The sequence below is a fragment of the Pinus tabuliformis genome, chromosome X, assembly GCF_031772625.1.
Source record: "Pinus tabuliformis cultivar Carrire ecotype Pingquan chromosome X, CPIR1, whole genome shotgun sequence".
In the NCBI taxonomy this organism is placed as follows: Eukaryota; Viridiplantae; Streptophyta; class Pinopsida; order Pinales; family Pinaceae; genus Pinus; species Pinus tabuliformis.
Window position 1 is genome coordinate 1,279,576,936 of NC_142308.1, and position 144,179 is coordinate 1,279,721,114.

The window sequence follows — 144,179 nt, forward strand, 5'->3', positions numbered from 1 at the left end:
GGCAGATCCACTTCCAAAGGATACATTTCCTGCCTTTTTGTTCAATGAGACAAACTTCCTTTTGTCCCTTGTCATGTGTCTGTTGCACCCACTATGCACAAACCAATGATTTTCATTATTTTGAGCATATAGAGCGATGCCACATTTATCCGTGTTAGGATTCTCACTTCTTGCTTTTCCTCTTTTGAGTGGGAAATTTTGTTCATAGTGTCCATTATTGTTACATAATGAGCAAATCATATCAAATTTGGTCAAGGGATCAAATGAATTGTGGGTCTTGATTTGTCCCCGCCTTTTGGGGCCATATGGTTTGTTTATTTGATCCTTTAGTTTTGGTGTTTCATTCTTGCGAGCCATGCAATGTCTAGCTTGATGACTAAAATTTTTACAATAGAAACAATGTCCAAAGAAGATAGTTTTGTACCTGTTGTAATAGCCATGATTTGAATCAACATTCTTCCTTGGAATTACTCCCGCTTCATTCTTTGGATTTGAGATGGGCCTTTGATGGAATACTGGTTTGTATCTATTGTAATATCCATGATTCGAATCCACATTCTTCTTTGGAGTTATTCTCTCTTCATTCTTTGGATCTAGGATGAGCCTTTGATGAAATAATTTTTCTTCTTTTGGGTTGCTGGAAAGTGCATCGACATAGCTTTTCGCACTATTCTTAGTGCTTGATGATTCTCCTTTAAAACCTATTCTAGATTTGTCATGTTGAGGTTTTTGATTATTTAGGATAGTCTCAAGTATTTGAGAGCTTTTCCAACCCTTTTTAACTTGCTCCAATTCCTTCCTCATAAATACTATTTCAGCTTCACGTTCTTCACAAGTCTCTTTTTTTATTTTAGCTTTGTTTCCTCGTTTTCTACCTTGAGAGAAATGATTTTACTCCGTAATTTCTCATTTTCTTCAATGGCACTTATTAACAATTCATCTACATTTCCTTCTAGCCCTGAGTCATCATCATTTGTGAATGCCATGAATAATGTTTCTTGGCTTTCAGCATGGTCACTTTCTTCATCTGATTTCTTTTTGATGACTACAAATTCATCTTCATCAGACTCATCTTGCTTAGAGAAGATGTTCTTCTTATTGATCCCTTTCTTTTTGTATACCATTCTTTTAGAATTTTCTTCATCATAACTATCATGCTTATGAGGACATTTTGCAACATAATGACCTATTTTTCCACATTTGAAACAAATAAGAGGGTACTTACCTTTTAGCTTAGATCCTTTCTTCAGCTTTCATACAAATTGCGCCAATTAGAATTCCACATTGGAGTCATCACTACTGACATTCCTTTCTTTCCCCTTCTTTGATTTTGAAGCCTTGAATGTTGCATCTTTGGAGCTTGGGCCACTTTTTCTCATCTCATAGGCAGTGAGGATTCCATGGAGTTCATCCATCTTGAGAGTATCTAGATCCTTTATTTCTTATATGGCGCTTATTTTGGAGTCAAATCTGTCTGGGAGAGATCTTAAGACCTTTTGAACAATGGTAATTTCTTCAATGTTTTCGTCCAATCCTTTAAGAGAGTTGACCACTTTATCTACTCGGAGAAAGTATGATGCAATATCTTCTTCATCATTCATTTTCAGACTTTCAAATTGCCTTCTATGAGTTTGAAGCTTTGCCTTCTTGACTTTTGAGTCCCCATTGTATAATCTAATTAGCTTATCCCACATTTCTTTGGCAGAGTTACAATTCATGACTTTTGTAAATTCGGAATCAGTGATTCCACTAGTGATGGAGTTTAAGGCTTTTTCATTTGCAACATAGGCTTTCCTCTCATCTTGGTCTATTGGAAGAGTGGAAGGAATTGGGTATTCATTTCGAACCGAATGCCAGACTTCAGGTCCAAGGGACATTAAGTAGTAGGTCATTCTCTTTCTCTAGAAACCAAAATTGGTGCCGTCGAACAGAGGAGGTCTTCCTAATGCTTCGTGATTTCTCATCATGACTACGAATCCTTCATCAAGCTGTTAGGCTAATATGAAGAAGCCTGCTCTGATACCAATTGTTGGAAATAGTGAGAGGGTGGGGGGGGTTGAATCAGTATTTATTTTCAATTGTTCTTTTTATCAACAAAAACATTTATATATGGAACACATAAATAGATAGCTAGAATAAATGCTTTTATTAATATAATCTGTGCAATAAAATAGATACAATATATAAATGGTTGCAATCAGTTGCCAAGCACCAACTTGGACTTTTTTTAGGCTCCAACCTCCAAAGCACCAACTCTATTTTGCCAAGGCAACAATCCTAAACTTAGGAGCACCAAATCTCAAGGACTACAATCCTTTCAGTTTTGAGGCTCCAACCCCACGGACTCCAACCCTTTATTGTAAACTGTTAGAATCTATTTTGTTCTAGTTCTCTGCTCCCAAACTTGCTGAGCTTATGATTCACTTATGTTCTCCTGCTTCTTCTGCCTCTGCCTGAACTTCGGCTTCCTCTAACTCTGATTATTCACACGCACACACAACTTTCCTTATTTTTTCTATTTTATATATTCCTGATGCCTCTTACCGTTGGTTTCCTTTTTCCACTGGCTCTTCGGCTTCCTCAATGCTCGCGTGATCCTTTGGCTTCCCTCCTTCGGTTGCTTTAGCTTCCTCTGCGCTTGCTTCCTTTTTGGCTTCTCGATCTTTCGGTCGCTTTGGCTTCCTCTGCGCTCGCTTGTTCTTCGGCTTCCCGGGTTTCAGTTTCCTCTATCTCTTCGAGTTCACCAATACTCAAAGGACACGTTAATTCAGAAGAGAGGGCCGAAATACAAAGAAAAAATATTGCATATCAAAACTATAACATAGAGGCCCCTTTTCAAAATAATATTCATACATTGGACTTTATTGTTTATGGAGAGACTGCACCAGCGGGGAGGCCCCACATGCCACGTCACAATCGCAATCGCAATCACAATCGTTCAGGCCCACTAAACTATCGGAAGCGTTTATTTATGCATTTGGCCTTAAGAACCCTAGGCAATACATTTATTGGAATACATGGAAAAAACCCAAACGAACACTTAAGGCCAGACTTCAAATGCATTGCACCCGCATCTATAACTTCATTGGGTCCGCTCCTCCACAACGTTATCGCAAATGGCAGATTGTAGCGCCATCCCTTTAAGACTTGCAATGGATAACTTTCGACATGGCAGACGCGATATAGCATTAGGGTGTGTTACAATAGGACCATCGGGTCCGCAACATATATCTCAATCGACGCTTTCAATGCGACAAGGCCTTAAGCACTTGCGATATGGAAGATGTGACATAGTATTAAGTCATATTGCAATGTTGCAGCAGGTCCGCATATTTTATCAGAATCGGCGCTTTCAGGGGTGACAGCCCTTTGTATATTGTGATTACCGCGGATGTGATATATCAATAGGGCATTTCATAATGTTGTAGCAGGTCCGCAATCACATATTTTAATGTGGCAAGGCTTAGAGCCAGAATACAATGGTACATATGAAATACACTGAAATGCCGCTTCGAAACACTTAGCCGAACTTCAATTGTTTATACACCTGAACATATATATCGTTGGGTCCGCACATCTATATCGCAGTCAGGGGTTTCGGGTAGTGGCACATAATAGAAACCCCCGATATGATTTCTCTGGCATATATATATATATATATATATATATATATATATATCTATATATATATATATATATATATATATATATATATATATATATATATATATACTCCGCCTCCAATAGTATATATCGCTCCGCTCCTTTAACTCTGTTTATATTATATACTACTCCGTTGTTTCTCTATGTCCTCCGCTCTTTGTACTCTTCCGCATATATATGTATTCCACTCTTCCTCTTTACTCCTCTGATCTGTCTTCCTTTGGAATCCGATAGTTCTTCTTTGGCATATATTACTCCCGATACTCCCGATATGGCTCCTCCTGTAGCTTTGATAGCTTTGTTTATGCTCCTCCGATAGCTCTGCTTTGATATTTTGCAATACTCGTCTAATGCGTTGACTCTTCTTTTGATGAATTCCTCTGCCTCTGATAATCTTTCCAATGGCTTGACTGTCTTGGCTTTCCTTTGGTTTCTCCTCATGGCTTCTTGCTTCCAAGAATATTGCCATATTGACATCAATGACAATCTATATCATCATTTCCCATTTGAATACTGACAAAATACGACTTAATAAACCAATCAACCTTCAAACATAACAAACTTCTATGCTACACATCTTTGCAAAAAAAATAAGTCTACAATTAAAAAAATGCTTTCTCAAAACTCTTCACAAATCCTTACCATATTTCAATATTATTACCAATATCAAATAACAATTTTTTTATTTTTTTTTATAATCTCTTTTCTTTAAATTCATAGAAGAGTCCCATAATACGAATCATTAACAAAATAACACTTTTTTTTTAAATAAAAAAACCGTTAAAAAACTTTGAAGTTCATTAAATGTGAGCCTTAAAAAAATTACGATAACGTAAGATGATGAAAACATTGAAATAAGATTTATTGACTTTCTTAAAAGATTCGAGGAGGCTCCTTTGTGCCATTGATTGAAACTAACGCGGCATTTAAACTTTCTATGTTGCGTTATAACGCTAATGCTGCTGTTGAATTTCTGGACTGTGTTAATACGCACTGGATTAATGCATTATTGTGGACCTATTTGGATTTTTTTTAAATCTCTGCCATTTTTTTCACAACTGGTTTTTTCTCTTTCTGTTTTTGGCAAGATTCTTCAAACTTTTGCTGCTTTCTCAAAGAGTCTTATGCTGCATCGCCTATTCTTTCTGCTTCTCTCTTCACTCAAGTTGTTTCTTTCTCACAGAGTCTTATACAGACTACCATAACAAAAATTGAAGAGAACAAAATGATGGTGCAGAGGACTTGCTCTTTCTCAGATTTCTCACTTCACTTATGTTGCTGCTCTCAGATGGAGTAGTATGCAAACTACTCTGATCTCTGTTGCTCTCTCAAAGAGTCTTACCCTTACTACAAACTACTTTGATCCCTGCTGCACACAGTCTAAGCTCCAATACTATGACAAAATTGAATAGAACAAAATGTAAAGTAGAGGACTTGCTCTTCTCATTATTACAAATCACTTAAATAAGATTACATTGGAAACATAAGTAATAAATGACTAGAGTAAAACTAGACTGAAACTGAATTAGGACATTTGGACTTGCTCTTCTCAGTGTTACAAATCACTTAAATAAGATTACATTAAAAATATACATAAATAAATGACTAGAATAAAATTGGACTCAGTAAAACTAAATTATAACACGTGGAGAGATGATTTTGACATAGTAGTAGAATTAAATCCTCCAACATATAAAGCTCCATGGAGTTGCACAAATAAAAGACCTGTACGTCCGTCGAATGCAAGACCAAAAGGTTGGAGATAATATTCTCCACCACTGCAATCAAGAGTGGATCAGGATGCTCATTCAGCCCAAATAAAATACGATGTGAGAGTGAACTGAGGTATTTGGGTGTAGAGGAGTCTCCACTTCTTCGACATAATGGATCTTTTAACTGCCTCTTTAATTGGAATTTTAGATAGGATGAGGCCAAACAATGAATCTGGAAGTGTGGAGAATTTATCTACAGCATGGGCATGATGGTAAGAAAAATGGATGAAGCTGAAATGAAAAAGTGGGGGAGAAATGAATGAATTTTTACAAGGAAAATGAAGGGTTGTGGTGAATGGCAAAAATTATTTAGAATGTTATAGCTTATTTATTTAATACATTAAAATAAGTGTGACAGTACACTCCTACATCATAAAGCATGTTACATATCCATGAGAACCATACATGCTACTATGACACATGAGAGCCATACATATCCATAGGTTTTCCCGCAAGTAAATCACTCTACCGCCGGCAAGCTCCACTCTTCAATGTAATTATTGCAGATATTGGAGAACCCAATCCGACATCTAACTATGAGACTTGGCATCATGTTCCTATGTACTTAAATGTAGCGTGGATTAGACATTCACTTAATGTATTCAATTCCACCTCCGCATGAGAATTTCAAATTCAGCATTGACGCTATAAATTTAAATTTATATAAATGCTCAGCAAATTTCTTTCGCAGCTTTGGCGTTCAATGGGAACATACGTGCGCGGTGAGCTTCACCGTTGTTTTTCGCAACTTGCTAGAATCTCCAGACAGTCACTAGATTTCAGGCATTGTCGGTTTCATTTTACAGGACAAGAACCAGTTAATCCAAGGATTCATGATAGTTCGAAATCGGAGCAAAAACATAGTATCGCAAGCTGTGGAGAAGAACATAATTTACAGAATCTATGGCAATGTAAATTGGTGTAAATGTATCACTTATTCAATACAATAGTCATTATATATCTAAAATGATTCAACGCGTTTCCATTCTTCTTGATCAATGCTCAAGAATCAAGAAATAAGTATCCAGCGGTTTCGATAATCAATTTGCAGTTCAGGTCACGAGTAACAAAGGTGTTTTGGATAGACATGGAAGAAGGATTATCTTGCAGTTAAGAAGCAGCTTAGAAGATGGAGCTAGATACATTTTGCAGATCGTGGACGACGTGAGCTACTTGGGACTCAGACCCATTATAGCACCTTCGCCGAGTATTATTGGGAATCATTTACGGCAAAATTTCTTTGTCCAGTACAATGTCCGGCCTTCTCTTCTTGCGTTTGCTCCTACTAACTGTCAATCCAAAAATAAGGAGAAATTGAATTATTTTCTGTTGGAGTCTTCAGTCCACATTGAAATTGAATTCATTTTTCTGTTTAAACACATCTTGCCGGTATTGATGGCAGCGGTTTCAATATGGTAATATCTGGTAACAGTAAATAACAATAAGCTCTTCTATCTCCATCGATGAAAGGGAAAGCTACAAGCAATTCTCAAGCGACACATTTTCACATTCATTGTTTTTTGGTGGATACGTTTCCGTTGCCATGCAACAAAACTTCGTTGGATACGTAAGTAAGCAGAATGATACTACTTTCGAAGGAAGCAGTTGAATATATCATCTAATCTATTAGAAGGAAGCATATGCTTATGAATTTAATTATCAAACATATCAGAAGGAAGCATATGGTTATGAATTTAATTATCAAACATATATCTTCTTACTGTTATGCTTATACTTTTAATTATGCAAAGATATGATGCAATTCTTTTATAAGACAAATTTATATTGCAGATTAAATATACCAAACATGTGATGTTGTTATTTACAAAAATGGTAATGTTCGACTTTTTATATTGTTATTTACAAAAATGGTAATGTTCGCCTTTTTAAGTCGCCTCGAAGGAAGACATTGTTTAAGTAGGCTTTAATGGTATGAATTTTTAATTTAAGTCTTTGTTGGTTGATAAAGTCATTAATTTTGTTTCCCTTTCTCAATTTAGCAGCCAATTTTTGGATTTTGTAGTTTGAAAATTTTAAAAAAATTAATTTAATATTTAGAATGTTTACAAATTATTATTTATTATAAAGTATTTGAGTAATAATAATAAAAATATATATATATATATATAAAGTTATCTATTTATATATAACACAAACGAGTAAGAAAAAAATAAAAATTAATTGCTTAGGTTTATAATACATTTTCTTATTTCATATTTTCTCACACTTTCTTTTTCTCTTACTATCTTAACTTTGTTTTGAAAATTTTCAAACAATATTTCCCAAATTACTAAGAATTTCTATGCCAAATTTTGATGGTACATATTTCTTTTTTTCTTTCATCATTTTATTTAATTGGTTTGTAAAAAATCCTTAGTCGGGCTTTAAAAGTGGAATATAATTAAGTTAATTAAAAAAAATTGCATAAATTAAAAGAAATAAAATGCATTTAAAATATGGTAATTAAATTATAATTGATTGTTAATGAATTGAATCATTTTTTATCTATTTGTTTTATTACAATTTTTTTATGAGTTATTGGCTTCCAAAATTTGAGATTGCATAGATGTAAGGCATCATTCATAGTATTTCACCTTTGCAATGTGAATCCTCAACTCAACTTATTTGTTAATGAAGCCTTGTAGTCTACTTTTCTTTTGTAATTAAGCATTTAGGGAGTTCATAAATTTTGTTATTTGCCATAAAGACATTGCAATGATGCAAAATAAATTATGATTAGAAGCGAGGTTTCCCAATTCTACAGACAAATAGGAAGATGCATGAGTAGACTTGGCTTCCCAATCTATAGGCACTAGATCACAATCTTAAGATAATAACAATAACCTAACAAAAAAGTACTTGAATTTATATTCTTCTCATGTCTTTTTATTGAAATTTATGCACAACTATCATAGTGTTTCTCTTTGGTTGTATTCTTGTTGTGTAATAGGTTATAAAAAACAAAGGAAAAATAATGAAATGTCCAAGAAGTGAAGATGGTTTTATACCCTTCCTCTACAATGAATTGTTATAAGATTTAAGAATTAAAGATGATCCTTAGAAAATCATAGTTTGGCATTGTTTTATAAAATTGTAGTTTCACATTCTTCATTTGCAACAAATTGTTACAATATTTAAGAACAAAAAAACGGTAATTAGAAAGGAATATCTTTTCCATTGTTGTGCAAGTGTTGTTAAGAATTTGATATATCTCTCTATCAAAATTGACAAAGAAATGCCAAAATCAAGGACATTAAAGGAGGGTCATCATTTTAGAAATTTTAAATAGAGGGACATGAAGACATCAAAGAATCTAACAAGCTAGATTTAGAGTGAACAATAATGAGTGGGAAATATGCTATTCAAACTCCTTACATATAAGTTAAACAACTATTTTTAGTTATTTTCTTCCCTTTCTTTTTTTTTTTTGTGTGGGGGGGTAGGGGAGGGGAGGAGGGTGATTCTTGTATTTCACTTGGAAGAAATTTAAACATGGACATAATTATTTATTAATAATGATATCACCATTTTTGTTGTTGTTGATAATACAAATAATTAGAATAAATATTAATGACATCCACTACTAACACAAAAATAATTGGCTCTTTAAACCAACTATCTTATCTAAACTAACTATCTTATACATCATTAGATAATATAGGATGATGAAATAAATAAATAAATATATATATATATATATATATATATATATATATATATATATATATATATATATATATATATATATTATTTATTTATTTATTTATTTGTTGAAAGTATGGATCCTTCTATATCATTGAGTCAAAAAATAGGGTACAGTATAAACAAATGTCAACCCGACGTCAAAGAAACAAAAAGGAATAATAGCTTTAGCCTTCAAGGGCTACACCGTATAGCTTTACCTCTAAAAGTTTAGGCCTAAGAAATAACTAACATGACTCCAGACTAACCCTCGAAAAGCCTGCAAACTTTCACGCGGCCTCCCTCTAGTAAATCCCAATCCAAAGAACCGACTCATCAAAACAAAAAGATTGATGACAAAGGAGGAAGCCACCTAGCTAAAGAGCCCGAAGTTTAACCGCCCTGCCCCACCAGGTTGCTCTGTCCCGGACAACCATTGATTCGCAGCACCCGAATCCAACGGCTGAGACCGATTTCGTGTAGGACAAGAAGAAGGAAAGATAATCTGTGATAGAGGGCGGTTTTCAAAACCCTCACCCTGCCACGTGCCGCAGGATGTATGGGATCGCTACGAAAACGCCAAAACCATTACCACTCTGAGGGCAGCGCGATCAGTCAAAAACCGCCTGGGAGGTGGTTTTGCAATTTGGACCCCGAAGTCTAAAACCACCAGATGCCGAATGATTTGAATCCTCTTGCAAACACAAAACTTCCTCGCCCTGGTTGGGATTATGTATGGGTGAGAGTGTTCCGTCGAGCAAAGACATATGGGAAATATTTGAGATCTTCATCACGCTTGCACCTTGAGTCTGGGCTACTAGACATGGTTCTCTTCTCTTCGGCAGAATTTGCCCAAAATGCAGACCCACCCAAGGGAAAATTAAATCGAGCTAGTCTCCATGGTTTTGAGTCTAAACACTTCCCTGTCTTCTTCTGCCTGTTTGCAGCATAGAGCTCTCAGTCTGCTTGGACTTAACTCCTACCACTTCATCAACACATTAATCTTTGTGCAACTAACTCCCTGGTTGGCTAGAAGATCCGCCAACCTATTTGCCTTTCTACGAACATGGTGGAAACTAATAGTGCACAGGCCCTAAAGATGGCTTTGAATTCTTTGGAAGACGCGAATTAGATTCCAATGCTTAGAGACTTTATCCGACGCAGTTCCATTATGAATTTTTTGCACTGAGTTGATAATTAACTCCAAATATGCCTCTATCATGACATTTAGACAGTTGTTCTGCTTCAGTGAATCTAGGCATTGTTCCATAGCCATTAGTTCAGCCATGTTATTGGTGGTTGTACCTAGGTGGAAATGGAAAATGGAAATGATACTTCCCTCTGCATCTCTGAGGACACCTCCATACCCTGATGTTCCCGGGTTCCCTTTTGAAGCCCCATCAATGTTGTATTTCAAATAGCCCTCCGGAGGAGGATGCCAAAAATCCTTCTCTGTATCCGACGAAATGATCTTCTTGTCAAGGCCAAGGAGGATGAGCCCTTTCATCCCTAGCTACCTGAGAATGTTTAAATCTGCTTTTGAGGGGCAGTTTTTAGGGAAGTTGCGAACAGTGGTTCTCACAGTCTCCTTGAGCTGTTTTAGGATTATCTCCAGTAGGTGTTGAGGGGGCTTTTTTTCCTCCTTAGAAATTATTTTGTTCCTCTCCTTCCACACATTCCATATGATGAAGCTTGGTGTAAGAACCCACACTGATATAAGAATTTCATTGTTCGAAAAAATTTTCCTCCAGTTGATGAGGGTACTAATGATGCTACCTCTGTCTCTATCAAATTGTTGAAAAATTGTAGCAAATAATTCCCAAAACCATGATGTGAAAATGCAGTTGTTGAGTAAATGTTCCAAGGTTTCTTCTTGTGCTTCACAGAGCGGGCATCTTGAAGGTCCCTGAACATCTCTCTTCTTTATGTTATCCCAAGTCAGGATTTTTTTGTGATACATAACCCACATGAAGAGTTTGATTTTCATCCACCCTTGATGCCTCCAAAGTTTTTTCCATATTTTGTCCGGAACTAAGGGATCTAGCTCAAGGAGAATGCTTGTTGCTTCCTTGAGAATAAAGGTGCCCTCTTTGTTATTTCCCCATCTCAGTTGGTCTTGTCCCTTTGCCACTAAGATCTTCCTTTTCTCAACTATTTTCCTGAGCTCCTTTGCTTTAGTTTTCAGGAGATTGTTATTTCTGCACTCTATGTTTCTCCAGATTCTCCACTTATCCGTAGGATGAGAATGTATCTAGAAATCCTTAACCTTTATTAAACCTTGGGAATCTGACTCCTGTTTAAGATCAAGGAATTCTTCTTTTACCAGAATTGATTCTTGATGCCACTTGTATTCCCAGAAAAGAGCAATATTTCCTTCTTTGATTTCCCAGAAGCTATTCTCTTGTACTAGTCTTCTATTCTCCCAGACTCTATTCCAAATATAAGAACCCTTTATATTTCCTGACATTCTTATAAGATCACTGTTCTACCAAGAATTGGCATATTTTTCTTTCCAGATATTTTCCCATTGATCCTCTGGATGCTGGACCCAGTGCCACCAAAGTTTGGCCCCTAGAGCCTTACTGAGAATCTCCTGGTCATCCAATCCAAGTCCTCCATGGTTCTTGGGCTTACAAATTTTATCCCAAGACACCAAGGCCCATTTCCTCTTAGTCTCCTCCTTGCCCCAAAGGAAGTCTCTTTGAATATTCCTAAATTACTGAAGGACCCTTTTTGGAGTTGGGAGGGCTGATAACATGAAAATAGGGATAGCTTGAAGCACTGCTTTTGTAATAACTAGCCTGCCAGCGAGGTTTAAAGATCTGATGGTCCATTTACTGACTTTGTCCCACATCTTTTTGATCAAAGGCTCCAATATACTTTTGAGCATTGGTTTTTCAGTTAGATGGACTCCTAAATATTTTGAAGGAAGGAAATCCCTTTGAAAGCCAAGAATTCTGGAGATGTTTTTCTTTATAGCAATATTGGCATTGAAGAAGAATATTTTAGATTTGGAGAGATTAACTTCCATACCTAAAGCCGAGGCAAAAAGATTCAGATTTTTTTTGTAGTTTGAAGCTTCTTGGACTGTGGGGAGTCCCTGTAGCATGGTATCATCTACAAATTGTTGGTGCATCAGGGCCTGCCCATTGTCAGTAAGTTGTAGACCTTTGATATTTCCTGATGATTTTGCCTGCTTTACAGCTCTCCCTAGTCCTTCCATCATGATGATAAAAATAAAGGGGGAGAGTGGGTCACCTTGTCTGAGGCCTCTTGAGGGACTGAAAGTCTCTGAGGGAGAGCCATTGACCAATACAGAAAAACTGGAGGAGGTCACCAATGCCATTACCCATCTGACCCAGCTGTGATCAAATCCAAAAGCAATCAACATTTTCTTAAGGTAGACCCCATTTACCTTGTCATAAGCTTTGGCAATATCTAATTGCATGATCATACCCGTATGCTTCTTGCTAGTTAAAGAGTGCACCACTTCTTGCGCTTGAATGATATTATCCAGAATTTGTCTGCCTTCCACATAACCTGATTGCTCTCCTGATACCAGGACCAGAAGTAAAGGTTTGAGTCTGTTAGCCACAACCTTGGATATAATCTTATAGATTACGTTGCATAGGGCTATGGGTCTGTATTTATCCGGTGTCTGAGCAATTTCCTGTTTGGGGATCAGGGCGATGAAGGATGTATTGAGGGCTTTCAGAATGGTTTTGTTTGACCTGGAATCCTCCACAACCTTCAAAATGTCCTGCTTAACAATATTCCAGCAAGCTTTGAAAAAGTCCACATTGAAACCATCCGGGCCCGGTGCTTTGCCATTCTGCATGTCTTTGAGGACATCACTTAGCTCCCCTTCTGTTACTGGTCTATTAAGGTTGAAGTTGTCCTCTCTGGATACCAGTTTCAGTACATTAGTAGTTATTTTCTTGATGGATTGCTCTCTATTTGAATTGTTCTCCTGTGTTATACCTTGAAAGTGGTGGACTAACACAACTTCTATAGCTTTATGGGAGATCTGCAGTTCTCCTGCTTCATTCTTGATTGAAGAGATGTTGTTGTGAGCTCTATTGGCCATGGTGGTTCTATGGAAAAACTTAGTGTTGCGCTCTCCTTCTTTTAGCCATTGAACTCTGGACTTTTGTCTCCAAAATATTTCCTCTTGTTTACAAAGATTCTCCCATTCTTGATAATGTCTATCCGCTTTCTTACTGATATCTTTATCAAAGCCTTCCTTTATTAGAGCTTGGTTAACAACTAACATTTTGTTTTCAACTACTCCCTTCTCTTCAAAAATATTACCAAAATCCTTCTTCTTCCATTCCTTAAGCCAGAATTTGATGTGCTTTAATATTTTGTGAAGAAGATACATACTGGTCCCCTGAATCTGCAAGTCCTCTGTCCACCATTTCTCAATGTTGCTTATGAAGTTTGGGTGTGACAGCCAGATATTTTCAAATCTGAAAGGTTTGTTTCTAGGAGTGCATATACCCTTGATTTCCAATTGAATTGGCCAATGGTCTGAGCCTCCAAAGGGAAGAACTTGCACTGTTACCTCTTTACCATTCAGCATAAGATTCTCAGAGATGAAGAATCTGTCTAGCTTTGAGGCAACAAGGGCCTCTCCTCCCCTCCTATTATTCCAAGTAAAGAGGCCAGTATTCCAATTAGTATCAACCAGATTTATGTTATCAGAAAAGGTTTGGAAAGCCATGGAGTCTTTACTTAGAGATCTTTTTCCTCCTTTTTCCTCTGAAAGGGATTTAATCATGTTGAAATCCCCTCCCATGATCTAGGGTATATCTGTGTGTCTGTTCCTGAGATCCACCAGGGTATCCAGAAACTTAAGTTTGTCATCTATTCTCTGAGGACCATAAACATTTGTGACCAGAAAGGTGTCCCTTTCTCCTACCGGTTGAATAACAACTGATAAGTAATTTCTGGAAGCCTCAGCTTCCAGAATGCCAATTTTGTGGGGATTCCATAGAGTGAGTATGCCCCCTGCTGTATTCTCTGCTTTTACTTCTAGAAACTCATAGCTGCTGAGCCATTTACTGTGGATTTGTCTTACCTTTTGAATGGAACATTTCGTTTCTTGGATGAACATTATATCCAACATTTCTTGTTTCATTATGTTACTAAGCATTCTCTGCTTTCTCTTACTCCCTAGACCTCTAATATTCCAAGATGTCAACTTCATTATAAAATATTTGTAAAGGAGTAGCTAGCTAGATCTTTCATCTTACCTGAATCAATCATCAGCTTTCCACACTCCATCAAGAGTTCATTCTACATTTTCCTCCCTCTTTTCTTGCCTGGGTTTCTAGTAGCTAGTCCCAGCATAGCTTTCATCATTTTCACCCCTCGGTTGTCCTGCTTATCTATGTTGTATGCTCTCTCTAACTTCCCAGCTTGTGTTTTCCATAGAAACAGCTGTTGTATTCTACTAAGTTCTTCTTGAGGTAGCGAATCCACTCCCCCTGTAGTACCCTGCCTCAAGAATCCTTCTAGGTCCAGGTTTTCTTTATTAAGAATTTCTAGTAGTTCATGGTCATCTAGGTCCGTATCATTCTGGGTCATCTCCTGATCCATTTCTTGATCAGCATCACTCATAGTGGCTTCTTTTTGGTACTCATTATTTTGTGTTTGTTCCAGGTTTCTTTCCTTCTCCTTTTCTACAAAACTCCCTTCCATTATTTGATCTTCTATAGTTATCTTTTCCTCTTCCTGAAGCACCTGAAAATTGTTCTTCCTGAACTGTTGTCCTTCACGCTACTGATTTTTCGGTCCTCTTTCACTTCCTTTGCCTCGGTTAACCACTTTCTGGAAGCTATGTAATTCTTTCATTGTGTTGATTCCTCTTTTGTTTATTTCTTTGTTGAGTGGATAGTCTCTGAAAAGATGTCCATGTTCATGGCATTTGTGACATCTGAATGGAATGTGCTCATAATCTACTGTTTGCACCCATTCTTCATCAAAAACTTCCAAGATTATCTCCTCTGGTATAGCTCCTGATAAATTCATGTCTACACATATTCTAGCAAAGGAAGTATATTTTCCCCTTCTAGTGGCTTCAGAGGCTTTAACATAGTGACCTAATTTATTGCCTATGGCCGCTAACGATTCATTTTGCCAATAATCAAGAGGTAGAGAGTAGAGCCTTACCCAGACCAGCACTGAAGTAAAAGTTTCCTTCTCTGGAACAAAGTTCATCATCCATGGTCTCATGTAGAGCCCCGTAGCAGCATAGAAGTAAGGCCCTCCTTCAAATATTTTGTCCTTGTCTTCAATATTAGTGAACACCACCGTAAAGAAACCCTTCGACCCGAGATGAAGATCTATGCTCCCTTTAGGTTTCTAGTGGTATTTAATCCACGACTGTAAAGCTTTTTCAGTGGGCCATAGTCCCATGAACTTACAAATGATGGCATATGTCCCCATGTGCTCCCTGTGCGCCTGCAGCTCTGGATTATTTAAAATAACCCTGGGAGTTGTGTCTGTTTTGGGTTTGCAGGGTCCCTTGCTTTTCTTGTCTTTAGTTTCCTGTTTTTTGTCTTCTACCTCTATGTCTTTTGTGCTATATTGATCCTTTTCTATGGGTTCTTCTGTTCCCTCTTCCGTACTTCTTTTACCTTCCACCCCTGTTTCCTTATCATTTTCTAGAGGCTTCTTGCCTCTACTGGCCATGGCCTCCTTATAGGAGGGAGTGGAGCCTCGTCCTCTACCGCCCTTCATAGAGCCCTCTGACTGCCCCTATTTGCAATGGTCGCTGATCGCTGTTCGTTGTTCCACCTCCTTCCGTCCTCTAGACCGTTAGCAGATCTAGACCACTGTAAAATATTGAAGTTCCAAAGTTATTATCAATTCGAAATATATATATGTGTGTGTGTGTGTGTGATAATAAATGGAAATAAATAAAAAATATTTGATTTCATTGTTTAAAAGGAGTATTTAATATACAACTATTATTTGGTCTCAATAAAAATAGTTAGAAGAAAAAGTAATGACATCCACTATTAACAAAAAAACAATTGACTATCTAAACTAACTATATTATATAAACTAATTATCTTATGCATGATTAGATAATATAAGGTGATATATATATATATATATATATATATATATATATATATATATATATATATATATATATATAATTCTTTAATAACATCATGATGATCAATAAAAAATATTTAATTTCAATATTTAAAAGGAATATTTAATATACAAATGTTATTTGAAAGCAAGATCATGAAGGACTATATATGATTTATCAAATTCATCAAATAAATAAAAATTTAATGCCATATGTTTTAAGTCTTATAAATATTTTCTTAATGTAGAAGTTTGAAAAAAGTATGTAAAGGTTCAAAATTGTGGTTCACTAGTAACCTTTTAAAAGCATAATATAAAATTTGTAAGTCATTATAAATACAAAAATATATTTAACAAATAGTTAATAATATATTATTATTATTGTGCCTACAATACTTGGGTTAGATTCATAGTCATTCTATGTTTGTTGCATAGATATTTTTAGCATTGTTTGACTAAGAAAAAACATATTAATTTCTAATAGTATATTTGTAGAACAATGTAACAAACAAGGAAATAAAGTCATGTCTCCATGAAAGTAACTATAGAAAATTTATATAAAGTGCTTATGAAGTTCTTAAAAGAAAACAATGCAAATATCTTTAACATTTGAAACACAAAATGAAATTTTCGTATTTAGGAAAGGGAAAAGGTAGAATGATACTAGAGATATGGAGTTGAAGGGGATAAGGTTAGAGACTTGGGCTATGGTAGTGGAACTAATAGAAATGTCAATCAACAATCATATGACTATGGTCGAACTATGCCCAGTGTGCCCAAGTGCATCTAACAGATGTGTGCTTAATGGATGTATGTCCAACGAGTGCATCCCACTATTATGCTCCATGGAAATGAAAAGATTGCAAACCATTTTTGAAATTCATATACTAATATCATTTGGCATACAAAGAAGATAAATACCTTTGAAACAAAGAAAGCACAACTCCAACATTGAGCAGATATGTACCTCTATGAGGATCAAATGCCATATATTAGAAGGAAATACCACTGAGAACTAATGGTGATTGCCTAGATGATTCGTTAACGACCACAACGGTGACTCTTGATTCCAAACACAGATAATTGTCAATACATTTTACCATAGTTAATTTTATCATGCACTTATAGATGGAAAACGAGGGAAATCATAGTTTTGTCAACCCACTGTTCAATAAATGTTGAATATTAATATAGCTTAAAAAAATCACCATGAGAAATCTAAAATCCATTCATGAAATGGTCTCTGTGCTTGTCAATGTAGTCCTATATTGGCTTAACATTGATCATAAAAACTGAGGCTAAATTAAAGGTATTATGTGTTGGAAAGTACCTTTTTTTAACTGTGGAGGAAATGCATTTCTTTTTTCTCAAGTTCATTTTTTTCTTAAGTAAATTTCATCTTGGCATCACAAGTTTTCATTTCTTTCTTCTGTTTTCTAAGTATGAGATGCAATAGATACTTAACATTGAGGTCCTTGTGGGCCCCTTATTGAAAAAGTTGGTAGAGCTACATAAAAAATTGTAAGGCAATGCTTTGACTCTTTCAATGACAATTCTGAAAACTTAATTTTTGTATTCTTAAAATGGTTATGATTATTCTCTTGAAAAAGATAGTTGACATCGATAAAAAATAGCACTATGTTTTAGATTGTTTATTGTCACACAATATATCTAATCAAATCCACAAAAAAATCCTCTAACCATACATTTTAACAACATCCATTTTCACCATGGAGGCGATTTGGTAGTGTATTCCTTTTTCGACAATTGTGAGGATGGCCCTAGCTGCCACCACCATCTCTTATTGCAATGACCAATGTAACACTAGGGCATATTAATAATTTTGTTGTATGATTCTACATACCAATACCTATATATATTTACAATGTGTATCATTGAATTACATATGAGTTACTTTAACAATATTCCACTTCAACCATGGTCATTTTAATTTTAAAATATATCATGGATTTTAAGACAATTTATATGAGTAGGAGCATCCTACTCACTAAGGACATAACTTAGGTTAGTGCATAGCCTATACAATATCTAGCATGGTAATAAAAATGTATGGATAAATGACCTCAACCTAAGTAATGCACCATGCACAAGGAGGGAGGGTTGTTGGAGACTAATAGCCTGCATTTATACCAAAAATAATTGAGGGAGATGATCACAAGAAGGATATGTGGCTTAGTGTTAGAACATGGAATGAGAGAAATATGCACTTCTATAGTAGAATCATCAAGGCTTCCCCTCACAAAAGGGATGCATGCTAGGCCATTTTTTGGTGTTAGTTGTGTTTTGTATTCATAGTGTATTGTTTCTACATGGGAAACGAAGTACATAGAGAAGGTACCTCTACTTAAACTTGGATTGAGGAAAGTTACATCTGTTTCCTAATCATTTGAGCTTAGATATAGTATTGAAGTGAGTTTTGAAGGGGTATCTACTGAACAATGGCTTGAGGGATGGTATTGGAATCCCATTCCTAGCTAGAGGGAGTATATATGAGATCTTATGTTTTGCTTTTACTTATCAGTGATGCCTTGTATGTAGTGAATAATAACCTCATTTACAATCATTATTTTGTCATGATTACATAACCTCGGTTGATTACAGATATCGGAGAAGGATTTATCAATATATCCATTGGTCCCTTGTAACAATTTGGATATGCTCTCTTTATTACTTATGTGTTTAACACCCAAGATGATGGAATCCCTTGAGTGTTAAGGATTCCATACTTCCAAAAGAGGTAATCTTGGGATTTTTCATTGGGCTCTTCTATCTATTGAACCAATGGCCAAGGTATCCATTCAATTTATGATAAACTGATACATATTCAAATGGTGCATGTTTTTCTTCTCATACATTCACGGTGAACTTCACATGATTTGATTGTGAGTTATGATGTTCATCGAATTTATTTATGTTTGACTTTCGATGTGGAAAATTAACGTTATAATGTGCATGTATCTAAATAATGGTTTATGCTTCAAAGTGTAACCCTAATTACCGTATGGGAAACACCACTTTACCCTCTCATAAATAAATTGATACAAAATAAGGAATATATGTTTTATGAAATATCTAAGACATGACCTAATATATGAGACCACTAAGCACTAAGGTGCATATAAATATAATTTTAGCATCCTTTTAAGATCATATATTCCTCTTCATGAAAGCCAAAGCATAACCAAGGGGCATAAATCTTTTAATATGCGATTAAAATGCATGTTAAAATAATCCTGAGTATTTTGAGAGTGAAGATAGATTATGACATTTCACTCCATGATTTATGGTTCTTACAGTTCCAAAAGGAATCATCAATTTTTTTTAGGTTTATAATTTCATGGTGCAACTACTAATCATGTGATGATTGTGATGGTGTTTTTGCTTATATATGCATGTGTATATTATATTATATTGTCTTTTTTTGTAAAAGCATTGAATTATAATTAACAAAAAAATTTAACCTAGCTCTTAATCACTGGGACACTATAATGAATTCCCTAGCAAATTTTTTAAGATTCAATTAAGTAAATAAAACTAACCAAGCGTGTTTCCTCCTTATTATAAATTGGAGTATCAAGTGGTCTCTCCATACGATGTTGTAGAGAAACCATTGGTTTAGGTGGTGGTGTACAAAATTATAGTGGAAACATGTAATGGTGAGCTCATAAACATTGAATTGAGCATGAAGGTATCATCAAGGGATAGGATTTAATCCTATAAAGGTAGCATGGGTCATGTTTACAAATGGAAATGTAGAGAAAAATAGGAGGCTCATGAAGAATTTAGTGAGATTTGAAAGAGCCTATAACCTATATGAAAATAGACATCAATTTAAAAGAGGGAAGATGTGTAGAATTTAAGATGGGTGTGTGTTGGAACCCCAATAAGATGGACAAAGAAACCATGAGATGAGAGGCATGACCTCTAACCACACCAACCCCCATCTCCCAAACTACGGATAAGGGTGTATATTTCATGCAATTTGCAAGGAGAAATGTGGTGCAAGAGGTTGGAAACATTGGAAAAGAGTTTTGTGAAGAAGGGGGAGGAATATAAATATGTGATCCATGTTAGCCAAGGCTAGCTGCCAAATTTCTTTTTTCTAGTGGCATCTCTTAAGAAAAGGAAATTAAAAATATAAGAAGTACATCAAAAGAGTGTACCAACCCCTAAAAGGAAGACATTTAGTTGCACACTATTCAAAAATATTGAGTGAATAACATATCTTAAATTCTAGTAATTGAAATTCATTTTGAAGAACAACAATTTCTATTGTTCATCAATGCACTAATGTTGATTGAAATTTTGTACCAACAAATCCTACTAGCCAAGGAGAACACCTATGGTCAATTCCCATTATATAGGTTCTTGGAATTTAGAAACATAGCTAATTAGATAGGAAACCTAAACCTATAGAGGGAGGGATGTATCTAGAAGATGGGATGCTAGAGACAACAATTCACACCTTCACAAAAAAATCATGGATCATGTTTAAAAAGAAACAAATGAGAGAATTCAAAATTTTTATGAATATTGCAATGGGATTCCAATAAGCCTACAACCTAACTAAAAAATTCTTAAGCCCTAAATAATGGAGGTGCATGGAAGTTAGGAAGGAGGTGTGTTGGATCCCAACTAGATAGATAAAGAAATGTTCAAGTGAGAGGCAAGGCCTAGAACCACACCATCCCCTATCTCCAAAACTATGGATATTGTTAGATAACAATGGCTAAAATTGGTGTATGGTTGAGTCAATTTGCAAGGAGAAACTTTTCACATGAGGCTAGAAAACATTAAAAAAGAATTTTATATGCAAAATTTCCATATATGAACAATTTTTGTATATGCACAGCTTCCATTTATGTGCATATCTTTCGTATATGCGTAAGTTATGTATATGCATGTATCTTTTGTATATGTGCAACTTTTATTATATGCGCATATCTTTTGTATATGCGCAACTTCCATATATGAACATATAGAAAAGTTGTAGATATATGAAAACTATGAAAAACTTTCATTAGATGCATATACAATAGTCTCCATATATGCACAGCTTTAATATATGCACGACATTCGTATATGCACATGTATTCTCTATATGGGTAACTTCCATATATGTTCATATCTTTCGTATATGTGCATCGATCATATATGCACATCTGCTATATATTCACAACTTCCATATATGCACATATATGGAAGATATGTGTATATACGGAAGTTTTACATATACAGAATATATGGACATATACAAAAGATGTGCATATACGAAATCTGCACCTAAATAGAGGCAGAAGTTCTAACAACTTCTGTATATGTGCATATATTCTGTATGTGCACAACTTACATATATGCACATATCTTTCGTATATGCATATATCTTCCATATATGTTTAACTTCCATAATATGCATATACAACAACCTCTATATATGCATAACTTCCATATATGCACACATCTTTTGTATATGCGCAACTTTCGTATATGCGTAACTTTCATATATGCACATACCTTTTGTATATGTGAATTTTCTATATATGCAAATATACTATATAAACACAAATTCCATATATGTGCATATACAAAAGATATGTGCATATAATATGATATGCACATATCTTCCATATGTACACAACATTTGTATATGTTTATATACGGAAGTTATGCACATATACGGAATCTCTGTGTATATAGAGGTTGAAGTTGTTCATATACAAAAGACATGTTTATATATGAAAGTTGCACATATATAGAAGATATGTGCATATACGAAAGTTTTTCATATATGGAAAATATGTGCATGTATAAAAGTTTTGCATATACATAAGTTGCACATATATAAAAGTTGCATATATATAGAAGACATGTGCATATACAAAAGTTGTGCATATACGAAAAACATGCATATACTGAACTTGCATATCTTTTATACATGCACATTTTCTATATCACATATCTTCCATATATGCACAAATTTTGTAAATGTGCATATCTTTTGTATATTTACAATTTTAATATATGGAAATATACATAAGTTGTGCATACACATAAGTTGTGCATACACATAAATTGTGCATATATAGAATTTATTTACTTGCACATCATGTATGAAATTAGTTGAATCGCATATCGTTCTCTACTCTTTGATCCCTTAGTCACTTTCAGTAGTAGGGGCATTATTAAGAACAAACAGGTTTAGATTGTTAGTTTTTGTAGCATCATATGTGTTCTAGCCACAAAATTTGGTTGAGAGGCTAGACTACATGAGATCTCCAAAACCCAAAAATAGTTTCTGCAAATTCCGCATCGAAGTATCTCAATTAGATTATTAATTGCTTTTTAAATATTCATAAGTATAAACTTAGGTAATATGGTTAATTAATAAGTATTAATTGAGATGAGGCGAGAATAGTCTACAAACTCACATAGATTGATAGAGAGATGGTCTTAGCCATCGATTATGTTTTAATCTTGGATGTTGGTGCTCTAACAAAGGATTATAAGAGGAGATCGATGTGGTGATTAAGAGATCACTCTAGACGTTTGAGCGGTTCAATTTCTTGGCAGATAGATTTCCTGAGTAGTAGCAGTCAGTTTCCAATGAGAGACAAAAATTAAAGCAATGATTGAGGTGCAGTGATTCGGAGGAAGATTTCGAGATCCAGAGAGGTAAGGACAAGAGGGTTGAGTTATCAGGTACCATCATATCAGAGATTGTGTGCAGTGGAGGATCATGTTGCTTTCATACATTCCAACGGAGGATCAGGATGCTGATATTCTGACGAAGGCTCTCACCAGGAGCAAATTCGAATACCACCGAGGCAGGATAGGGGTTGCTAATAATCCATATCTTGTCGAGAGGGAGTGTTGAGATTGCAACAAGATGATGGAGCTTAGTGAAAAGAGTCGCCTTCACTAAGTGGGTCTGCACGCAAATTATGGCGCAAGTTCTATTTTTGGATCCCAGCAGGGATGATCATAGCAAGAGTGACCACAGCAGGGATGATCACAGCAGGAGTGACCACAGCAGGAGTGATCATAGTATGAGTGACCACAACAGGAGTGATCATAGCAGGAGTGATCAAAGTCTATTTTTAGACTAGCTGTCCAAAATAGAAAAGTCAAATATTATTGTCTCATAATAATATTTGGACTATAAACTTGATATTATTCTCTTGGAGCACTTCAGTTTGAGCTACAGATGTGGCCCATGCAGCTGTCAGAAGGAAGTACGCTTTTCTTATGAGTCAGTTGAGTTGTTGCATGCATGACTTCAATTAGAACTCAATCAGTTGAGTTTGGTGGAGTTGATTGTGGAGTTGATGGAGTTGTGTTCAGTTTGACTTGGTTAAACTAGTTGTAGTTAGTCTAACTGCAAATAGACTAATGGTGAGTTGTTAAACTAATTATTAACTCATAATACAACTATAGAATACATCAGTTAACTCAGTTGCATGTCAGTGCATGTTCAGTTCAGCAGGGACAGGTGTTAGAGAATCAGATTGCTATGAGTTGTGACTATAGTTGTGCATCAGATCTTGCACAATCAAGGGATTGAGTATGCCAATGAGTTTGCTCATGTATTTTCCCAGTATTATAGCCTCTGCTAACGTCTAACATAGTGTGAATGATTCTTTGGAGGTGAAATACGAGTTTGGTAAACCATTCTCATTCATTCTTGAGCAGGTATTGAGCAGTGGAGGCAAGCAAGCAGTGGAATAGATTTGGAGATCAGATCTTAGCTGTATTGTGTGTAACAGGTGGAGTTGGTACTGGCTTGCTTGTGATAAGCATTGTACTTTGTAATGTTACATGGTCTCAATCATTAATATACAGATGGTTGGGGTTTTTAGCGAGATGCTTTCCCCGGGTTACATACTGTGTTAATGTGTGAATGCTCTTGATGTTTTATTGTTATTGATGCTGCTATATTGATGATCAACGTAGAAGAGCTTATGTATTGTGTATGTATTCTGCAATAGTACATGATCAGGATAATCTCTATTGAATATGTGTTAAATTATTCAAAATTTCTACATGGTATCAGAGCTAGATGATTTGTAGAAAAAGTTTCTACATGGTATCGGAGTTGTTGATCATCAGATCTACTATTCATGAAGTGTTTACATTCTATTTCTTCAGGCAGAGTCTGTAATCGGGTCAGGTAGCCTCTGGATTTATCCTTCCTTTGGAAGGTGAGATATCCGGTGAATGCCCATACAGTCAATCTCTGTACGAGAAATATTGTGTTCTCACGAATCTTAGATCCAAAGCGGTTGAGTTGGTAGGTGGTGGAAATCGAATTTGCAGCAGTGTTGTTGAAATGTCTTTCAACGGATTGCAAATGTTATTCCAAAGCAAGAGCGACCTGGCGCTCAAGGATAAACTCAGAAACAATAAAGGTGAGAATGGATCTTCATCAAAGGTATCTGATGAAGAGAATTGCGCTTTGGCTGCCAAAGCAAAGAAAGGGAAGAGCAAGAAAGCTTCTCAATCTGGTGCGAAAGGCAAGAAGCAGGATATGTCCAAGGTGAAGTGTTTTCACTGTCACCAACACGGAAACTATGCCACTAATTGTCCGCAGAAGAAGAAGAACAAGCAGGGTGCTGGATCGGTAGCAGGAGAAGCTCTAGCCTCGCAATTTGAGCTTGATTTTTCATTGATCGCGTGCTTGGTTTCAAGTGTGATGGGATCGGTGTGGTTCTTGGACAGTGGTGCGTCTTTTCACATGACAGGAGATAGAGATTTGTTCTCTGATCTGGAGGACAAAGATCTTGGAGTGCACATCGAGATGGGCGATGATGGTAGATACAGTGCGACCGGTATCGGTACCATTTCCTTTGAGAGTGAGTCTGGTAAACCCTTCGTATTGAAGGAAGTCATGCATGTTCCAGGATTGAAGAAGAATCTTATCTCAGTGGCGATGTTAGAAGACAAGGGGTATGATGTTGTTTTCAGCGAGGGAAAGGCTTTCCTGCGCAGCAAGACAACTGGTGAAACCCGGAAGATAGGGGTTCGAGTGAGGAACCTTTATCAGTTGCATGTAGATGGATGCGCAGCAATGGCGGGCAAGGCAGAAGGATTGGTGAGCCGGGATGATGGCGAGTTGTGGCACATGAGATTGGGTCACCTTCACCATGGAGCCTTGAAGATACTGTAGCAGATCACTACAGGTCTTCCTAAAGGCACACTTGCGCAGTCAGATCAGTGTAAGGGGTGTACTTTGGGGAAGTTTGTGAAAGCCACCTTTCACGAGAAGGATAGTCGCGCCACGACGATCCTTGAGAGAATTCACACAAACGTGTGTGGACCTTTCTCAGTTGCTTCGACAGCAAAACACAGGTATTATGTGATTTTTGTTGATGATTTCTCTCGTAAGTGCTGGATCTTCTTCATGCAAAAGAAGAGCGAGACATATTCAAAGTTCTGTGAATTCAAAGCACTGGTCGAGAAGGAGTCGGGGAAGAAGGTGAAGGCTCTTAGGAGCGATAATGGTGGTGAATACATCTCAGACGAGTTCAAGGATTTCTGCAAGGCAGAAGGGATTCGTAGAGAGCTCATAGCTCCCCATAACCCACAGCAGAACGGGGTAGCTGAGCGGAAGAACAGAATGATTGTGGGTGTTGCACGGGCAATGTTGCATGATCAGGGCCTACCCCTTCACTTGTGGGCGGAAGCATGCAATACAGCAGTTTATGTGCAGAACCGTTGTCCTCATAGGATACTTGGCATGAGTACACCCGAGGAGGCTCATTCTGGTAAGAAGCATGATCTTTCTCATTTGAGGATTTTTGGTGCTAACATTTACATGCATGTGACGAAGGATGCCAGGAAGAAGTTGGAGGCGACCGTAGAGGTTGGGATATTTGTGGGGTACACTGATACGCCCCACAACTATCGTGTGTATTTGCCAGACAGTGGTAAAATTGTTGTGCGATGGGATATAAAATTTCAGGAGGAGAAAGCCATGAAGTGTTCGCTTGAGAGGGAGCTACACTTGCATGCAGATGAGGAGCTATTAGTTCCTAAGGATGAGCTTCAGGACGTGGATCAGCCATAGGACGAGGTTCATGGAGTGGAAGAGACCACTCATGCAGCGCCAACCATCAGAGGGCAAAAACGCTTGACAGAAGCTGAGCGACTGGCTCAAGATGCAGAGAAAGTTGTAGGACCACCTACAGCCCAACGCAGGCAGAGACAGTCACCTGATCGGTACACTGGATACATGGCCCTTATGAGCAAGTGTGTTGTGACTGAGCCATCCTCTTTCGAGGAAGCTGTGGAGGATCCCGCATGGGTAGACGCCATGGTGGAAGAGTATGATTCTATTGTCAGAAACAGTGCATGGGAGATTGTCCCAAGATTGGAAGGGAAATTAGTGGTGGGTTCGAGATGGATCTACAAAGTGATGCAGATGGGGTGGCACATTCATCAGTTGGATGTGAAGACTGTGTTCCTTCCTAGAGGTTGGAGGAAGGAGGATGCTACTTCAGCGGAGGTAGTGGATGCCACTGGTTACCAGCAGTTGGTGGAGTCGCATGTGTGCAGGCTCAAGAGAGGCACATCGGGATATGGATTGGATGAGGTTAAGCTATGTGGCTTCATGGATGCAGATTGGGTAGGGAGCTCAAGAGGCCGACTATATGGCAGCAAGGGCATCAGGTACCATCATATCAGAGATTGTGTGCAACGGAGGATCATGTTGCTTTCATACATTCCAACGGAGGATCAGGATGCTGATATTCTGACGAAGGCTCTCACCAGGAGAAAATTCAAATACCACAGAGGCAGGATAGGGGTTGCTGATAATCCATATCTTGTCGAGAGGGAGTGTTGAGATTGCAACAAGATGATGGAACTTAGTGAAAAGAGTCGCCTTCACTAAGTGGGCCTGCAGGAAAATTATGGCGCAAGTTCTATTTTTGGATCCCAGCAGGAGTGACCACATCAGGGATGATCACAGCAGGAGTGACCACAGCAGAAGTGATCACAGTATGAGCGACCACAGCAGGAGTGATCACAGCAGGAGTGATCAAAGCCTATTTTTAGACTAGCTGTCCAAAATAGAAAAGTCAAATATTATTGTCTCATAATAATATTTGGACTATAAACTTGATCTTATTCTCTTGGAGCACTTCAGTTTGAGCTACAGATGTGGCCCATGCAGCTGTCAGAAGGAAGTACGCTTTTCTTATGAGTCAGTTGAGTTGTTGCATGCATGACTTCAGTTAGAACTCAATCAATTGAGTTTGGTGGAGTTGATTGTGGAGTTGTGTTCAGTTTGACTTGGTTAAACTAGTTGTAGTTAGTCTAAATGCAAATAGACTAATGATGAGTTGTTAAACTAATTATTAACTCATAATAAAACTATAGAATACATCAGTTAACTCAGTTGCATGTCAGTGCATGTTCAGTTCAGCAGGGACAGGTGTTAGAGAATCATATTGCTATCAGTTGTGACTATAGTTGCGCATCAGATCTTGCACAATCAAGGGATTGAGTATGCCAATGAGTTTTCTCATGTATTTGCCCAGTATTATAGCCTCTGATCACGTCTAACATAGTGTGAGTGATTCTTTGGAGGTGAAATATGAGTTTGGTAAACCATTCTCATTCATTCTTGAGCAGGTATTGAGCAGTGGAGGCAGGCAAGCAGTGGAATAGATTTGGAGATCAGATCTTAGCTGTATTGTGTGTAACAGGTGGAGATGGTACTGGATTGCTTGTGATAAGCATTGTACTTTGTAATGTTACATGGTCTCAATCATTAATATACAGATAGTTGGGGTTTTTAGCGAGATGCTTTCCCCGGGTTACATACTGTGTTAATGTGTGAATGCTCTTGATGTTTTATTGTTATTCATGCTGCTATATTGATGATCAACGTAGAGGAGCTTATGTATTGTGTATGTATTCCGCAATAGTACATGATCAGGATAATCTCTGTTGAATATGTGTTAAATTATTCAAAATTTCTACACGGAGAGCTCATAAGTGAAAAGAAGGAATTTTGATGCTTAGTAAGAGGAACAAAATGAAATTTCCAAGGGCAGCGTAGTCTTTTGCCAGAAGGTCGAATTGTTGGAGGAAGTTTAATTTTTCTGAGAGGAGAAAAAAGTTTTGATCCTTCTAGATCGAGTGATTCTAGAGGGAGAGGGAGAAACCCATTTTTTATTGGGCAGATATCTAGCTAGATGTAGAGCATTTTTCAGTAGTTCACTAGAGAAAAATCAACGTCGCAGTGGAATAGAGAAAATCACACATAGAAATAAAATTCCTCTCAAGGGACTTCTAGTCTCAAGAAGTTCGATTTTCCTTTTAGATTGGCAGTAGTTGTGAGTGGAACTTCTCACTCCAAAAGAGAGTGTGAGTAGCTAAGTAACAATCAAGCCGAAGGAAAGAGGGAGTTTTTTGCAGTTTGTTGAGATGGCCACTGCTGCGCTTCGTGATCATGATAGGTTGGATGGAGCTTCCAACTATGTCATATGTAAGGCAAGGATGTCCTTCCTTCTAGATGGATATGGCCTGAAATCCTACATAGATGATGTAGTGGTAGTTCCCTAGTATGCAAATCAATGGAAAGAATACAAGAAAGAGATGTCATGGGTGAAGCAGTTGATCTTGGATGGAGTCTGAGATCATATTATCTCACATATAGCTGGAAAAGATACTGCCAAAGAGATGTGGGATGATCTCTCCACGTTATATCATGGAACTTCCGAGAAGAGGATGATGTTTCTTGAGGAGAAGTTGAGATGCATCCTGATGTAGAAGGAGGAAGGCACAGATCCCTTCTAGGATTCAGGAGGTCTAAGGCCAGCTGTCAGGTGTTGGGGAAATGCCTCAACCCATAGAGCTAGTGTGATTGGCACTCAATAGTGTCTCAGAGTAGTGGCAAGTCTTTTTGCAAATCATATTGGGAAGAGATAAGCTATCAGAGTGGGACATGATGTGATTCGATTTGCCACAGGAGGAGTTGATACGATCTCTATTAAAGAGCTCCATTAGTGGCCACAATGAAAAGGGATCAAAGATGGTGAAGGAGGAGAAGAATGTGGCCCTCATATCAAAGGGTCCCAATCAGGGGAAGGGGGGACAAAGGAAGAAGAAGAAGGTAATGTTAAAAGTGAAGTGCTTAAGATGTGGTGAGCTTGGTCACTACAACACCCAGTGTCCTATAAGAAAGAAGGATAAGGAGGAGAAGTTGGACCAACACCCAGCTTCAGTAAAGATTGACAGGTTGTCCTCTAGATTGGAGGAAGAATTCGCGATGTTTGCAGATATACCTCAAGGAATGAGGTGGGGATATTTGGTGTTATAGCCCTAGAGAGCTACAGATATTGGGCAGGGTCCTTGATGAGTCCACCTCACAGATCAATACCTTGCTACAAGGGCCCACAATATTTAGTAGTAGGATGGATCAGTGGTAGTTGATGCACTTAGAGACCAAGTGACAGTTGAAGAGACTAGAAATAGTCAGATATTAGGGCGTGCAGTGCAGACTTGGTAGCATTGCAGTTGGCACAATGCAGAGTCAGCAACAACGCAGATCCTTCAGTGAAAGTGCATATGCTAGTCTTAATCAGAGACTCGGGAGATAGATTCATCATATTCAACATAGTTGATTTAGTATTTTGGATTCTTTTGAGTTGTAGATGTTGCAGTTGCAGCAGCAACAAATGATAGGGAGTTACAGTGTTGGTAGCAGTATGGCAGCGTAAACAAAAACACAGATACATGATATATCAGAGTTGCACAATGCTGGATGGGCAGTATGGCCAGACATCAACATCATGATAGGAGATGACGCAGAGACAATGTTGTGGCAGGGAGTGCAGCATTAGAACACATTCCTCCCTAAGAGGGAGTGTTAGGTTTTGTAGCATCGGATGTGTTCTAGCCAAAAAATTTGGTCGAGATGCTAGAGTACACGAGATCTCAAAAACCCAAAAATTGCTTCGGGAAATTATGCCTAGAAGTGTTTTAATTAGATTATTAACCATTTTTTAAATATTTTTGAGGTTCGGAATTCAGATATTCCACAGTTTTCATTTTATGTTGTCTATGTTTCGAGTCTAGAACAAGACTCATCATCAGGATTGATTTACAAAGAGGAGAAATGTGAGTTATAAATATAATCAAGGAGTTGTAAAGTAAAGCTGACTAGTTCAATATTGTTAGTTTTATTTTAATTATTTATTATTATCTTCTTCATAAAATATTTTATAAATTTCTCTATTATTTACTTTGTTATAATAATGATTTACTAGTATAATTGTTAACGTATTTCTATTAATATATCTATAATGGTTATAATAATGTTATTTATTTATATTTCTACCTTTATGCTTTTGAAATAAGATTAGTTTCTTTAATTTTCATTTTAATTATATTATGATTAAATTACAACAGTTTATTTAATTATCGGCAACGTGTTAAATTATTACTATAATGCCTATAGGTTTTAGATTTATTTTCGTTTGTGTTATTTCTAAGGTAATTTATTGAAATGAGTCCTAATATAATTTAATATAAAGTCAATTTATTGAAGTAAGTTTGTTTAATATAAAGTCAAATTATTGAAATTTATGTTCTAATTAAATTTCAATTGTTTGTTTAATTATATGTAAATTATTAAAATATAAATTTATTTATTGTAATTAATTGTATTCTAATTAAATTTCAATAGTTAATTTAATTATAGGTAAAGTGTTAAAATAAAGTCAATCCATATGTTTAATACAAAGTTAATTTATTGAAATTTAATTATATTCTAATTAAATTTCAATGGTTTATTTAAATATAGGTAAAGTGTTAAAGTATTGCTATAATGCCTATAGGTTTTAGATTTATTTCCGTTTATGTTATTGGCTTGTCCCTAAGATATTTATTAAAATGAATCCTAATATTGTTTAAAATAAAGTTGATTTATTGAAGTAAGATTTGATTATAAATTGTGTTTTTTGTTTTAATTTATTTTATTCTAAATAATTTATAATTTTAATGTTATGATTGTAGAGAAGTGTTAATATATTATTATACTAATATATTGCTTCTTGTTTTTTATGCAATTGGCTTATTGCTAATGTGTTCTACATAGAGTTTTAATTATACTTAATATTGTTTTTATATTATAAATGAAATATTTCCTTACTTAATGTTAGATATTATATTTTATTAAGGTTATGAGAGGGGAAACAGGTTTCTCCTATGATAGGGTCAAAGAAGGGAGGTTCAATTAAAATTCCAAGGAGGGGAGTATGAGAAGGTGAAAAGGAACTTAAGAGGAGAGGGGATTGAAACTAAGGTTAAGGGTGAAGAGGATGGGTATGACGAAAAATGGTAAGGTCAATGTGAACGAGGGAGCCTCCTATTCATTGGGGGTGAAAAGGGAGATCCAATTTTTGCTAACTTCCAAGCCTTTGTCCCTATTGAGGTTATGCAGGTGTTCGATGATTTCAAGTGCCTCTCATACTTTACGCTTAAATTGATGTTTCTCATTGGCAATGACTTTTGTGTCTTCGAGGCAGATGTGGTGGTTTGTCTTAAAAGTAGGGAATATGGTTAATTAATCAATATTAATTGAGATCAGGTGAGAATAGTCTAGAAACATACATGGATTGATCTATATATGATCATATCCATCTATCATGTTTTAATCTTGGTCATTAGTGCTCCAACAGAGGATTATGAGAGGAGATCGATGTGGTGATGGAGAGATCACTCAAGACACTTGAGCAATTTGATTTCTTGGCAGATCGATTTCCAGAGTAACAGCAGTCAGTTGTGAGAGAAAACGAAAAATCGAAGTAGTGAGTAAGGGGCACGGATAGTGATCCGGAGGAATATTTCCAGATCCGGAGAGGCAGCAGCAAAAGGGTCGGGTTATCCCAGTGAGAAAAAACAGAGCACTGTACACTAGCTTCAGAGAGGGTAGTTCGATTAGCTGGAGATAAAATCGTTCTTAGTTCCAAAGGTTGGGCAAAGGTTCCAGGAGGCCAGAGAGAGAATTTCCTTTGCAACTAGAGGAAAAATGAATTCGTCGGAGACTAGTTGGAGGCTTGACATCAAGAAAAATGGAAAAATCAGTGCAGAAACTGACACGGAGAGTTAGAGGGATGAGTTTCTCAAGATAGGTTTTGTCATGGTTGTTGGTGGAGGAAGGGTAAATTCCCTTCAATAATTTTAACCGAAATTTCTTGCCGTGGATTTCTAGTTTCATGCATCCAGATTGTACTCAGATTTTCATTGCTTCATATTAATAAAAACCCTCACTGTTGCACTTACTTAATTCCAAGTACTTAATTATAACTTGTGTGTTAGGTTATTGTTATTATCTTGAGATTGTGATCTAGTTCCTATAGATCGGGAAGCCAAATCTACTTATGCATTTCTTATTTGTTTGTAGAATTGGGCAACCTCTCTTCTAATCATAATTTCTTTTGCAACATTACAATTATTTTATGGAAAATAACAACATTTATGAACTCCCTAAATGCTTAATTACAAAAGAAAAGAAAAGTAGGCTACAAGGTTTCATTAACAAATAAGTTAAGTTGTGGATTCACATTGCCAAGGTGTAATGCTATGAATAATACCTTACATCTATGCAATCTCAAATTTTAGAAGTCAATAACTCATAACAAAATTTATAGTAAAACAAATAGATAAAAAATTATTCAATTCATTAACAATCAATTATAATTTAATCACCATATTTTAAATGCATTTTATTTCTTTTAAGTTATATAATTTTTTATTTTTTAAAATTAACTTAATTATATTCAAATTTAAAAGCATCTCTTTTTACAAACCAATTAAATAAAATGATAAAACCAAAAAATAAATATGTACCATCAAAATCAAAATCGGGCATAGAAATTCATAGTAATTTATGAAATATTGTTTGAAAATTTTCAAATTAAGATAGTGGGAGCTAAAAATAGAAATGTGTTATGAAAATATGAAATAAGAAAATACATTATAAACCTAAGTAACTAATTTTTTGTTTGTTAGTTATATATATATATATATATATATATATATATATATATATATATATATAATAAAGAAATAAAGTAGATAAAAACTATAATGACATAGAAACTAAAAAAGAAAAATAACTTTAAAAAACTACATTTTTTTATTAGTGGGATACTCTGTAATAAATAATAATATTTGTAAACATTCTAAATACTAAACTAAAAATTAATAAATTCTAAAACTACTTAATTTAAAAATTAACTACTAAATAAAAAATGGGAAATAAAATTAATGGCTATATTAACCAACAAAGTCTCAGATTGAAAATTCATACTGTTTAAGCCTACTTAAACAATGTCTTCCTTTCTAACAACTTAACAACGTGAAAATTACCAATTTTGCAAATAAAAATATCACATGTGAAGATAACTTAAAACTACCCATTTTGTAAATAACAACATTAGGTTAAAAGTGTTTTACTACCGCCTCAAAACACAAAAACATTACCACTTTTGTAAATACCAATATCACATGTTTGGTCTATTTAACCTAAGTAATGCAATCTAATTTTTTCTTATCAAAGTATTGCATCGTATCTTTGCATGAAGACAAACTTATGTTTAGGAAGACATATGTTTGATAATTAAAAGAATATGGAAGATGACATATTCAACTACTTTTTATTCAAATGCTTCCTTCGAAAGTAGTATCATTCTGCTAAAAACTGAAACTAGAGTTTTTCATGACCTAGTATAGGGCATTCAAGATACAATGGAATTTGAAAAAGGACAACTGTGTTTCTATTTTTATGGTTACACTTTCGTAATCCAAATATTCAATTTTTTTTGATAACTCCTTTTTCAAAAGAAATGGCACTTTTATTTTTGCACTCACGTATTCAACGAAGTTCAACGAAGTTTTGTTGCGAGACCACAGAAATATATCCACAAAAAACCAATGAATATGTAATGGAAAAAAAACAATGAATGTGAAAATGTGTCACTTAAAAATTGCTTGTGGCTTTCCCTTTCATTGATGGAAAGAGAAGAGATCGTCGGTGTTTATTGTTACCAGAGATTATAAAATTAAAACCAACATCAATACTGGCAAGATGTGTTTATTGAAGATTAAACAACATTAGTACAAAAAAAAATCAATTCCATTGTCGACGGAAGCCTCCAATCGAAAAAAATTCAATTGTTCCTTCATTTTTGGACTGACAGTCAGTAGGAGCAAATGCAAGAAGAGGTTGCCGGACATTATACCGAACAAAGAAAATTTTCTGGTTTTCTGTAAATGATTCCCAATAATACTCGACGAAGGTGTTGTAATGGGTCGCAAGTGTCGGAGTCACGATTGCCCTTACACAAGTGTTGTAATGGGTCTCAAGTGTTGGAGTCACGATTGTCTTTACATCAAAACCCTCAGGTGTTAGTAAACAGAGATTTGAATAATCCTTCTACACCATTAATGCCACGAAACACACGGGCAGCGTTGAATAATCCTTCTACACCATTAATGCCACGAAACACACAGGCAGCGTTGAATAATCCTTCTACACCATTAATGCCACGAAACACACGGGCAGCGTTGAATAATCCTTCTACACCATTAATGCCACGAAACACACAGGCAGCGTAGCGTTGAATAATAATCCTTCTACACCATTAACAGGGAGCGTTGGATTATCCAATTCCCAACAATCTCCCCCCAACGCTAGCCAAGTGTGTTTCGAACTCGAGACCTTTGGCTCTGATAACACTTGTTGAAGTCACGATTGCCATTATACCAAAATCCATCGCTGTTAGTGAACAGACACATCGCTAGTGTTAAGCACATGCCACTAAACACACGAGGAGAGTTAAATAATCTTTCTACACCGCCATTAAAAAAACATTAGATTATCCCATTCCCAACACCAAGTAGCTCATCACGTCCTTCATCTCCAAGATGTATCGAACTGTCTTCTAAGCTGCTTCTTAACTGCAAGATAACATCATAAACAATATGCTATCCTTCTTCCGTGTCTCTCCAAAACAACTTTGTTAGTTGCGACCTGACTTGCAAATTGATTGTCAAAACGTTGGATACTTTCTTCCCGATTCTTGAGCTTTGATCAAGAAGAATAAAAACGCGTTCAATTATATTAGATATATAATGACTACTTGTATTGAATAAGTGATAATAACAGGCGTTTACACCAACTTGCATATTCACGCCGGTCCTAGATTTTGCAAATTTTGTTCTTCTCCGCAGCTTGTGATACTATGTCTTTGCTCTGACTTCAAATTGTTCTTGACCTGTAAAATGAAACTGATTGTAGCAGGTTGCGAAAAACAACAGTGGAGCTCACCGCGCACGTATCTTCCCATTAAACGCTTAACCTGCGAAAAACATTCGTTGAATAGTTATATAAATTTAAATTTCAAGCGCTAACGCTGAATTTGAAATTCTCAGAGCGGAGGTGGCATTGAATACATTAAATGAATGTCAAATCCATGCTACATTTAAGTACATAGCTGGGATTGGGCTGTCTAATGTCTGTATTAATACATTGAAGAGTGGAGTTTGCCGGAGGCAGAGTGATCAAGTTTTAGGAAAATCCATGCATATGTATGGCTCTCATGTGTCATATTCACATGGGAAATTCCTATTTCTTACTCTATAGGAATTTTAATGCGGCCTGATATGGGGTCGCATTAAGGCGATACAAAACGTCGCTAAGTGATGGGAGAGAAAAATCACTTAGCGGCGTGTTGTATCGCCTTAATGCGGCACATATCAGCCGCATTAAAATTCCTATACGATAACAAATAGGAATCGTAGCATGCTTTCACATGTAGGGGTGTATTGTCACTCGTAAACTATAGTATTGTAAATATTGTTTGCCCATGTTCTTTGGTTAAACTTGTGAGTTCTATTTTTTGTGCGTGGAGTGGATTTATTATATTTTAAAAGAAGTTTGAAGGTACAGTTAATGAATTAAATCTTTTATATTTTCGAAGTGGGTAGGTTGTGGCACATTCTCTAGGCTTAGGCTTAATCATGTTGGTCATTTTTTCTTATGATTGGTTAACATATAATTATTAACCATTTATATTACGAGTATATTTAAAATATTAATTACTATATTATGTTTTGATTAATTAAATTGAGTTTAGTGGCTCTGAAAGGCTGAGTATTAATTTTATATGTAAATTAAAATTTGGACAAGCAAGATGTTGAATTTTTTATGGGTGCATTTTTATATTTGTAAGAGGAAAATATATTGTAATCCCTTAGAAAGTAAAGGATATTTAATATATTAATATATTTATTATTTTTAAAAATAATTAACATTTTAATCTATATCAATATATATTTGAATGAGTTTGCCATTAATAAGTATCATAAACATTATTTTTCAATCAAATATTTTTTATCTTTAATATTATAAAACATAAAAATATTATAAAAATAGGAATAGTTATCTTGATGTTTTTATAATTAAAAAGTAAAGAATACTTTAAAATAATAGATGTATTATTTTGTAAAATAATAAACATTTTAATTAATATCAATATATATTTGAATAAAGTTGTTAGAATGGATTATTTTTTCACCTCAGAGTCCCTTAATAGAACACTTATTATTGTCTATTTTATACCTATGAGCATGTAGGTAATTATTTTTGTTTATTGAATGCTCCACATTGTTTAAATCTAATATTTGTTAAAGAATGAAAACTATGGAGAGAAATTTTCTTCTCAATATTATCAAACAATTAAATAAGATCACATAGGAGATATCAGTAATAAATTAATGGAGCAAAACTCAACATAACCTAACTAACCGAACTAACTATGACACTTGGACTAACAGCTATGACACCTAGCAAGTGGTTGGAATTAGTTTCTCCAACACTCCCTCTTAATCACAACCAAAAAATTTTAAACTAAGATGTCTATTGGTCTAAGTCTCACTTAGGTTTACATTTAATTTTTTTTTTGCATGAGTTGGATTTCCTTTTCTTTTTCTTTTCTTCCAAATCATATATGTTATGAATTGTTTCAACTTTCCTTTTTTGTTTTATCCTTCAAATTTTAGATTCTTCATTTGTTGGTGCAACACTTCCATTGTTCCACGTTATCTAAGCATGTTCTCGATTTCTTCAAAAATCGGCTTGTATGTGGACTGCTACCACATGTCATCTTTTGTAGCGTGCTTTTCATATTCAATATTTTTCTCATAAATTTTCTGCAACATAAGATGAGAATAAAATTTTATCTCTTCAATACTCCAATACATGAAAAATTCATTAAAATTTTCATTTTCCACTGCATCCATGCTATCTTCAAGGTTCAATGATGCAACCTCTATGCAAACTTCATCAAGACATGGAGTTGCAAGCTATGCTTCAAGGAACCTTATTTCTTCTTTAAATTTTATTGCATCTCTCTGGTTGTTGCTAACATATACACACTCAAAATCAAAATTAAGATTAAAAACATTTGGAGGATCATATTATTTTCTCTCTGCAATGAGAGCCTTCTCTTCTTATGCCTTCTTCTCTGCCTTTGTTACTTCCACTTTTTTAGTAACTATTGTTGCTTCAAAGAGGTTTTCTTCCACTTGGTTTTCAGACCTAAGTGGGCTTCTCTCACTAAATAACATCATGTTAATAAGATCTTTTTGTTGCGTCATTTGCAACCATTCTTTATTAGCTAACTGGTCTGCATCAAACTTAACATCAACAAATTGAATTGTTAGATCCACCATAACATTGGCTCCTCCAATGGAAACTTCATTGTCATCAATAAGCATTGTTGTTGGATTCACCATAACATTGGCTCGTCCAATGATAACTTCATTGTCATCAACAAGCACTGTTGTTCGATTCATCAAATTGCCATCCACTTGTGGCTATGCACAGTGGGATTCACAGGCATCTGTGTGCTCTTTCTCAGCAACTGGTAATAAACCATCATCATTGTCATCCACTTTGAAGTGGGATTCACCAAATTCGTTATCTCATTGTAGATCTCCCACTATAGATCCATCTTCATCTTCAACTTGAATGCTCCCCCTTACACCAAAATTCCTCTCAAGGGTATCCCAATCCTCCTTAGTTGTATTTGCATTTCCAATGAGGGTAAGAATGATGTCATATATGCATTCTTTTATGCATTTCAACGTGAAAGTATTCTTTTTCCTTTTGGCTTCCATCTCTCTCAAATAGATTTGAAACAACTCTTGTTGTTGTTTGACTATCATAACCTCTTGGGTTTTCTCATTTATTGAGCATTGGTGCACTGCGACTCAACAAACAAATCGACTTACAAACATAACGACTTTTTGATATCAACTTCTGAATGTGACAACCAATAATAATTATGGTTGTGATTTTCACCTTCAATACAATCTTTATCCAAATAAATAATAGGACGAAACACTTTATTCATCCTCTTACCAAAACAATAAAAACATTAATCTCACAAATACTTTCACAAAACCCTGTTAAGCCCAAATATTTTTAAAATAAAAAAACAACACCCTTTTGAAGAAATTTATTTTTATTCAAAACCTTAAATAAAACGCACTTTATAACCATGAAAACATTTTTTTCCTTTAAAGAAAAGGTCTTTTTTTTAAGAACTTTGTGTATACCTTGAGGTCCTCTACTAAATCTTTACATACCATACAAAATATTTTGACTTATTTCTTTGGTCGAAACATTTCATGTTGCTTTACAGCTATAACACAGTTGGCTTCGTTAAGGGGCTGCGTTACTCAAAAAATGCTACAAGTGACAGAAAGTAACGCTGACGGGCTTCTAAGCTTCTGGTCTCATTCCATATGAGGGGCCAAATATTTTCGAGGCTTCAGATAAACGTTGACCTTTGACTTTTCATGCTTTATTCTTCCAATTGACTTCGTGATGAAAGTGGCTAACTTACGAAACTATAATCTTTTGAATGAAATCGCAGCTCTTTGTCGAAAAGTGCGACCAGTCAGCGTCAATTTTTTTTTTTTAAATAAAATTCGACTTTCTGGAAAGCGATTTTTCTTAATTCTTCCTGCCCTTCAACGACTTCACAACAATAGATTTCTTGACAAGGGCGGCCTTCTTCGTTCTCCTCAATATTTTGATCTTGGTCTTTAAATGAAATTCAAATGCTATTCTCACTTCGTTCACTTTTTTTTACTGTTCTCTCAAGGAGTTTTATGTAGATTAATAACCATGACTTTGGAATTAATTTCTCCAATAATAATTATTCTCAGGGGATTATTCCCAGATAAATTAATTTTTACATAAAAAATATATATTAAACAACAACACTGTAAATGGGGATTACTCCGGCATCAATTACTTTTTACATAATATATATATGCTAAGCAACGCTGCAAATTATACTCGTTGAAATTTGGTTGTAAACTAAATTTTATTAATTTTACTTTTGCATTAAAAAAACAATACTAAATAACAACACTGCTAATTATACTAGTTGAAATTTGGTATTAAATTGGATTTTATTAGTTTAGAAAGAACCAATTTCTATATCACCAGAACAACTTTTTAGAAAATAACAGTCTTTATGGTATAAATACACCTTTTATTTAATTTCGTTGAAACTCACGTTAAATAACATAATGATATCTGTGCAAGGCTTGCTTTAAAAGAGGTTGGGTTCAAGTTTAGGGTGCACTTGTCTTTCACAAAGGGATTTGTTGGTCACCTCCCATAAAGATTCATTGTCAAATTCGTGAGGACATCTTACCAACGGTGGAACAACCATTTTTGACATTTTTTTGTGAAAATGTCATTACGCCTATTTATTTTCAATTAACTTTCCATCTATTAGTACCGGATGAAGCTCAAGGGCCTAGTCTCCCACGTGTTTGTTTGCAAGTGGGCATTGGCATGTACTTGAAGTTGGAATTGGCATAAATCCTCATTGAACGACGCAACTGCAAGGATGATCGAGATTTTCCATCTATAACTTATAAGACATGTTGTAATATGAAGTAAAGGATAACCTATAAGATTTGAGTGGCGGGGTACTCCGCAATACATTATCTGAAATTTGAACGAAAGACCTCACATGGTGTATTAAACATGATTGTAAATTCCAATTTCCACCCACTCATTCAATTACCCCTCCATTTGAAGCTTATGACACAAATTTCTTCATCGTCAAACTGGCTACATGCGCACAAGAGGAGCTTTGGGCGGTCTACGTCCTTGACACTCACACTTTCAAGGCGTATGCCCATTCAGACTTAAGACCAGCTCAAAATTGGCTCTGAGGAAACTAGGAATTTAATATATAACACTAATATCCATATATTAAGAGGCTTCTCGAAGCGGATTTTTCGCTCAATTTCCCGTAGCTATAGTGTGTGGCTCATTCACCAAGTAAAACAAAGGTTTTAAGTGATTTACACTTAACACACAATAAAACACAATAACTGTTGTTTTTCACGAGCCCACCAAAATTTGCTCCACCATTTTCTCCTCAAAGACTCTTGTTCTCTTTCTCTCTTGCATGCAAAATGACTTTTACATACATATTTATCTCAACATACAATTTTACATTAATACATGACAGAGAAAATAATTAATACATTGTTGTTGTTGTTGAGTGTGGACAGTGATCACGCAGGTGTTTGAAATGTGGGCAATAGTCACGGAATGAATGCTTGCCCATTTCTATTTACCAAAATACATTAAATGCTTTAAATTCTTTGTTGTGTTGCAGAATGGTTCGCACGGTACTTATGTTCTGGCTTCAGTCATTCCATATTCAAAAGGAGACGCAACATGCAAAAATACTTCTGACAAGTATGGCTGCTATTAGGGCGTTTATTGCGGTGGTTGGGATTATTATTTCTAACACTCCCTCTTAATCACAATTGCCACAATTCCCATACAGTTTCTGAGATAAACAAAACTTTCACGTGCCAATGGCTTTGTGAAGATATCAACAAATTGTTCATGTGACCTGCAGTGTTGCAACACAATTTCATCATTGTTACTCAACTCTCTAATAAAATGATATTTAGCGTCAATATGCTTGGTCCTCTTGTGAAACACAATTCTTTGACAATGCAATTGCTAAGGTGTTATCGCATAAAATAGTTGTCGCTCCCTCTTGGTCATGACGAAGATCCCTCAACATCCTTCTCATCCAAACTACCTGACACGTTGTTGCTATTGCTGCGACATATTCAACTTCTGCTGTTGAAAGTGACACTATTGGCTGCTTCTTGGAGGCCCATGAAATGGCTCTAGAACCCAAATGAAAAACATATCCTGACGTGCTCTTTCTGTCATCGACATTTCCTACTCAATGACTGTCAGTGTAATCAACCAGCCTGAAATCACTTGTTGTTGTGTACAAAATGTCATAATGTTTTGTCCCATTGACATATTTTAAAATCCTTTTCGTTGCTTGCCAATGTGTCTCCTTGGGTGTCTCCATAATCCTCGACACCAAACTTACTGCATACATTATAACCGACCTAGTGGCAGTGAAATACATCAAGCGGCCTGTCATGCTTTTGTATAATGTTGGATTGGCATTGCTATTGTAATCTTCTTCACTCAACTTCAACCCCATGACAGTTGGAGTTGGTGCGGGCTCGCTGCTCTGCATTTTAAACCTCTCCAAAATGTCTGCCACATACTTCGCTTAAGAGATAAAAATGTCATTTTTTGTTTGCTTCACTTCTATGCCCAAAAAATATCTTAACATTCCCAAGTCAATCATTTCAAATTCACTCTTCATGACTTGTTTGAAATCAGCAATGAGGAAATCATCACTTCCTTTAAAAATCAAATCATTTACATATAAGACGACAATGAGAAACTTACCTTCATTCTCTTTTATGTAGAGAGTGGGTTCACCGTCACATTTGTCGAAACCATTTTCCAACAAGTAGGCATCTATCCTGTTGTACCATATGCACGGTGCTTGCTTCAACCCATAAAGAGCTTTCTTCAACCGATACACTTTTTCTTCTTGGCCTTCTACCTCATAACCAGACGGTTGTACAACATACACTTCTTTTTTCAGCACCCCATTTAAGAACGTTGATTTTACGTCCATTTGATACACTGTCCATTTAAGTTGCGCGAAAATCGCCACAACTGCGTGCACTGTCTCCATCCTCGCGACTGGCGCGAATGTATCCGCGTAATCTCATCCATGCTACTGTGTGTATCCTTTGACAACTAGCCTTGTTTTGTGCCTTTCAATATTTCCTTCAATGTTGCTTTTGGTCTTATAGACCCACTTCACTCCAATAACATGTTTTCCTTCCGAAAGGTTCACTAACTCCCATGTGTCATTCCTTTCTATTGCTTCTATTTCTTGCTCCATTGTCACAACCCATTTTTCTTCTTTGATTGTATCCTCAAAATGGATGTGTTATGAAACCAGCTCACAAAAAGATAGAAAAAATAGATCAATGCCTTAGAATTCAGCCTCTTCGAGGGGGCAACCTCCTTTACATTACATAAATGAACAATTCTTGGATGATTCAAATGACAAAACCTCCTTTCTATATATAGGACTCTAAGGAGTCACAATATAACCCAGCCGACCTAACAATAATAATATAAAGGCACAAAAATAACAATAGAGGGATTCTATGGGGCACAGTAATAACAATATGGGGACAATAGGGGCACAACAATATTAATAAGGGATACAACTACAATAGTAATGGGGTAATCACTAGTATTATAGGGACCTAACATGCCCCTCCTTCAAAAAAGTGTTGTCCTCAACGCTTGAGTAGTTCTGGATGCTTCTGTATAAAATTCTCATCCTCCCATGTGGAATCTTCAGCGGATAAGTTCTTCCACTTGATGAGATACTCCAAAATTGATCGATTTCGTAGCTGTCGAGTTCTTGTTTCTGTGACTACTTCCAGTTCCAATATAATTTTTCCTTCCTCGTCAAGTTCTGGCAATATTGTTTGAACTAGGAGCTTGTCGCCTATAACTTTCTTTAAACATGAAACATGGAAAACTGGGTGCACTCGAAAAGCTGCAGGAAGCTCCAATTTGTATGCCATAGTACCAATCTTTTGCAACACCTTGTATGGAACATAATACTTTGGTGATAATTTATTATCCTTCTTAACTTGCTTGAGGGACATTTGTTTATATGGTTGTATCCGTAGGAATACCCAATCACCTACATCAAAACTTCTTTCGCTGCGATGTTGATCTGCCTGTTGTTTCATTCTATTCCGCGCCAACACGAGGTTATCCTTTAAGAGTTTGAGGACTTGTTGTTGATGCTCGATGTGATGTTCCACTGCTTGAACCTTAGAATTTTCTTTTAAATATGATGTGATGGATGGTGGCCGATATCCATAAAGTGCCATAAATGGGGTCATTTTTGTTGTTGTATGGAATGACGTGTTATACCACCATTCAGCCAGAGGCAACCATTTGACCCATTGTGAGATAAAAATAATGGAGAAATGGTTATATGGTTGTAACATATCTCCTTAGTTTAGGATTAGTTCCTAGAGTTTAGGAGGTTGTTTACAACTACCTATTTTTCAGTGATGTATTTAATATTGTAATATTCATTTGATGTAATGTAGAGTGAACGTGAGAGAGAGAGTCTCCTCTTTGTTTGAGTGCAGTCTCCCAGGTGCCGTACACACCTGTGAGCTGCAACTCCTTTTAATTCAAAGTGTGATTTTTATCTTGGTATCAGAGCTTAGGATAGGGGTAGCCTCAAATTTTTTTTTAGGGATGTATCATTAGTTACATTACTGTAGTGGTAGGAGTACATGTAAATGTGTATGTGTGATCAGGTGGAACTGCAGTAACACCTGGAGTGAAGGGTCTCAGATGACTGATCATCTCTGAGCCAGAGAAAAGGTTGAGCAATTGGCGCTTATTTTTTGAAGACAGTCGAGCCAATCCAGAACAAAACAAATTGGCGCTATTTTTTAAAGAATAGACGCACCAATTGGCGCTGGTTTGGGGCTGATAAGCGAGCCAGAAAAATTATAACTAAATTGGCACGGATCCGTGGCTGTTAAGCGCACAAATTTCCGTGGACATCGTGAACTTTTCTTTTCAGCAATTGGCGCGGATTTGTAGCTGTTCAGAGCGCCACAGAGCCAACCTATTTCTCTCTAGAAATCTGCAATTTTTCGTTGCAAATCGGAGTTGCCCGGTGGTGGCACGTGGAGATTTCTGCTCGGTGGTAGCAGATTTGATTTGCCCGGTGGTGGCGAATTGAGGTTCCTTGATCTGCTCGGATCGGACCTGCCCGGTGGTGGCGAATTGGGGTTCTGTGATCGAACCTGCCCGATGGTGGCGAATCAGAGCTCTGTGATCTGCTCGGTGGAAGCAGATCGATGTTTTGCCTGGTGGTGGCGCAGTGCAGCTCCTTGATCTGTTCGGTGGAAGCAGATCGTCTTTGCCCGGTGGTGGCGTGTTGGAGCTTGCTTGTTGATCTGTTCGGTGGTAGCAGATCGGTTTTGCCCGGTGGTGGCACAGTGAAGTCCCTGATCTGTTCGGTGGCAGCAGATCGGACTTGCCCGGTGGTGGCACAGTGAAGTTCTTGATCTGTTCGGTGGTAGCAGATCGGACTTGCCCGGTGGTGGCCGATTGGAGTGTTCAGTTGGGAAAAAATGAACAACAGTATAGAATCATACCTCCACGAGTGTGGCAAACTCGATGGAACGAATTTCTCCAACTGGAAATTCAAAATGCAAACTTTGCTGGAGAGCGTAAATGCGTGGGCGATCGTTGAAGGAAATGAGCCGAGATCTGGAACAGCGACCCAAGAACAAGACTGGGATAAAAGAGAAACGAAAGAAAAAGTTATACTGAAGATGTCTGTTAAAGACAATATTATCCCACATATCAGAGATTTGAAGTCGGCCGCTGATCTATGGACAACGATCAAGAACCTGTACAAGACTCAGAATACAAATCGTGTTCTGGCACTCAAGGGAAAGCTGTTTGCATTGAAGATGGACGAGAATGAGTCCGTTGGTGGATTCATGGCCAGAGTCAAGGACTTGAAAGACAAATTGGGAGCCATTGGAGAGAAGGTATCAGACTCAGATCTGGTCACACTCACATTGAACAGAATGACCGATGAATATCAGACATTCATCTCTGGGCTGTCAGCGAGGGAGAAAGCCCCTTCATTTGATAAACTGACAGCGATTCTGCTCCAGGAGGAGGAGCGACGACAAAATCTAAAGACTCAGGGCAATGACCTTGCTCTGATGGCAAAGAGGCGTCAGTACAGAGGAAAGCAGCGCCAGCACCAACATCAACACCAGCAACCGCAGCAGCAGCAGCAGCAGAAGGGAGCCAGCTCTTTTCAAAAGAGATCACTCAAAGGTATGACTGATAATTATGTTAAGAGATGCTTTTATTGTGGGAAACCTGGTCATCAGATTAAAGAATGCTATAAGAGGCAGGCAGATGAAAGAAGAAGCAAATAGAGGAAACATCAGGGGTGTTTTGCTGGAGAAGAGGAGGACCACAGCCATGATCTTCGACTATTCACAGTCGATTGTGCTCTTTCAGCATCAAAGGGAGATAAGGACAACATATGGTATGTCGACTCTAGCGCATCCTCTCATATGACCGGTAAGAAGGACTGTTTTGAATCTCTTGAAGAATTTGCATGTGGATCAAAAATTTATCTAGGAGATGACAGTGGGTATGAGATCAAAGGATATGGATATATTCCTGTGAAGCTACCTAGTGGCGACATTAAACATCTTAAAAATGTATTATATGTTCCAGGAATTAAGAAAAACTTGATCTCTGTCTCAATGATTACAGACCAGGACATGCAGGTGCAATTCTTTAAAGATGGTTGTGTCATTAAGGATAGCCAGATGGAGACAGTTGCAACAGGAGTGCGCGTGGGGAATTTGTACAGACTGGATGCAAAGAGTATGCCACGACAAGCAATGGTTGCAGTTGGATCAACAGTCGAAAATCTCTGGCATTAGAGATTTGGACATCTCAATTTGCAAGACCTCATCTTACTTCAAAAGAAAGGTATGGTCGATGGACTCCCTGCTTTTCATAATATCAAGCTGGAATGTGATGGATGTGCATTAGGGAAGATGCATAGAGAATAATTCCCTTTGCATGTCAACAGAAAGGAAAGAGACATCCTAGAACTAGTGCATAGAGATATTTGTGGACCTATGCAAACTAGGTCCTTAGTAGGTGCATATAATTTTCTGTTGTTTACAGATGATTGCACTAGGTACTCATGGGTGTATTTTTTAAGTAAAAAGAGTCAAGCCTTTCGGTACTTTAAAGAGTTTAAATCTATGATAGAGAACCAAACAGGAAAGAAGATAAAGATTCTCCGCTCAGACCAAGGGGGAGAATACAGGTTAGGAGAGTTCATGAACTTCTGCAAGTAGCATGGGATTATAGCAATTCACAGTGCCACACACTCCACAACAGAATGGAGTAGCAAAACACAAGAACAGAACTCTTGTGGAGTGCGCCAGAAGTATGCTTCAAGGTAAAGGTATATCAAATGGTCTTTGGGCAGAAGCCATTAACACTGCTTTTTATTTAAAGAATAGAAGTCCTACTAAATGTCTAGGCTTCAAAACCCCCTTTGAAGCATTGTTTGGACTCAAACCAGCAGTTAGTCACTTAAGAATATTTGGATCTAAAGCTTATGCTCATATACCAAAAGCAGATAGAAAGAAGTTAGATCCCAAAGCCTTGAAATGTATATTTGTAGGATATGGCACAGAGTATAAGGCATACAAGTTATATAATCCTGTGACTCATAAAGTTTTTGCAAGCAGAGATGTTGTTTTTCATGAACAGACTGAAGATGGAAAGGAAGACTCTAGCAATGATAGCCACATTCCATTGCTAATAGAGATGAACAGTGACGAAGATGAAGAGCAGGAGCAGGAGCAGAAACAGGAAGAAGTAGCAGCAGATAGTGTAATAAATGATGATGCAGGCCCGGAAAGTGCTGAAATAGATAGAGTTGAGGTAAGTCCTCTACCTAGAAGATCAGGTAGGAAGACTAGATTACCTGAAAGATTGAAAGGCTATGCTTTAATGTCCGAAATTTTAAACATTGTAGAACCTTCAAATTATGAAGAAGCAAGTAAATCAGATGAATGGAGGGCTGCAATGCATGAGGAAATTGAATCAATATATAGAAATCATACTTGGGATTTAGTTGAGTTGCCTGAAGGAAAAACCCCTATAGGTTGTAAGTGGTTGTATAAACCAAAGATAAATGCAGATGGGAGTGTAGAAAAATACAAAGCTAGACTGGTAGCAAAGGGTTATTCACAGCAAGAAGGCATAGATTTCGATGACACCTTTGCCCCCGTAGCTAAACTAAATACAATTAGAATGCTAATCTCTTTAGGAACAAAACATAAATGGAAGCTACACCAGCTAGATGTTAAGTCTGCATTTTTGAATGGAGAATTAAAGGAAGAAATTTATTTATTACAGCCTCCTGGTTTTGTGAAAAAGGGGCAGGAGCATTTAGTGTGTAAATTGCATAATGCACTTTATGGTTTGAAACAAGCACCCAGGTCATGGTATGAGAAAATTGATTCATTTTTTATACAACGTGGTTTTCAAAGGAGCCTCAACGACCCAAACCTGTATACCAAGATAAATAAACATAGGCAAATCATTTTGATTTCTTTGTATGTGGATGACATGATTATAACAGGAAATGCAAATAATTTGATCAAAGAAATCAAGCAGCAAATGTCATAGGTATTTGAAATGAAAGACCTTGGAGATCTTCATTATTGCCTAGGTTTGGAGGTGTGGAAAGATTCTGGTCAAACTTTTCTAACTCAAGGAAAGTATGCCAGAACCCTGTTGAAAAGATTTAGAATGGAATAGTGTAAAACAGCAGCAAGACCATTGCAGCAGAATATCAAGTTAAGCAGTGATGATGGCACAAAACAGGTGGATGCCACTTTGTATAGACAACTAGTGGGAAGTTTGATATATCTCACGACAACTAGACCTGATCTGGCATATTTTGTTAGTGTGGTGAGTCAGTTTATGTCCAGACCACTTGAAAGTCACTGGATTGCAGCAAAATGTGTGTTGAGATACCTTAGTGGTACTTGTAATTATGGTATTTTATACACTGACATTTCTGATGTTACTTTAGCAGGTTATTCAGATTCTGATTGGGCAGGTGACCTGGATGATCGTAGATCCATCACAGGTTATGCATTTAGTATTGGATCCGGGGTTATCTCGTGGAGTAGAAAAAAGCAAAGTACTGTAGCATTATCATCATGTGAAGCTGAGTACCAGGCGTTGTGTGCAGCAACATGCGAAGCCATCTGGTTGAGGAGATTGCTTAGCGATGCAGGCGAAAGTCAGAAAGAAGCAACCAGCATCAAAACTAACAACCAGAGCACAATAAAGCTTGCATACAATCCAGTTTTCCATAAAAATACTAAACATATTGACACTCAGTTTCATTTTGTTCGAGAAAAGATACAGTCAAAAGAAATATGTGTGGAGTATTGTAACACTTGTGATAATTTAGCTGATATTTTTACTAAGCCTCTAGGGCGAGTAAAGTTTGAGTTATTTAGAGGGATGATAGGAGTACAGAATAACCCTTTCTCCATTAAGGGGGGGAGTTAAAAATAATGGAGAAATGGTTATATGGTTGTAACGTATCTCCTTAGTTTAGGATTAGTTCCTAGAGTTTAGGAGGTTGTTTACAACTACCTATTTTTCAGTGATGTATTTAATATTGTAATATTCATTTGATGTAATGTAGAGTGAACGTGAGAGAGAGAGTCTCCTCTTTGTTTGAGTGTAGTCTCCCAGGTGCCGTACACACCTGTGAGCTGCAACTCCTTCTTTTAATTCAAAGTGTGATTTTTATCTTTGTGTCTGTTTATCAGATACAAAGCAATGAAGATATCCTTCCAAACATTTTTTTACTATCTCAATTTTCCCATCAGATTGAGGATGATAAGATGAGCTATGAGCTAACTGAGTACCGAGACAAGGAAATAATTCTGTCCAAAAATTTCCAATGAAAATGGGATCTCTGTCACTTACAATAATCTTTGGGTTTCCATGTAGCTTTTGAATTGTTTCCATAAATGCAGTAGAAACTGTACTGGCTTTAAAATGGATGTGATAATGCACAAAAGTGTGCATACTTGGTAAGTCTGTCAACTACCATCATGATGACACTCTTTCTCTCAGACTTGGTTAAACCTATGATAAAATTCATTGAAACCTCCTCCCAACGTTGGCTTGGAATGGATAAAGGTTGTAATAGACCCGGGGTCTTAATTGTCTCAACTTTATTTTGTTGGCAAACCAAACATTCTGCCACAAACTTTTGAATATCCGATTTAAGGCAATCCCAAAAAAACTCCTTCTTAACCCTGTGGTAAGTTTTTAAAAATCCTGAGTGCCCTCCTAAGGGAGAAGTGTGCAATTCCATAAGAATCTTTTGCTTGAGTTGGGAATTCTTACAGAGGTATAAGCGATCTTTGTACCATAATGAATCATTTTTCCAGCTAAATGTATCAGATGTATTGGAATCTTGTTGTAACTTTCGAATAAGTGCCCACATTTCTTCATCATTCTTCCATTCCTCCCTTGCTTTGTTTATCCAATCTTGTTGGATAATAGAAATGGCACACAACAATGCTTCCACATCCTCATCCTTTCTTGAGAGTGCATCTGCCACCACATTTTGCTTACCTTTTTTGTAGATGATTTCAAAGTCATAACCCAACATCTTTGTGACCCACTTTTGTTGCTCTTCAGATGATAATCTTTGTTCTAAAAAGTATTTAAGGCTATCATGATCCGTTTTTACCTTGAAGTGTCTTCCCAGTAGGTAGGGTCGTCATTTCTTAAGTGCATGTAGTATTGCCAACATTTCTTTCTCATAAATAGCTTTTTGTAAAAACTTTCCCTTGATTGGACGACTTTCAAAAGCAATGGGTCTTTCATCTTGCATTAAAACAACACCAATTCCATTTCCTGAAGCATCACATTCCACAATAAAGGTTTTTGTGAAGTCCGGTGTAGCATTTCTTCCTCTTCTTCATGAGTCATGCTAGAGCTTTCAGGTTGCTCACTAGGTGTTTACATTTTCTTTCCTTGGGGGCATCAGTTACCTATAATAATGCTCTAATATGCCCTTTGAATTCCTTTAAAATAATTTTTCAAACCAAGCTTAAACAAGAATTTAAAAAAATCTACACACCTTTTTTCACTTTGTAGGAGCTCGATATTGCCTCTGATGTATCTCTGTAATTTCAGATCATCTAGTTTTGAAATTGGGACCTGCAGTATCCCTCTGTGTCCTCTTTCCAATGCCACCAGTCTGATCCAAATTGGATTCTCCAAGGAAGAGTTATGCCAAATCTCCGACAGTGACCTGATTATAGACTAGTTCAGTAGAGCGAACTTGTACGACGTGCCACGTGTCCCTGTTTTGACCTTTGGCTCTGAAAAATATATACAAAAAACTACCGTCCATCCTCTTCCTGTGATTTCTTACGAAATTTCAATCCGATGCTCAAAGAGAAAGTTATGACGATTTTCCCCAGGTCACCTGTTTGAAATGTAATTCAAGAATCTACAAAAAGACCAACTTCCTTAGATCATATCTCCACAAATATAGTGCAAAAAGCTCTGAAATTTGGATCCGAGGTTCAGAACACTTTCGTCTCAAATGGGTTTTTTTTTTCGCTTTTGAAACGTCACAGAAAAAAAGTTATAGCGAGAATACCACGATGACCTATTTGGAGTAGCGAAACGCTAGAATCCAAAGCTTTGATACCAAATGTTATGAAGCCAGCTCACAAAAAGATAGAAAAGATAGATCAACGCCTTAGAATTCAGCCTCTTTGATGGGGAAACCTCCTTTACATTACATAAATGAACAATTCTTGGATGATTCAAATGACAAAACCTCCTTTCTATATATAGGAATCTAAGGAGTCACCATATAACCCAACCGACCTAACAGTAATAATATAAAGGCACAAAAATAAAAATAGAGGGATTCTATGGGCACAGTAATAACAATATGAGGACAATAGGGGCACAACAATATTAATAAGGGATACAACTACAATAGTAATGGGGTAATCACTAGTATTATAGGGACCTAATAGATTGGGTCATCTACATGACAAAACAAGGCAAATAAGGAATTCAGACCAGTGCTACTATTAACCTCATCTTGTTCATAAATTTCATTTAAATTTCTAAATTTTGATCTTCTTGTGCTTGCTGAAGATGGGCTTGACATGTCACTCGATGTTGCGCTTTGCGGTGTGCTTGGAGAAGCACTTACTTGGCTACGCGAAGCTGTCCTATTATTTGTTGATGGTGTTTCTTGTTGTCTGCTTTGTTGCGCTTGAATAGGTGTAGAGGGAGTCACTGTTGAGGAATTACTTGCTGCTGTTAATTCTTATTTGTCTTCATATGGTATGCATGCTTTGACATTGATTGTCTTTTCTAAACTTCCCTCCCATGCTTCCTATTCTATGAACTGCACATATCTGTTCATTATGACCTTCTTGGTTAATGGATTGTAGAGTTTGTAAGCCTTGGATTCATCACTGTATCCAACAAATATACATTTATCCCCCTTGTTGTCCTTCTTCTTCTTCAAATCATCCGGGACATGTGCATACGCCACACATCCAAAAACTCTCATGTGAGTGACATTATGCTTTCTTCCACTCCACGCCTCTTCAGGAACTATGTTCTAGACGCTTTTGGTTGGACATCTATTCAATATATATGTTGCACAAGCGACAACTTCAGCCCAATAATCATTTGGCAAATGCTTTGCCTTCATCATACTTCTTGCCATTTCCATAATGGTTCTATTCTCCCTTTCTCCCACACCATTTTGCTGAGGTCTATACCTTGTTGTAAATTGCTTCTGAATTCTATGCTCCTTACAAAATCGAAGGAAGTCATTTGAGATGTATTCTCCACCTCTGTCAATCCCGAGGACTTTGATGTAATGTCCACTTTGCTTCTCAACAAGAGCTTTGTATTGGCGAAAGCGCTCAAACACTTCACTTTTCTGTTTTAGGAGATAGACCCATGTCTTCCTTGTGTAGTCATCTATGAAGGTCAATACATAGTGGCTGCCACCAATTGATGGTGTCTGCATTGGTCCACATAAATCTGAGTGGACAATCTCCAAAGGTGCCTTTGCCCTTACTGACTTTCCTGCTGGAAATGTCTCTCTATGTTGCTTGCCCAAGATACATCCTTCACATAGGTTGTCTATCTTTTCTATGAGTGGTAGTCCCTTCACCATGTCTTTCATATGCAGCAAATTCAAACCCCAAAAGTTGAGATGTCCAAATCTCAAATGACATGACCAATTTTCATCTTTGACCTTTGCTTGAAGGTTTATTTGTGTGATAGTTGCATCTTTTCTTCCCTCTTCTTGTGAGTTCATTGATAGTTGTGCTTGTGCACCCTCTTTCTTCAAATCTGATTTTAATTTCAGGGGAAACATTCTATTGTTTGTCATATGAACCTTTGCAATCAGTTGTCTGCTTGGAGGCATATCCAAAAATGTGCACACATCATTTTTTAAGAATACATTGTGGCCCTTTTGCATGAGCTATCTAATGCTTATGAGGTTATACTTCAGACTAGGGACAAAGTAAACATCTGAGATGTACTTCTTCTCCCCTTCTTTGTTACGATATTAACTCTACCTTTTCCCGTGACAGAGGCTTTGCTATCATTCCCTAATGTCACTTCAGATTTCACACTTTTATCTAGATTGGAAAACATTTTTATGTTTCTTGACAGGTGGTTGCTACACCCTGAATCTAGATACCATATATCACTCTCTTTTTCATGTGCTACATTACAAACTAAAAACATGTTATCATGGTTCTGATTTTCTTTTGTGAAATTTACACTTGGTTTATTACTAATGTCATATTGTTTCTTTCTACATTCATTTGCATAATGACCATACTTCTTACAGTAATGACATTGAACTTGAGATTTATCATACCTCTGATCTTGTGCTTGATTTTTGCTTGGGCCTTAACTTGGATTTTGATTGCTACCTCTTCCACTTGAGCTTGAAGGGTTGCTTCTTCCACCTTTGTGTGGCCTTCTTCCACTTCCTCTAGCATATGATCTTCCTCTGCCTCGACCTTGACCAAATGATACTTGTGTCTTGAAGGCATGCTCCAATGAGGAGCTTGATGCTCTATTCAGTCTATGTTCATGAGAAACCAATGATGCATTAATCTCATCCATTGAGAACTGTGAGAGATTCTTTGTCTCTTTTATGGCCACAACAATGGCATCAAACCTTGCTGGCAAACTTCTCAAAACTTTCTCAACTATTCTTATTTCCTCAAGTGTCTCACCATGAGACCTGATTTGAGTAACTAGCCCACTTACATGCGTAAAAAACGAGTGTACATTCTCAGACTCTTTCATACTAATTGTTTCAAAGTCTTTTCTCAGCGTTTGCAACTTTGTTGTCTTGACTTTTGCCATGCCTTGGCAGGCTGTCTAGAGGGTGTCCCATGCTTGCTTGGACTTCGTTGCTACTGCAACCCTTGGGAAAATACTTTCATGAACTATTTGGAAAATATAGAACAACGCTTTTGAATCCTTCTTCCTATTGTCCCTTAACAAATCTCCTTCTGCTATAAGGCATTGTATGCCACTGCATCCGCTGTTTCTTGAAAACCATTCTTCACCAAATCCCAAATGTCTTGAGAAGAAAACAGGGCCTTCATTGTAATAGCCCAATAATCATAATTTTTTCCATTGAACTGAGGTGTCTGAGGATTAGTCAAGCCTGTGCTTGATGTTGTCATTTCTGAGTGAAGAAAAAAAAAACTTTCTACCTAATGGTAAATATGCTAAAAACAATCTTCCCTCAAAACAATTTTAACTGTTAGTAAAAACACTTGTTTTTACACTAACAGAGTTTAACCCGCTCTGATACCATGTTAAAAAAAATATGCGGAGAGGCAGAGTAGTGACTTTCGCGAAGCTGATTTCACGCAACTAGATTTACTTGCAACTATACAGAGACTTAAAAAACACAGTGTTCACTCACGATGAAAAAAAAAAAGTAAAACAGAGTAAGTTTGAAGCAACACAATAATAACTTAGGATTGAATTTTAAATCATGAAAATACATCACATAAGACTGCGGCTCATTCACCAAGTAAAACAAAGGTTTTACAGTGATTTACACTTCATGCACAATAACACACAGTTAAACACAGTAACTGTTGTTTTTCACGCGGCCACCAAAATTTGCTTCACCATTTTCTCTTTAGAGACTCTCGCTCTCTTTCTCTGTTGCATGCAAAATGACTTTTACATACATATTTATCTCAACATACAATTTTACATTAATACATGACAAAGCAAATAATTAATACGTTGTTATTGTTGAGTGTGGACAGTCAGGTGTTTGGAGTGTGGGCAATAGTCGCGGAATGAATGCTTTCCCATATCTATTTACCAAGATACATTAAATGCCTTAAATTATTTGTTATGTTGCAGAATGGTTCGCACAGTACTTATGTTAACTTCAGTCCTTCCATATTCAAATAGAGACGCAACCTACAAAAATACTTCTCACAAGTATCGCTGCTATCAAAGGTGTTTATTGCGGTGGTTGGGATTATTATTTCCAACACCATATAACTGGAATTTTTTGGATGCAATATTTTGTAGATTTTTTTTTATTGCATAAAAACAATTTCAATAACTATATTGATGTAGGGTTTTAGGTATCTTTTTAAGTAGATTGCAGATTTAAAAATATTTTGGAAATCTGCAGATTTAGAAATATTTTAGAAATGTAATATATAAGAGCAAAATGAAAATCATCTACTTGAAAACTCCAAAATCAAATTTCCAAAAATATTCAAGACATGTAATACTCAAGTATAAGATTTAGGGTTTGTATCGCAGTTTGATTGAATAATGAATAATATGTGTAGGAAAATAGAGCAGTTATAGAGCAAGTAATCCGGTATTTTTCTCTCGAAAACTTGGAAGAAACCACTGTGACATCAAGTGGAGAAGGGGAATGAAAGAAATGAAGGGAGGCTGTGAAGTCCAAGGTAGCTTCTCTCGACAGAAGAGCCTTTGGTAAAAGGTAGAAGTTGAATACAATTGATCAATTGTTAACGTGACAGTGTCTGATTGAAAAACGTTAAAATACTCAAAAATGCTAAACTTTCAACTCTAAATTCTCTTTACAAAAGTTCAGACGTAGTACGAGACGAGATTTTAACATGATTTCAATGCACCTAGTATTAAATTCTTAAGGAAGATAAATATATACGTATTTAAAGATTGTATAATTTATTATCTATGTAGTGGTCAAAATATTTCAAAATCGCGTTTGAATGTGTGTGATTGTGGCTTAATTCTACATTTAATCTAAAGTAAAATGAGATTTTTAGCTATCCATTATTTTAAAGTTGAACGGATAAGAAGAATAAAGGACGAGACAAGGACCTTTCTATGGATCAAGAGTGGCCGATCACACCATAATGGATAACACCTTGGGATTTTCATAAAAGTATGTATAGATTATTGATTAAATAATTGTTTTTTAATGCAAAAGGAGATGTGATAAATTGAAAATCTAAAGCAGGTGAGGCCCCAACCCCCGATGGATCAAGATCATGCTAGGGTAAGTTATATTGGGCCTTATGTTTTGGTGGAGTGTGGGCCCTCGGGTAAAAGAAAATTAACATAAATAATATAGTTTATTTAATATTCTATTATTTTAGAAAATTTTAATATAATTAATTAATTAATTGAGTTTTTACAATCATAACATATTTTTTTTAAAACAATTTATGTAAAAAATACCTCTATAATAACACAGATCAAATCTCAAATTACGGTAATTTTGCTCTCTTCCATCATGATGTGAATAAACAAAGACTTGAAGCAACAACAATTGATTGGTTGGTTATAATAAGATCAAATCTCAAATTAGGGTAATTTTGCTCTCTTCCATCATGATGTGAATAAACAATGACTTAAGCAAAAACAATTGATTGGTTGGTTAAAACATTGAAAGGATTGGAAACCAATTAGGACCATCTCTGGTTTTCTAAGCCGAGACTATTTTTTTTGTTTTAAAAGTTATGGAAATTGATATTTTGAAAAAACATTGAAAGGATTGGAAACCAATTAGGACCATCTCTGGTTTTCTAAGCCGAGACTATTTTTTTTTGTTTTAAAAGTTATGGAAATTGATATTTTGAAAAAATTTGGAAAGGATTTTTGTAAATCCAAGTTTTAGCTATCAAATTTTAAGATTTTAGGTGCCCAAAATTTTTTGATGGTGCTAAATCCATTTCCACTATCAAAAATATGATTCAAACACTGCCTCTACAAGATTTTATGAATTTTTTTGCCCAAAATCCAACCATATTTAACCGTCGAACAATTCCTCAACCTTCATAAACTGCTCTGTTTTCTAATGTTACTTACCTATTTAAAAAAAAATTGTGGAATTTGTTTCTTCTCTCCGGACTTTCAACTGCAGGACTCGAGTTGTTTTTTAGGAATGAGTAGTATAAGTGGACGGAAAAATACAAATGGCACTTAATATGTTTGGACCAGAAAGACATTAGAGTTGATTGCTAAATCAATTTGCACTTTTATTTTATGTAAGTCTGATTTTGACTTTACATATGGTTCCTTTTTAATTTAAAATTTGGATGGACTGCTTTTCTCGAACAAATTTTGTTATTTTTATTAATGTATTTTTGTATGACTAGAAAGAATGTTTTTCCCATACATGGGCTCTCATTCCTCTTAAACCTCAGTTACCGATAATCTATGTTAATGAATAACAATAATCTTATTAACTAACATTATATTTAAACATATCAATTCAGTGGAAAATCAGAAGCTGGGTGTCTTGAATAGTGTAAAATATTGCAGGTGGTGGAGGTTTGAAGGACAGACTCACGGTTGCATCGACCTGGAAAACATTTGAGGTGGAGGTTGCAAAGCAGCATAAGGTGCATATTAAAGTGACTAAAATTATTTCCCCGAAACTCCAAGGTTTTATCTCTTTACATCGGTGTTTTTTTTTTTTTTTTTTTTTTCACATTATATGTTATAATTATATAGTCATATACATTATTCAAATTAGGGTTTTGATACATTTAAAAATGCATAATCGAATTTAACAAGAAGCGTATTCAACGAGTTTTATTGTTTTACTTTTTTTCTCATGTAATTGTAATGTAAGATTAGAATTTTTCTCAAAAAATTATTTATTCTTTATATTAATCTAATCAACTTGAATGAAATTAGTAATTGATTAAAATTATGAATTCATATAACCAACCTAGATCCATCTAACTTTGGATCTATCATGTGTCGAGAGGGATCAAATCTCTCGAGGTGCAAACTTTATTTTTGGAGAGTAGAATTTGATAAAAGGTTTGCACCTCGAGAGATTTGATCCCTCTCAGTGCATGATAAATCTGAAGTTAGACGGATATAGGTTGGTTCCAGTTGAGGGAAACAATGTCAAATTTTTATGTTATCATTATTATGTATATGTTTGAGATAAACTTCATACTTTGAAATTTACATTATGTTTTCTTTGCTTGACCTGACCATATCATTCTCTTCTTCAATTTAGTCTATGTTGATTTCCTTGAATGGTTTGTCCATCTGTGTTTGCAAGCTTTGAGTGGTTTGTGTGTTTATGTGTTTAGATTTGGATGATAATGTTTGTTAATCTTAGAGTTGTTGTGTTATATTTCTATATGTGTATGTGATTGTATATTAGTAATTGGTTGGTGATGAAGAAGGGAGACAATCTTATCAACAGTTTGTAAGAAGATTGATATTGCACATCTATTTCATTTAATTTTAGGTATCACAACTTTTGACAACTAATTAATTCTTAATAGTGTCCTTCCAAGCATTACTAAATATATCTTGAAGAGTAGTTTTAATTTTATTTTTTCTCAATCACTTCAGTTTGTTGAGATGATAAATATTGTTAATAACTTTGATGATGAAAAATGATGAAATAAAAATTTTGAATGAAAATTGCAATGTAATAATGTTGAATGGAAGAAAATGTGAATAATAAGAATGTAGTCAATTACAAATAGTCTTCATTGTGATCAATCTCAAATTATTTTCTTCTACTATTCTTATAGTCACCCTTATTATTTTTTCCATCTTTTCAGATTGATTATATGAAAAGGGAAGTTGAAATCATAAATCATTCAAATATTTAACTCGAGCTATTGTAGTAAACATCATACATTTTCCCTCTTGGTCTCCGATATTAATAGGTTGAATTACTATAACACAAAAATCAATGCACATTGTCAACAATTTTTTGTGCTTACATTGAAATCAATGCATCCAATGCAAACAATCAAATAGGACTAAAAGAAAACGTTTACACTAAAATATTTTCATATAATGCAAGCAATCAAATAGGATTAGAAAAAAACAACTACACTGAAAATCATTGCATTTACTGCAAGCAATCAAATAGGATTAGAAATCAACATCTATTGTAAAATAAATGCATCTAGTGCAAGCAATCAAATATAATTATAAATCAACATCTACACTGAAATAAATGCATCTAGTGCAAGAAATCAAATCGAATCATAAATCAACGTCTACATTGAAATCAATGCATCTAGTTCAAGAAATCAAATAGAATCATGAATCAACATCTACATTGAAATCATTGCATGTAGTGCAAGCAATCAAATAGGATTAGAAATCAACATATACACATAAATCAATGCATGTAGTGCAAGCAATCAAATATCAATAGAAATAAACATCTACATTGAAATCAATGCATCTAATGCAAGCAATCAAATAGGATTATCACCATCTACACTAAAATCAATGCATATAGTGCAATATATTCCTCCCTCTCCCCCACTCCATCTATATCTATATCTTCCTCCATCTATCATTTTTCTCTCTAACTCACCCCCAAACATACACACTCTTTCTCCATCTCAGCCTTGTCACTCTCTCTCTCTATGCATTTCTTCTTGCCTTACTATCTCCCCTTCCAACTCCATCTCTTTGTCCCTCCCTCTCTCCACTCTCTTAATTCCTCCCTTTCGTCCTCTCTCTCTCTCTCTCTAACCTTATTACTTTCTCCCTGCCTCTCTCCTTCTCTCTCTCCCCTTCTCTCTCCCCTCCATCTTTGAGTCTCCCTCTCTCTCTCTCTCTTACCCTTATTTCTCTCTCTCACTCCTCTCCTCTCTCTCTTTATTCATCATCTCGCCTGTCCTTCAATTTATCTCTTTCAATCCAATCAAATAGGATTAGAAATCACCATCTACACTGAAATCAATGTTTTTACTGCAATAAATATTCTCCCCTCTCCCCCCCCTCCATATATATATATATATATATATATATATATATATATATATATATATATATCCCTCCATCTATCCTTCTTTGTCTCACTATCTAACCCCACCAAACACACACACTCTCTCTCTCCATCTCTCTATCTATCTCATCTTTCCTCTCCTTACCTTCCATTTATAGCTTTATCTCTTTTTGTCTCTCTATATCACCCCCAAAACATACACACTATTTATCCGTATCTATCTATATCTCTTTTCCTATCTGTCTCCCTCTCTCTCTCTCTCTCTTCCCCCTTCTATCTATCTTCCCCTATGCTCTCCTCTCTCCCTCCCTCTCTCACATCCCCACTCTCTTCCTTCCTCTCTCTCTCTCTCTCTCTCTCTCTCTCTCCCTCCCTCCTTCTTTGTCTCTCTACCTCACCCCAAAACATACACGCTCTCTCGCCATCTCTCCCTTTATCTCTCTCTCTCTATCAACTTTTCTCTCTCTATGTCTTTCTTCTTCACTTCCTCTCTCCTTCTCTTCCCCATTCTCTCCATATCTCCTTTTGCGTCTCTCTATCTTACCCCAAAACATACACACACTCTCCCCATCTCTCCCTTGACACTCCTCCTCTCTCTTTCTCTCCACTTTTATCTCTCTATGTCTTTCTTCTTCCCTCCCTCTCTCCCCTTCTAACTCCATCTCTCTATCTATCCATCTCTCTCCCTCCCTCTCTCCTACTCTCAAGTGTTCTCTCACTCCCTCTATCTCTCCACCTCTATCTCTCTATGTCTTTGTTCTTCCCTCCCATATATATCTAGAGTTAATATTTATCATGATATATTAATATATATTATAATATAAAAAAATTAATATTGTATTTATCCAAAGTTATTAAATTTAATAATATTAATATTATAATATATTATATTAATATTAGATTTAAGGATGTTTTTTATATGCAATGATAATAAAATTTATATTAAAACTACGTCAAATTAATATTTTCAAATATTACAACTTTGACATGGAAATATTTATGTCTTTAAAGATTTTATTATATCCATAGGATATGGTTTTCCTTCTAAAGATTCATTTTACAAATATTTAATTAAAATAAATATTAAGATATTTCATAACAAGATTTTTGACTCTTTGTGTTGAATTAACCTTTTTACTTTGATTTAAGAAATGGTATTGGCTTTAGTAAAGAGTAAATATGTTTAAAATTTTACCTAATTTTGAATTTTGATGTGGTAATTTTTTTTGTTGAAGGTAGAATTTATGATCCATTCAAATTCAATGTATATGATAAAATGCATGAGATAATTGTATTGTAGTTTTTTAATCTATATGGTTATTTTCTTTTTTGTTTAGGGTGGACATTATATGGAACTTACCTGTAAGTGGAGAGCATGAATCGAGCGACTAAGAACAAACACGAATTTTGTTGTGTTAATGGATTTTTAATTTTTTATTTATATGGTCAATTAATTTTTTGTTTAAGCTGACATTATTTATATGTTTATTGAGATTTTTATTTTGGCCGACATTACCAAAAATTTCAACTTTGTGGATGGACGGGCCAACTTACACATCTCCGAAAGTTTCAACTTTGTGGATGGGTGGACCAACTTACACATCTCCTCCATATTGGGTTGTAGAATGCACCTTTTGACACAAAAATGACCATATATATATATATATATATATATATGGTTTTATATTTAAAAGGCAAGTTTAATATAGCTATCTATGTTTTAAATGAGGTTGTGAGTTGTTTTATATAGCTTAATATTACCCAAAAAAAAAAAAAAAAAGTGTAATTCCTTTTTAAAAGTTAGAATTTTAATTTTGTTTTTAATGCAAAATTAAAATAAGATAACGATTATATATATCATTAGTTTCTTAATTCCTTTCACATAATTTTGAGAGATAATAAAATAATAAAAATAAAGTAGTGTATTATTAAAAGTAACAAAAATGTGATTGGAGTTCCACCAATTTTATCTATTATTTATTTTATATCTATCTTACTATTCAATAATATCTAATTTAAAATAAACTCAGACTCAATTTAATAATAATTATCACATATATGGCTATATATATATTTATTTTTTTCACTTATCTTAATACTTTATATATTATAATTTAAAAGGAAATTATGTTAAATTTATTAATAACTAACATATATTTAACTTAATTTGACTTCTTATAGGTTTAAGAATATTAAATCCGAGTAAGAATTTTAAATGTTATACTATTTTACATATGTTCGGGTTTCATAAAAACAAGGTTTTAAGTTGCTTTTTTGAATTGACTTATTCTTGATCTACTCGTTATACCATAGGTAGTGTATGTATTTTATGGTAAGTAAATTTTTAAGTATCATTCATCAAAACAAAGAAATCCAATTAACCATAATAACTAGCAATTACACCACATGTTGCAAAGGAAACATCGTAAGGCATTAGCGTAGGAAAGAGCAGTGTAGTAACAAAGAAACTATGTGTGTCGGGAGGGTATATGCAACATATGTCCTTAGGAAACTGGTTTCAATTGAGCATGGAATTCATGAGGCTTATTGATTCCACTGAAGAGGATGCTTACTATTTTGGTTACAGGTTCAAGAGAAATCAAAATTATATAGCCAGATAAGCATTTCTCGGAGTTACCAGTTTTGTATCGAAGAAAGATTTAAAGATAAGTTGAAAAGGTCCTTTCGGAGACTAAGCGGGGAATCCTTTGAAGAAATCTTGAAGCAGGAAACTAGGAACTTAAAGAGAGAAGCAAAGGACATTATGGACTGAAAGAATAGTTTTACTAAAAGCAGTAAAGGACATTATGGACTGAAAGACTAGTTCAAAATTTTACTAAAAGAATAGTTTTGGTTATTATCACAGAACTCCTGCAAATCAGTTTTATAACTTAACCTTGAGAAAGGCACAATCCATTTTGCTACAATACATTGCCACTAACTTAAATTTTGACAAAGGTATAATCCATTTTAGTACAATACATTTTATAGCTAGGGTTTAGTTCCTGCAAAATCCTCTTTGATTAGGAAATGATCAATTTCGGCATATCAAAGACTTGGCCAGATGATTATCTCTTTGTTGTGATCATCATGGGGAGGATAATTGTATGCACAAAATAAATTTAGTTATGAGTAAGGTTCTACATACCCAACTATTCTCTTAGTAGAAAAAGGCCTTATGTTTTCTACTTTCACAATTCCTCCCATCCATTTTCAGTTAAAATGTTACCCCAACTAATTAAATGTAAATGTAAAGCTAAAACTCCAATCTATTTGTGATCTAACAAAAAAATTACCCTAGTCGAGGTTGAGTATAGGGATTGATTGTTGGATCTACTACGACCATTTTCATTTATGCGATCACTTTTGGCATTGCAAGTAGTAGTCCAAACGTGTTATTTTGTATTGGAATGCCCTCAATAACATCTGGAACATGCAGGCCAAAAACATGTGTTTCTGTATTGTTTGCATTCAAAAAATTGCCATTGTTTATAACATCTATGATTCTGTTAGTATAAGTAAGCTTGATGCTCTGTCCTACACCGTAGTTGCATAATAATTTGTCAATATTAGGACTGACCCACCATATATTGTAGTAAAATAAGTCTCAATCAAACCACTTAGTTACAAATAATATTTTCCATCTAAGATTGGATGAAATGTATCACAATACCTCCCACTAGACCACCCAATTTTAACCAGCCATGTTGTTACCATGCTTTTGAATCTTCTTTTCCAACATGTCTGCATATTTGGTTGGCTGCTGCATAAGAAATGCAACTCCAAAATAGGTGGAGAATGTTGCTCATGGATCTAGTAATTGAGTTGTGTAGAGTAGGAAATGTTTACTTTTTGTTTATGAAAGAGAATTATATGGTTCTTGACTCCTTCTTCAGTGCTTGCTACCTGAAATTATGAAAACGTTCAAGAACACAAGCAATCTGAAGAAGACTGAAAAATGAATCATACATATGAAACCAATCAATCTTACCAAGGCAGTGTAACCACTGATGAAGTGATACATGGTTTGGGTCAATTTTAGCTTGCTAACTGGCAGTAGAACACCAAAAGCATCACATATTATTAGAATGACATTCTTAGGGTGATGCCCAACACATGGAATCTTTGCATTTTTAATGTACTATATGGGATATGATGCTCTTGTGTTCTCTGCAATTTAAAGAAATATCAAATGGAAGATTATTGTAACAAAACATCCAAAAATATAAATATTATCTTTAATAGTTCTAGAACCATAATAATTTGGAAATTCTCATATTTGCACCAAAAATTTTAGACTATATTAGATTATAGCACCAATGGAAGAACATCACAAGCCTGTTTTTATTGGTTGAATAATCATTTCATGCGAAGTGATAAGAAAGTCAAAATGGTTAATGATTAATTGTCATTTTAGTTGCACAATTGACCACATTAATGAAGAATCTCAAGTTGCAAATGCTATTGATCTGATACACGTTCCAAATGGACAAATCATCTTTGTCGTTAGCCTTCAATGTAATGCCTTTGTTTATGTAACTTTTTCTTATCTACCATATTAGTATTAGGCGTAGTTGTTTCTTTCTAGGGAGGGTTTCTTCCTATTTTATATGCTCCTATTAAAGTATCAAAGTTCTTCAAATCTAATAAAATATCAGAAAGTCCAGTTGTTTCTACATTGTTCTATTGCTTTTCATTAGCATTTGAATCTTGAACTACAAGTAATATTCCCACACTTAAATTAGCAAACAAAGAATAATGTACACATTGGTTCCAAATTTGATTTCATTCCAAATGTCAGGCTCTTTATCCTTTGAAATGTCAATAAACTTTTTGTAGCAACCTCACTCAATTTTGAGATGCCAATGTCACTCCACCAATGCTCATCATCTCTAATCAAATATTGGTTTGGGTTTGTTGATAGTGTGGTCTTTCCAGTTACTTCACATTTCTAGGCTTTGTCATTACCAACTCTTACAAAACATAGATAAATTAAAAAAGGGAATCCATAAAAATAACTTCGAATAGTTGCTATAATTTGAAACCTGCAATACGTGATAGTCCAAAGAATATATTCACATCTCCTTCCTTTCCCATATTACAGCGAGAATGAAGAGATAAAATTCTTTTCTTCGGAATTAGGTAATGCATCATACTAAATAATCCCTTCCTAATTTCTCTTGCATAATTATTGGGTATTAGGTAATGCATCATACTGAATAAGCCTTTCTTCATTTCCCCAACATATTGGGTTCCGAGAATTACAATTTATTTTCTGGTAAGATTCAAATCAAGGGTGGTGGTAGAATTCATATAATGAGTGAATCAATTGCATGGAAATTGCATTGCATTATAAATGGTGAATTATGGAGTCTCAAAGTTCTCTAGCTGTTCAGGAGTATGACGTATGCACCTATCAAAAACCAATGAAAATGTTACTACACAAGAGCTTCCTTTTAAGGTAATTCCTTCCTTGAAGGTAGCGAGACCACCTATAATATATATGAACTCGAAGCACTTTACTCTTCATAAAGAAAAAACAAAAAATGGTGCCACCATCAAAACATCCAAGTGGAAAATAACAAACTAATAAAATGAAAAAGAAAAAACTCATACTAGAGAATGGACCTACACTACTGAAATATGTAGTTGACCTACATGTTATGCATGAAGAGTGAATGATATGGTCAAGCTGAAATGATGTGAAATTTGAACCGATGGTCTGAATCCCAATTAAGGAATTGATCGTTCACAAAAACGTGCATATAAGGAAAACATTAATATGATCCCAATTTATCTTCGAAGTTAGTGAAATTATACTGAATTCTTGAAAGCTATATAAATTGAACCTAGATTCTCTCCTCATGTATATCCATGCAACTAGGAAGATGCAATGAATCATTTTAGTTATTGTATAGATGATATTAGTACCTTGATGAACCAGGCATGCCAAATGATCATCAAGATGCACTAGTCAAAACATGGTTAGTATTTCATTTTTTTTAATTCGTCATGCTGGAGCAAAGGATAGGCCCTAGTGCTAGCAACAAACTCTCCTGACACTCAGAATTTGTAGTTTATATTTTGATGAATAAGCAAGAACTATGAGCATGCCTTATCTAGTGATGTCAAGAAATCCACTACCCTATCTCAGTTGATGAGGAATGTGTGCTCATCCATTTCAATGTTTGGTGAGCCTCTACTAAAAGGAGAAACATAGCGGGTCAATGGTTGAAAAAAAATAATGAAAATTCAATTATTGGAGAATCACTATTTTCATTCATTCATTTGTTCAAGATATTTTATATACAAAACTTCATAGGGTGAACATATAAAAGCATTTCTTGACATTCTCATTACACAGATTCTCATTCTCATTCCCATGTGCATATTGTAAATTGAAGAACTTGGTGGTTCATTCCCATGTGCATATTGTAAATAGAGTTGTGTAGAGTACGAAATGTTTATTTTTGCTAACGAAAGATGTGGATGCTTCCTAAATCCTTCTTGAGTGTCTGCTACCTGAAATTATGAAAAAGTTCAAGAACACTAGCGATCTAAAGAAGAATGAAAAAGGATTCATACATATAAGCCCAGTCAATATTACCAAGGCAGTGAAACCATTGATGAAGTGATACATGATTGGGGTCAATATCAACTTCCTAATTGGCAATAGAACACTGAAAGCATCACATGCTAGCAGAATGAAATTCTTAGGGTGAGGCCCAACACATGGAATATTTTCATTTTTAATGTACTCTATGGGATATGATGTCCTTATGTTCTCTGCAATTTAAAGAAACGAAAAAGGGAATATTGTCATAACAAAACATCCAAAAACATTAAAATTATCTTTAATAGTTCTAGAACCATAATAATTTGACAATTCTCAAATTCACACCAAAAATATTTAGACTATATTAGATTATAGCACCAATGGAAGAACATCACAAGCCTGTTTTTATTGGTTGAATAATCATTTCATGTGAATTGATGAGAAAGTCAAAATGGTTAATGATTGATTGTCATTTTAGTTGAATATATGACCACATTAATAAAGAATCTCAAGTTGAAAATATTGTTGATCCGATACACATTCCAAATGGAAAGATCCTCTTTTTCGTTAGCCTTCAATGTAATGCCTTTGTTTATGTAACGTTTTCTTATCTACCGTATTAGTATCAGGTGTAGTTGTTTCTTTCCAGAGAGAGTTTCTTCCTCATTTATAAGCTCCCATTAAACTATCAAAGTTCTTCAAATCTAATAAAATATCAAAAAGTTCAGTTGTTTCTAAATTGTTCCGTTGGTTTTCATTGGCATTTGAATCTTGAAATACAAGTAATATCACCATACTTAAATTAGTAAACAAAGAATGGTGTACCCACTCGTTCCAAATTTGATTGCATTCCAAATGCCAGGCTCTTTCTCCTTTGAAATGTCAATACACTTTGCATAGCACCCTCCCTCAATTATGAGATGTCATTGTCACTGCAGCAATGCTCGCAATCTCCAGTCAAATATTGGTTTGGGTCTATAAATAATGTGGTATTTTTAGTTCCTTCACATAGCCAACCTTTGTCATTGTTGAGTCTTACAAAACATAAATAAATTAAAAAAAAAGGAATCCATAAAAATAACTTCGAATAACTGCCAAATTTGAAGCTTGCAATACCTGATAGTCCAAAGAATAGATTCACATCTCCTTCATTTCCCATATTGCAGCCAGAATGAAGAGATAACATTACTTTCTTGGGAACTAGGTAATGCATCAAAATGAAAAATCCCTTCTTCATTTCCTCGACATATTGAATTCCAAGAATTACCATTTCTTTTCTGGTAACATTTAAATCAACATTTGTGGTAGAATTCATATAATGAGTGAATCGATTGCATGGAAATTTCCCTTCATTATAAATGGTGAATTCTAGAGTCCCGAAGTTCTCTATCTCTTCATGAGTAGGAAGTATGCTCCTATCTGTTACAGATCCATTTGGGCACAACACTCCCATCATTCAGATCAATGTTTTAGGGCTCATAAAACCCTAATTTTAGTTGCTACATGCCCTAAACAAGTCACCACTTTGAATGCCCCCTTCCCTGATAGTTTCATGGCTTGAAGACATCTTGAAATGACTCCTTGAAGGACCAGCACAGGTAGGCCTATGCAAGGGTGCCCTGCAGAGCACTTAGGCCCATGCAAGGGTGCGTTGCAGAGCACTTAGCCCACTTTGACCTGCGTTGGGCGAGATTGAGCAAAATTCACTTACGGTTCTATGAATATTCTTAGACCCCACACTTATCATCTCCTATGAGCTCGAAAATGGATGAGGAATGAGTTAAGATACATCCTATCCTCTCATCTCTTCCTCCATGGAACTAATTCTAAGTATGGAAGGCCATTCAATACCTTCATTGATGAAAAAACCTCCTCCATCTTCCTATAAATTGACCACTCATCTAAGTGATCAAGGGCTGGACTTTGATGATTGTAAGGAGATAATGTTAGCTTGAGAATTGAGACTATTGTGAGTGTCATTATGTTGCCAGATTTTCATGCCTATGATGTGATGTGGATGGAACCAAAGTTGGAGGAGTGACTTCGAATCAGGCTTCATGGTTGTAATTCTTCCTTCTATTCAATAAAGTATTTGCACCTTTTTCCGTATGCTTATCTTGATATGTGATGCTTATATGTGTGAATGTATCTAATTCCATTTGCTTGTAATGAATAGATATTTTTCTTTGATCGGTTCTTTGTCTTCTTTTGATGTTTACAGGTACTTCTCAAGCGTGTTAAGTATGGGAAGGAGTGATAGTATCGATAAAAAGGAGACAAGAGGAAAGCGAAAATAAAAGTAGGTCCTCTCATTCTCTTTGTCTTATCTATTGTTTATAGAGAAAGGTTGAAGTGCTTTAAACTATTGTTCTAGATATAGCTACTCTCTTGGGAATTAGTATTTATCTGTAGATACCAAATTCTTCATAACACTATCAAAAACAAAAAACAAAAAAATGTTAGTACACAATAACTTCCTTTTGAATTAATGACTTCCTTGAAGGCAATGACACCACTTGTAATATATATGAACTTGAAGCAGTTTATGCTTCATAAAAAGAGAAAAAAACGGTCCCACCATTAAAACATCCAAGTGGAAAACAATACACTGATAAAATGAAAAAGAAAAAACTCATATTAGAGAATGAACTCACACTGTTGAAATATGTAGTTGACCTACATGTTATGCATGAAGAGGGAATGATATGCTTGTGCTGAAATGATGTGCACTTTGAATCGATGGTACAAATCCCAGTTAAGGAATTGATCGTTCACAAAAACGTGCATATAAGTAAAATTTTAATATGATCACAATTTATCTTTGAAGTTGGTGAAATTATATTGAATTATTGAAACCTATATAAATCATAATTAGATGCTCTCTACATGTATATCCATGCAATTAGGCAAATGCAATGAATCATTTTAGTTCTTGTATAAATGGTATTAGCACCCTAATGATCCAGGAATGACCAAACGATCATCAAGACGCACTAGTCACAACATGGTTAGGATTTCAATCTTTTTTAATTCATCATGTTGGTGCAAAGGATAGGCCCTAGTGCTCATAGAAAGCTCTCCTAATAGTCAAGAGTTGTAGCTCATGTTTTTTTGAATAAGCATGAATTGTGAGCATACCTTATCTAGTGATGTCAAGAAATCCGCTGCCCTATGTTGATTGACAAGGAATGTTTGTTGATACATTTCAAAATTTGGTGAGCCTCTGCTAAAAAGAGAAACATAGCGGGTCAATGATTGAAAAAAAATTGACGAAATTTCAACTATTGGAGAATCTTTACTTTCATTCATTCATGTGTTAAAGGTATTCTATATACAAAACTTCATAGGGTGAACATATACAATCCTTTCTTGACATTCTCATTATCTTTCCCATGTGCATACTGTAAATTGAAGAACTTGGTGGTTAATTCCTATGTGCATATTGTAAATTGATTTTTGTAGAGTATGAAATGTTTATTTTTTTGCTGAGGAAAGATGTTCATGGTTCTTGGATCCTTATTCTGTGCCTGCTACCTAAAATTATGAAAAAGTTCAAGAACACAAGATCTGAAGAAGACTGAAAAAGGAATCATATGTATAAACCCAGACAATATTACCAAGGTAGTATAACCATTGATGAAGTGATACATGATTTGGGTCAATGTCAACTTCCTAACTGGAAGTAGAACACCAAAAGCATCACATGATAGGAGAATGGAATTCTTATGTGAGGCCCAACACATGGAATTTTTGCATTTTTAATGTACTGTATTATATATGATTCCCTTTTGTTATCTGCAATTTAAATAAATTTCAAAGGGAATATTACCATAACAAAACATCCAAAAGCATAAATATTAGCTTTAATAGTTCTAGAACCATAATAATTTGGAGCTTCTCAAATTCACACCAAAAATATTTAGACTATATTAGATTATAACACCAATGAAAGAACATCACAAACCTATTTTTATTGGTTGAATAATAATTTGATGTGAACTGATAAGAAAGTCAAAATGGTTAATGTTTGATTGTGATTTTAGTTGATTATATGACAACATTAATGAAGAATATCAAGTTCTAAATATTGTTGATCCGATACACAGTCCAAATGGACAAATCCTCTTTGTCGTTAACCTTCAATGTAATACCTTTTTTCATGTAACATTTTCTGATCTACCATATAAGTATTAGGTGAAGTTGTTTGTTTCCAGGGAGGGTTTCTTTCACATTTATATGCTCCTATTAAACTATCAAAGTTCTTAAAATACAATAAAATATCAGAAAGTGCATTGGTTTTCATTGGCATTTGAATCTTAAAATAAAAGTAATAACACTAGGATTAAATTAGCAAACAAAGAATGGTGTACGCATTGGTTCCAAATTTGATTGCATTCCATATGTCAGGCTCTTTCTGCTTGAAGTTTCAATACACTTTGCATAGCACCCTCCCTTAATTATGAAATGTCATTGTCACTCCAGCAATGATCATCATCTCCAATCAAATGTCGGTTTGGGTTTATTGATAGTGTTGTCTTTCTAGTTCATTCACATAGTCAAGCTTTGTCATTGTTGACTCTTACAAAACATAAATTAAAAAAATGAATCCATAAAAACAAATTTGAATAATTGTTATAATTTGAAACCCATAATACCTATTATACCAAAGAATAGATTCACATCTCCTTCATTTCCCATATTGCAGTCAGAAGGAAGAGATAAAATTCCTTCCTTGGGAATTAGGTAATGCATCAGACTGAATAAGCCCTTCTTCATTTCCCCAGCATATTGGGTTCCAAGAATTACCATTTCTTTTCTGGTAAGATTTGAATCAACAGTGATAGTAGAATTTATATAATGAGTGAATCGACTGCATGGAAACTGCCCTACATTATAAATGGTGATTTCTGGAGTCCCAAAGTTCTCTAGCTCTTCATGAGTAGGACATATGCACCTATCAAAAACCAAAGAAAATGTTACTACATAAGAACTTCCTTTTGAGGTAATGTCTTCCATGAAGGTAATGAGTCCACCTATAATATATATGAACTTGAGGCACTTTACACTTCATTAAAAAGAAAAAAAATTGGTGCCAGCATCAAAACATCCAAGTGGAAAACAATAAACTGATAAAATGAAAAAGAAAAAGTTCATACTAGAGAATGAACCCACACTACTGAAATATGTAGCTAACCTACATGTTATGCATGAAGAGGGAATTATATGCTCATGTTGAAATGATGTGCACTTTGAACCAATAGTATGAATCCTAGTTAAGGAATTGATCGTTCACAAAAACATGCATAAAAGGAAAATATTAATATGATCACAATGTGTAATGCCACCTCCCATATTTACTTTCACTGGCTTGTCGAGGTAAACATGGGTGGAGGGATACTATGACATGACTCAACCTCCTAAATCACCTTAAGGAAATAGAGTCGACAAACCAAGACCTTATTGACTTCCCTCAGGCGTTGCAGGTCCCCTAAGAGGTAAACCACACTTCTAGGTGCCCAAACCCTGAGTTAACTTTCCCTTTTCACTGATTTGCACTCCGAGACGTTGGCATAACATTACCTGAATTTGAATATAACCCTTTAGTCGCATGCATGAGCCTACAAGGGAGTGACTGCAGTATTTTTCACCCAATTCTATGCCAGTGACCATGAGATCTAAACCACGTTTTCAGGGCTAGGAGCCAGACCTTTACTTAGAATTTAATGAAACTTTCTAGAATGATGGATGACACACAGGAAAAACACTTAACAGAAAACTTAGACAAGGAATTGACCTCACCCGGTCTAACCATTACATTCATTCCATCAAACACATTGTGAATATGAAATATATAGGTCATGAAGGCATATTTGAACATAGAGATCTGAAATTTATCTAAGGTTTACCAAGAAGGACTAATTTCCTCTCACAATAGCTGTAATAACATCTATTAGTTCATGCATTCAATAACCATTCATTTATAAGTGAAAACATGTTAAGATACATAACTTAAATATGTCATAAAACCATGCTTATAACTAACATATAACCAGATAAATAAAAAGGAAAGAACATCCATTAAATCCACATAATAACAAGTATATTTAATCATGAATTGTAAGAGAAACTTAGCTCTTATTTACCATATGTAAAACCAACCAAGTTAGGGACTTCCATGTACCACCCAACCATAGATTGGGCTGAACCAAATCTTTCTTTTAGTTAATCACCATCATACCATATTCCAAGCATGAATGTGGGATATCATGGGATAAACCAATACATAAGCAACTAGGGAATCTAGAGTTTAAACCATCTCCACCTTCACAATACTATGATCTCACCTAAATTGGTCCGAAGATCACAAAATCAAACAAGCTTAGATGCCTTAGTATTCATTCACCATCCCTTGAGGAATTTTCTTGCCTCCACCCACCTATCGAGGGAAACCTGGAGAAAACCATCTCCACCCCCAACCTTTTAGATTTTCCTGAGACCACCTCATCCAAACCCAAAATCTTCCATAAATCCAAAGCTTAACCAAGAATGGATCCCATCACACCATGGCTATCTGGAATTAGGAAGGCAAGGCTAAAACCATCTTCAAACCAGGAAAAACCCATGTCAATGACATCAAATGAACCAAATACGCACATGCATATACTATGTGTGCCAAAACCAGCTAGGAAATCATGCATGCAACATGTTACCTACATGTATTCCCACTGAAGTCGTTTGATCCAACCTTTCTTTACTTGATCCTTGCTTCATTTGCTTTCCTTGTCCTTCCTTTGCTTTCCTTTCTTACTTCTCCTCTTGGTTATCTTCTCCTCTTTGAGACTAATTCCAAAACAAAACTAACAAAAGGCGCCCTAATGTCTTTTTATTATTGATGCCTCTAATTTATTCATTTTTCATCTATTTTCCTTCAATTTCCTCGTTACATGAAACCTGTGACCTTTCACCTCCATTTTCTCTTAATTTCCTTTATTTCATAAATAAAATGCCAATAATGCATTTTTTCCTTTTCAAGAACTTTCCATTTCCTTTTTAAATTTCCCCTTAGCCATAATAAACAACAAGTGATGCCCAATAGGATAATTTTCGCAACATTCATCTTGGAATATGTGTCCCATGACTTTGGGTCCTATTTTTCCTTTATTAACTTTATTACATGAGATTTTAAATTGGGGTTGTTACATACCCCTCTCCTTAGGGGAACATTATATGCAGTGTTCTATGACACCTATAACTAGCAAGACAACTAAAAATTGAAACATACTGCCCATGGAACTTTATAACTTAGCTCGATAAAGTATTTACAATGAATAACCTGTTTAAAAGCAAAACCATCATGACAAACATGACAACCATACGACTTATTGGAGCTTTACAACATAGCTCATTGCAATTTTTACAATAACAACCATACATAAATATGTACATATACCAAACAATCGTTTGCCTCCACCGTAAAATAATGAAAGATACATAGCCAGCATATGAACAACCATCTTCCATGTAGCTTTATCGGACCCAAAGTGGTTCCACTGCACTTTAACTTGCTAGATTCCTTAGTTCTAGAGCATGAGTTGTTTTCACTGCAATATGCACTGAGGTTTTGGATGGAATTATCCTTCTAGCTCCACCTGCAATACAGACCAATCAATCAAATGATCAACATCGTTGACACATATTTTAACTAATGAATCATGGAAAACATCACGGACTTTCACTATCAGAGGCAGTGCAAGTATGTAGGCCACTGGTCCAATCCTCTCAAAGATCTCGAAAGGTATGCAATATCGAGGTGTCAACTTGGCACATGATCTAACCCTCAAGAATATCTTTTTGGGCTTGATGTGCAAGTATGCATGCTCCAAAACTTTAAACTCCTTAAATTCCTTGTGCTCATCTGCATAACTTTTATGTCTATCATGTGTTACCTTTAGATTCTTCTTTATAACCTGCATTTCCTTTTCCATTTCTTTCAATCTATCTGGTCCAATAAGTACCTATTCACTGGATCACTGCAACTGATGTGAGTGTTACAACTCCACCCATATAGTGCCTCCAACTGACTCATCATCATTGATTCTTGATAACCATTTTTGTAAGAAAAGTCTACTAGTGGAAGATACTCCTCCCACCTCCTCCACTGATGCATGACATACATCCTCAGCATATCCTCTGAAATCTTGTTGACCCTCTTTATCTGTGGATAATAAGTTGTACTGAAGGTCAACTTCATAGCCCAAACCTACAAATAACTCATTCCAAAACCTGGAAGTGAACTTATCATCTCTATCAAACACAATCTTCTTTGGAACATTGTGCAACCACACTATCTCTCTGATGAAGACATGTGTTACCTCACTAGTTGAATAAGTACTCTTCACTAGAATGAAGTGAGCTACCTTTCTCAACCTGTCAACCAAAACCAAGATGGAATCATGTTGCTTCGATTTCCTCAAAAAACCTGTGATGAAATCCATGGAAATGACCTCCCATTTCCACTCACGAATCAAAATAGGTTGTAACAAACCAGTTGGGTGCTTACACTCAACTTTCACTTACTGATAGTCCAAGAATCTAGGCACAAACTCTTCCACCTTCTTCTTTAGATTCGGCCAATAATAGAACTTCTTAACAACTATCAACGTCTTCTGATATCCTGGGTGACCCTAATATGGCTTGACATCAAACTCCCTCGTGATAGGCTTCTTGAGCTCACTGTTATCTGGTACATAGATCCTTTCCCTAAATCTCACCAAGCCATCTTCCGTGAGATGATAATCCACATCTTATTCACGTGTACCCTATTGTAATGTATTCTTAAGCTGCTAATACATATCATCATGTTTTCCTGCCCGTAAGATTTGATCTTCTAAATGTTGAGTGTCGAGCCGGATTATCTTCTCTATTCAGAGGTATCGTCGCATTGGACCCAAATTCCTAATGGGGTGGAAATTTCGCCAATTTAATTACCTTCAGGGGAGTCCAGGGGGGGGCGACAATTTTATGAGCCCCCCATGGTGGGGGTTCGGCAGCATTGCCCCCTAAGCTAAAAGTAGATGTAAAATTGCCTTGTAAACTATTCTAGTTTCGTAGTCAATCTGGGTCATTCATTAGGTGGATGATCTGATGGTAGAAGTTATGTATAATTTAGGGTTTTTTTCCCTAGAAGGCATCCCCTCGCTATAAAAGAGAGAGTTTTATTGAGGCTGTGTATATCTCTATTCTGAGCGAGAAAGAGAGAGGAGATTGTGTGAGAGTGAAGAGGAAATTACAATGGATCTACTGTCATTAGGGGATTTTTGAGGTCTAAAATGAGCCTCCTAAGGAAATTATAAAATAATAGTGAAAATAATAAAATAAGATTAAATTACATCATCAAATTTTAGAGGGCAAAAAACAAAAAAACTATTTTTTCAACTCATGTTTTCAACTTATCTCCCTATGTGTTTACTCAAATTTCGAGCGGAAACATTCGTTGGATGCAGAATTTGATTCCTCATCCAAGGAGTACCCATGTTGTATACTTTTGATGGACCCTACTACACCCAAAAATAGAAATACATGAAAAACGTGATTGCAGTCATGTTTTTTCATGTATTTCTCATTTTTCGTGTAGCAAGATCCATCAAAATTATACAACATTAGTACTCCTTGGATGAGGGATTAAATTTTGCATCCAACAAGTACTCCCACTCAAAATTTGAGTAAAAACTTAGGGAGATAAGTTGAAAATACGTGTTGAAAAAGTAGTTGTATTATTTTATTATTTTTTATCCTTTTACTTTTTTACTCCAAAAATGGTGAATCATCCCCCATGGTTGACATCATCATATTGAATCCTATTGGTTCTTATAAAGTTTATTTTGGTTGTACATTTTTTCTTAGGAGGCCCATTTTAGACCTCAAAACTCCCTTAATGAGGTTGTATCTCTTCATTTTGTTGGATAATATAAAAGGAAGGACTGGTTGTTTTTCTGTGGATGTAGCTTAGATTGGGTGAACCATGTATATATGTGTCTCTCTTGTTCTATGATTTTTAAGTCTTTATGTTTCCGCAATATTTTATGTGTTTCATTTCTCTGTAATATATAATTTTTCTAACAGTAAATATGTCCCATATCAGCTCATAGTTTTTAAATGATTTACCTATACTCTTCTACTAAGAACATCTGAAACATTGTTCTCTTTACCCTTAATATACCTGATCTTGAAGGAAAACTCACTGAGGGTAGCTAACCATTTAGCTTTCCTGGTATTCAAATTCAATTGGTTAAACAAGTACCTCAACCCATTGTGGTCGCTTTTCAACACAAACCTCTTAACAAGAAGATAGTGCCTCCACATCTTTAAGGCATGAAACAATGTAAACTTTGAAACGGGAACTAATACTGTTACCTGTTTCGTAGAGATAGCAAAAAAGTGATCTGATTTTGAAAAGCGGTGATGCAGAACACACATGTTTTTTCAGAGCATAGTTTTTGGCACTTTAATTTTTTTTATGTACATTACATTTTAGAATGGTAGTGATTTTTATGTTGATTTAAAAAAGTGGGTATTCTGCATCAGACCCTTTTTTTAAAAGACCTATATTTTGGCTTTAAATTTTCTAATGTATGAAATGTAAATAATTATTTTGTAAATTTGATAATTTTTGAAGTGGGCGTTTTCTTCATATTTTCTTGTTTTTTATTTTATTTTTAATTTTTTTGTAGTGAGGTTTTTATTGTTTTGCATTTTTAAATTAGAAGGTCGATATTTTGAATTTTCAATATTCTACATATTTATACATCCTTAATTAATTTTTCAATCCACATGAAATAATTGTTTCTAAAAAAAAGTGTTTTTTAACAATGGACATAAAAATAACCATTTTTAACATAAATATAACTAAGAAACTACACATTCTGATAATTTTCTGCTTGAATTGACATGTCAAAATCATAATTTTTATATGAAAATTTTAACTAAAAATGGTTAAATAATAGTTTTTTTTTATGAATTTCATCTCAAAAAAATAATAATAATCATTTTTTTTCAAAAAATAATGATTAACTTAAAAATCAATGCGAAAATCACATATTACAAATATTGACCGCATAACAACCTTAATTGAGTGTTTATTCTTCTCATAAAATGTCAAAGTCAAAACGTTGCAAAGATTGATTTCCAAGCATAACTTAAATTTAATTAACAATGTCACATAATCCAAACTCTTCGTCCTCTAGAGTTTCATCATTGTCTTCTTCCACAATATTTTATGCTTCCTTTTGCTCATTTTCCTCTTCTAATAGATCTTTGATGACTGCGCATCTCCCAATGTATGTTTTTCCGAACATTCCATGTAATGGTGGTTGGGGTTCCTTTTCCTTTTTTGCCACACGTGATTCACTAAAGTCCCCTTTCTTCAACCCAATTTCTTACATTGCATCTGGAAGAAATTGAAGAGCATTAATTCTTTGCTGAATGAAATTGCACTGTACTTGATCTTTTTCAATTGCAATGCAATTTCTTCCTTTTTGAAGGCAACATGCTAGTGTTGTACCTAATTATCAAGCACAAAAGAAATAATGAACTAAATTAGTACAATGACATATTAATTAAAAAATAACATATTGAAATTCAATTCCATATAATAAAACTTATATGATCCACAAAATAAATCCAGAACCCAATCTCCTTCATTTGAACATATGTCTATAAGATAGTTAATCAATAATTGTGGTTTTTGATAAATGTTAACTATCTCTATTTTTTCTTCTTTGTCTTTATATGTTAGTTTTCTCACAACAACATCATAACTCAGTATTTGGCTATGACTCTTTCCGTCTACCCGATTAAAAATCATAGACATATGGCTATCATCTTTTGCCCAACTATCAATATGAATGAACTCACGATCATTTATAAATTGTTGATCTTCATTGTTAAGAATATTTGACTTTTGCCTGTAACATGAAATAGTAAAAGTTCAATTAACTTGTACATAAATGAATTTTTCAACATTAATCAAATATACATTTTAAACGTCTTACCATATAAGCTGCATCCTTGAATTTGTTTTCCACTTGAAGCTTGACAATATCATTGCCAATTGTGTGTATGAATGAAATGTCACAAATCTCCATAATGGTGATGACATGACTTCTAGAAATCCTGCAACCACTTTACTAAGAGTTTGATAAGTATAAGGGTCACTATCATAGTCAATGTTTGGAATATTGAAACCATGGCGAATATTTGCAATGACTAGGGCATAATCCCTTTTAGGTATGAGTTTAGCAATGTCTTCACAGTCGCCTTGTATTACTTGATATTGAATAGTGTCTAGACCATTCCAAATGAAATGATTAAGAGTTGGATCAAGTTCAACATTCTTAATACGTTGCTTCCTCAATCTTTCGATCTTTATTTTTTCAAAAAATGTTTTGAAATTATTTGGTGCTCCATTATCATCCTTCCTCATCTTTTATAAAATAAACAAATATATGTGTAAGTTATAAATTAAAAATAGTACACAGATGAATAAAAATAAATGTATAAATCAAGATACCTTTTTAAATGCAAGATAAAAAGCTTTTAATGTTGATGTAGAACTTGAATTTGGATAGTTGCATACAACATCATCCCAACTATCTCCATTCAACAATCTAACCATTTGTTCTTGAATTTTCATGTAAACTTTGTGACTGCATAGATAAAGTAACAAAAAGTTCATATAATGATATGTATAACAAATACTACCAAGAACAACATATTTTATTTAAAAGATAATTATAACCTAGAAATAAATAAAAATAATTCAACAAACTTACTTTTGAAATTCTTCAGACATTTCTTCCAATGATAATTCCCCTGACCTCATACGAGATAATATTGTTTTGACAATTTTTTCATCTTTCACTCCTTGCATCGCCCTCCAAGGTGTGATAGTCATATCGTCTGGAAGCTGCTTCATTTCAGGAGCTGATTTACTGTTGCTGCATATCAATGGCTTAGACATTTTGACCCTTTGGTTTTTAATTCCAATGTCTTCCCATATGCTAAAAATCTCATCAATCAACTTCCAAACATCTCCAATTCTAAATGCCAATTGGAAAATGTTATCAACACATCTAAATAAATCATTATTTTTGTTGCCTTTTCCACCTTTTGAATTGGTTTTCTCTTCAATTTGATAGCCTATTTCCATACAACATTCCTTTCGAAAATCTGCAGTAGCATTTATCCTATCCCCACCACTTTTTTCTTGAAATTCACTATGAATAAATCTAACCCTTTGGATGAAAGTCATAGACATCCTATATTCATTATCTGAATTATGATCCCATGCCACTAACTTTGCTTTTGTATCTGATAAACCAACATAAATGATACATTTCATTGTTTCAAAACGTGGGTTATTAGGATATTCCTTCATCAATTGTCTTTGAGCTTCTACAGAATGGTTCCTCCCAAGCACATAATAATTGTATTCAAAACATTTTGACTTATCAAATGCTTCTTTGTTGGGAACTTGAAGTGGATAAACAAGAAGCACATAACTAACCACATGAGCATATGCATTGTACCTCATAAATGTCTTCAAGTTGTGAACATGCAGATGATGTGGCTTTCTGACTTGATATTGACATTGTCCTTCACTTTCCTTATAGGTTTGTCTAGCATTAAGCTGAAATGTACGACCACCATCAATTAAGTTTCTCTTTGTTAAATTCTGACGAATGTAATTTTGTTTTGTTTTGATAATGCCATCCTCTAAATAAGCTCCTGGTGCAATGATTTCTCTACTTTCTTTTGAAGTTTCACTAGGTTCTTGACTGCTGGTAATGACTACAAAATCTTCAACTTTACTTTTCTTCGTCATAACATTCCCAACAGATTTATACTTGGGCATTGTTACTTTTGGTCTTTTACAACTTTTCTCAGTTCCAATGTCATCTTTATTAATGGAAACATATGCTTCACTGTCAATTTCAACTTCATCGTCCTCAAAAGTAACTTGTTTACCCTTGCTAGATTTATCCACCAGAGGCCTTTTTTCTTGATTCTTTGGATGTAGTTTTGTAGCATCACCAATTACTACATTTTGATTGTTTTCCATATCTTCTTCTGACGCTGAGTAAAAGTTGCTGAGGGTGAGGGCGAGTGAGCGTGGCAGGTGAGGGCAGGGCGGGCGTGGGCAGGCGGGGTGGGGATGCCGGGCGGGCGTGGGCAGGCAGGGTGGGGAGGCCCAGTGGGCGTGGGCAGGCGGGGTGGGGAGGCCGAGCGGGCGTGGGCAGGTGGGGTGGGGAGGCCGAGCAGGCGGGGTGGGTAGGCGGGTAGGGAGGGTGGGGAGGGGGAGGCCGATTGGGGAGGGCGGAGTGGGTAGGCGGGCGGGGAGGGGCAGGGAGGGCGGAGTGGGTGGGCGGGCGGCGAGGGGGAGGCAGGGCGCGGTTGGTGAACGGGGAGGGGGAGGCCGAGTGGGGAGGGCAGAGTGGGTGGGCGACGGGGAGGTGAAGGGAGGGCGGAGTGGGTAGGCGGGCGGGGAGGGGTAGGGAGGGAGGGCGGAGTGGGCTGGCGGGGAGGGGAAGGCTGAGCGGGCTGGCAGGTCGTCGGGGTGGCATGGCCCAGGCGAGGAGGGGGAGGCTGGGCGGGCGGATGGGAATCGCCTAACCCCCGTGGGCGGGTAGGCGGACCGCCGAGGTGGTGCGGCCCAGAATCACCCAGCCACCAGCCGGGCAGGTGGGCGGGCCGCCAGGGTGGTGCAGCCCAGCCGTGGGCGTGGGCAGGGCAGGTGGGTGAGGGGGTGGGGTGGGCATGGGCGTGGGTGAGGGTGATTGGGGAGGGCGGGGCGTGCATGGCATGGAGCGAGTGGGGCGGGTGGGGCAGGCATGGGAAGGGAGGGCGGATGAGGGCGGGTGTGGGCAGGGAGGGTGGGTGAGGGGGTGGGGAGGGCGTGCGGGTGAGGGGGCGGGCGTTGACGCGGAGGGCGGGTGAGGCGGCGGGAGAGGGCGAGTGGAAGGGTGGGCGAGGAGGGCGGGTGAGGGGGCGAGTGTGGGGATGGCAGGTGGAAGGGTGGGCGGGGGTAGGCTGGGGGTGGGCGAGGTGTGAGGGGGCGAGGGTAGGGTGGGCAGGGGGGAGAGGTGCTTGGGTTGCTGGGTGGTTGGGTGTGTGATGGGGCGGGAGGGGTAGGTGGGTGTTTGGGGGGGGTAGGTGGGTGTGAGGGGGGAGGGGGCAGCGGGGCGGGGTGTGGATGGAGGGGGTGAGAGTGTGGGGGAGGGGGTGTGGGGGTGGCTGGGGCTACGACGCCCACCCGAGCGGCCCACCCGCATGCTGCTGGGGTTATCGCCCAATCACCAACCGGGCGGGTGGGGTTGCGCAGCCCAGGCGTGGGCGTGGGCGTGGGCGTGGGCGGGCGGGTGAGGGGGTGGGTGAGTGGGTGGGACGGGCGTGGGCATGGGCGAGGGTGGGTGGGGAGGGCGGGGCGTGCAGGGCATGGAGCGAGTGGGGCGAGTGGTGCAGGCATGGGCAGGGAGGGCGGATGATGGCGGGTGAGGGGGCAGGCGTTGGCAGGGAGGGTGGGTGAGGGGGTGGGGAGAGCGTGTGTGTGAGGGGGCGGGCGTGGACACGGAGGGCGGGTGAGGGGATGGGGGAGGCCGGGTGGAAGGGTGGGCAGGGAGAGCAGCTGAAGGGGAGGCCGTGGGCGGGGAGGACGGGGAGGGTGGGAGAAGGGGAGGTTGTGGGCGGGGGTAGGCTGGGGGCGGGCGTAGGGTGTGGGGGGGAGAGGTGCGTGGGTGGGTGGGTAGGTGGGTGTGTGATGGGGCGGGAGGGGTAGGTGGGTGTGTGGGGGGGGTAGGTGGGTGTGAGGGGGCAAGGGAGCAGGGGGGCGAGGTGTGGGTGGAGGGGGTGAGGGTGTTGGGGGGGCTGCAGCGCCCACCCCGGCAACCAGGTTGTCGGGGTGGGCGCTGCAGCCCCACCCGCCCCCACACCCCCTACCTTAGAATCACCCAACCCCTGCGGCAGGCGGGTGGGCCGCCGGGGTGGGCGCCGTAGCCCCACCCGCCCCCACACCCCCCCCCACACGAAACGCCCAACCCTCGCGGCAGGTGGGCGGGCCGCCAGAGTGGGCACCGTAGCCCCACCTGCCCCCACAACCCCTACTACCCCATCCGCGCCCTCACACCCCGCCCGCCCGCCTACCCTCCTTATCCACCCCGCAACACCACGGTGGCCCGCCCACAGCTGTTGGGCGATTGAGTTTGGTCGGGCCCACCATGCTCGCGATGGACTTAATTATTATTTGGGCTTAGAAAAATGATTAATTTAAGAAGAAAAAAATCTTTTCATTAAACTAATTTAATATGAAAATTTTCAAGGAAAAAAATTCACTTACCTTTCAATTGCGAGAATTCTTCATTAAATATGTTGTTGATAGCAATGTAGCTGCTCCACAAATTCACAAGTCTTTCAACGAACTTTAGAAAACCTGGATGTGATGTGAGTAATAGTGATAATGAAATTTAGTATATAAGCGAAATTACGAAGATGTTTTACCGTACGGTTAATGTGGGATAATTTGTTTTAAAATATTATAAACTGAATATTGTAGAATTGTTTTACAATGTGTTGAATGTGGGATTAATTTTTTTTAGAATATATTATAAAAATGAAAAAAAATCTTCAATTGTTTAGTAAATATTATATACTTTAACTTTTAAAATAATTAATGTAGAAGTTGTAGTTTACAATTTTAATTTTAATGATTTATTTCATAAAAAAAATTAGTTTACATTTTTCAATAAATTGTAGAATAAAATAATGAAGGTAAATAAATCTAACAAACTTTTTGGAGGGAAATATTTTCGCGAAAATTTTTGGAGGGAAATATTTTCGCGAAACTTTTTGGAGGGAAAATTTCATTCTCTAAGCTATATAATATCTTTAGGAGACTCTCCATTTGTATCATTCAACATCTTCTATTAGAAAGGGATGGGTTGCTCTGATAGTGAAGTTTTGATTTATACACCATCAACATCTTCATCGCGTAACAACTCTATTCATATTGATGAATATAGCGGGAATTCTTCCACTATGAATAGAAAGTCAATTTTTCCACTTAGTCCTGATTCTAAGGACTATGAGAGCAGCACTGATAAAAGAGGGGATGGAGAATTTCAAATAAATAAAGAGTCACAAATTCCCCTTAGTCCTAATTCTAAGGAATATGAAAGCAGCAGTGATGATCAGCTTGATGACAAATTTCAAAAGAATGGATTGTCACAGTGTCCACTTAGTCCTAATTCTAAGGACTATGAGAGCAATAGTGATGAAGAGAATGATGGTGAAGTTCAAAAGAATGGAGTGTCACGATGTCCACTTAGTCCTAATTCTAATGACTATGAGAGCAGCAGTTTTGAAGAGTATGATGGTGAAGTTCAAAAGAATGGAGTGTCACGGTGTCTACTTAGTCCTAATTCTGAGGACTATGAGAGCAGCAGTTTTGAAGAGCATGATGGCGAATTTCAAACGAATGGAGTGTCACGGTGTCCACTTAGTCCTAATTCCAATGACTATGAGAGCAACAGTGATGAAGAGCTTGATAACGAATTTCAAAAGAATAGAGTGTCAAAGTGTCCACTTAGTCCTAATTCTAAGGACTATGAGAGTAGTAGTGATGAAGAGCATAATGATGAATTTCAAAAGTATGGAGTGTCACGGTGTCCAGTTAGTCCTAATTCTAAGGACTATGAGAGCAACAGTGATGAGGAGTGAGATGATGAATTTCAAAAGATTGGACTGTCACGGTGTCCACTTAGTCCTAATTCTAAGGACTATGAGAGCAACAATTATGAAGAGCGTGATGATGAATTTCAAAAGAATGGAGTGTCACAGTGTCCTCTTAGTCCTAATTCTAAGGACTATGAGAGCAGCAGTGATGAAGGACAAGATGATGCACTTTGTCTTAATTCTAATTATTATAAAGGTAGCAGTGACAAAGGATAGGATGTAGCATCTTCAATAAGTAAACAATCACATTTTCGACGTAGTCCTAATTCTATGGACTATGAGAGTAGCACTGACAATGAACATGAGGAAGAATATCCATTAAACATCGAGTCAAATTTTCCATTTAGTCCGAATTCTAAGGACTATGACAGTAGCACTGAAGAAGGGGAAGATGAACAATATCCTCCAAGTCAATATTTGAAAAGCAGAGCTGATCATAGTGTGGATAACATTCCTCTTAATGATGATGAAATCTTTATACAAATGATGATCCAATGATGGAGATGTTGCCAAGAAATATTGTATCGAGGAGTAGGAGCAGATCATTTCATATCAATGCAAGATGTTCTAGTTATAAAAGGGGTAGAGAAGAATATCTGACGAGAAGAAGTTCTATCAGCGCTCTCATTTTAAGTGAATGTTGCCAAAAAGATTGCTTGAAACATATGGATTTCAAATTTGCATTAGAAAGCAGGAAGAGATATTTGTCAATGAATAAAAGCATGCAAAATTCATATTTAGTTGGGTGCATGCAATCTACATTGTCAGGTTATGATTATCATATTAGGACTTTATTTATCTGTAGAAAATATTTTAAAATGTTTCATTCGATTGGGAATTTTCGTCTCTCGAGAATTCAAAAAAATTTGGAAAAGGATCCCACATTTTATTCAGAAGTACGTCATAAAAGACAGCTTGGGCCATTATCAAATACTACAATGTCATGGATGAAAGATTTCTTTTCAAAGAATGGAGAATGTATGCCAAATAGAGAGACAATACATATTCCAGATAATTTTTCAAGACGAGAAATCTACAACTTATACAAAGAATATGCAGAAGGTGCTGAGCGACATGGTCGGTTTATTACATATCAATATTTTGTGAAGGTATGGAAGAAAGAATTCAACAATGGCCGTATTCTTAAGAAGACAAGGATGGGGATTTGCAGTATATGTGCTTCTCTTAAATCAAAAAGGGACAAATGTGAAGGGTCAGAAAGAGGTAAGCATTCATAACTTTAACTTTTAAAATTGTATAGTCATCAACTATGAAAACATATTTCTTAATGAATTTCTTTTATGTTGTGTAGATTTAATTGTCAAAGAACTTCAGGAGCATCGCGAACAATAAACAAATGAAATGAAAAAGTTGTACAAGCATCGAAAGAAGTGTTATGATAATCCGAATAAATATTTGGGTTTGATAATTGATGGTACGGACCAGAAAAAAACACTTTTACCACATTTTGTTCGCACACCCAAAAATTTACAGGAGGAAATTTTTATTCAGTTTCACTTGGTCGGTTGTATGGTCTTCACTGGGAAAATGTTGCCAAGGGTGTACTTCACAGCTCCAAATATTCATAATGATGCAAATCTGACCATAACCATAATTCATGATGTGATTTCTCATTGGTCTAGTAATCTTCCTTAAGTTTTGTATCTACAATTGGACAACACTTGTCGTGAAAACAAAAATCATGTTTTTTTTGGATATCTAAACATGCTTGTTGAATTGAGAAATTTTCAAAAGGTAAAGGTTGGTTTCCTTCTTGTTAAGCACACTCATGACCATATTGATCAGATGTTCAGTCATTTTTCAGTCACATTGAGGAGGAAGGAAGTTGGGAGCTTGCCATCACTAATTGAATTTATTAAGAAATCATACATGCCAGAGCCTACTTTTGATGTGTTGGAAGAAACTGTTGACATCCAAAGGTTTATTCTGGGATCATATGGTGAGGGGAAATGCATTGAACAACTTAATGACATTAGCTTCCAACATCAATTTCGTATCAAAAAAATTGATGGGAAAACACTAATATGGGGCAAGAAGTATTCAACTACTGCAGAAAGGGCACCATCATCAAGTTTGCAATTTTTGAAGTTCATTCTAGATCATCCAATATTTGCATCAAAAATATTGTTATTACAATCAGTTGGTGAAGTTTAGAATGCACACAGACAAAATAGAGATATAAATTATTCTGATTGCCTGGAAGAAATTAAAAAATGTATTAGATATACATATGAGTACTTTGGTGGGAGTCATTTTTCAATAATCAAAGTGATATCATTTCAACAACAACAAATGAAGATATACCTTTGAAAAATCCATTTATTTGGCCACAAAATATGTCGAATCAACATGAGGAAATAAACATTGTTGAACAACAACAATCTCAAGGTACTACTAATTCTTCACAAGCAGAGGAAAGAGAGATGTATATTGGTTCCAGAAGATCCCTTGCACAACGTGAAGCCATGGAAGACCTTTACAGGGGTTCAGTACAGGATATTAAGGAGGGTTGCGTGATTGCAATGCCAACAGATGGAGATCCCAATGGCTATCCATTTTGGGTTGCTAAAGTTATAAATGTCTTTACAGAAAATGAGGATGTTACAAGTGTTGAAGTACATTGGTATGCCACAAGTACACACCCATTCAATGGTGTGTATAAGCCAGAGATGGTAGTTGACAAAAAAAAATGGCGGAAAGAGAAAAAGAAAGGGTACAAATATAAATCACTGCACAGACATATTAAAATTGGAGGATGTTGACATACTTGTTTATAACTTCAACTTAAAAAAGAGAGGAACTCTTCGCTTCAAGACGATAGAGATTCTGAAAAGGTTGCTACCAGAAGGAACAGTGTTGAGATGGGAGTCTGTTGAAACCATTCGTAGATCTAGAAGAATTTTGAAACCTGAAATGTTGGGCATGCATGTGGACTCAAATGGGGCACTAGTTGATGAAAGAGAAGAATATAGAACATCTTCGTCAGCATCCAGTCACTCATCTGAAGATGTGAATTCTGATGGTGTGCAAGAAAATATGAGTGATTTTGAATAATTGTTTAAGACGGTTTATATAACTGATGTATGCATCGTATCTTGAAATAAAATTAATGATTTTCATATGGTGTTAAATGAGAAGTTATGAGTCATTTTTATGTTGTTGGATTATATGTCTTAATTATGATAATTTTTATTGTTTAAAATATCTACAATGCAATATTAAATTAGAGATATAATGTATGTTTTATTCAATATACAAATAATGACTTTTGAATTCATTTAGTGATGTAATTTGTTCATAATGTCATGGTTTTTCAATTTTATAGCTGAAAAAATTTCAATTTCTTTTGTATTTAGCATGTTATGGTTGAAAACGTGTTGAATTTATACTTAGGAAAGAAAAATGATATTCTACCAAAAACATTAATGTGTTTTTTTCCACCTAAACAACTTTGTTTGACACATAAAAAATTGGTTTTACTAGCATTTTTTTAAAAGTTTGAGAATTGACCCTAAAAAAAAAAAAATCATTGTTTCAGTATCATCACTTTTGTTTTGAAGCTATATTTTGCACAAAAATTTTGTAGTAAATTTCGTAGTCACTTTCATTTTTAAAACATGTTCAAAATTGACCCCTAAAAAATAAAATCATCGTTCCAGTATACACACTTTTCGTTTTTAGCATTGTTTTTGGTGTTTTTTCGGGGCTTTTTGGCCAGAGTTCCCGTTTTGAGTTTATAGTTCCCGTTTCAAAGTTTACATTGTTATGAATAATCACTGCCAACTCAATATCATGTGTCATATAGTTCTGCTCGTGCTTATTCAATTTTCTTAACTCAAAGGACACCACATGTCCCTCCTGCACCAAGACTCCACCAAGTCCTCTCTTGTAAGCATCTGTACACAACACAAACTCTTTATTTGTATCTTCGATCTTTAGCACTAGAGCATTTGTAAGCAACTGCTTCAATTATTCAAAAACTGCTACACATTCCTCTATCCATTCAAATTTCTTTCCTTTCCTCTGCAATGAGTTAATAGGATAGGAAATCCGTGAGAATTTCCTGATGAACCTCCTATAGTAACCTACTAACCCCATGAATGATCTAATTTCATCCACATTTCTAAGAATTTCCCACTCCATGATGGCTCTTATCTTTTCTAGATCCACTGATATGCCTTCCTTGGAGACAATATGTCCCAAGTAATGTACCTATGTCTAAAAGAATCTGCATTTACTAATATTGGCATACAACTGATGCTCTCTTAGCAATCTCAACACCGTTGCTAACTGTTCGACATGCTCTTCCTCATTATTATAATATATCAATATAGCATCAATGAATAAAATCACAAACTTATCTAGATAAGAATGAAAAACACTATTCATCAAACACATTAAAGTAGTTGGAACATTAATCAAACCAAAAGGAACCACAAAAACTCATAATGCCCATACCTGGTCTAGAAGGAAGTCTTGTAGATGTCTTATAATTTAATGCGTAGCTGGTGATATCCTGATCTCAAATAAATATTTGAGAACAGTGTTGCTCCCTTAAATTGGTCAAACAAGTCATCGATCCTCGGCAACATATACCTATTCCTGATGTTTACCTTGTTCAGTTGCTTTTAATCAATGCACAATCTAAGAGTACCAACCTTCTTTTTCACAAAAAACACTGGTGCACCCCAAGGCGATACACTTGGCCTAATGTATCCCTTATCAAGTATTTCCTTCAACTACAACTTCAATTCCACTATCTCTAGAGTGCTCATCCTGTAAGGTGCCTTTGATGTTGGTGCCACTCCTAGTACAAACTTAATAGAAAATTCCACTTCCCTGTGAGGTGGAAACTCTAGAGTCTCTGCTGGTAACACATCCTAACATTGCTGCAAGACAGGGTACCTCTTGAGGACTTCAACCTCATCAACATCCTTACCCTTGTCACTGGAAATATGAACTGCAAACATTATAGACCCTTTCCTGCAACTGCACTTATCTTGCATAGTTGTGACCATCTTCACTGATGTAAGCTTCTTATTTCCCTACAAGATTATCTTTTCACCATTATCATCGAGGCACTCAATAGCCTTTTCATAACAATCTACTTTGGTTATGTGGAGGTACAACCAATCCATGCCCAAAATCATACTATATGACCCTAATGGAAGCACATTTAAATATGCAGATGTAGGCATACCATTCAACTCAAATGCACAAGCTCTTACCCAATGATGAACTATATTCTTAATACCTGTAGCCAACTACACTAACCAAGACTTTACATGCACTTTTTTTTCTCAAACCACACTTATCCACCATGTCAAGATTATCATAACTATAATTTGATCTAGGGTCAATCAAAATGGAAACAACTCGACCACAAATATTACTTTCCATCTCAATAATGGATGATTGGTGATATGCCTTCTTGTTTTCCACAACTGCATAAATCTGAGGAATGTTATGGCCCACATCCCGAACCATATGCACCTCGTGAGCAATGTAGATCTGAGGCTTACCACCCTGGTACAATGTAAAACCATTCTTGTGATGATATTTACCACATATCTAATATTGCAACGGTCTGCTACCATCACCTCTATTATTTTTCTCTCGAGGCTGTGACCAATGTCCCTTCTCAACTTTATTGAACTTCTTGTAAGGAGAAACTTTTTCTTTCTCACCTACATCCTGAGGTCTTCCCCACTTCGGTGGCCACTTCCCTTTAACTTTCTCATTTCCCTTCACATCATACTTAGGCTCAACGTTACACTTTGATTGCTCATAATAATGCTTCAGCTTCCTAATGGCTTTCTCCAACGACCAAGGCTCATCAAACTCAATCTAGTCACTATATGTTGCTCGCAACCTACTAATGAACTGTTAAATCTTTGATTTCTCATCCTTGAGGTAAGGAACTTACCTCAACAACTCCAGAAATTTGTTAGTGTACTCATAATTTGTCATAGAGCCCATCTGCAACTCATAAAACTCCTTAGCTTTGTCATCGTAATATCTCTTAGATAGATACTTCTTAAAGAGTCTCTCGAACTCATCCCAAACCAACTCTTCTTCCCAAATTCCCTTGACATTCTTCACATATTCCCACCAAATGTATTTTTTTCCTTTAAAGCTGAAGGTAGCTATTTTGAATTTCATATTCTCTAAATATTTATGCAATCTCAAGAATTTCTTCATCCCAAGCAATCATGTCTCTACAACTCTTGACTTCTTAATCTCTCCATTGAATATAGGAGGCTTGACTTTCGTGAACTCCTCAGGAAAGTACTCACTCCTCCTCTAAGGATGATGGCGTTGATGATGGTGATGATGTCTCTTGTACGAGGAACTCAAGTGAAACCCATACATACGAGTCCTCCTATTAGGTGTATCCAATGATATTCCACCTTTGACTGTGTCCCCTCTATCTGACCTATATCTTGACCGAGACCTACTACCATATGCTCCATTAGTCTTCTCTTTCCTCTCTTGACTAATCCTCAACTGCCCTTCTCTCTGTAAGTCTGAAAATATTTGAAGGATGACTGCATTGACCTCTGCCTATTTTTCTTAAGCCTTTGCAAATCTTTCCTAAGCCTCAATCAACCTATCATTTTCTGCCTTGCAACTTTTGATCTCTACCCTCAAAATCCTCATTGTATCTACTATATCAGGAGAGTACTCATCTCCTTTCTATCCAAATTATCTATAGGGAGAGTCACATGGACTTTAATCCACCATTTTTCTTGTCATATTTGATTCTCTTCTTCATGCAAGCATTTCATGTTAGATAAACCAAATAGATACCATAATCAAAATCATACCTCAATGACATTCATAGGAGGCTTATCTCATTTGAAAAATTAGTCTAAATCAGCACGATACATGTAAAATCATAATCGTATCAATATATCAACATTATGCATGATAATACCAACTACATACAGTGACATCATGCATGGAAACTATAACCATGACAATTCATTCCTAACAACATGTATCTAACCCATCCCATCCAAGTGTTTGAACCATGCTATGATACCATTTTGTAACGCCACCTCCCACATTTGCCCACTTTCACCAGCCTATTGGAGTAAACATGAATGAAGGGATACTGTGACATGAATCAACCTCCTAAATCACCTTAAGGAAATGGAGTGGACAAACCAAGGCCTTAATGACTTCCCTTGGGTGCTACAGGACCCCCAAGAGCTAAACCACCCTTCCAGGTGCCCAAACTCTGAGTTAACTTTCCCTTTTTACTGATCTAGAATCCTAGACTCTAGAATAATATTGTTTGAATTCGACTGTAACCCTACATTCACATGCATGAGCCTGCAAGGGAGCGACTGCAATCTTTTTCACCCAATTCTGTGCCAACGACTATGAGATCTAAGCCGCTTTTTCAGGGGTAGAAGCTAGACCTTTTCCCATAGCTTAATGAAACTTTCCAGAATGATGAATGAAGCATAAACAATGAATTTAACACAAAACTTCCGCAAGGAATTGACCTAACTCGATCTAATCATGACACTCATTCCATCAAAGACATGGTGAATATGAAATCTACAAGTCATGAATGCATATCTGAACATAGAGATCTAAAACGTATCTGAGGTTTACCAAGAAGCACTGATTTCCTCTCATAATAGCTGCAATAACATCTATTAGGTCATTCATTCAATAACCATTCATTTAAAAGTGAAAACATGTTAAGATCCATAACTAAAATTTGTCATAAAACCGTGCTTATAACCAACATATAACCCAAGAAATAACAAGGATAGAAAATCCATTAAAGCCACATAATAATAAGTATAATTACTCATGAATTATAAGAGAAACTTAACTCTTATTGAACATATGCAAAACCAACCAAGTCAGGGACTTCCACGTACCACCCGACCATAGGTTGGGCTGAACCAAATCTTTCTTTCATTCAATACCCCTCGTGCCATATTCCAAACATGAATGCAGGATCTCATGGGATAAACCAATACATAAAAAAAAACATGTAATCCAGAGGTTAAACCACCTCCACCCTCACCCTACCGTGATCTGCCCTAAACCAATGTTGAGATCACAAAATCAAACCGAGCTTGGACCTCAACATTCCTTCACCATCCCTTGAGGAATTTTCTTGTCTCCACCCACTTGTCAAGGCCTTCTTGGAGAAAACCATCTCCATCCCTAACCCTTGGGATTTTCCTGAGACCACCTCATCGAAATCCAAAACCTTATGACATCCAAATCTCAACCAAGAATGAATCACATCACACCATGGCTATCCGGAATTGGCAAGGCAAGGCTGAAACCACCGTCAAAGCAGGAAAAACCCATGCCAATGACAACAAATGAACCAAATACATGTTTCATATACCATGCATACCAACACTAGCTAGGAAATAATACATGCAACATGTTACCTGCAAGTATTCTTGATGAAGCCATTTGATCCAACCTTTCTTTGCTTAATCCTAGTTTTCGTTTCTTTCCTTATCCTTCCTTTTGGTTTCCTTTCTTGCTTTCTCCTTTTAGTACTCTTCTCCTCTTTAAGACTAATCCAAAACAAAACTCCGAGACTGATGCTCTGATGTATTTTTATTATTGATGCCTCTAATTTCTTAATTTTTCCTTTATTTTCCTTCAATTTCTTCCTCACATGCAACCTGTGACCTTTCACCTCCCTTTTCTCCTACTTTACTTTATTTTCATAAATAAAAATGTCAATAATGTCTTTTTATCTTTTCAAACCCTTATCGTTTCCTTTTCTAATTTCCCCTTAGCCACAATAAACATAATGTGATGCCCACTAGGATACTTTGCCCAACATTCAGCTTGGAATATGTCCCCCATGACCCTGGTATTATTTTTCCTTTATTAACTTTATTACATGAGATTTTAACCTGGGGTTGTTACACAATTTATCTTTGAAATTAGTGAAATTATATTGAATTCTTGAAAGCTATATAAAATGAACCTAGATGATCCCCTCATGTATATCCATGCAATTGAGAAGATTCAATGAATTATTTTAGTTCTTGTATAAATGATATTAGCACCCTCATGAACTAGGCATGGTTAAACGATCATCAGGACGCACTAAACACAACATGGTTAGGATTTCAATCTTTTTTAATTCATCATGTTGGTGCAAAGGATAGGCCCTAGTGCTAGCAGCAAACTCTCTTGGCAGTTAAGAGTTGTAGCTCATATTTTGTTGAATATGCATTAACTCTGAGCATACCTTATCTAGATATGTCAAGAAATCCACTACCCTATCTCGGTTGATGAGGAATGTGTGCTCATCCATTTCAATGTTTGGTGAGCCTCTGTTAAAAAGATAAATGTAGTGGGTCAATCATTGAAGAAAACAATGAAAATTCAATTCTCGGAGAATCTTTACTTTCATTCATTCATGTGTTAAAGGTAGTCTATATAAAAAACTTCATAGGGTGAACATATAAATGCATTTCTTGACATTCTCATTACGAAGATTCCCATTCTCATTCCCATGCGCATACTGCAAAACATAGAAACGTAGTTGGTCAATCATTCAAAAAAAATAATGAAAAATCAATTCTTGGAGAATCTTTACTTTCATTCATTCTTATGTTAAAGGTAGTCTATATACAAAAGTTCATAGTGTGAACATATAAATTCCTTTCTTGACATTCTCATTACAAAGATTCTCATTCTCATTCCCATGTGGATACTGTAAATTGAAGAACTTGGTGGTTCATTCCCATGTGCATATTGTAAATTGAGTTGTGTATAGTAGAAAATGATTTTTTTTGTTGAGGATGTTAGGGTCCCACCCTAACCCCATTATTTATGTAGTAGGATCGAGTCATAGTTATAGTTAAGTAAAGATTCAATAAATCCCATATTAATAATTGTAACTGGTTAACCCGCATTTAATGACGGGACCACAGTTAGTTGCAAATGGGCCATGGTATTAGATAGATGGTATTAATAAGAACCATGGTATTGATCCATGGTATTGCATGTATGAGTCATATATAAAGGATAGAGACTGCCTGCGAGGAGCATCGTGTCTTATTTTGTAATCGAGCTCTGCTCTATTGGAGGTTGGCCCCTCGAAGAGGCAAGTGAACATTGCTTTCTGAATAATAAAATACTTCTTGTTGTTTCTCACTATTCTATGTTCTGGGTATCTTTCTTCGCATATTCTGTATTCTGGTATCGTTTTGCAGGTTAAGAGCATAACAAGTGGTATCAGAGCACTTTCTAGGGCCGGTGGGATCTCCATTTCTTAGCAAAATTTTTTTTTGGCTAGAGACGTGTTCCGGCGTCTTTAAACCACAGGGTCTATTGGTTAATGCATAAACCTACAGATTTGGGGAGGCATGCACGCAGGAAATACAAGAGGTGGTCATGCTTGTTGGACTCCCTTGTAACCCCTGTGGGTACCCCTTCGAGTAGTAGCGCATTAGACAGAACCGTGCACGGACTGTCTTCCAAGTACCCTCTGGGTATATCGGAAGCCCCCTAGCCCCTTTGCAACCTCGCCATAGATAAACCGTCGGTCGTTTTGCTGCTATAGTATACCGATAACAGCACTCGAAGAGATTACTCGCCCGTACGATAGGGTAGTCGGGTTGTACGGCTAAGGGTACGGTTGATCCTCCTTAGTTAGAGCCCTGAAACATTAGGCCGAGTACTACTGTCAGACCCTTATGTATATTGTGATCTATAGCACCTGACACTCCTCAAGACCATAGTTCCCTTTTCTATCTCTGGCTCACGCATAATCTCTGCCAGATTAGATCTGGCAAGTGGGGTTTGCAGCAGCAGCAGACATCAGTCCCGCAGTTCCGAGTTAACCGAACAGCCATTCAGATCTATTAGATCCATCAGATTCGCAGCAGCAATCTGTTCCGCTGCTCAGAGCTATCCGATCAGCCATTCAGATCTCTCAGATCCACCAGATCTGAGTAGTTCTGTGGGGTTCCTATACCAGGGCATGATTTTTGCAGGGCTTTTGGCAGCATTGACATTTTGTGCATTCGGCTACTGCAGTGTTCGGAGTTTTCCAAAAAAAAAAAAAAAACAGTCTGACCCCCCGGGGCGCTTATTGGTGATCTAGCCCATAAGAATTAGGACGGCGAGCTGAGCAAGGTGGTACCATTCAATTGTTAGTGCCAAAAAAAAAAATCGGGCGGTCCTAAATTTCAAGTACATCAGATCCGTGCATTGTAGAAACTAGAGCTCAAGCTATGGCCAATGAGAAAATCGACAAACTTGAACAATCCTAGAAAGAACTCCAAGATCAGCTGACATCACTAACTAACGAACTCTCTAAGGGCAAGGCGGAAGCCCGTGCGGAGGCGTATATTGGCAATGAACACAGTGAGGGTGAGTCTAGCCACTCTCTTCACCTCTGGGGCACCCACCAACAATCCCATCCCCGACCTCCCAAGCTAGATATGCATAAATTTGATGGTTCTCACCTAATAGCATGGGTAGCACAAATGGAGCAGTATTTCAATCTGAATTACATCTTAGATAATGAGACTCAGCTTATGGTGGGGAGCATGTACTTGGACAATGAAAGATGGCAATGGTGGCAATGGCATCAACGTTGCAATGGAAGTTTTTTGACTTGGGACGCCTTCAAAAAAGCTCTTATAGAGCGCTTTGACCATGACTCCGCTTTTTTGGGTCGTCTCACTAAGCTCCGACAGACTGGCACAGTGGATGAATATATTACAGCCTTTGAAGCCTTAGCTTTCCGCACTAGGGGTCTCCAAGATGCGTTCTACATGGAATGTTTTATCAGCGGTCTTAAAGAGGCCATACAAGCCCACGTCCGACTGCACCACCCTCCCACATGGTCGGAGGCTTGCAACGTAGCTCATAACGTGGAACATGTTTTAGCGGCCTAGTCCACTCGCCCAAATTTCACCGCCAAGGGTCGCCCCCCACAGGCTCACAGCACGACTCAAACACTTATGGTTCAAAAGTTGTCACCTGCAGAAATGGCAGAAAGAAGCAAGCAGGGATTATGTTACTAGTGTGATGAAAAATACTCCCCAGGTCATAAATGCAAGGAGCCCAAATTCTTTCAAATTGATGCCACTGATTACAGCTCATCGGAGGAAGCCCCACCACTTGAGGAACCTGAGGAGGCAGAAGAGGACAACCAGAAGGACAATGTCCTTGACAAACTAGTTATTTCGCTGCATGCTTTGGCAGGGATTTCTTCACCTCAAACTCTCAAAATCAGAGGTTTTATTAAGCATCGCCCAGTAGTAGTCTTGATTGATAGTGGAAGTACACATAATTTTATCCATCAAAGAGTCGCGGAAGCAGTGCATTGTTTTGTACGAGCAGTTTCTAACTTCCAAGTCCAAATTGCGGATGGGGGAACAATGAAATGTGAAGGCCACTGTGAAAATGTCAAACTTCAAATGGGGGATTATCAGTTGAAGACCCACATGTTTGCCATACACATGGGAGGGTGCGACATTGTCCTCGGTGCTGAATGGTTTCGCACACTTGGGCCCATCACAATGGATTTCCAAGAGTTATATATGAGCTTTAAGCAGAACAACTCTACACATACCCTCCGCGGACTACAGGCAGGAGCTCCCTCTATCATCAGCTCACATAGGATGGAAAAATTGTTAAAAAAGGGCCATCATGGAGTAGTAGCTCAATTTTATGCCATCCAAGCCGTCGAACCCAATTCTCTGCCGATTCATCCTGAGATGCAACAGATTTTAAATAACCATATGCCAGTCTTTGACAAGCCTCATGAGCTTCCACCCTCGAGAGGGGAACATGATCATAGCATCACCTTGGTCCCAGGGGCCCAACCACCAAATGTGCACCCATACAGATATCCATTCACCCAAAAGAATGAAATAGAAAACATAATCAAGGAACTTTTGGGAGCAGGCGTCATTCGTCCCAGCATTAGTCCTTATTCATCACCGGTGGTCATGGTGCTCAAGAAAGATGGGGAATGGCGTATGTGTCCAAACTTCAAAGCCCTCAATAAGTTGACAGTCAAAGATAAATTTCCCATCCCGGTTGTTGATGATTTGCTGGATGAACTCAATGGGGCTCAATTCTTCACTAAGCTGGATCTTTGCTCAGGCTACCACCAAATTCGCATGAAGGAAGTCGACATTCCAAAGACTGCTTTCAGAACTCATGAAGGCCATTATGAGTTCCTAGTCATGCCATTCGGTCTTTGTAATGCCCCATCTACTTTTCAGAGCCTTATGAACCACCTTCTCAAACCATATCTCAGGAAATTTGTCCTTGTTTTCTTCGATGACATCCTCATCTACAATTGCACTTGGGCTACACATCTTCATCATGTATATCTACTCTTGCAACTACTCCGCAAGCATAAATTATTTGTTAAGATGTCCAAGTGTTCTTTTGGCATGGAAGAAGTTGAGTATTTGGGCCACATTGTAGGGCGTGAAGGTGTCAATGTGGACCCCAAAAAGATCCAGGCAATGCAGGATTGGCCTCAACCTAAGACCTTGAAGAGCCTGAGAGGATTTTTGGGTCTCACAGGCTACTATTGCAAATTTGTCCGCAATTATGGTCGCATTGCGAAGCCCCTCACTCAACTCCTCAAGAAAAATTCATTCTTCTGGAATGATGAAGCAAAACAGGCATTTACAGCTCTCAAAAATGCCATGTGTTCCACTCCAGTCTTAGCACTACCCGACTTCACCAAATCTTTTGTCATTGAATGTGATGCTTCAGGTATGGGTATTGGGGCGGTCTTAATGCAGGAAGGTCGACCCTTGGCCTTCACAAGCCAACAACTAAGTGGGAAGAATCTGGGACAATCTACCTATGAGAAGGAAATGATGGCCATCTTACATGCAGTAGATACTTGGCAACCTTACTTATTGGGGCGACGTTTCCAAATCTGCACAGACCATCACAGTCTTAAAATTTTTTGGAGCAACGCCTATCCTCCCCACAACAAAATAAATGGCTCGCCAAAATACTGGGATATGATTATGAAATCATTTACAAGAAAGGGCGTGAAAATATTGTAGCAGATGCATTATCTCGCCAATTTGAGGAGGAAAGTACCCTGCTCGCAATTTCCCTTCCCATTCCAGAATGGATTGAAGAGGCTCGTAGGGAATGGTTTTCACATCCCTGGCTCTCCCAACTCATTACTCAATTGCAGGCGGATCCAAATTCCACCAAGGGCTACTCGTGGCAGGATGAGATTCTTCGCTACAAGGACAGAGTCGTAATATCACCAACATCCACCCTCAAAAGCCGCATTTTGGCGGAATTGCACTCATCCCCCACTGCAGGACATTCAGGCTTTCAGAAGACGTATGCTCGCACTAGAAGATCATTTTTTTGGATAGGCATGAAAAAGGACATCCTTACTTTTGTAGCGGAATGCGATGTCTGTCAGCGCCACAAAGGGGAGACAGTCAAAGCACCAGGCACATTACAACCATTGCCCATTCGGCATCAATATGGACGGAGGTTTCTATGGATTTCATTACAGGTCTTCCAAAGTCAGGAAAAAATTCAGTCATCATGGTGGTTGTGGACCGACTTTCTAAGTATGCTCATTTTTACTCCCTACCTCACGCTTTTACACCGACTTTGGTCGCTCAATCTTTCATGGATCAGATCTTCAAATTGCATGGCATGCCCACTTCTATTGTGTCTGATCGTGACCCGATCTTCACCAGTAATTTTTGGTAGGAACTCTTCAGGCTACAAGGTACCCAACTAAAACTCAGTACTTCCTATCATCCACAAACGGATGGTCAAACTGAAGCAGTCAACAAATGTATGGAAACCTACCTTAGGTGTTTCACTTCAGAAAAGCAACATCTTTGGGTACAGTGGTTACCTCTAGCTGAATGGTGGTATAACACCAACTATCATGCCACCACCAAAGTGACTCCCTATGAAGCAGTTTATGGTCAACTCCCTCCTTCCCCTACTTCTTATATCAAGGGGTGCTCAAAGGTACAAGCAGTGGATCAACTCCTACAAAACCGCACAACCATGCTCGCCCATCTTAGAGAGAATCTTCATCAAGCTCAAAACCGCATGAAGCAATAGGTAGATCAGCATCGCTCAGAGCGCCAATTTCAAGAAGGGGATCAGGTATTTTTGAGGCTGCAACCATATAAGCAAACATCACTCAAAGACAAGGGTTGTCAGAAACTATCTCCAAAATTCTACGGACCGTATCAAGTACTTCAACGCATTGGAGAAGTGGCCTACAAGCTAGCTTTGCCACCCACTGCAAAAATCCATCCAGTTTTTCATGTCTCATGCCTCAAGAAAGTGATTGGGAACAATTAAAGAATTCAAACCAGTCTACTTGAATTGGATGAAGAAGGGTCAATCTGGCTCCAACCTGAACAGGTCCTCGACACACAAGAACGGCACCTGTGTGGCCACATGATCAAGGAAGTCCTCGTCAAGTGGAAAGACACCTCTCCGGAAGATGCAACCTGGGAACCAACCACTATTCTTCAGCAGTTTCCGCATCTTCAGCCTTGAGGACAAGGCTATTCTTAAGGGGGAGGGCATGTTAGGGTCCCACCCTAACCCCCTTATTTATGTAGTAGGATCGAGTCATAGTTATAGTTAAGTAAAGAGTCAATAAATCCCATATTAATAATTGTAAGTGGTTAACCCGCATTTAATGACGGGACCACAGTTAGTTGCAAATGGGCCATGGTATTAGATAGATGGTATTGATAAGAACCATGGTATTGATCCATGGTATTGCATGTATGAGTCATATATAAAGGATAGAGACTCCCTGCAAAGAGCATCATGTCTTATTTTGTAATCGAGCTCTACTCTATTGGAGGTTTCCCCCTCGAAGAGGCAAGTGAACATTGCTTTCTGAATAATAAAACACTTGCTGTTGTTTCTCACTATTCTATGTTCTGGGTATCTTTCTTCACATATTCTGTATTCTGGTATCGTTTTGCAGGTTAAGAGCATAATAGAGGAAAGATGTGTATGGTCATTTTTTTGTCGAGGAATTTTCTGTGTAGATGGTACGTAAATTGATTTTTCTACAATAAAATGCACATGATTATTTTTGTTGATGATTATTTTTTGAAGTTACTTTAAACACATAATACCACATATCAAGTAGGTGAATATAAACAAGTTATTTTAAGAACATGCTAGCAAGTATCAAATCGTAAGGTAAGAATTTGAATGGGAAAAACCTAAATGTAGGCTTACCCAACACCTTGAATAGGCATGAACACCGGAGGAGGAAGGGGTAGGTTGCTTTTCTGCATGAATTATATGTTGTAAATCCTCGAGGTTGTTCAAAATTTTACTAAAAGAATAGTTTTGGGTTATTATAACATAACTCCTGCAAATCAATTTTTTAACTTAACCTTGAGAAAGGCACAATACCAAGTTGAATTGACAAAATCAAAATGCAGGCTTACCCAACTCCTCATATAGAGGACACCTACTATTTCAGTTACAGGTTCAACAGAAATTAGAGCATATCCATCACCACTGAGTACAAGCATCACCCCTTATATTGAGTCCCAACATCGAGTGCATCCACTGCATCAACTAGTGGTAATTGGCCCCTCCTGAAATGAGTTTCCTTGTGATTGGTGGTTAGGTTCTCTCTTGTATCGGTCGATAGCTCACTGCAGTCTCTCGTGTATTCAATAGCGGAAACAATAATTGGGGCATGCGTCCTAGCGATTTCTACCTGTCGAACATTGGAATCACGCGAGGTTTTCCACATGCTCTAGGGAAATGAAATGGATCTGAATAATTCAAAGGTTTTCCAGCATAACAACGCCAACAAGGAAGAGGCTCATAGCCTCAAGAGCCTTTGTGCCAAGACTTTATCCTCTAGGTAGCGGTGGCATATCGCTATACCAAATTGTAACTGACAATACCGGTCTTAATCCGATGGAAGACAATATTTCAATCGTCTAGCAACAAAATAAATGTCCTACAATGGTATAGGTGGAATGGGAGGGAGTTATTCTCAAAGGGAACGTCTTACAACGCAATTATTCAATTAACATTTTGATCATATTTATTGAAGGGATAATATCATCATATATTACCAAAATGTAATTTGAGTGACTAATAAAATTATATTATTACAAATAGATAAAAAAAATCATTCGTCATTCATATACAATTCAAGGTGGAATGTGTTATCAATCCTCCACTCTTTATTCCATTATTGTGATTTAATTATAGTTTAAACTTAGATAATGCAATTTTATAATTATATTTTTTATTTGTTGTTGAAAACTTCAAGACAATTTAAACTTCAAAGTATTATTTTAGAGTTCAATGAAAGGTTAAATTAGTTTTTGTATTTATGGAGAGCTATGATTTATTTCTTAAATCTAAATTGACATTTTCTTAGTATTTTTTTCTATTTATAGATAATACCTTTTATGCTAACTATGTTAAGTTGTTTTTTTTGTGAGTTTTTTAAATTGTTAATTTATTGTAATTGTTTTGCAAGTTGGGAAATTATTTAAATAGAAATGCCTTCAAAAATGAAGGTTCAACCAACTATAGACAAATTTTATGGATATTCTAAAACATCAAAGACTTCTAATGCTAAATATATTCCATATACACCTGATTTGAATGATGATGGTAATGAAGATATAAATTAAGAGTTTGTTGTTGATTGATAAATTCTTGGCCATGAAAAGGAAGGACAAGATGGTGGAACTAGTAGCTCGAGGAGGAAGGACTTCTAAAAACGTGAATTTCGAGAAGAGTGGATGATAAAATATCGTTGGGTTTATAGTATCAAAGTTGAAGATGGCAAGTCTCGTATGAAGTGAAACATTTGTGAAAAATACAAATCTCAACGCTCGTGGAGTATTGGATATGGATGTAATACCATTCAATATGACGCTACGAAAGCCCATGCAAAATATATTATTCATAAAACATCAACTCACATAAATTTGTATGAAACTGAAAGGTTAGCAAAGCCCATTACAGAACACATAGTGGCTATAAGTGAGGCTAGTAAGTAAAGGGTCATAACCACCATGAAGTTAGAATATTTTATTGCACAAAAGGATATTTCAATTTCTACTTATGAAGATCTTTATCATCTTCAAATGCATTTACAGACACCTAATATGCCTTCTCGAGTGGAGTATTTTTCCTACATAAATAGAAAAACATCCACTGAATTTATTCACTCTATATCAAATTACCTTGAATAGGTGTAAGCTAGAAAAATGTTAGAAAGTCCATTATTCTATATAATGTTAGATGAAAGTATAAGCAATGGTTTAGAACAACATATTGTTGTGCATTATACATATCTAGACTTAAAAGGTTTTGGCCCTTCATTGTCACAATTTATGAAATGATTATTGTTCCTGATGGAAAAGGAAAGACTATATATGATACCACAATTAATTTAAAGGAAACAAGGCAGTTGAAAAATGAGAAACTAATATCAATTTTGACTAATGGTGATTCATCTATTGTTGGATGTGAAAATTTATTTGTCACATTGCTAAATGATGATCTACCAAATCTTATTGGTACTCATTGCATTGCACATCGTGAAGCACTTACAGCATCAGATGCTTCAAAAAAGATACTATAGTTTTTATATGTTGAGAAAATAGCAAACAAGGTATACTTATGGGTTGAAAATTAGACAAAGAGGAATAATGAACTCATTTTTATTAGATATAATGTAATTAAAATCATTGCATGTTACTCAAATCCATGGGATTCGATGGCTCTCTAGGGATCAAGTGGTTGAAATACTAGTTACATTGATGCCTACTATTTTGAGCTTGTGTAAGAGAGAAAGAAAGAATTCATGGTATCATAAGGCAAGGATTTTTTCAGTTCAATTTTGTTTCAATATGCTTGTTGATATTTTGGAGTTTAATAATATAAACAAAAAAATTCAAGAAGATAATGTGGATGTCACATCGCTTGGAATAGCTATTAAACATGCATTAAATACTCTTAAAAGATATTTCTGCACATAAGATCTTTTGCAGAAGGTGTTGTACATCTTACTAAATTTTTGAAAGACTCTAAAGATGGTTTCCCTGAAAACATTGACAAAGACGGGAATACCCATACACATGATATTTTGTATATTCCAATCCACGATGAACAATTGTCACAACCAATGGCAGCTTGCATTTATGGCTCCATTTAGAGTTGCATACAACTTACAGTAAATTATGTCCAAGCATTGATTGAGAGTTTAAATTCACGATTTCTAGATCTTCATCTTTTTAATGCATCAAGGTTGTTTAATCCTTGTCATTATATGTCAGAGAAAATAATGTAAGACATTGGCTTGAAATATTTTTTTTCGCATTTGCAGCATAAAACATGTAATGAAGGTTAAAATGTACCAACATTTGATATTACAACTTCTAAAATAGAACTATAATGGAGAAAGATTCCCAATGAAAGATGCATGGAAAATATTTTCTCAAACAAAAGATTGGCACCCTAGGTATCCAAATATGCTAAAATTATGGCAATCATTGCTTGTCATATCAATGAACCCCGTCGCATGTGTATAATGGTTCTCTAAGCAAAATATGATAAAAAATATAAGGATAACAAGACTATCAATTAACTCACTTGATGCATTGATGTTTATATCATTAATAGGTCCTAACACAAAATAGGTGAAATGAGAACAAGTTTATGAGATTTGGCAAGCTGCAAAGGAAAGAAGACTTTTTGACCTGTGAGAATTATATATATATATATATATATATATATACTTTTGTTGTCATCTACTATATTAAAATTTTGATATGGAATTTTAATATTCTTTGTATATTGATGGAATGTGGAATACATGCAACATGGGTGATGGTTGTCGTAAGAAGAAATTGAAGATATCATTTAAAAAAAAATCATGTGTCATTGTTATAGGTCGATGGCACATGAAAAATTCCATTAAGGTTGAAAAATGTGCACATCTTACCAACCTTTTAGAAAATGTAGTTAAAGATGTGATGCATTTAGATTGGATCATTTGGCTAATATGGCATAGCTTATCTCCCTTTATGCTTCTTAAGATGCATTTAAATATGAGGAGATTCTTTTGCACACATATCCAATTCCCCTCTTTATTTGGATTTAATGCATAGATTTCATGCAACTTCAAGCATTTCATTGCTTTTATTAGTATTGGAGCAATGGAATTTAGAAACTTGTAAGTTGTGACATTAGTTTGATGTAACCAGATTTTTTAGTAAACCATCATTTAGAATAGTATGCATATGTATCAATTAATAATTTGTTTCCAAATGCCTTTATCTTATTGGATGGATTTGAAAGTTGGACATTGGTGGTATGTTCTTGTGCCTTTTCAAGGTGTCATATATTTATATTTTGTATCAAACCTTATATTAGATAATATCATAAATTATCTTTGAATTTGCGTGGAACTTAAATTATTGTTTTTAAATGATAATTTAAAGATATCCAACGAATAATCATCAAGTATTTTACCTAGAACTGATTATATTATTTAAATAAGAAAAATAACCATGTTTCAAATGTTCAACACTTTTTTTGAAATCTCCACAATTTTAGTTGTCAAAGTATTATAATTTAAATATATTTAACTTTTAGTCCATATGTCTACTAGTTAGATTAAAGGGTATAGTCTCTAAATAATACACTGAGGTGAAAATTATTTTTCATTTTTCAACAAAATTCTTTTGTCTTAAAATAAACTAGGTAGATACTCTTTGGAGCTCTTTTAGAGTGAGTTTATTATGATTTTATTTAATGTTACTTTTATACACGTTGGTTTTGTTGTATATATAGAGAGAGAGGGGGGGGGGGCATGGGTATTATATATATCAATTTTACTAAATTTTGGTGATAAATAGAAAGATTTGATCAAAGCAAGCTTTTACTACATTTAATAATTATAAGTGTTTTCTCTCTAAAAATGTAACAATGGAGTAAATCATAACATAATCCTATAAAATGATGTTAAGAGATCCACAATGTTCATTTATTATAAGTTTATTCTTTTAATTTTTAAAAAGTTCAAATACTATGCACTCAGTCTTGTTAATATTAGTGTATATCCCATGATCTAAAACATGATAAAATAAATACGGTAAAATGTATACTTTATCTTTAGATCCAATAATATATATTAGATTATGTAAATCATAACATAAACCATATTGATTAATCTACTTTTGAGTTTTTATTGATAACATTCAATAGTTTTACTATGTTGGTGATCTTATATGTTTGATAAAATATTTTTAGTCTTATCTCAAATATTTATTTTTAAATCTAATAATATATATTAGATTATGTAAAGCATAACATAAACCATATTGATTAATCTACTTTTGAGTTTTTATTGATGACATTCAATACTTTTACTATGTTGGTCATTTTATATGTTTGATAAAATCTTTTTAGTCATATCTCAATATACGAATAATATGGCATGTCCGGATCAACTAAGTTTGAATTTGATTTCAGGTTCTAAATATTTTATTGTGAGTGTTCAATGCAATTTCAAACCAAAATTCAAGATTTAACAACTCATTTATATGTTATGGCCATTTCGGTTTTTTCCTTGTAATAAATACATGAAAATTTTTAACATAATTATGTTATTGAAGAGTAATTTTTTAATCAAACTTTTATTGGTGAAGGGTTAATTTATTATGAGAACATCACTCTTGAAGGGGAAATATTGTATGACATGTAAAAAGAAATCCAAATTTCCAACCCTCTTGTCACCTACTTTGGCAGCTATAAAAAAATCATTGCTTAAAGTTACTTCCTCACTTGTGTGTATTAAGTGGCCACATATACAGAGACTATGTGTTTATCTTGAAAGCACAAGGAAGTTGAAATGACGTAATCATGAAATTTTATCATAATATAATGAATACAACATAGTAAAATTGTGTTGCTTAATTATGGATGTTAGAAAATGATGATTAATAAATTAAACATTAAGTATCCAAGGGTTAAATTTGACGAGTGCTTTTACCCATTATGAAAATATTTCATAAACGTTTTATTTTTAAATTATCTAAAAACATAATCAATAAAAAAAATCATTGTTTTTATTTATTTAAAACATTTTTATTCTATTTTCAATTTTTGAAAATTTAAACTAAATAAAAATTAATCTCCACATAAACCAACTAATTTCTTTCTAATTAATACACATAAACACACAATTTTATCTCATAATAAAATTCTATTAAACTAAAAAAACCTAAATTTAAAAACATAATCAATAAAAAAATCATTGTTTTTATTTATTTAAAACATTTTTATTCTATTTTCAATTTTTGAAAATTTAAACTAAATAAAAATTAATCTCCACATAAACCAACTAATTTCTTTCTAATTAATACACATAAACACACAATTTTATCTCATAATAAAATTCTATTAAACTAAAAAAAACCTAAATTTTTTCCATAATGTCAAATATAAATTTGTTCTCGACAAAGGAGTGGTGTCAAACCTGCTTCCCTTGCGACAGTGGTCTTCCAGCCTTCTCCGTGAGCTTCGATGTAACTTTTGAATCGAAGATCTTTCTCTTCCGGCCCCGAACACCAAAATGTTGGTCATCCACCTTAGGATGTCTCTCCTGTGAAGGCAGTCGATGCATTAATCTGTAATCTTTTCCCAACACCACTTGAGATTTGTCCATATCTTTTTCCAAAACCAAAAGTTTCTGGTACTAGCGATGATCTTTTAAAGAAAGAAAACATTTAAATTTCTTAAGTGAGTCAAATTAGCCACATGCCTTATCGTAGGGTGTAAGAAAGAAGAGAGCAACAAATGCAAGGAAATAGAGAAAAGAAACAACGACAACATATCCCGAGACTCCAATTGGAAGGCTCTTTGAAGGATTTTTTATTTCCTCGGCCAAATTTGAGACAGAATCATAGCCAATATATCTTAAATAAACAATGAAAACTCCATTGAATATGCCTCTAAATCCAAAGGGGGAAAATCCACCTTGGTGTGAAACATTTGCAGGCTTTGTGAGATTTTTGGCATCCCCGTTAGCGAACCCAACAACGATGATAAATGTGAAAAAGAGGAGGGAACGTCACAACTATGTTCAGTATTGAGCTCTAATAAATTTGAAAAAGAGGATGGGACGTTTCAGTATCGAGATTTCTTTTGTGCTGCAAGAAATTAATAAGTTCCATTATTCAGCTCAAACGAAGAGACAAACGAACATGACAAATTCAGGTGACCTATGACAAATGCATATGGTGAGAAAGATCACAAGAGCGAAGGCAGGAAAGTTGAGCATTTTGTACCCATCATCCATTCCATTCACTTCTATCGGCCACACGTTTTTATGAACAATCCCAAATACGCTTCGAAAATATGAAGTAAAATTGCACACCACCGCAACACTTTGAGAGGACATACTCCATGAGCAGATAGGATCAAGAAAAATATCCTGCAATTTCACATGTTCCCCTAATTTCCTCGAGAAGGTTGTCCGTTGATGATCTTATTATACTGATCTCCTCCCATCTCATGCATAGAGTAGACAAGTTTTTCTTTTCCAATCTCTCACGGGGAAAGCATTTTTATTTTCCAACCTTCTCATGGACAGAGTAAGTTCGGTTTATATTTCTCGGTGCTTATTCTAGAGCCTTACAATGACCTCATTGCGGTAAAACTGGCACTGATACTCTCCCCGCAAGCTCCATACACCGAGGCTAACAGTTCAGAGCCTTTGTGACTGTTTGAAAGGGAGTTCTGGCATTTTTTTCACTCTCCTTCTTTTTGGCATTTTCTCTTGGACCAGTAAGTTCAAATGATCTTCTGTTTATTCAATTTATTTCCATGTTATGCGCACACATTTGTGAATCATTTTAGGTTATATTTATGCTCGCACAAGATTTAAAGTCCCAGCTTCAAAACATTGTACATTCAAGTTAAATTTCAGTATCAGTGCCCCTTATTCCAGCAAACTTTCACTTAAATTTTCATTCCAAAATGGAAAACAATGGAAACAATGAAAACATTGGCAAGGAAATCTCAGACTCTGTGGAAACAAATCACGTAGGCCAAGTCAAAATTGTTTCAACAAACAAAACAGGGAAGTGGATTTGGGTAAATGCAAAACAATATCGGGGCATTTTAGAGTAGAGACTTGCTCGCTTTAAATGTGAACAAAGAAGAAGAAAACAACCCCATAAAAATAAATCAAATAAGAGCAGCAAAAATAAAGAAGAGTCAACCATTTACAGTCCCACATCTACACCGCTTACTTGGTTGTCAGATCTCTATGTCCAGGAACTGATGAAGGCCATGCCAAGGCTGGAAATTTTGGAAGCCAAAGAACAGGAAAGGGATCACAAAATTTCAGAGATTACAATTGCAAATTGATTTTTTAATGAAAGGTAAAAGGATTCTAAAAGAGCAAGTAACACTTCTACAAGAGGTGTTAGAGACATGGAAACAAGAATGGGAAAACATAAAGACAACATGGAAAACCATGAAAGAATCAATGGCAGCAAACAAGGAAGTGATAATATTTAAATTAGCGCAGGTGGATACACAAATATCTCAGGAGGTAGTCATTTCCGGAAAAAGGGAAAAAGATATCAAGAGGGCAAACATTCCAAAAGAAATCAAAACCAGAGCTAAGGACATTAATGGTTACATAAGGATGGAGGAAAAAGAAGATGTAAGTGTTTGTAGAGCACAAGAAAGGGAACACAGAGATAGAAAAGATAGGGAAACAAACTTTATTATAAGGGGAATAAGAGATTATGGACAGAAGGAAAACACTCTCAATTTGACAACAAATTTTTTGAAAGAGAAATTACATTGGAGAGGGAAAGTTTGTCAAGCAAGAATGGTGGGAAAAATATGTGAAGAGAGACATCGACCCATAAAAGTCATCATAGAAAGTGTGCAAGACAAACACTATCTCTTAAGAAAAAAGAAACTCTTGAAAGGCTTACACTTCTTCTTAGATGAAGATCTAATAGCAAACAACAAGATGAGAGAAGAGAAGAAGTGGAGAAAACTAGAGAAGCAAAAAACAAAGGGAAAAGAACATGGTTGTACAATGGTAAAGCAGTTATTGCAAGGTTTGGGCGTCATGACAAAGCAAGGCAACAATTTGGCAGTAAAGAAAAAATAATTAATTCTATAATAGGGAGGATATCGACAGGATCAACATGGATGAAAATGGGTGAAAAATCAAAGTTGAGTCTTGTGTGCCAAGCCATGTAGCAATCTAATCCTACCCAAGTCTACATAAGTTTATTTTGTTGGAACTGTAGAGGTTACCCTTGGAGGAGGGGACCTGGGATAGGGCCTATTGCAGAAGGTAGAGACATAATTTGTCTCATACAAACTCATGAACACATTGGTTGTAAAACTCCTATGTTTGATGGTTCTTTGAAATTAACATTTTGGAACGAGGCAGCAGAAAATGGCAAAGGGTATGGGGGAATACTGGTTTTAGTGAAAGAAAAAGAAGGTCGTCACATAGAGTTTGTGAAAGAAGATTCAAATAAACAATATTTATGGTTCAAAATAACAGAGAATGAGAACCAAATAAGAATTGATTTATGTTATTTTGCACCTCAAGTCTCAAAAACTTACAAAAATAAGGGGCTAGATAGCAAAGACCCATATGCAACTTTAAAGCAGGATATTGTTGTATATTCTTAGCAGGGAGAAGTTCTTTTAGTGGGAGATTTCAATTCTAGAACAACAAATCAACAAGCGAGTATGTTTTGTTGCAAAGAGGATCACAATCGTATCTGGCTCATTGAAGGGGAGAATCCCCAATGGTTGAGATGTTCAGAAGATGACAAAGTTAGCAATCATTTTGGAGAGGAGTTTCTCACGATGTGTGGTGCTTTCAACTTAGTTATTTGCAATGGTCTAGATAAATGGAAAAGGTCTCGGAAGTTCACTTGCAACACATACAATGGGATAAGTGTTGTTGACTACATTATTTGTTCACAAAGCTTGATAGAAAGGATATATGAAGTTAAGATTAGAGAGCGTATGTGGGACTTAAAATAATACCATAATCCAATTTATATAAAGCTATCTTGGTTAGAAGAAAGACAACATAGAAGGAAAAACCAATGTTCTTGGCAATCGATATCAAAGGGAAAAATTCTTCTAACACAAGAAAATTGCACTCTCTTCAAAGCAATGTTGGAGAGATCAATTCAAAATGGGAAGAGAGGTTCCCAAAGTCTCAATAGTCTTGAGTTAACAAATATAATTCAGGGTGCAATTGAGAAGTGCAAAAAAGCAAAAAATAGGAAATATTAATCAAATTGTTTTCTTGTAAATGCTTGGTTTGATGAGGAATGCAAAATGGCAAGTAAAACCTTGAAAAAGGCAGGCAGTGAGGAGAAGAATGTAAAGTTATATAAGCAGATTTAAAAAAGGAAAAAGAATGAATTCATGCAAACAAGGCGAGAAGAGTTAATATATCTAGGCAAGAATAACCCAAAGCATTTTTGGCAGGAACTTCAACAAAGGAAGAAGAAAAATGAAAATAATATTATAGCCAATCAATGGTTTGATTATGAAAGACAACTTTATGAGAAAAAATCAGAGGAGGAGCCTCCTCCCAGGATCAACACAACTACAAAGCTTTTCACATTACAGGAAGTAGAGACGGGAATTAAAAGTTGAAAATAGGAAAGGCAAAGGACTTGGTTGAACTTCAAGCAGAATATCTAAAGTGGGGAATGAACATTCTTGCACTGCACATCATGGAAATATTCTACAACGTCATTCGACAAGAATTCCCAAGAGATTGGACAACTAGTCTAGTAATACCCCTTTTTAAAAGTGGAGATATTAATAATCCTTCCAACTATAGAACCATTATGATCAATCCTTTGTTTGCAAAACTCTTCAATGACATGGCAAAAAATATAATCAGTAAGTGGGCGGAAGTCAAAGAAAAGAGAGCAAAAGGGCAAGCAGGTTTTAGGCCAAAGCATTCTACAGTAGATCCTGGTATCACGTTGAGACGCATTATTGAAAAGGTTTGGGAGGGAAAAGAAAAAGTATTTTTCTACTTTGTTGACTTTAAAAAGGCATTTGACACGTCCCTAGAGATAAGTTGTGGAGTAGAATGGAAGAATTTGAAATTCCTTTGCATTATAGAGTTGTTGTCCATAAGCTCTATGAAGAGGTTAAAGTCAAAATTAGAACTTCAGCAAGCATTTCAGAAAGCTTTAGAAGTGACATTGGAGTCAAGCAAGGCTACCCTTTATCCCCTACTCTTTTTGTTTTATATATTGACAAATTGGAAGAGTGGCTAAATCTACAAGGTGGGGATGGTGTTCGGTTGGGGGAGTTTATGATAAAGCTTCTTTTATATGTTGATGACCTTGTATTGATTGTTAAATCAGCGGAGGGATTGCAGATGCACCTATATGCCCTCAATCATTTTTGTAAAAAAGTAGGGATACAAGTCAATATCAGCAAGAGCAAAATAATGATTTTCTCAAATAAAAAGAAGCAGAGCAACATACGTTCTTCTTTGAAGGAAACATTCTTGAAGAAGTAAATGAATACAAGTACCTCGAGATTGATTTCAACAACAAGCTTAATTGGGAGCATTGCAAAAAGAAGAGAAATTTAGGAGGGTGGAAAGCACTATATGCTTTCCAAAACAAATGTAGAGAGGCAGAGTTATGGGATTGGAAAACAATTAAAGTGATTTTTGGGCTCCTACTTTGTCCAGTGATATTATATGGGTGTGAAGTGTGGGCTAGCAATATCCTTGTCTCAAATGGAAGTACGTTGAGAAAATCCAAAAATGCCTGATCATGAGCAAGTTTAAAACAAAAAGTTCAGTTTCTTATGAGGTAATGCTGAGTGAAAGAGGAGCAACTTCCATCGAAGCAATTGCTATAGTGAGTCTCATAAGGTATCTACAAAAAAATTGAACAAATGGGAGAAGGTAGATGGCCTAAAGTTATCTTCAATGAAGGAATGAGTGAAAGAAATAAATCATGGATGAGACAAAACAACAAATGGATGCAAAACTGGAATATTTACCTCAATGCATGTCCCACAAATAGCAAGAATTTAAGGAGTTTTGTTATGGAGAAGTTTCGTAAGCGTATATGGGGAAAAGAGTTGGGTAGAAAGAAGAAGTACTATGTTTAATAATTCAACCCCACTTGTGATCTCTAACAAAAATAGTACATTGGAGCTAGCATTCCATGGAGAGCAAAGATTCTTATTGCTTAGTTAAGTAATAAGAACTAACTCGCATCAACTACTTGCGAAATAGGTCGGTGAAAAAGAGCTAAAGAAGCTTGGGAAGAACCTGTGTGTACTTTTTGCACCTCTGGGCAGTGGAATCAGAAAAACATTCCATTTTGGAATGTGATGCATTCAGAGACATTAGAGACAGTTATAACAATATGTTAACATTAGTTCTTTGACATTGTCTTTTTAGTAAAAAGAAATTAAATTAAAAAAAACATTTCATTTTAGTCCAACGCCTAAAAATATCGACCCCTTTCAAAACTATAATATAGATAAAAGGCTATAATATAGACAACAGGAGGTTTGTGTATGGCATTATGAATATGAACGCAGGTTCAACTAACCATATTTAATATATGTAGCTGCCATCACTGCGAAAGGGCACAGTATCCGATCCGGAAGCCAGTGCTTCGTGCCAACCTCGTGTAAATAAACACATGTATAAAATTTGAAACTTCCGGTTTTACATTTTGCCCGTCACAAATAATTAGCAAGTTAACCATGACGTCATTATATCGCAATAACCAGTATTTTACGGCTAAAAATTGAGAAAACGGGTAAACGGTGAAACCTAAGTGTATCACATTACATAGAACAAACATAAGCTTTAAGAGCACAGAAAACATGGCACATAAATAAAGCTGAGATCATTTTAAAATTATTTTGATGAGTTAATTAAAAAGAAGACTGCTTAGTACGGCAATCTAGGCTTGTACCATATTTATCATCCATGCTTCAATTTAATAAGTATGTGCCAAGGCGGCGGCGCCCGAATGAACCATATGTACTTTGAGTGAGATAAAGCCGCTGACATTAAACATAACCAGGTCACGGCCACATATCATCCGTAGATCACCATTTTGCTGAGAGTAGTTGGAAATTGAGTCCATCCTCTTCCCAAGACGGCATCGTCCTTCTGAAACTGTATGCATATCAGCAAAGGGACTGTAATCTTTGGCCAGTCCAGTTGTAAATTATCAACATGCCGGTTGCGGCAGATATACTTTCTACACTTCCAGACCCATTGCTTTGTCGCATTCTGTCCAAAATTCCAATTAGGGAAGCCGTGAGATGCGCCGTTCTCGCGAAGAGATGGAGATTTCTTTACGCTCAAATTCCTCGACTCACGCTCTCTCCCTTTCTCCTTTTGCGCAGTGTCGACCCACATCCCGATCCACTCTCTGTTGCAACGGTGGAGAAAATAATCTTCCACCTTCTGCTGTCGCATTCGACAGATCTGGAGGCTTTTCATTTGTTCAACTACACTTCCGAATTTGGCGCCACCGGATTCAACAGTTGGTGTTTTGCTCCTCAAAGCGTATGGCAGTGGGTGCGGTATGCAGCCTCCAAGAATGTTCAAAGCTTGACTCTGGCTGATTCCGTTTCGATAGTTCCGCTCAAGAAAATCGTTCCTCCCGCCCTTTTCTATTGTACTCGTCTCACTATGCTCACTCTCCACAATTACAGTCTCACCAGTATTCCAACCAATTTCTCCGGATTCAATCATCTCATTACTTGTTCGTTCCACAGCATGGAGTTCACAGATGAGTCTCTAGCCCGCTTTATCTCTCATACTCCGATCCTTGAGGATCTTAGTTTATTCCAGTGCGTTGGCCTAAAGGAGCCTGTTATCTCCGCTCCCAACCTTACACATTTATCTACAAGCGGAAAATTTTCAATGCGGAGGGTCGAGGTGGAAGTTTTTACGATGAACTGTCCGAAGCTTAGAACTCTGCAGATTTTTAGCATTCATCCGTTCCAGAACCGAGAACTTACGGTACATGATCTGCGAATAAATGGGGTGTGTTTTCACGAACTTTCATATTCGGTCTATCGAATTGTAAATCAGTGGGAAGGTAATATTGTCGAATTGGGGATGCATTTGCGTAGGAAACTATTAGAAGTTTCGGTGGACAGGTTTCTTGAGATAGTTGGTACATTGAAATCATTGAAGGTCCTCTGCATCAACAATTGGAGGTCTTTAGCAGGGGGAAAACAGAAAGTTGATCTGCTTATCAAGCTCCTCGAGGGGCTTCCTGCACTCCAGCAACTAGCAGTGAGCGCAATGTTTGATTTGGTAAGCAAAACAAAATATATTATTTCACCTGCACTTTTAGGCTAGCTTTCAATCTGTTTTCCTTCCAACAAAACACGTTATTTCATTTGCACTTTTAATCCATTTTTTGTTTTAAACATGATCGCGGAAATTTGCAAAAGTAAAAGCTTTAGTTTATGTTATTTCATTTGCACTTTTAATCTTTATTTTTAAACATGACCGTGGAAAACAAATTAAACATATCGCGGAAATTTGCCGCAATAAAAGCTTTAGTTTATGTTATTTCATTTGCACTTTTAATATCTTTTTTTAAAACATGTTCACGGAGAAAAATTTAAACATGATCACGGAAATTTGCAGAAATAAAATAAAGTTGTGAAGGCGGTTCCAACCGCCTCTTATGGCCTTGGCCTATGAGACTCGATATGGATTCAACTGGCTTTGATCATGGCTCTTGATCAGGGTCTATAGACTCTGTAACTTGTTCAGTATCTATTGATTTTCTAGCCGTTTTCCTGCGTCCATATTCACTGGATTTTTAATTCTGTCATGTAGCCGCATCTCTATTATTTTTCTTGAAGCCCCCATCTCCGCATCTCTATTATCTTTTCTGAAGCCCCCATCTCTTTCAAATTTGATAATGAACCTACCTCCAATGCCTTATTGAGTTGCGAGTAATTTGTGAAAATCGTGCCATCAATCCATTAAACAACAGAGAGGAAGTGAAAAGTGGGCTTGGATTGGTGTCCGTGAAATTTTTTTATTAGTTATAATTAGTGTTTTTAAGATGAAATAAAAAAAAAAAAATGGTTTTTTAACATAATTTATTTATTTTAGATAGTGCTTAGGTGTTTTGTTAAGGCACTTTTTAATATTTAGTGATTGATTCAATTTCCAATTTTCATGGAAGTGATATATTGAACATGTTCAAGATATAATCTTAGTAAGAGTTACAAAAAAATATCATTTATTCTAAAATAACATTTTTGACGATTGAAATTTTGATTTAAAAATAAATATATCAATATTTCCAACCATAAATATAATTTATGATATATTTTTGTCCTTAAAATAAACCATACTTATAATTCTAAATATAATCCAACAAAATTCTTAAAATAATAGATAAACTCAAATCATTTTTCATCACACCAAAATCTGAGTTGTAAAATATAATTTCAGTTTTAAAATTTGAGTAAAAAATTAATTAACTAAATTCAACATATTAAAATTACAAAACACTACAAATCCCAAAATTGTTTAATCTCTTTTTTCAAAATTCACTTAAATGCATCCATAATTTAACCCAAGGTAAGTTCATTTCCATTAAATAACTACACCTCCTTCGTTTCTTGCATATAAAAATTAAGAATCCGGCCTAAATTGAATTATATAGCAGCTAAATAAAAAATATTTATAATAATTTATAAAAGTTAATATTAGATATTTTTTAATTTTTAATTTTATTTTAATTTTAAATTTAATAAATATGTTTAAAATTTATAATTCTATTTATTATTAATAATTTTATTATAGATTTTTGTCAAGAATTATCAAGATTTGTAGCTAGTTGTCTATCAACTTGTTCATGGATTTTTATTTAAGGATTGTAAGTTACTCAGTATTATTGAGAGAATCAGGGATTTGAAGCTAGGTTAGCATTCTCTATTCCAAACTTCTTTCATGTGTGGAAAATGAGCAATTTTGTTGAGGAAATAAAGGTATAAGCTTAGATGTAGAAATCTTAATCATAACTATTTCTTAACCATAAGTTTTCTATGCAGTGTAAATTTGTGTGTACCTCTAAATTTTATGTGTATCTATAAGTGTTTTGGAGAATCTATATCTCCCAAATACTCTCTATTCTTTAGGACATTATAATGGCTCGTAGATATTGAGAATAAACACTATAATGAGGTTACAAGTGTAGTTTGCCTTCATTGTACTCAATAGGTAGGTCGTGATCCAAGTGTACATTTTGATTTAATATAATATTTTCATCACTTTTAACCCAAAAAATTGGTATTTCCATCAATAATAATATTATTATTATTTATATATTTTTTAAACAAAAATATATATTAAAATAATAAAAGAATTAAAACTAAAATTTATGATTTTTTTATGAGTGGTATTGCCATTTTTAAGTTACTAGTTTATATGTTTTTTTATTATACCTAGACAAGCCGCTTAAGACTTTCATGTTTACTGGTCCAAGATGGGCATGATAGTTAATACCGACAAAGACTAAAGTCATGTCATTAAATCCAAAAAAATCACCCATGGTAGTTTCGTCTATGATAACCATTGTCTTGAGCATATTTCTTCTTATAAATATTTGGGTATTGACTTTCCTCATCAGCTCAACTGGAATTATAACATCGAGAAAAGAATTATTGGAGGTTGGAAATCTTATTATGAGTTTGAAAACAATTGTAAGTCAGTGATCTTTACATTTGGAGTAAAAAAATCGTCACCCCTATTATCTTATAGAAATGTGAATTTTGGGGTGCAGTATGTCTAGGGAGTCGTGGAGAAAGATTGAGATGATCCAAAAGCAATTCATAACCTATAACTTCAAAAACAAGGGAAATACTCTGTATCCTATCCTCTTGATTAAATTTGGCTTGCCCCCCATTGAAAGTGCGGCTATGTTTAGATATCTGATGTATAAGAAGAGGCTTCACAATATGGAATCTAAGAGGCTCCCAGAAATTGCTTCTAACTTTAGTCAAAACCCCTACTTGTGCTAGGGGCATTAGGATGCTCAGTCTTGGCTCAACCTTTGGGGGATTAAGGAGGAGATCATCATGGGAAGTAAGGACAATATCAAATATACTATTACCTCCAGTTTTAAGGACAAGATATGGGATGCTAAGGAGTTGGATGGTAAAAGGAAGCTAAGGTACTATAAGGAGGTGATTAACCCCACCCAATAAGGAGAATTATCTCTCTATGTTGACTAGCACTAAGAAGAAAATAAATATCGCTAGGATTAGCACTAACTCTCATGATCTTCGGAGTGAGACCGATCGGTGGTCTACTCCCACGACTCCCTGGTGGTATACTCCCAAGACTCCCTGGGATGATAGGATATGATTTGTCATATTTGTGACACTAAGAAGGTGGAAGATGAATAGCACTTCCTTTTAGACTGCTTGACTCTTTCCCACATCCGCTCTCAATTCCCTATCATCAGCCACACCTCCAATCTTTTTGACTTACTAAGCGAGCCTAATTATAGCGACCTCCTTACTCCTTGATCACAGAAACAAGATTTTGAAGAATGACAATTACACTGCCTTTTCTTGAGGTAGGATAGACCACATTGGTCTTAATGAAAATTAATCATCATCATCATTAATATGATATATATTTTATAAGAAATAAATAATAATAATTTTTAATAATATTGTGATTTTTAATAATAGGATGTAAAATTGTTATATCTATTATTATTATTATAAGAAAATTAATTAATTAATATAATTATCATTATTTATTTGTGTATTGTTTTATTAGTGGTAGCTTCAAAGTTTATTTAAAATATATAATTAATATTACATTAAATTTCACATTAAGTATTAAGATTTAGTAATAAATAAATATTAAAATGTGATGGTTGATGTAAAATAAAATTTTATCGTTATTTAATTAAAAGAAACTTTCACAAAATATGATATAAAAATATTTTAATCAGAAAATAATGTTAAATCTTTATTTTTTATTGTCATTTAATTGAAAGAAACTTTCATAAAAATAGGACATATATAAATCTTTTAATCATAAAATAAATCTTGAATTGCTTTAAAAAATTTAATGTGGTGGGTGGAAGTTGAGGATTTTATTCTATTAAATTTATGATAATTTGGAAAAGAGCACGCAAATTTAAGTATGTTATGTTAGGGGTTGATCTAATTCAAGTGAGGTTTTCAAGTAATTTTCAAACTAATCCTACACATCACAAAGATATTCACAAATCAAAAAAATTAAACTTGAATTAATCAACTATCAAATTGAAGGAACGACTAAAGTGCTTATTGCTTTTCATTCTAAGCTGTGCATCAGTGACTGTGATTATAAGCATGTGCATGAATATATGTGCCGCCACCACTGATTTTGCATTACAATTTATGCCCGGCTATGCCACGTGAATGCAGGAGCTAGTAAGAGATCCGTTGTTACCTTGTACATCCTCTCTACTCGGTAATCTGCGGAAAGCAAAGCTAAATATCATCGAATTTGATACAGGGGAGATAGCGGTAATGGGTAAATTGCTTGAGAGCGCTCCTGCTCTAAAAAAAATGAAAGTGCGAATGCCATATTTCAGCGACATGGTAAAGCAAGCAGATACCTTTTTAAAAAGACTATTAAACCTGAGGAGAGCTTCCACCAGAGCGAGGATATGTGTGGAATATTTCTGAAAAATGTATCATCGGAGAGGAGCTTTCAATGATTTCATCGAACAAACGCTACAATTTTTGTTGTACCATATAAGGTTTCTAGAAGGCTTGCAACTATCTTTTGGTCATTTTTGTTTTTTTGCGGGGGGTTGGGTAAAAGAGACGTGTTGCTGTCTCCAAGGAGTATAGATTGCTGTTCACTTTCCCCTTATATCCGTAAAAACATTTCTGTTGTATCTTAAGGTAAAATAGTTTGAAAGATATTATTGGTTAGATAATTTTATTTAAGTTTGCAGTTTTCATTTATTTGCCAAATTCATGTTTTTCCCTTTTATGTAATTACATGTGCTTTATATTATAAAAATTCTTATGTATTAGAAATTAAATTTAGCTTGATGTCTTTTTAAGATTTTAAAATTAAATGTATGCGTAAATTAGCTTGATGTCTTTTTAAGATTTTAAAATTAAATGTATGGGTAACATCAATGTTAACAAAACTTTGTAATTTGACAAGAGCTGAGATACCAGGTATATCTTTTTTAATTTGAATTTTTTATTCAACAATCTTATTTTCATTATTTATTTATTGAGTGTTTTCTATTCAGTAAGGAAAAAAAATAAAATTATCAACACAAAGCATGGAAGTCATTTGCCTGTGTTTGAAATTATTTTTCATTAAAAAGTAGTTTTGGATAAATCAGCTAAATATTTTTGTGGTGGAAGTATTCGGACCTATTTATTGTGGTTTACCAGCTAGACTAAGATGGATAGCATGATCTAAATAAGCTTATTAAATACAACAGAAATGCAACAATTAAAACATAACTAGAAGAAAATAAATGGAGTCCCTATTTATTAGACTTCTTGAAAAGTTTTCCAGTTTATTTTCCAATATAATTTGTCTAGAATTTCATAGGGATTCATTGGAATCACAAGTTTTGACTAGTGAACTCTTCATATTAAGGGTGTTCAAAAAGTCTTTTTTTTTTTATTATATCAAGTAAGAGTAGCACCTTCTATTAAACTTAGCCAAATATACATAATTTACAAGGAGCCACACTTACTCTGCGAGAGTTCAACAGTGGCCGGGCAGGGAAAACCAAACCAATCACTCAAAACTAAGAGAAACCTAAATCGGAAATCCGGGGATAACCGCCAAACAAAGCACAAGGTCATCTTGCAGTGCTGCTGTGCCTTAAATGAGCCTATAAAACCTTGGAGGGCAAGTCCATGACTCGTCGTGGATCCACAAGAGGTCCCACCACAAGCCAAACTGAAAACTGACAAATGGACCCAACGGAAGTTAAAAGCATAACGCTCTAAACATTTTTCGGGTCCGACCAAAGTGCACATACAATCGCCACCATTGATCCACTGACTAAGATCCAACGTTCCTCAAGAATATCAGAAGGACGAGAAGCATGAGAGTCATCGGGCGGTTTTCTTTCTCCACGTTGTGGCGGGCGGTTTTCTTTCTCCTCGCTCCGCAACGTGTCGCTCAAAGAATGGAATTGGAGCCAAACATAGAAAAATCGGAGACCATTTAGACCCCGCCCGATATACCGCGTGTGGTATTGGACCGGTTGACTCGCGGAAAAAAAACAAACACTTCCTTTCGCCACGTGTTGTCCCTTAATTCCATCCAGTGGGCAGTACTTGAGCCAATCCCGTTCACCTAGATTCTCTATCAACCACCACCTAAGCCAAATGACGAGGGCTACCCCATCCTATGGAGCTAACAGAGTCAAAACTTTCATCATTCAATCAAAAGGAAACCGGACTTTGGAAATTAACCGAACCAAGGCGGGTTAGACTGTGTGGATTTCTCCAACCTCCCTCTGGTCTTCAGGGTCCCTTTAATCCAACCTGTTAGTCCATAGGTCCATATCGTGGGTAGCCCGACAGAGACAATGCCCCTGCAATTTCCTTGGGGGAAGCGAATCCCAAGCATACCTAGAATCCCTGTCCCTATTTGTGACTCCTTCATTCGCCAAACGATCCGCTAACATGTTAACCTCCCTTTTCACATGAACAAATCTGACAATTTTAAGGGCTCGCAGGTGAGAATAGATGTGATAAAAAACCTGCAAGAGCTTTGAGTGCTTTAACACTTTATCTGGAGAGGTTCCATTGCTATTTTTCTTAGCCACTCTAATAATTAATTCTGAATCCGCTTCAATTATAACATTGTGTGAACTTGAATTCACCAGGATTTCCAAGCATTGCTCTAATGCCATGAGCTCAGCCATGTTGTTTGTGGCCTTCCCCAAGTGGCCATGGAAGATTATCTGTATTTGTCCCTGATCATCTCTTATGGCACCCCCAAAGCCCGCTAATCCTGGGTTGCCCTTAGCTGCTCCATCAATATTAACCTTTAAGAAACCATAAGGAGGAGGCTTCCAAATGGTAGCACACTTGTTTATAAGGTTCACTGCCTTCATTATTCCCAGTGGAATGATCGACTGGAGACCCAAGTGAAGTAAAATTCTCTCCTCATGGGGCCGGGCAGGATCTTTATGAAGGGTCCTCAGCAAGATTCTTACTATATCTTTGAGCTGCCTTAGAATTTGCTCAATTATGTGTTGGGGCTTGTTTGTTTTGTTTTTGAAGATTCGACTATTGCATTCTTTCCACACATTCTAGATGACAAAACCTGGAACCAGAATCTAGGCTTTATTAACTATCTCATTCCCTGAGAAGTTCTTCCTCCAGTTCTTAAGAGTGTTGGATATGCTGAGACTATCCCTATCAGTTTGTCTAAAAATAGCAGCCACCCAGTCCCACACCTTTGAAGTGAAAGGATAGAGGTTGAGAAGGTGTTCAATCGTCTCCTCATGAGCGCCACAAAGGTAACACCTGGAAGGACCAATGAAGCCTTTCTTGAGGAGATTCTCCCAAGTTAAGATCTTCCTTTGATGCACTAGCCAGATGAAAAGCTTTATTTTCATCCAATGCGGACTTTGCCAAAGTTTCTTCCAGATCTGATTAGGATTCACAAAGTTAAATCCTGTGACTTCCTGTTTGGCCTCTTTGAGGTTAAAGTTTCCTTCAGTGTTCTTTCCCCATCTTAATTGATCCGTTGAGGAAGAAACAAGAATCCTTCTATGCTCTAGCTCTTGGGTGAGAGCTTCTGCCTTGGTCTTCAGCTGGTTTTCATCATTGTATCCTAGATCCTTCCACTCCCTCCATTTTCCATTATTCCTTCCCTGATCCCAGAAGTCTTTTACCAGAACCATACCTTTGCTGTCTGTGTCACTTTTGAGATCTGCATCCCTATAAAGGTTGGGTTCTTGTTGTCAGTTATCCTACCAAACTCGAGCAAGATCCCCTGCTCGAATTTCCCAAAAACAATGGTGTTGAACAATGTTTTTATTATCCCAGGCAAGGTTCCAAATATGGGAGCCCCTGATTTGCCCTGACATTCTAATGTGATCCTTCTCCTGCCAGTACTTGGCATATTTTTGTTTCCAAAGCTTAGCCCAGGGGGCATTTGGTTCCTTAATCCATCTCCACCAAAGCTTGGCTCCCAAGACTCTGCTGAGGGTCTCAGGATCATGAAGCCCCAATCCACCATGGCTCTTGGGCTTGCAAAGCTTGTCCAAGGGTACTAAAGCCCACTTATTTTTCTCTTCCCCTCTGCCCCACAAAAAGTCCCTTTGTATGCTTCTTATTTGCTGCTTAATACCTTGAGGAGCAGGAAGAGCTGAAAACATAAAAATGGGAATGGCCTGCAAGACCGCCTGTGTGAGCACAAGGTGTCCTGCCAGATTTAGTGATTTGCATGTCCATTTTCTGATCTTGTCCTGAAGTTTATTTAAAATTGGTTCCCACACTTTCTTGCTTAGTGGTTTCTCAGTAAGAGGAATGCCAAGATATTTGGAAGGTAGTTGTTCTCTTTGAAATCCAAGGATTCTGGTAATATTTCTCTGAATAGCAATATTAGTGTTAAAGAAAAAAACTTTGGACTTGTTGAGGCTTACCTCAGTGCCTGCTGCCATAGCAAAGTCATTTAAGATGTTTTTGATTGCTCTGGCTTCCCTGACTGTAGGTATGCCCTGCAACATTGTGTCATCTACAAATTGTTGATGAGTGTTTGCCTCTCCATCCGCAGTGAGTTTGATACCCTGAATTCGTCCTTCAACCTTTGCCATTTTAATCGCTCTACCTAGCCCTTCCATCATGAGGATGAAGAGGAATGGTGAAAGTGAATCTCCTTGTTTGAGCCCTCTGGAGGGAGTGAAGGTCCTTGATGGAGCTCCATTAAGCAGTATGGAAAAATTGGTTGAGGTAACTAATGCCATGACCCATCTTATCCAATTCTGATCAAAACCATAGGCTTTTAGAATTGCTCTTATGTAAGCCTAGCTCAATTTGTCATAGGCTTTCGTGAGGTCCAACTGAATGATCATACCAGCGTGTTTGTTGCTTTTGAGAGAGTGTACCACCTCATGAGCTTGGATGATATTGTTGAGGATTTGTCTTCCCTCCACATATCTTGTTTGCTCCTCCGATATGAGAGAGGGTAGAAGTGGTTTGAGTCGATTGGCTATTACTTTGGAGATAATTTTATACACCACATTACATAAGGCTATGGGCCGAAAACCATCCGGAGTCATGGCATTTTCCTGCTTAGGAATCAGAGCTATGAAGGATGCATTCAGAGCCTTTAGAACCTTTTTGGATCTTCTTGAGTCTTCCACAACCTCAAGGATGTCATGTTTGACAGTTTCCCAACAGGCTTTGAAGAAGTCTACATTGAATCCATCCGGGCCTGGTGCTTTTCCATTTTTCATTTCATTAATCACTTCATTGACCTCCTCTTCTGATATTGGCTTGTTAAGATTGCGGTTGTCCTCTCTGGTAACCAGCTAAGGGATATACCGAGTGAAATGGTCAATGAATCTAGATCTGTCCTCCAGTGGCTCCTTTGCAATATTGCAGGGGCGCTGAACAAGGACAGATTCCATATCATTGTGAGAAACAAGCTCAATGCCTTGAGAATCTTTTATCTTTGTGATTCTGTTGTGTGCCCTATGAGCCATAGTGGATTTGTGGAAGAATTTTGTGTTTCTTTCTCCTTCTTTAATCCATTGTATCCTTGATTTCTGCCTCCAGAAAATTTCTTCTTGTAAGCATCGATCCTCCCATTCTTCCTGTAGAGAGTTCGTTAATTTTTGCCGCTCTTCGGTGAAGCCATCTGTGATGTTGATCTGATCCATCTCATGGAGCTTCTGTTCAGTTTCTAAGGGTGTTCAAAAAGTCAGTTTAAACAACACAAATGAATATTTCACCACAAATTTTTTAACCTAATTCTAGCTAGAAATCCACAAGGTTTCCAAAAAAACCTAATAAGTAAACAGTCCTGAAAAATATATATTTAAATAAAAATTCAAAATAGTGAAAGAAATTAATAGATAACAAGAAAAAGAGACCAAAAATAATGGCGTTACCTAAAAAAACAAACACACATACACACACACACAGATATATATATATATATATATATATATATATATATTATTTTTTTAGTTTTATATATATGAATAAATATATCTATATAATTAGTAAATAATGTATGTATTATGAGAAAGGATCAAAATAAAAGTATATACAAATATTAATCTATCATATATATATATAACTCAAATTTTAAATTTTGAAAACATGATTTTCTAATTTGAAGACATCACTGTGTTTCTCCTAACTGGTGTTCTTTGTTGAATTTCTTTACTCTACTATCACTGTATGTAGGGCAATCACAATTTTTCTTCTAAATAATATTTTTATTGAGTAATTTTTTCTCGACTGAAAAAAGACAATGTTTTTTGTAACTATTGTATTTCATTGAATTTTTATGGTATTATGACTAGCACAACCACATTAGTAAATATGGTTGATAAGTGTTGACCAACACCATTTTCATAGGCTAAATGACATATAAAAAAGTAGAGAGTGACATCAATCCACATATATCAACCACATCTACTAATGCAATTGTGCTAATTGAGAGTTGGTGTGGGTGGGGAGGATTACTAGAGCATGATTGATTATGGCTAAATATGTTCAAATAATCGTTGAAGAGGCTTTATTATGGTAACATAATTGACTACAGATGACCATGGTTGTCCACATCTAACTATAGTTGATTGGGATAGATTATGATTGATTGTGATTGACTAAGGCTATCCATGGTTGTCCATGTTTAATTATTATTGATGACGGTTTACCATAGTTTTCTATTGACATAAATCGACATATATCAATAACATTTAATAATGCAATTGTGTTAATTGAGAGTTGGTGTGGGTTTGGAGAATTAATAGAGCATGGTTGATTATGGCTAAATATGTTCCAAGTATGATTAAAGAGGCTTTATTATGGTTAACATATAGTTGACCATGGATGACCATGATTATCCACATCTAACTATTGTTGATTGTGATAGATTATGATTTATTATGATTGGTCATGGATATCTATGATTGTCCATGTTTGATCACTATTGATGATGGTTCACCATGCAAAACTATGGTTAGGAATGTTAACCATCGTTTTCCAAATTTGATAATGGTTTACCATAGTTTTCTATTGACATCCATCGATGTATATCAATCACATTTCCTAATCCATTTGTGATAATTGAGAGTAGGTGTGGGTGGGGAGGATATGGTTCATTATGGCTAAATATGTTCAAATTATGGTTCAGGTGGCATTATTATGGTTAACACATAGTTGAATATGGATGAACATGGTTGCCCACATCTAAATATAGTTCACTTTGAGAGATTATGATTCACTGTGATTAACCATGACTATTAATGGTTGTCTATGCTAGATAATTATTGATGATGGTTCACCATGGTTAACTATGGTTAGGCATGTTGACCATGGTTTGACTATGGGTGAACATTGTTTTCCAAATTTGATAACGATTTACCATAGTTTTCTATAATATATTATGGTTGTCCACTACAATGGATGAACATTATTGACCATGTTGGCCTACAATTGATTATGGTGACCATATTGACCTATATTTGACCATTGTGCACATAGTTGACTATGATTGACCATGGTGACCATGTTGACCTATAGTGATCATGGTGACCTATACTTAAACATGGTGATCACGTTAACCCATAGTTGACTATGATTGACCATGGTGACCATCTTGACCTATAGTGATCATGGTGACCTATACTTAAACATGGTGATCATGTTGACCTATAGTTTCTCATGAATCGACCATGGGGACAATGTTGACCATGCTAACTTATAGTTGACCATTGTTGACGATGGTGACTTTGGTTGACCATGTTAACCTTGATTGACCATGTTAATTATGGTGATATTGGTTGAACATGTTAACCATTCTAACCATGTTGAGCATGTGTTGACAATGGTTAGTCGAGGTTGACTATATTGACTATAGATGACCAAAGTTAATCATGGTTGACCATAGTTGATTATGATTGATATCCCCTAACTTAGTATTATTTGTGAATTTGTATATATCAAGTGTGATGATGCTATGACTTTAATATTTGAATGCAACTGTTTTATAAGCAAACATTAAATATGTTGTTGCTAATAGCTATTTTATGTAAATATGTTCTTTTTAAGTTACTAATAAAAGAATATGGAAAATAATATGAATGCTACAAATGGAGAAAGAGAAATTATGAGATGCAAACAAATGATTGGTTTATTCATCCTTAGATGATGTAAGACCTAGCGCATTTAATCTGACGATTAGATTATTAAATTATGGAATATTAATTAATTAACTCCCCCAAATAGACAAGACATTGTAGCTGGGAAGAGTAGAGAGCATTAATGAGTGAAGTAAATGTCTACCACCACACCTAATGGATAAGGGAGGAGGTAGTTACTAGCTGTTAACAAAATCTTGAAAAAGTCTTTTTTTCCATTGAGGTTTTTTTTTAGTGTTGCATTAGACTAGAACATATTCTTTTTCTTGCAACACATTAAAGCTCAAGGGGGCTCATTCGTGAGGAAGAGTCAAGGTTGAAAAGTGTTGTAGCTCTAATATTATTTTCGAAGAAACTCGATAAGTCAATATATTTCTAGACATTTTACAAGTTGTTTAATATTGTATGTTTTACTTAGAATTATTGATGTGATATGTATACTAATAACTCTAATAAAAATTGCAAATCTCTTATAAAAATGAACTACTGAAATTTTGGATGTTTTTACATATGAATGATAAAGGAAAACAAAAATATATACTCTAAGTGTTTTTAGAAAATTGAGTTTTTACTGCGCTTATAAAGCATAAAATATTATACTGCAAACAGTGAAAATAATATGTTTATGTTAACTGCATAAATATTATTAAACAAAAATATATACTCTAATTGTTTTTAGAAAATTGAGTTTTTACTGCGCTTATAAAGCATAAAATATTATACTGCAAACAGTGAAAATAATATGTTTATGTTAACTGCATAAATATTATTTTGAACCATATGTGATAGATAATTGTTTTCTAAAAACATTGATAATGCTTATCCATCAGAATATTCTACTATACAAGTAAACATGATGAAAAAATGAGTTAATTAGACCAGATAGTAAAGTTTAAATTTATTTGCAAATAAAACAAGCATGTAAGAATTCAAGATAGTAGGGAATAAGGATATTCATTATCATTTTCAAAGGAAATAGAAAATCTATTTTCTGGATATAAATTGAGAGGTTGTAGACAAATTCTATAGCTTTACATGAAAGAGAAAGGAACTCATCAATGGCTAGAATTGTATTATAACATTTATACCAAAATTACATCAAGGCAAGCAAACATTGAAAGTTATCACGAAAAACCTAATGGTAATTTGTGAAATAACATAAGAAAGAAAATTATAGTTCAAATAATTTAAGGGAATAATCTCTTCGAGTTATCAAACAAAACCCAGTGTACAATGTTAATCAGAAGGAACATGGTATTAACCAGAACGCCGAATTGGATTATTATATAAGTAAAATGGAAGAGTATGCATTGAATTAAGGAGCCCCACCCTTGGTTGTTTTTATAATACATACATGACATAAATTGTGAGTTATGGTTTAAAAAAATAAATTATTGACAAAAATGACACAAAAGAAAAATTGGAAGATGTTACCGGAGGAAAAGTCCATGTTCAAAACCCCGTATTCTCTGCCTGCAACTCTATCAAAATGGTTAAAAAGGGATAAAAAAAGAACAAATGTGAGAAGGGTTAAAACCCTATACATTAAATAAATTCTACGTAAGAAAGTTCAGCCACAACATGGTGTTTACATATGTGGCCATGGTTAAACACTTACACGAAGATTTAATTAAGGCCATACAAAACCCATGGAGTGCTAGGTTTCAACATTTAAACCCTAATTCATAACTAAATAAGAAATAAACAAGGAGTGTGAGAAATGCAGAAAAGGTTTTTACCTGTTAAAGAAAAGAAAAATATAGTATTACCTCGGAAGAGTGAACGTCTGCCGAGAGGGAACCCCTTTCGGGAGGAGGCCGAAGGTAACTCTATATCTCTGTATTGAATCTGCACACAAAAGGAAAAGAGTTAAAACAAAAATCTGACTTCTTTATCAGACCAAAAGATATCGTATATATGGAAACACAAAAAGAGTCTACTTGGAGAGAAAATGGGAACAAAGAAAGACACTTACAACAAATTTAACCAAACCAAGAGCTAGTTAATCGACAATTCTGAGTGACAAAAACCAAGAGAGTCTTAACATTATTAAGGAAATACTCTCAACAAGATTTACAATGTCAAGAAGAAAAATTCGTTAAATTAATACTAGCTCTAATGTATTTTTTTGGTTGGAAATCGGACACTGATTGAACATAATAATTCTTCATTTTAGATAAAAAGAAATTTGTATATGAAAATATAAATATGAATGTAGGTTCAACAAACCATATTTAATATATGTAGCTGCCATCACTGCGAAAGAGCACAGAATCCGACCCGGAAGCGAGTGCTTCGTCTGAAATTTTTAATGTTGACCATGTTGTACCTATCGTGCCAACCTGGTGTAAATAAACATATATAATTTGAAACTTCCGATTTTACTTGTTGCCCGTCATTTTGACACTTTTCAAAATAATTAGCAAGTTAACCATGACCTGATTATTCTGCCATAACCAGTATTTTACGGCTAAAAATGAGAAAACGGGTAAAAACAGTGAAACCTAAGTGTATCACATTACATAGAACAAACATAAGATTTAAGAGCACACAAAACATGGCGCATAAATAAGGCTAAGATAATTTTAAAACTTAATTAATTTGATGTATTAGTGAAAAGAAGACTGCTAGTACGGCGATCGAGACTTGTACAATCTTTATCATCCATGCTTCAATTTAATGAGTTTGTGCCAAGGTGACGGCGGCCGAATGAACCATATGTACTTTCAGTGAGATAAGCCGCTCACATTAAACATAACCAGGTCACGGCCACATATCCTCTGTAGATCACCATTTTGCTGAGAGTCGTTGGAAATTGAGTCCATCCTCTTGCCAAGGCGGCATCGTCCTTCTGAAAACTGAACAGGAAGGGACTGTAATTTTTGGCAAGTACCTTAAGACTGACAAACATACGATATTTCCAAATTCCAGTGGTTCAAAAAAGCAACCAAAGTTTCCAACGCCATAGATCCATTAATACACGTAAAGGACAATTGCGTGAATGGCATGCCCATACCTCCATAGCACATGATCATATAAAATTTTATAATGGTCATCATGTATTTTCCGGCATCCCGATTTTCCGACTCCGTAGCTCTGACTCCAAATGTCACAGTCCCACCATAATTAATGCAAACAGTCCACTTACATCTATTGAAATGTCACAGGATTTCAAACTCACGAATTTGCGGGGAAAATTTTAAAAATCAAATGAAATATGCGTGGGAGGGACCTGGTGAAATGTTTTTTTAACAATGCACTGGTGACCTTCGGGCTGGCAATGGGGATTAGAGAAAAACTTAGACGCGTTGAACGATAGGCCTTTGAAATTTTCCGTGAAGGATCTTCTGGACAGAAGCCGCTGCTGCCCGTGTTGGCCACCTGTCTGATTGTACGCGGCTCACGTCTAGAAGACGCTCCAGGCCGTGTCCCTGCCCTTCTCGTTGTCCGAATTACAGCCTCTCAAGAACCCTTCGGCAGGCATGGGTTAACAACTTGCAGAGCTCTCTAAAGACTCCGCCAACCCCAATGCTCCACCATGTTACCTCGCTCAACTATCCCAAAGCATTTAGTATCTCCACCCACCACAATGCAACCACGCCTCTCTCTGTAGTACGAGCATTGGAGAGTAACTGCACTAACCCTTCTCACGATGGCTGCACCAACTACCTCACGGCACTCGAGAAGGCATCCTGAATTTTTTTTTTTTCTCAATACTGTGTTGTATTTTTTTATATGTTTGAAAATCTCAACAATTTCGACCCTACTGGACTTAAATTATTGAATTTAACTAGGAGTTGCATTTTTTTTTTTTCGCAAATCAATAGCATGAGTCCAGGCAAGAATGGACATTACTTTGAGAGAACCAGTAAAATATACAACAAAGACTATGAATTATTGGGGTAAACATGGTTATTAGCAAAGAACAATATGGCATATGGGGTAAAACATGGTTATTAGCAAAGAACAATATGGCATATAATCACGCCGCTTCTTCAATGCTTAGGACTCTGGAGTACACTACCCACCCAGCTAACTGGTCAAAGCTAACCGGTCAAAGTGCAGTCCAGACAAAGAGAATATGCATGCCCCTCGCTTCAAATTGAAAAAATGCGTGCAGAATTTCTGCAATAGTTTTTTTTACTAGAGACGTGGTGGCTCTCTGTTTAATTTTTGTGCACTGGGATGATAAGCTGCCTACTTATATTTTTGCGTTCCGTGACTATGGTGTATGTGGAATACCTCTTATCATCTCCATTCTGGAGTATCTCATCCTATCTTTGATCCATCGATTATATTTTGAGATCACAGGACACACGACCTGTAAACCAAAAGGGCGAGTGCTAAATTTGAGCATCGTATTCTGTTTTGGATGCATCGATTGTATCATAACATTGTTCGTCTATGGGTTATGACTATATTTTTAGAGATTTATTCAACAAAACAGTAATAATATTAGAATTTCAAATTGCATTTTTGGTATTACAATATTTTTTTTATAATATTGAAAAGTTTTTTATTAATAATATTAAAAGGCATTTTAAACTTTGTAAGTTTTTGGTTGATGCATATTGGAAAGAAAATTAAATATTATAATGTTAATTCATTTAAAGTTAAAATAAAAATTTTACATAATTTTTTTAATTTTGATAATAATATAATGAATTATTAATTTATTTGGCTTAATATATATGTTGTTTCAAAATACATGTAAATTATATAAAAATAATAATATAATAAATATAGTATTAAATGTAAGTTTATGAAAAGATTAATATAAACACAAATAGATAAGAAAAACTATATCTAAAATTATCATCATTAAATTATTTGTCAAAAAGAGAATTGAATAATTGAGGAACAAAATAAAACATGGACTCATCAATAAGAACAATTAATTAAAATGCTAACTAAAATCATAAAACAACATGAGTAGTGAATTGAGAAGCTAATTAAAATTGAGATTAGTGTCATCAATTAATTTAGGTATGTTACTTACTTTAATCTATTTATTATAAAAGTTAGTTACAAAATTAGAAATCTAACATTATTTAACACATTGGTTAGTAGTATGGTTTATGAGATTCTCATATCTTGGATATCACCCTTGCTTTTAGCAATGCATGTAGATCCCATAACTATAGAGATCAATAAGAGATTTGAATAATTTCCATATCTAATGCTAAAAATTTGGTAATTCATATTGATGTCAATCACCAATATAATCATCATTGTCACTAAAAAGTTTAGAGAAATAATATCATGGAGCATTCACATTTTTTATAATATACATGTTAGAGGAAAGACAAGTACAATGTCCATGGAATAGTTCTATGTTTTTTATAATTGAAGGATCATGATGTATAAAAATTGAAGTGTTTCACTAAGTATCCACTATAAACATCAAATTTCACAATGAAGTAATCATCAAAGATGATTACATGTTGAGGGAATTTGATATGATTGTGACAATTATCATTAACTAGGTGATAACTAGTGTAAGTGTTCAAGCATTTTAGTTCATGTAAATTCCAAAAAAATGTAGTTACAAAATTAAATATCCACAATTGAGTGGAATAATCATTGATAAAGGCAATATTAATCCTTCATCATTGATCTTTTTTGGGTTTGATGTTCATCTTCTACATATTTTGTTGGATGTGTGTATAGTTAAAAGTTTGCACCTTAATGGATTTGATCTTTCTTAACCTATAATAGATTTATAGTTAAAATAAATCTACACTTGTAATAGTTATAACTAAAAGTAAACATAGTAAAGTTAAATGTGTTAATGTTGAAGGAATAACTCTCACATATGGAAATGGATTCTAACCAAACTTGTAATTTTGAGATGAGATAATGATTTTGAATTTATCGAATAGAAAGTAAAATGTTTAATATGTTTTGTTTCTTTTTAAGATGATATTTTTTTCTTTTTGTTGTTTAATGTTTTATCTTGATGTCCATTTTAGTAAAAAAGACAAGTAGAAAGTTGCATAGAAAAGGTTGAGAAAGCTTGTTCATGAGATTCAAATAAATCGATAGGGCATTGAAAAGATCAAAAGGTGTAACCAAAGCCCCATAATAGCCTTCATGTGTGCAAAAGGCAGAATTAGGAATTCCCCGCCACTTCATCTAGATTTCATGATACCTAGAGCATTGTTGTAGTCTAGTGAAGAATTGGGTACCATGTAGCACATCCAAGAGGTCATTAATGGCTACGATATGACATTTTTTTTTTACCATCAACTTATTAATATCATGGGAGTCTAGGCACATGCTCTACAAGTTTCCTTGTTTTTTCAATATCATGATGACTAGGCAAGAGTAAGGACTAGTACTAGGACATATTACATCTATTATCAACAATTTTTTAATTATCTTTTCAATATTTTTTTTACAAGTTATGGGGTGTTTCACAGACCTATTGATGTTTATTCAAAATCAAATATAAAGTAAGTTGAATTTCTTATAGGGATCTCTCCATAACTTGGATGCCTTTAGATTGGAAAATAATGCCTAAGTAACGTTTCTGTAACGAATTATCCATATATTAAGACTTGATCATTTCAAGTTAATTAGCATAAAGACCTTTGAGGATGTGCTTTTAGTCCTCATTATTAAATCTCACATATAACTCTTTACTAAAATTGGCTTACTTGGTTCATATTTTATGACCATTTTCTCATCGAATACCTTGGGAATGGCCACTTTTAAGACTAATACCTATTGTACAGACCAATCTTCTAGCCATTTAATACTTTACTAATTAATAACTTACAATAGTTATTTTACAATAGTTATTTTGGTTATTATTGTAAGGTATTGAATGGTTGTTAGTGATAAATCTACTCATGGGTTATCAATGATGTTTGAATGGATATAAAATGTTATTGTTGGAAAATTGACTATTGAATTGTTTTATCAGTGTTAGGTGTCTTCTATCAACACTTCTCCGAGTGACAAGATGAAAGGAAATTAATAAACTATGCAGTCCCTTCTATCCTACAATCTATATACATTCATGAAGTCAACAAAGAATCTAGGCTATAAGTGGAATTATTTATTAGAACACTAGACATGTAGGTTTAAATCGCTATTGTGGCTTAACCAAAACGACAATAGGCCTATAAACACGTGCTTTCAAGCTAATTCCCTATCTACTTCCATTAAAAAAAATTCTATCTAAATTTCATGTGAAAAAAGAAAACAACCAACTCTTAATACACTAATGAGTATAAAATTTCTAAAACTACCTACTTATATTTTTGCGTTCTATGATTATGGTGTCCATGGAATACCTCTTATCACCTCTACTCTGAAGTATCTCATCCTATCTTTATCCATAGTTACCAAATTTGGCCGAATCGGACTGAAGAATTCGAAAATTCGACAATTCGGTCTGATTCGACTATTAATACGCTGAAGTTCAGTTCGGACACATCACAGTCTCTCAATTTTTTTTTTTAAATTTTCTTTGATTTGTGTTTTTCAAGAAATCGTACTCCATTTTTTGTGCGTTAGTTTCGTCATGCAGTTGTAGAATATTGAACCGTTGAAACTTAATTCTTCCCGCTGGTCGAGGGATCCAGTTAGACAATACTTAAGATAGAAAGGGACAAGGATGTTATTGACGGTTTGTTCTGCAATACAAGTGTGATTAATGATTAAAAAATTCATAGTTCTATTTTTATCAAAGTTATTTTGATGTGTTAGTAACTTTCACTTGTTATTAATTTTGTTATCAATTTTTACATTGTTTGTTTAATGTTTTTTAAATTTTTATATAAAAAACAATTTTTTTTTTTTTTTATAAAAATTAAATAAATAGTTGCTATATTAAATTTTCATTTTTACAATAAAATAATTTTTTTGTCTTTTTTTCTTTTTTAATTTCTTATTTTCACAATAAAATATTTTTTTGTCTATTTTTTTTAAATTTTAATTTCTTTCATATAATACTTTGACTAGTAAGTAATGAAAATGGAATTATTTATTCATAATAAAATTGGTTGTAATTTAGTTGTTTGTTTTTAAGAAATTTGTAAAGAAAATATATTATATGGTTTCTAAATCTTTTAAACAATTAGCAAAACAACAAGATAGTTCTAATTTGATGATTCTTGATAGTTCTAATTTGATGATTTTTTATCTATATTTTATTCAGTTAGTAATTAGGAAATTTTCTAAATATTTATCATTAAAAATTACAGCATTAGTTACTATTTTTTGATTGACCAAGAGGAGTTGTTTCTACTAATTTCAATATCCATTCACTTCCATTTGAAAAATTCTAATTTGATAATTCTTGGTAGTTCTAATTTGATGATTTTTTATCTATATTTTATTTTGGTAATTAGGAAATTGCCTAAATATTTATCTTTAAAACTATAACATTAGTTACTATCTTTTGATTGACCAACCAACAATTTTAAGGGTGTATTTTTTCTTTAATGTTAAAGAGTTTGTTCTGGCCATTGTATCTTATTCACTTCCATTGAAGAGGAGTTGTTTCTACTAATTTCAATATCTCATTCACTTCTATTGAAGAGAAATTGTTTCTACTAATTTCAATGTCTAATTTTATTTGCAACTTCTATAATATAATTCACAATTGTTCATTTAGATTATTCAAAATTTAAGAAAAAATATTATTAATAATAGTGTAAGATGTATGTTTGAATTTTTTCAGTATTGAATTCAGAGAGTCAATTTTTATTTTGTATCAAATTCGAATTCAAACTTGAATTCGTATTCATATTTGAATTCAAATTCAAACTTGATAACTATGCTTTGATGGATCGTTTATATTTTGAAATCACACAACAAGCTACCTGTAAACCAAAGCCCTAGTGTTAAATTTGAACGTCGTATTCTGTTTTGGATGCATCGATTGTATTATAACATTGTTAGTCTATGGGTTATGACAATATCTTTTTAGAGAAATTTATTCAACGTTTTAAATATCGTAATTTACAAATTTTGGAAAAAGCCAATGAGATTAAAATTTCAAATTGCATTTTTGATATTATAATATTTTTTTATAATATTGAAAAGCTTTTTATTAATAATATTAAAAGGCATTTTAAAATGTGTAATTTTTTGGTTGATGCCTGATATTGGAAAGAAAATTAAATATTATAATGTTAATTGATTTGAAGTTAAAATAAAATATTTATATATTTCTATAATTTTGATAATAATATTATGAAATATTATTTTATTTTGCTTTATATATATATATATATATATATATATATATATATATATATATATTTTGTTTCAAAATACATGTAAATTATATAAAAATAATAATATAATAGATATAGTATTAAATGTAAGTTTAGAAAAAGATTAATACAAATACAAATAGATAGGTGAAATTATATCTATTAAAATTACAATCATTAAATTATTTGTTTAAAAAGAGAATTGAATAACAAAATAAAACATGGAATCATCAATAAGAACAACTAATTAAAATGCTAACTAAAATCATAAAACAACATGAGTAATGAATTGAGAAGTCAACTAAAATTGAAATTAGTGTTATCAATTAATTTAGGTATGTTATTTACTTTAATCTATTTATTATAAAAGTTCGCTACAAAATTAGAAATCTAATATTATTTAACATATTAGTTAGTAGTATGGTTTATGAGATTCTCATATCTTGGATATTACCCTTGCTTTTAGCAATGCACATAGCTCCCATAACTATAGAGATCTAATAAGGGATTTGAATAATTTCCATATCCAATGCTTAAAATTTTGTAATTCATATTGACGTCAATCACCAATATAATCATCACCGTCACTAAAAAGTTTAGAGAAATAATCATTAATGTCATGGAGCATTCACATTTTTATAGTATACATGTTAGAGGAAAGACAAGTACAATGTCCTTGGAATAGTTCCATGTTTTTTATAATTGAAGGATCATGAATTATAAAAATTGAAGTGTTTCACTAAGTATCCAGTATAAACATCAAAGTTCACAATGAAGTAATCATCAAAGATGATTACATGTTGACGTAATTTGATATGATTGTGACAATTATCATTAAGTAGGTGACAACTAGTGTAAGTGTTCAAGCATTTTAGTTCATGTAATTCCAAAAAAATTTAGTTACAAAATTAAATATCCTCAATTGAGTGCAATAATCATTGATAAAGGTAATATTAATCCTTCATCATAAATCGTTTCTGGGTTTGATGTTCATCTTCTACATATTTTGTTGGATGTGTGTATAGTTAAAAGTTTGCACCTTCATGGATTTCATCTTTCTAAACCTATAATAGATTTATAGTTAAAATAAATCTACACTTGTAATAGTTATAACTAAAAGTAAACATAGTAAAGCTAAATGTGTTAATGTTGAAGGAATAACGCTCACATATGGAAATGGATACTAAACAAACTTGTAGTTTTGAGATGAGGTAATGATTTTGAATTTATCAAATAGAAAGTACAATGTTTAGTATGTTTTGTTTCTTTTTAAGATGATATTTTTTTCTTTTTGTTGTTTAATGTTTTATCTTGATGTCCATTTTAGTAAAAAAGACAAGTAGAAAGTTGCATACAAAGGTTGAGAAAGCTTGTTCATGAGATTCAAATAAATTGATAGGGCATTGAAAAGATAAAAGGGTGTAACCAAAACCCCATAATAGCCTTTATGTGTGCAAAAGGAATACTTAGGAATTTCCCACCACTTCATCTAGATTTCATGATACCTAGAGCATTGTTGTAGTCTAGTGAAGAATTGGGTACCATGTAGCACATCCAAGAGGTCATTAATGGCTAAGATATGACATTTGTTTTTTTACCATCGACTTATTAATATCATGGGATTCTAGGCACATGTTCTACAAGTTTCCTTGCTTCTTCAATACCATGATGACTAGGCAAGAGAAAGGACTAGTACTAGGACATATTACATCTATTATCAACAATTTTTTAATTATCTTTTCAATATTTTTTTTTACAAGTTATGGGGTGTTTCACAAACCTATTGATGTTTATTCAAAATCAAATATAAAGTAGGTTGAATTTCTTGTGGGGATCTATCCATAACTTGGATGCCTTTAGATTGGGAAATAATGCCTAAGTAACATTTCTTTCAGAGATTATCCATATATTAAGACTTGATAATTTCTAGTGAATTGGCATAGAGACCTTTGAGGATGTGCTTGTGGCCCTCATTATTGAATCCCAAATATAACTCTTTACTAAAATTGGCCTACTTGGTTCATCTTTTATGACCATTTTCTCGTCGAATACCTTGGGAATGGCCACTTTTAAGACTAATACCTATTGCACAGACCAATTTTCTAGCCATTTAATACTTTACTAATTAATAACTTACAATAGTTATTTTGGTTATTATTGTAAGGTATTGAATGGTTGTTAGTGATAAATCTACTCATGGGTTATCAATGATGTTTGAATGGATATAAAATGTTATTGTTGGAGAATTGACTATTTAATTGTTTTATCAGCGTTAGTTGTCTTCTACCAACACTTCTCCAAGTTACAAAATGAGAGGAGATTAATAGACTATACATTCCCTCCTATCCTATAAGCTATCTACATTCATGAAGTCAAAAAAGCATCTAGGCTATAAGTGGAATATTTATTTGAAAACTAGGACATGTAGGTTTAACTCACTATTGCAGCTTAACCAAAACGATAATAGGCCTATGAACATGTGCTTTCAAGCTAGTTCCCTATATACTTCCATTAAAAAAATATATTGAATACCTATATCATAATTTTATGAAAACCCTATCTACTTCCATTAAAAAAAATTCTATCGAGGTTTCATTTGAAAATAAAGAAAAAGCAACCAACCCTTAGTACACTAATGAGTGTAAAATTTCTAGAAAATGTAACACCCTCCTCCCACATTTACCTAAGCTAACAGGTCAACGGGGTAAACATGTGACGAAGAGTTACTATGATATGATTCAACTCCCCAAGTATAGTTAAGGAAGTGGAATCGACAAACCAAAACCATATTGACCTTCCTCTGGAACTATAGGATCCCTAGGGGCTAAACAACCACTCCAGGTGCCAAAACCTTGAGTTAAGCTTCTTTTTTACTAATCTAGACCCCTAATCGCTCCCATGATAGGCCCTCCATGCAACTGTAACCCTCTAGTCACTCCCATAACAAGGGAATCCATGTGATTGCAGACTTCTTCAAGAAGTTATGTGCTAACAACCCCAATTTCTGAGCCACTATTCCAGGGCTAGGACTCAGGAATCTGCCCAAAACTTGATGAAATTCTCAGAAATGATAAACAACAAGAAGACAAGGCCTCTAATGCAAAACTTGAATAAGTACCTAACCTGACTCATCCTAACCATGACAAGAATTTCGTCAAAGACATCATGAATGTGTAATGTACAGGTTATAAATACACATCCAAACATAGGGATTTCATACTTATTTGAGAATCATCAAGAAGGTATGTTTTTCTCTCATAATAGATGCATTATAATATATTAGGTCATACATTCATTATTCATTCATTTACTAATCAAAACATGATGAGATTCATAACTCAAGTCTGTCATAAAACCATGCTTATAACCAACATATAACCAACAAAATAACAATGATATAACAACCATTAAATCCACATAATAACAAGTACATTTACTCATCAAGTACAAGAGGAAGAGAGCTCTTATTAACATATGAAAAATGCAAAAAAACCAGGGACTTCCACGTACCACCCAACCATAGATTGGGCTGACCCAAATTTTTCTTTCATCCAATCGCCCTCGTGCCATATTCCAAGCATGAATGTGGGACTCACAACAAAACTGACCATGCTTCTCAGGATTTATTGCATATCCCACCAGATCAATCAAGGATTGTTGGACCCGAAGCAAGCACCATTACAGCGAGGCTTTACTGTATATCCCACTAAGGGATTCTTAGGCCCAAACACGAAACATACACTACCAGGCTTTACTGAAATCCCACCATACACTGGTACATGGATCACTAGGCCTATATAAGCATGGATGCCTCTGGATATCTCCACCTAAACCGTGAGGAATTTGTCCATCTCCACCCTCTATGCTTTATCGTGTATCCTGTTGTTTACCCATCTAGGATTCCTAGGCCCGATGAGGGTATACACAACCAGGATTTACCACAATCCCACCTTTACTGGTCTAGAGATTCTCAGGCCCTTAGATTCTTCCTGAGACCACCCCACTCAGTTTCGAAACCATTTAGCAATCCAGCTCAACCAATTAAGAGAAAACCCCATCACACCATGGCTATCAGGAAATGGCAAGGCAAGGCTGAAAACCATTTCAACACATGGAAAATCCCATGCCAATGGTAGTAAGGAAAACACACATGCATGTACCACACATGCCAAAACTAACAAGGAAAACACACATGAAACTCGGTAGCTACAATTAATCCCACTGTAGTAGCTTCATCCAATTATTCCTTGCTTGATCTTTACTTTCCTTTTCCTTGTTTGTCCTTCCTTCCACTAGTAGAAAATAATGAAATCAATAACTAGGTGACTAAAAAAATTAGTCACCACAATTATTTCAAGTGAATTACTACTAAATTTGAGCAATTTTAAGTGACTGAACTAAAAATGACTAACTTAAATGACTAATTTAGTCTAGGAATAAAATATGCGACTAGATAACAAGTGACTAAACCAAAAGAGACTAACTTAAATGACTAATTTAGTCTAGGATTAAAAAATATGACTAGATAATAAGTGACAAAATTATTTCATGATGAGATTACCCTACAAGCCACCAAATTTCTATCATATTCATGAGGTGAACAACAATTTGTGGCTCAAGATATAGCTAATTTGGAACAAACTTAGCTTTAGAGCATAATATTTTTTTCCACGTTTAATGCTTATGGACAAAGAGATCAATTTCTAAAGCATGTGGGAGCCAAACTATCACCTTGTCCATGTTGAGTCCCTCTATTAAACATCATGGAAAATCTCCATAGATTAGTTATCCTTACTAAAACAAACATTTCATTGGAAATGATCATTAATCCTATGACATTACTACTTCACTGTACTTTTTGACCACACGAAGCTTATTTTGATGTCTACCTTTCTTATTTCATGACAAGACTACCCTACATTAAGCCACCAAATTTCTATCATATCCATGAGGTCAACACCAATTTGTGGTTCAAGATATAACTAAGTTGGAACAAACTTAGCTCTAGAACATATGTTATTTTTCAACCTCTAATGTTTATGGACAAAGAGATATCAATTTTCTAAAACATGTGAGAGCCAAAGTATTACCTTTCCCATGTTGACTCCCTCTATTGAACATCATGAAAAATCTCCATAAATTAGTTATCCTTATTAAACCAAACATTTAATTGGAAATGATGATTGATCATTACCATCAAATTACAACTTTTCTGCACGTTTTAACCACACAAAGCTTGTTTTGATATCACCATAATTAACTTTTGATAAATCAACCAAAAACCCCTCAAATAATATTTGGTGACACAAAGACCTAACAATTTTCATACAATTAATAATGATTTATAATTAGAAATACCTCTCATTAAACAAAAGAAAAGTCTCAACATTTTATTTAATGGAATTTAATTCCCCTTGAAAAACACATGAGCATTTAACACGAGCATTTCATTTAAGTTCCATTCAAGGTTTCATGGATTTGTTTCTTTCAAATATCAAAATTGTTTATTTCCCTCCCTTTGAAAGGTTTCTCCGGGGGGAAGAAGGAGAAGGAAGGGTGCAACCATGCCATCACATGTATGATTTGATTCATTTGGTTGAATTCATGAGATTGGATTCTCGGTGCCTCCAATCGTGGTGATTTCATTCTACAACGGGAATGTGCACTGCAAGGTTGCCCACACTACAAGGCGATGGCCCATACCCAAGCCCTCCATCTCTCTGAGAAACTTCAAAATACTTCTAGACAAGCACAACGAGGCTATATGTCCAGGATTCCATGGAGGAAGATGAACCCAAAGGCATAAGAGATAATGGCTTCATCAAAGAAGACAACATGTGCCTTTCTGACACAAAAATAAACCAAGAAAATAAGAAAATAAGAGAGAAAGAATGCATTGATTACGACAAGGAAATCAAATATCCTAAGACCATAGGTGGTCAGAAGGCAGATGCTCTAGCATAGATGGATTCTGATGATCCAATCATCCCTAAAAATGACAGAGACCCAAAAAGCACCTCGGATTCGCCTGGACCCAAGATTTTGAGAGTCCCAAAGCAAAGAAATCGGATGCCGAGGAAATGGACATGGACTCAGAAAAGCAGGATTGAGGCTTCGTGCTAGAGGAGAAGCTTCTAGAGGCAAAACCCACTCAAAAGGTAGCTAACTACATTTTATCTTTATTTTTTAATTATAATAATTATTGTTTCTTACCCATGAGGAACTTCTGTTGGCTTAGGTGCCGAGTCTGAATGGTAAATATTCTTCCAAAATCGCCTGGGGATTTCGTGTTATGCCATATGGGTGGCGCAGACCATGGCGACAATGCATCCTATTTGTTCGGTTAAACTTTGTTGACCACACAAATGAACCAATGTTAACTTGGGTGTCCTAGGTCGATCAATTGGGTTTCATAGCATTCTCATTTGTTCACTATTTTAACTGTTGCTTTGTTTTCAATCCTTCTTTCCTAGCCTTTTCCCATAATTGTAATTCCTTGCGGCCCTATTAAAATTTTATGATTACCAACAGTGTATTTTTTTTTGTGGTGTCATTAATTTAGGATGTTGTAAACACAATTTTCTTTTTAGATGTAAATTTTATTCTAATAGGAAACAAGTGGAAAACAAGAAATATAATGACATGTGCCCTAAACTTTGTGCCTTGCTTGGCATGACTTTTCAGGGTGTGGGAAAAGTTGATAGAGGATTGAATTGGCTATAGTTGATGTTGTTTTTGTTATTGATGATCTCAAGTTGTGTTAGGTCCCTATAATATTAGTGATCCCCCATTACTATTGTCGTTGTATCCCTTATTATTATTATTGTGCCCCTATTGTCCCCATATTGTTATTATTGTGCCCCATAGAATCCCTCTATTGTTATTTTTGTGCCTTTATATTGTTATTGTTAGGTCGGCTTGTTTATATTGTGACCCTGTAGACCCCTATATATAGAAATGAGGTTTTGTCAATTGAATCATCCAAGAATTGTTCATTTTTCTAATGTAAAGGAGGTTTCCCCCTCAAAGAGGCTTATTTCTAAGGCGTTGATCTATTTTTTCTATCTTTTTGTGAGCTGGTTTCATAACATTTGGTATGAGAGCTTTGGATTCTAGGGTTTCGTTGCTCCAAACAGGTCATTGTGCCATTTTCGCTATAACATTTTTTTTGCGACGTTTCAGAAGTTAAAACAACAACACATTTGGGCTGAAGTAGTTCTAAACTTCAGGTCCAAATGTCAGAGCTTTTCTCGCTATATTTGTGGAGATATGATCTGAGGAAGTTGGAGTTTTTACAGACTCCCGAATTACATTCCAAACAGGTGACCTGGGGAAAATCATCATAACTTTTGTTTTGAGAATCAGATTGAAATCTCATAAGAAGTTTCAGAAAGAGGACGGCCTCTAGTTTTCTGTGTATCAGTTTCAGGTACTAAGGTCGAAACAGTGACACGTGGCACGTTGTACAAGTTCGCTCTACTGAACTAGTCTATAATCAGGTCACCGTGGGAGATTTGGCATAACTCTTCCTTGGAGAATCCAATTTCGATAAGATTGGTGGCATTGGAAAGAGGACGCAGAGGGCTACTGCAGGTCACAATTTTAGAACTGGGAGATCCAAAATTATAGAGGTACATCAGATTCAATATCGAGCTCCTACAAAGTGAAAAAAGGTGTGTATTTTTTTTAAATTTTTGCATAAGCTTGGTTTGAAAAATTAGTTTGAAGGAATTCAAAGGGCATAGTGAAGCATTATTATCAGTAATTGATGCCCCGAAGAAAGAAAATGGAAACACCTAGTAAGCAACCTGAAATCTCTAGCATGACTCATGAAGAAGAGGAATAAATGCAACATGATATATCAATATTACGAAACCAAGTGCAACAAATTTCACTCGCACAAAAGGTAACTGAAAATAAGATGGATGGTTTAAAGAAAGACGTGGAATCTAAGATGGATGGTTTAAAGAAAGGTGTAGAAGCTAAGATGGACGATGTGGAGGCTAAGATGGATGGCATGGAAGTTAAGATGGATGGTTTAAAGAAAGGTGTAGAAATTAAGATGAATGACTTGGAAGCTAAGATGGACGACGTGGAGGCTAAGATGGACGGCGTGGAAACTAAGATGGATGGCATGGAAGCTAAGATGGATGATTTAAAGAAAGGTATGGAAGATTTGCAGATAAATTTGAAGACATATTTGACAAAGTTTCTACAAGGAACGCTTACTAATAGCGAAAGGGTAGTAAAGGAAACTCATGATGAGAACAAAATAAATGTTAATCATGATTTCATAGACTCTAATGTTGGATCGAAGAACCACTATGTTCCAAAGATTGATATGAGGAAGTTTGATGGCAAGGAAACTCACACACATAAAATAAACTCAATAAAATAAACACTCAGAAATATAGAAACCAGAC

General features: G+C 35.6%; 3 pseudogenes; all 3 read right to left on the reverse strand.

Annotated features, from left to right (window-relative positions):
- Positions 1-63,032: 63,032 nt before the first annotated feature.
- On the reverse strand, positions 63,033-64,237 carry LOC149144709 (phosphoenolpyruvate carboxykinase (ATP) 2-like; annotated as a pseudogene).
- Positions 64,238-64,416: 179 nt separating this feature from the next.
- On the reverse strand, positions 64,417-70,419 carry LOC149144710 (phosphoenolpyruvate carboxykinase (ATP) 2-like; annotated as a pseudogene).
- Positions 70,420-70,578: 159 nt separating this feature from the next.
- Positions 70,579-106,767, reverse strand: LOC149144711 (phosphoenolpyruvate carboxykinase (ATP)-like; annotated as a pseudogene).
- Positions 106,768-144,179: the final 37,412 nt, after the last annotated feature.